The sequence below is a fragment of the Drosophila melanogaster genome, chromosome X (assembly GCF_000001215.4).
Source record: "Drosophila melanogaster chromosome X".
Lineage (NCBI taxonomy): Eukaryota > Metazoa > Arthropoda > Insecta > Diptera > Drosophilidae > Drosophila > Drosophila melanogaster.
The window spans coordinates 21408988-21553166 of NC_004354.4; the positions used below are offsets into that span (position 1 = coordinate 21408988).

General features: G+C 40.6%; 4 protein-coding genes and 8 long non-coding RNA genes across 16 annotated transcripts, besides 26 other annotated features; 1 reads left to right on the forward strand and 11 right to left on the reverse strand.

Moving 5' to 3' along the window:
* Positions 1-414: 414 nt before the first annotated feature.
* On the reverse strand, positions 415-1559 carry lncRNA:CR45003 (long non-coding RNA:CR45003). Its single transcript, NR_123979.1, has 2 exons — positions 1463-1559; positions 415-943 (listed from the first exon to the last, which is right to left on the reverse strand). It is a non-coding gene; the product is annotated as a long non-coding RNA:CR45003 (long non-coding RNA).
* A 2604-nt stretch (positions 1560-4163) lies between these two features.
* Positions 4164-4199: a mobile genetic element.
* Positions 4200-12374: 8175 nt separating this feature from the next.
* Positions 12375-12876: a mobile genetic element.
* Positions 12877-13127: 251 nt separating this feature from the next.
* DIP-beta (Dpr-interacting protein beta) lies at positions 13128-48751 on the reverse strand. 5 transcript variants are annotated; one of them, NM_001144754.2, is made up of 10 exons: positions 48564-48751; positions 33435-33738; positions 32598-32767; positions 26416-26601; positions 22974-23166; positions 22611-22739; positions 17597-17716; positions 16498-16668; positions 16142-16197; positions 13128-15996 (listed from the first exon to the last, which is right to left on the reverse strand). In NM_001144754.2, the coding sequence occupies exons 2-10, from the start codon at positions 33679-33681 to the stop codon at positions 15601-15603; spliced, it is 1668 nt and encodes a 555-aa protein (NP_001138226.1). In that variant the 5' UTR covers positions 33682-33738; positions 48564-48751; the 3' UTR covers positions 13128-15600. The 5 variants fall into 5 exon arrangements, with proteins under 5 accessions (NP_001138226.1, NP_001285520.1, NP_001138225.1 ...); NM_001298591.1 differs by having other exon boundaries at positions 32631-32737; positions 48479-48751; NM_001144753.2 differs by having other exon boundaries at positions 48479-48751.
* On the reverse strand, positions 19627-20269 carry CG10918 (uncharacterized protein). The gene has a single exon (NM_134609.2). The coding sequence runs from the start codon at positions 20254-20256 to the stop codon at positions 19705-19707; it is 552 nt and encodes a 183-aa protein (NP_608453.1). The 5' UTR covers positions 20257-20269; the 3' UTR covers positions 19627-19704.
* Positions 20933-20971: a mobile genetic element.
* Positions 25228-25475: a mobile genetic element.
* Positions 43182-43609: a mobile genetic element.
* Positions 48752-49767: 1016 nt separating the features above from the next.
* Positions 49768-55137: a mobile genetic element.
* Positions 55138-58140: 3003 nt separating this feature from the next.
* On the reverse strand, positions 58141-58614 carry lncRNA:CR45507 (long non-coding RNA:CR45507). Its single transcript, NR_123980.1, has one exon. It is a non-coding gene; the product is annotated as a long non-coding RNA:CR45507 (long non-coding RNA).
* Positions 58615-58995: 381 nt separating this feature from the next.
* On the reverse strand, positions 58996-59492 carry lncRNA:CR45508 (long non-coding RNA:CR45508). The gene has a single exon (NR_123981.1). It is a non-coding gene; the product is annotated as a long non-coding RNA:CR45508 (long non-coding RNA).
* A 273-nt stretch (positions 59493-59765) lies between these two features.
* Positions 59766-59976: a mobile genetic element.
* A 5493-nt stretch (positions 59977-65469) lies between these two features.
* Positions 65470-65780: a mobile genetic element.
* Positions 65781-68266: 2486 nt separating this feature from the next.
* On the reverse strand, positions 68267-69958 carry Ir20a (Ionotropic receptor 20a; the record flags this gene model as incomplete). Its single annotated transcript, NM_134612.1, has 1 exon — positions 68267-69958. One exon carries the CDS (start codon positions 69956-69958, stop codon positions 68267-68269), a length of 1692 nt encoding a protein of 563 aa, NP_608456.1.
* Positions 69959-70666: 708 nt separating this feature from the next.
* On the reverse strand, positions 70667-70962 carry lncRNA:CR45509 (long non-coding RNA:CR45509). Its single transcript, NR_123982.1, has one exon. It is a non-coding gene; the product is annotated as a long non-coding RNA:CR45509 (long non-coding RNA).
* Positions 70963-71769: 807 nt separating this feature from the next.
* Positions 71770-72137, reverse strand: lncRNA:CR45510 (long non-coding RNA:CR45510). The gene has a single exon (NR_123983.1). It is a non-coding gene; the product is annotated as a long non-coding RNA:CR45510 (long non-coding RNA).
* Positions 72138-72920: 783 nt separating this feature from the next.
* Positions 72921-73043: a mobile genetic element.
* A 1051-nt stretch (positions 73044-74094) lies between these two features.
* Positions 74095-74532, reverse strand: lncRNA:CR45511 (long non-coding RNA:CR45511). The gene has a single exon (NR_123984.1). It is a non-coding gene; the product is annotated as a long non-coding RNA:CR45511 (long non-coding RNA).
* A 3459-nt stretch (positions 74533-77991) lies between these two features.
* Positions 77992-78058: a mobile genetic element.
* An 8707-nt stretch (positions 78059-86765) lies between these two features.
* Positions 86766-86888: a mobile genetic element.
* A 650-nt stretch (positions 86889-87538) lies between these two features.
* lncRNA:CR45082 (long non-coding RNA:CR45082) lies at positions 87539-111030 on the reverse strand. The gene is made up of 2 exons (NR_123985.1): positions 110865-111030; positions 87539-88134 (listed from the first exon to the last, which is right to left on the reverse strand). It is a non-coding gene; the product is annotated as a long non-coding RNA:CR45082 (long non-coding RNA).
* Positions 96935-97568: a mobile genetic element.
* On the reverse strand, positions 108447-110231 carry Cyp6t1 (Cytochrome P450 6t1). The gene has a single exon (NM_134613.3). It carries the CDS (start codon positions 110149-110151, stop codon positions 108562-108564), a length of 1590 nt encoding a protein of 529 aa, NP_608457.1. The 5' UTR covers positions 110152-110231; the 3' UTR covers positions 108447-108561.
* Positions 111031-111118: 88 nt separating the features above from the next.
* Positions 111119-112891: a mobile genetic element.
* lncRNA:CR46472 (long non-coding RNA:CR46472) lies at positions 111188-118118 on the forward strand. Its single transcript, NR_167852.1, has one exon. It is a non-coding gene; the product is annotated as a long non-coding RNA:CR46472 (long non-coding RNA).
* Positions 112892-114189: a mobile genetic element.
* Positions 114190-144179: part of a mobile genetic element that runs on past the window's edge.
* Positions 114772-144179: part of a mobile genetic element that runs on past the window's edge.
* Positions 117769-118007: a mobile genetic element.
* Positions 118618-118771: a mobile genetic element.
* Positions 119280-119416: a mobile genetic element.
* Positions 121050-121074: a mobile genetic element.
* Positions 121428-122233: a mobile genetic element.
* Positions 122234-122264: a mobile genetic element.
* Positions 123634-124645: a mobile genetic element.
* Positions 125519-126847: a mobile genetic element.
* Positions 126856-143955: a mobile genetic element.
* Positions 127606-135020: a mobile genetic element.

Here is a 144179-nt window from a genome sequence, read left to right on the forward strand (position 1 = left end):
TTCTAAGCAGTACACTGAAATAACTACCCCAATACATTAATTATGTCCAATTTGTATTGTTCTTTATTTAATTAATTAATATTTTATTCAGAATTTGTCAAAGGATTAGTTCATGATTCTTAAAAACACAGAAATACCGTAGGCTAAATAATATAATCTGTCTCAAACTTTATGAAAATAATGTCACGACATTATCTGCAAGGTACTAGACTATCTTGCATATTAGAATATATGATTATACTATATAACTAGACTATATTTCTAGAAACTCTACCGTCCTAATAACGCTCTAGACAATAAAACTAAATTAGTCAATTAATATTTTTATCATAGGCCTGCCGTTCTGCCGTTTTGAAACTGTGGCAATAAAGCGAAACTTAACAAAACGATATGAAATAAAAGGATGAGTTTATTATCCGCCATTTGAAATTGTTGCGTAAATTTAATTCGAAGTTGGCACGTTAAAGAAAGCTGCAAAGACAATTTGATGAAGTTTTATATTATGCCTTTTCACAGTGCTATATGGTGTATACGCTATATGCCATATGCTATGCACAACCACCCACATTGCGTGCTCGGCGGCATTTGCGAGGATGGGGATGGCGGTGGAGCAAGGGAATGGAGATGTCTTGGGCCTGGTTAAGAGTTGCTCCGCCATCTCATCCGGATATCCAGCTACCCGGCTACTGCTGCTGTTGGTTCCCATCTCGCAGGCCGTTATGTTAACGCAATTATTACGCATTTCTTATGATGTAATCAGACGCAGCTTGCTTTTCAAATGAAAATATGCCATCCTTATACCCATTTCCGTATCCGCATTCCCACCCGCATTCGCAGCCTGAATCCGGAATCGAGAATTCGCTGCCCGTCCCGCCAGTTTTCCTTGCGCTTTTTGCGGCAAAACTTTCGCCAGGTGAGTTGCCGCTGCCGCCCTCCGTTTTCTCTGAAAATGAAGCAAAATAAAACTAAATTATGGCAATTGAAAATGAAAAGCGAAAATTAAGCGCATAATGAGTCGAAACGGAGGGGGATTTTCGTGGGCGGAGAGAGCGACGGGCAGGGAATCGGTGGAGCCAAGATTAAAGCAACAAGCGACAACAATACAGGGTAATATAATAAAAGGCCGCCGACAAACAACAAACTGCCAAATTATGAGGCAAAAGTTGGCGTGAAGCAATCTCAAGAGCAAGACAAAGGGACCCGGGCGATTGGGGGCGTGGTCGCGTAGGGAAAGCGCATTATCCATCGCCCTAATGCACTGGGCTCACAATGAACCTGCCGCCCTCAACGTGAACTGTGCCCTGGGAGGCACTTGAAAAAGTCCTTGGGTTGCTGGTTTGGTGGCCGTATTTTCGGGGTATTTTTGTGTGGGAGGGTGTGGGTTGGTCTTTGGGGCCGCTTTTCGGGGGAGCTGAAATGCTTGTGCCGGTGCGTTTTTGCAGGTAGGCTGGAGGAGACTCACCTGCTGCAAGACAGTCAAGAGAAATCGCCTTGAGTGTCGCATAAGATATGCATATTCTGATAGGATTTTTGATCATTAAAATCTTTTTTCAATACGAAGTGCAACGATTAGTTGTGTCCAAAGAACTACCAAAAAGTAAACGGTGCTGAAAATAAGTAATATGCAATTTAATATATATATATTTTTTACTTTTATATTCGCTTAAAACCAGGAAACCTAAAAAATACATGTTCATTGAATTGGAAAACCTTAAACGCTTTGCTTACTTTTTGATATTTTTGCTATCGCTTTTAAAAATGTAATATTTAAAGTTTAATTAAAGAGCCAAGCCATTAGTTGGGTTTAAACGTAGGGCATAAATCAAAGCGAATAGCTTTAAAAAAAACCCGAGTTGCAAAGAATTCAAAAGATAAACTTAACGTTTTTTCCATATCCTGAACATAGAACTTGCAAAAGTAATGATAAATAAAACTAAAAACGCCATTCATAGAATGAAAGTTTGACCAATTGAAAAATTGTTTTTATTCACCGCGATTTTGTATTTTTCCCCCCATTTTGACACACAATTGTGCGGGATTATCTGGAATAAAGATACAATTTCTAAAAGCCAGAATATATATATTTTTTTTTTGACCCCGTTACAGGACATTTTTGTCGCCTGTCAAAGGACTAATACATTCGCTGCATAGCTGCATGTGGATGCCTCCCGTTGAGCATCCCTTTGCCCACGTGCAGCCAGCGAAAGGGAAACAAACGGCTCTGTCACTCAAATCTGACACAAGACAAATCGCATTGAGGCGACTGCCGAATTGATCGCCCGACTTTACCAGCGCCGCCTTGCCTCCGGGAAAAGTTCCCCGGAAAATTCGCTACACTCGAGCAATCAATTCACAATTACGGAACTCCCGCTTCAATCCCCATTCGCATTTCCATCCGCATCCCCATCCCCGTTCCCATTCCCATCCCCATTCCCATCCTCATTCCCAGTACCAGGCACATTCGCATACACATTCGCGCGAATGCAAAGTTCAATTCAATCATTCAGTTGTCACTGGCAAAAACAATATGCGAAAGGATGCATCGGTTTATCCGTGTGTTGCCTGCATCTCAGGATCGAAATGTACACAGATACATACATACATATACACATTCGTTTATACACAACAGACATCTGTAATGGCATTGCTATGCGAAATCTAATGAAACGTGTTTAAAACAATTTGTTCCCAATATTGAATTATTCACATGAGTGCATTTTGACTTCTTTCCATGATGCCAAAGGTGTTTTTGGTGGGCACAGAAGGGGTTTGGTACGCAGGACTTATACGCGCGTGTTTGTGTGTGCATAAATTAAGATGTGTGTGTGTTTGCGGCGCAAGATCAATGCTCATTTGGCTGGCAATCAATTCGAGTCCCCGAGTCCTTGTGGGCACTCAGCCAGGCTAAAGACACTTACTTACTCGCTGGCACTTCAGTGCACTCAAATTGGTATTTGGGGTTGCCAGTGGGGGGCAGTGCCATTTCGTGAGGAATGCAATTTACTTAGCAAAAGGATATACGTTTGTTTGTTGCTGCTCTTTACATAGTCTTCTCTACCAAAAAATGGCTTTTGACGGCACTAAGCTATTGGTGATGAGAGACTATATGATTTGATGGCCGTTACTCACCTAAGAAAAAAGTGGCTGTGGTAATATTTTGAATAAGCTAATTTTATGTGGTGTAAAAATTGAATCATAAAATCATTTTTCGTCTCATAAAGAGTTTGTCGATGGTTTTATGGCGCACTGGGTTTCAACCTCGTCAGGGTGTGTTATTTGATAAACTGAATCAATTTAATCTATATCAATATTATCAAAAACTAATAATAGTTAAATATGCTAGTTCATATACACACTAAACTATCAAATGAAAACCGATTTGCGAACCGATAAAGTACCAATGCCATCATAGTCTTTTAATTACTAGACAATACATTTCTCTTAATACGCGCTACTTTTGAAAATCTTCTTTAAATAGTTGGCTTAAGTATATCAGTCCTTTAAATTGTTCCCGTTACATTTGTAAGCTTGTATCCTAACTTATTTTAACCTTAACTTAGTATAAAAGGTTAAAAATATATATCTTAATATATTAGTAGTACGACCAAAAGTCCCACAACGGCATTTTATGTTTTTGTCTCTAAATTTGGAGATCTCTTGAATAAAATTAGTGGACAAACAGAAATAAATAAAAGGAGCTTGCTTATCCCTAGATTTTCTTTATGAATGAGCCGTTCAATTAACTGTTAGTTTCCGTAGAGTTTCTATTCGCTGCGCAACTCGCAATGAGATAAGTTACTGCTTTGCTAAAAATGTTGGACGAATATATTTTCGCAGGAATAAATATATTTTGTAAATTTTGGACACCTGTTATTCATCGAAATTACCAAAAACAGAAATATTTGTCATACGCTCTTACAATAACAAATTTTTTTTTAACGGTTTAAAGTCATGAGAAAATGTTATTTATTAGCGACTATTTTGTTAATTTCTATTTATAACTGTTGTATCCATATAGGACACTCTAAGTTAAGCCTTAAGTCTTATTAAAAATACCTACTTGTTAAAGGACAGACAATGAAGGTATATTAAAATATTTTTACACTTTTTTTTTATAATTTGATTTTTAATTAAATCAATTCATATCGATATCCCCGAAATAGTGATAGTCGGGGAACTCGACTATAGCATTCTCTCTTGTTATTAATATCAAACTTATTGTTATCGTGGATTTTTAAATTTAGAAAATTATTCATTGTTCATACTCTCAAGAAATTACGTATACGCAACGTTGGTCATTATAACGAATATACACATTTGCCTTCGCCCGCGTATTGGTCAAGTACATTTTGCAACTGATTTAATCTATTTTTAATATGTGCTGAGGTTTCAACCGCGCTGGTGGAAATGAAAATGGCTCGAAGGCAAAAAATCCGGAGAAGGAAAACTGGGCATTGCACACTCATAATAAAATTGAAACAGCAGGCGGCTGGCTGAAGGATGCAGCTCGGCTGGGGGAAAAAGGACACAGGACATGGCTTACAACCAGGCCCAAATGGCCGCAAAAAAAAAAAATAATAATAATAATAACAACACGAGAAAACTGCAACAAACATTGTGTAAACACATGTAAGACTTGCTCGATTGTTGTTGGCCTTTTTGTTTTTCTCCCCCTTTCTGCTATTCTTGTTATTGTTGCCTTTGTTGTTGGTGCCGGCGTTGTCTGTCTGGTAAACCAAAATTGTTGCTCGTTTTCCGCATGAATCACTTGCATCATCATCATCATTGTCATCATCGCCATCGCCATCGCCATCGTCATCATGGCCAGTTTTCGTTGCCAACGCCGCACTATATGTTCATGCATGCGCACATACATACATACATACATACATACGTACATACATATATGAACCACAACACTGCAAATATCTGTGTGTTTGCGAGTGGGCGTGCCTCAATGTGTGTGCCACCATAACCCCATTTTCGCTCAGTGTACGTGTGTGTGTGTGTGTGTGTGACTGCACACGAGCCGAAGCGTTTGGTTCTGCACTTCGTAAGTAGCTTTTAATATATTTTGCCACAAGCCAGGGGGGAAAAATGAGAAAAAAAAATAAAAAAAAATAAAAAAATACAAATAAAAATAAATTCTCTTCGTTGGTCTTTTATGTGTGTGCAGAAATTGGATTAAAATTAAAATAAAACGAAGCAAAAAATACATATATTCCATATGTATGTATATGTATATGTACTTTAATAAAAGTAAATAAATAAAAAAAAATCAGTTCCCAGAGAGCACAAAATTAAATTAAATAAAATGTACAACAAACACATGAAGCAAAGGGTGAAGATGAAAGGGTCAAAGGTCGGGCAAAGTTGAGGTGAGCAGCCAGAATTGCAACAATACGAGTACGAGTACGTGTATGATACAAGTGTATGTGTATGTGTATGTGTATGTGTATATGTGTGGCAAGTGCCAAGGAGGTCGGAATCCTGGATTAGCAAAAAGTTGGTCACGAATGGAATTTCCTTTGCCAAATTTTTTGATAGCTCGGCATCCCATTTGGCTTCTTCCTTTTTTCAGTTTGCTGTGCAATTATTTGATGTAATTTGCAAAATCCGCATATTGCACTTTGTCGCGGTTTGACACACAAATTGGTTTGGTCTATGCGATCATCTAGTGTGGCTTTGCGTTCAGTTTGGGTTTTCTGGAAATAATTTTTTTTTGTTTAATACACATATTGGGTAAAATCATTTTCACAACTGCATCGCATACCTTATAAACAAACTGTTGTCCAAAAAATCTTAGCTAATTCATAAAAATCATTTGGTTTTTATGTTCCTTTAGATATACGCAGTAGCAGTGTACTCGATTTTAAAAATTAGACCACATTAAATGCTATGCTCTTATACTAATGATCAAAATCTTAAATATTTTCCCTGGTAATATTTCAAAGATATATATTTAATGGCACAATGTACAAAGGCTGCGAATGTGCACATGCTTTCAAGAAATTAACAACATTTACTAGTTAAGCCTATAATTTGATCCTGACAAATAGTGTCCGTGCGTTCATAAAGCATTCGCCCCGTTGGCCCGCCATTCATCGCAGTGCAAATTCGGGCGGATGGTGGGGTTGTCAAGGTCTCGACCAAACCAATTACTGACTGGACATGCAACCGAGTCACCGGCCATCCACTGATTTTCCTTGGCCACGCCCCCCGTTTGCTCGATGAGCTGTCGCCTCTTTGACACTTTCGATTGCTTTTCATTTTGTTCCATTTCTCACAGTGCCTCCGGCATTGCAGAGTGGGGGCTGTGTGGTTGAAAATCTGGAAAAGGGGGGAAGGGGGAGCGCTTTTCCTGCTTAGCTTGGCACTTTCCACTTTCCACACGAGCATTTGGATTGCCTGTTCGCTCGAAACTTTTGCTGACGTCGGCAGTGGGAAATTGTTGTGTTCTGGTCAATGTTACATATGCCATATTAACCACCGGTGGCCCCTGGATCCGTGACCCCTTCCAACACCATCCACCAACTCCCACCACCTTCCATCAGCCTCCTGGAGGCGCCCCTAGAGCCCTCAATCATGTCAATTACTCGCCAATTGTTGGTGTCCTCGGTCGAACAGTTGAAAATGTGTTATATCTGACGTCTGCGATGTTTCGCCTGATGGGCATAAATTTTGATTTATGAACAGCCGCAGAGATACTACATAAATGCCCACATATTATATGTACATATGTACATATATACGTACGCGTATGAATAAACGTATTCATGTGCGATATATAGCACGTATATCTGTACCGGCTCGCTTCATTAATTTGTCATATGTAGCGATGCATGAAGTGAGGCGATATATCCCTGCAAAAGACTCCGCGCAATCCTCGAACAGTTTAAGTTTTCAATTAATGCGTAAATTATGAATATTCGTATATTTTTCGCAATATTAAATGCGCCTCAAATGAGATTTAAATAACAAAAACCACTGATTGGTCTGGTCAGCAGACGAGGGAAGACCTCTCTACTTCGGAATCGGCCCAGATCCCAGGCCGATATGCCTCCTTATTTAACCATGATTTTCGAAAATCAGCATTGGCCGGAAGTGGCGGTGGCATAATAACGCTGATTTATGAGCCCGGCCCGATTTGGTGGAGGGTGCCAACTGGCCCGCTCTTCCGCCTCCACGGCTTATTCTTTATTTATTGTTTGCCTCCTTTGGCTGCATTAACCTTGGGCTGATCCGCTTCCAGCGGCGCAACTTCACCCGGGGACCAACAATTGAAATTATGGATTTTATGTGTCATAAGCTTTTATTGATGCAACAATCAAATATTTATGATGACAATTCCCGCTGACAATGATGGCAATAAAAATGCTTTACCCCCCACGAAGCTCTCTTTCGTTGCGATATATTTTTGTCGCTTTTTTCAGGCCGTCAATTCGGTTGAGGTGATGTGAGGTGAGGTGAGGTGAGCTGAGCTCAAATGGAAAGGAATGGGAATGAGGACAACGAGACAGAGCGGGCGGCAAGGACAATTGAAATTCAATTCCGATTGATGAGCGCCGTTGGTAAAAAATATCCATTTTGATTTTGCTCGAAAACGACTTTGTTTCGAAATTGTTATCCTTGTTCTTGTGCTCTTTAATGCCGACTTACTCTTGTTTACATACTGATATGAGTTTCGTCTTTTGCAGTATCTTCCAATTGAGATTTTCTGGCACTCTTCTCTTGTGTAATATTGCGAAATACATGTACATAAGCCCAAAAGTTAAGAGGCTAAAAGGTGATACCATGTTAAAAGTTTGGCCTAAAACCCCTATGCCATATAAACAAAGGAAGTGGTAGAGCTCTGGCCCGCAGGTAAATGTAATTTATCTAGACGATCTCGCCCACACAAGTGCGCCTTTTAACCCAACCGAATCCGCATGGAGTCCGTGCAGATTCTCGGATGTTTCGCGCTGCTTTTGAAGAACCCTCCTGGCGGCCCACCTGCATATTTATCGGGATACCCCACGTCCATAGCCTCCTCCTCCTGCTGTCCTGTAGTCGTGCTCCTCTTGGCGATATATCTATGAATGCATCCATTATCCTTAATACACTTACGTGCACTAATGTGCTCCACATTAATGTGGGGCTGCTTGAAAATTTTAGGTTTTCCGTTTGCTTCAATGTCTGTCTGACTCTGTCTGTCTGTTTCAGTTCCGCCGGCGTGCCCTGTGCCCCCTCGCAGCCACGGACCCATCCTTGCATCACAGCAACAATAACAACAACAACAACAACAGCCAAATGAGGTTCTTTGTTGGCTGAGAGCACGAGGTCTCCTGGGCAACACGTTGGATATCCGTTTCCATTTTCCATTTCCATTATTCGCCATTTCCACCGGCTAGCATGCAATCACGACCAGGGGCGGACTTGCAAACGGTGGGCGTGGTCATCTAAATACTGCCTGAATTTTGTGAAAGTTATACTAGCTTTCCCCTCGAAGTATTGTTAATTAACGGAATTATGTGTGGCTTCAGTCTTTCAAATGAACTTTGCGTTTTTTTATTATTACAATATTATTTTAATTTTGCATTTCGGGAAATAGTTTTAAATAAAGAGTCCTGGCTGGTGATGTAAAAGTATGTTTCAATAAACCCGAGTTATTTTATTATCAATATCTATTTGTTTGCTGTGTGCATATATGTACATATATGTATTACATATTAACTCGATTTTTCTACTTTGCCGAATCAAAATTTATATTCGGCTTTTTATATGAAATAGTGAATCTTAGGCCAATAAAAATATAGTTTGAATGCGTAAAACTTGATCTCTGTTGCCATTTTGTATTGGCAACGCCAAACATATTTGTATGCAAACAAAAGAAAATATTTAATAAATTAATTGATTAACAAATTAGCTTAGTGCTCGGCGATTGTCGGTGGCATTTCAACGCAAACGGAGCACAAAACAGGACATGCCTTGCGTTAAACAACCCGTGTTTGCGTTTATTTATTTGTTAATTTCTGGTTGTTGCAAATAGCAAACAAACTAAATGCTTAAACGATTTAAAACACTACGCGGGTGGATTGAAATTGGGGGAAAAGGCAGCAAAAAGCAGTGAGTAAATAAGCATATTCAGGCGGGTAAACAAAAGGCAAAGGGGCAAAAGGGGCAAACGAAAAGAAAGGAGGAAAAAAAACGAGGACAGAATGGACGACGGGTCAAATTTTATGCAGGCGCAAATATTTTAAATGTTAACAATAAAACATGAACATAGTAAATAAATGCACATGTGAGTGTAAACAGGCTGCAGAAGGGCAAACACACAGGGACATACATACACACACACACATGCACACTGGCAAGCAAACCAACAGCAGAGCCTAAAAGTATGCAATAACCCCCAGGAAAACCCCTTCGCCACATTCAAACAAAAACCGCTTAAAACACTTTACTATCGCATTTTGGAATTGTTCAAATATTTTCGCTCTTCTTTTTTGCGTCGCTTGTTGCTGTATTGTTGCTGCATTTTTTCTAGCCCTATCTGCCCTCTCCCTCTCTTTCTCTATCTCTTTCTGTCTCTCGCTCTCGCTCGCAAATACAAACAATTAAAATCCTCAAATATTTGCGCCAACTGCAAAAAACAAATGTGAACTCAGTGTGCAAAGAAATAAGTACGAGGAAAAATGAAAAGAAAGGGGCAGCGGGAGAAAGCGCTTGGAAAAGCGGGCATTTTACGTTGAAGTTGGTCAGCAATTTCCACAGATATAAATAAAAATTCGCTGCCGCTTTCGTTTTTTCCACCATTCTTCTTCTTCTTCCTTACTCACCTTAACTTTTGTCTGTCCACCTTTTTTTTTTTACCGGTCCATCTTATACACGCCCTGTGTTTAAATTGTCTGCGAATGGCAGCTGCACTTCACATTTAAATTTACGTATACGTAATATTCAAATATCATTACGCATACGCAGTGTGTTTATGCTGTGCTAGCTCTTTAAGATGATATACAAAACATACGTAAGTAACAAGGACAAGCAACATTTGGCTAGTTGGTAGTGAGTTTTACCCCTAATTGGCCATTTCAATGCATTTGTATACAACGCAGAACAACAATCATATACACATGTACATGAGTTGTGGATAAATATACTTTTTTAATACGAGTATGTATGATATATAGTTTGCTTATCTTTCATTTAAGTATTCGATTTGAATCTTTAATTTGTACATACAACTTATGTATCAGCTGTTATTTTTTATTAACTCAAAAATACGCCTTATTTATTCATACAGTTGAAAAACTTGAAGTCATTACAATCACAATGTCTAGATTTTCAGTATTGTTTGTTTTAAGCCATTAAGATTCCTTGGGGAAGGGATGGATAAAAAATTACAAATACCTGTAAAATTGAATCAAGCTCAAGGCTGTTTTACTTCCCAAATTTAATACGAGACTTGATTTAAGAAACCTTTTGTACGGCCATACACGTGTGCACTTTGCTTTTAAATATATTCTTGAATTTATCTCGATTATTGAATTTTGGTCTTACCTTTTACCTTTGTTTACTGTAAGCAAATTCATATTTTGAGAACTTACACAAATGCAATAAAATGAAATTAGGCTTGTTTCGAGCAGTTCAAATCGAATACTTCTTTGAGCAGTCAATTTTTGGAAATTGTTTCCACATTCAAACACCAAGCTCATATTTTTCATCGATTTGGTATTTGTTAGTCTGCCCAATCGAAGTGGCTTCTACGTTATAATTTGGGCTAATCGATTTCTCCTCCGACCAGCCAGCAGGTGGCAGCTTGAAATGCAAACTCTGCATTTCCTGGAGCCATCAACGGCACACATAAAGTCAGCGTACATTGCTGAGAAATATTCCAGATATATGTATGTACATACATATATTTAGATGTGATGTGTGGATGCGGATGAAGAAGCATTAGCCGGAGAGTTTTGCATTTGACGTCGTCACGTGGTTGCTGCTGTATTGCTGGGCTCGCTCCTCCGCCCACGTTTCCATGCCTTAGCTTTCCCGCTTTTCCTCCGGAAAAGGGAGACGACATCAAATCATTAGCAGTGCATAAAGCGTGAAACCAGGCACAGACATGCAGATGAATTTAAGCTATTAGCAGTGGCAAGAGGAAAGAATGGAGCGAACTGACTCTGCCAACAATGTTGGACTCTCATCCGCCTGCAAGGTGCATCCATCGTTAGGCAGCTGGATTCCGTTGGGATTTGCCAGCTCATCCCTACACTGGCGAAAAATAAACATCTAACTAAACTAAAATAGTAACAAACAATAAGTATTTATCAAGCCGAAGTAGCCTTGTGTGACATCTCTTGAAAAGTGCGTAACCATAAATCCTTTAATTCGAAAGTTATATCAACAATATAATGAGATAATATACTTTTATACGACTTAAGTTAAAATACCTAGGCTATAATTTGATTTGATTAGAACATGAAAATATATGTATAGAAGCATTGTGAAGCATTGCATTAATAATAATACCGAAAATGTTATAAATAAATATATGAGTTTAAAATCTATTAAAACATTGAAGACAAACCTATAAAATAAACCTAGCAATCAAAAGCTTCATCTTGCTTAAGTAGATCTGTTTGGCATATTCATTTCATCAAGGTACCAACCTTGATCCTTTCCCCCAGTGCATTCCCGGCACACCCACCCCCGGCTGTTCCCTTGGCAATGTTCGTCCTTATTCTGCTTCAGGATCTGGTTCTGGTTGACATAACCCTGCACATTGTTATAAACGCAATCTTCGCTTCCTCCCTTGGCCTTTATTTGTGTCGTGTGAATATAAAAGATGCAAATGCAAAGATATTTTTTCCATTTTCCATTTTTGTTTTAGGCTGGCAGCAGGCGGAGATGGCGATGGCCATGCGGCGGGGCTGTGAGTCGGATACGGATTCAGATTCAGATTCAGATTCGGATTCGTATTCTGTGTTGAGTTGCGGTGAGTGCAACGTTCTGGGGCAACATTGTCGCACAGTTTCATCCATTGTGTGGCAGAGCGGGGCTGTGCAATATAAATAACTCGGCCAGAGTTGTGTGCATATTTTATAACTGCCCGTACAACTTAAAATAAATACAAAATGTTAGTTAGTTCCTCGGCTGCAGGCAACCATCATTTGACCAATTCAAAACACACACTCGCACACACATCGAAAATATTTGCACAGCTCCTGTTTGTGTTTGTGTTTCTGTTTGCGTTCGAATTTTGTATTTGTTCTTCACGATACAAATCGAGCTCAGTCCTCATATTCCGATGCCTCAGCTTCTATATTGCCCTTGTGGTTTCTTTTTTTTTTTTTTTAATTAGAACCATGAATGTATGCAGATGTAATGCTCCTTTTTTTTATACCCGTTACTCGTAAAGAGGGTATACTAGATTCGTTGAAAAGTATGTAACAGGCAGAAGGAAGCATTTCCGACTCTATAAAGTATTTATATATTCTTGATCATATGGTTCAATAGCCTAGTCGATCTAGCCATGTCCAAGATCTCTGCAAATATATAAGCTAGAAGGTTGAGATTCAGCATACAGATTCTAGAGACACAAATTTCAAACTTTTTTATTAGTCGTGTAAATTGCCCTAAAACGCCCAAAACTGCCACGCCCATACTTTCGCAAAATATTTTGATATATTTTCATAAGTCGTGTATATATCTATCGATTTGCCAAAATAATGTTTGACACGTTCGATTTAACGCCCTAAGGCGTCTCATTTTATTGCCCAATTAGCAACCGATATCCCAGAAATATGATGAAATTTCGCGTTCGTATTTACACTAGCTGAGTAACGGGTATCTGATAGTCGTCCAACTCGACTATAGCATTCTTTTTTGTTTTAAAATACATTTGACACTCACAGTTCATTTTGTGACGCTGTAGATTTTAAGGGCACCTCACCTCAGTTTTAAGCTGCCAAATACAAAGATTACCATTTTTTCTATTTTACAGCACAGTTTTCGGCTGATTATAATTTTCCGGGTATCAAACCGCTGCAAAGTTAATAAAATACATAATGCGATGACTGGGCATAAACTTGATCACACCATTTCCACTTACCGTGCTGTGTTAAATTGATTGAATGCTTATTAGGTTTCCATAGGTATTTCTCTTTATTTACTTTCCTTTTTTATTTTTTGTATCATTTTTTGTTTTTTTTTTGTTTTGTTTTTTATTGTTTGTGGGGTCTTTTCGATTGCGCGTTTTGAATATTCAGTTTCATAATCAGATTTTACAGTACAAACATTTGTTTTCGCTCATTTCTTATGTACATACATAAAACACAAATCCAACTAAATGCTGTTATCTTTACGCTATTTTGTTAAATCAAGAATCAAGGAATTTCGCATTATTACGCGCAGCAAAGTTTCGTTTTTGTTTTACATGGGTTTTACATCTTGAAATTGTTGGATATTCTCATTGCATATGTAGTTGTCAAATATGTTGTATACTCTTCTCGTTTATGGTTTATTTTTGTATGGCTGTAGCGTAGACATTGAATGCTTTATGACATGAATGGTTTTCTGGCTTAGTTAGTTAATTCTTATGTTTTACTATAGGTAAGTTTACCTTGCCTGCCATCCCCGCCTGAAATTTCCACTAAATGTACTCCGTAGTTTAAATTTTTCAACAATTCGATGGCCTGGGATTCCATTTAGATGAGTTCATAATTATTTTGCTTGTCTTACACGTGTAGGTTAAACGTAACTTTGATTTGCTAGGCGATTACGTTGCTCGCGTACCCGCAAAAAAAAAAAAATATTCCCTATATTTAATTAACTTTACTTTATTCATATCTTCATTAAATTTAAAATGTATTCCCCCCTTCCTGCTTGCCACGCCATACATTTGCTTTTTGGTACGTATATGAGTCAGAGTACATCTGAGTAGTCGGCCTTCAAATAATGCTTACCAACTGGATTTTTTTGGGGGAACGAAGTTGGATATGCGGATTATACATATGTCTGGGTATTACTGTATTTTGTATCATGAATTTTGTATCATGTATTTTGTAATTTGTATTTTTTAATTTGTATTTTGTATTTTGTATTTCAGATATGAACACACACATTTTATTCGGTATTACCTCTGCTTATTTTCGCCTCGCGCACTGATTTAATTCGAGTTGCTTTTAATGCTTTTGGCACATTTATTTCGGTTTATTCTGATTTCCTTTCCTTTGATTTACATTCTATTTAAACATGGAATTGAACTGGACACGCACACATGAGTAATACGGAAACATGTACGTGGGCACCGCGGCTGGCTTCACTGTGTGTGTGTGTGTGTGTGTGTGAGTCTGGCGTTAGAAAATGTACATACATATATCGCAAATCTAATATATAAGTAAAATAAGGTCTGAAGAATTATATAAATTTCTACATTCAAGCAATCAAGAATTTTCAAGAATTTTTTAAATAGTTTGCTAACCTCCTACATAGTAAACAATTAAAGTCGTCTGAAAGTGTGCAGGTTCTGCATTGTGCATTGAGTTTAGAGTGAATAAATTTACGCAACATATTTTGCACTAAACTTTCTCTTTACCTTTTGATCCAAATTTTTGGCCAGGCTCAAACTTAGCACACCTACATACATTAAAAATTAATCTAAAATCTCAGCGTTATAGATATTTTAAAGTATATGAACATTAGTCGGCTTAAATTTTCTTTGCTAAAATCACGCACACACACACACCATTAGCGGATACTATGCTTATGGGATTCCAAATATGGCTTAAATCTAGGGTCCGCAGTCTAGTCTTTTGAGCCATGAGAACGAGGGTGACGACAACAAAGGGATTCAAAATAGAATCATTTTTACCATAATAACAACGAAACTTTCTCGGGTTCACTAAGGGTGTAAATATTTACAGCTTACGATATGCAAGGATCGTCTAAACGTATTTCTTTAGCCGCGGATGTCCTTCTCTTTGAGCAGGCCTTAAATATATATACAGAACTCTTGATTAAACACCTAATACATATAGATTCATGTATATGTGTATATATTTCATCTAGAAACACGAACTCAACAAATTAGGGACTTAGTTGAACGAAAGCGAACGTTACTTTATTATATAGACATGTAGAAATATACGTATCAATGTCTTTATCGTAATCATTATTTATAGTACGCAAATATCCTTCTGCGGGCGTACTTTTGTTTACTTTATAGTAGCTAAAGCCATTTAAAGAGCCGAACACCATTTAATCGTAATATGGTTTATAGTTGACGTCCACTTGTGGGGGGGATTTGGGCTTTCCCTTGCCATCATTTTCCACTAACGAGGTAACATTTAAACGCGTTTTCTTTTCCACTTAACTACGACACTTTAGGTTTTCTCTCTTTTCCCTTTTGATTTAATATGCATTCAATTAGCGCTGTCCCGTCTTGACGCCCCACCCACTTGCAATTAGCATAGGCGTAGATGATTAGTCAGTGAAGTGGTGGGTGGTAGCCCCGGCATCCCCATTGATTAATGCCTTTGTTTCCTGGCCCGTGCCAGGTGTGTGTGGCAGGAGCGGGACTCGGGAACAGGAGACCCTTGCATCATAATCTTGTTTGTATAATTACAATTGAATTAAGCTATAATAATCTAACTCTGGAGGCGCTGACCGCCTCCAACTAAGCGCCGATCTCTCCCAGCACTGCCTCCACTCTGCCGCGTGCCCATCCTCTCTGCCGTCCCTTGCCCGCCGCCCATTCCAGCTCGTTTCCTTGGCCTTCTTTTGTCTGCCGCCTTTTGTGCGGCAGGACAATGTTGTTGGCCCGGCCTCGGCCAGCGCTGTGAATAATACCAATAAGGCTAATAGAAATGTCCCGATTAGCCGCATTGTCCCGCGTCCGAGCAGCTGGTCACTCCCGCTGGCCGGGTGCTGATCCGGAGCGCGGTCCTTATAGAGTCTGCCGTTCAGGTTGCGTGACCCATCCTCGCTGCGCGTGTCCTTCTGCACCACCTCGTTTTTCTGCGGGATGAAAGAAGGCAAGTGCGTTTTGTTTTGTTTCGTTTTGCTTCGTTTCAATTGTCTCGATAAAGGTTGGGCCAAGTTCTTAAATATATGTATGGGTTCGGGGATGGCAAGGACCTTTATGTTTATGGCTTCAACTTACCGACACTTCGTTGAGATCATCATCACGAAGGATTTTCTTCCCAGGACGCTCCATTTCTGAAAAAATACAAAGGAGAGAACAGAGGGCGTATGCTTTAATTTATATTAGTTAATTGCTATATGTATATCACGAAATCAATCAGGGAATCAATTTAGTGGCATCTATATATATATATATATCTTTTTGTATCCTTTTTCCAATGCGAAACATAGTGAATTAGAGTAGAATTTAGTTTGCTTATTTCAATTTAGCTCGTAGTGGTATATTACGATCATATTTGCCATGAAATCGAGCAACTTTTTGGTGTCTTTAATGTGGCTATTCTCGTAAAAAGTATGCCAGATGTTGTTTCTTACCATATAGGCGGATGGTGCCCTCGGTGTCGCCAATGCTGTTTTTCGAGATACATTTGTAGCCACCGAAATCGCTTGACTGCAGCCGCTTGATGTGCAGAATCATTTCGATGGCATACATATTATTCTCCTTTTCGGTGAGAGCGTAACGATCGCCGGCAATAATCATTTCACCTGTTCCCAGGCCAAAAAAGTAAAAGAAAATTTAGAAAAATCGAAATGAGCAACGATGAAAACGAGATGTGATGTGATGTGATGAGTTGAGGTGTGAATGAAGTCATGAATACGAAGCAGGGAATCGGGCCAAATGAGCTCGAGTTACGTGAGGAGAACGGAGCACGGGTGGTGAAGGGTGGTAAAGGGTGGGGAAGACGGGGACCGTAGGAGAAAGGTGGAGAAATTCGGAGAAATGCGAAGAAAGGGGCTGAAAGGACTCCGTTGACGAGGAGACGAGCCATGGATGATGACATTTCTGGCATTGCCGTCGAGCGATTCACGTTTACGCGGCGGCTCTCGTCACGTCTGCAATATACGTCAAATGCTCTTGACGAAAGATCCAGCCAGCTCCTGCTGCTCCACCTCCCCACCCCCACCCCCACCTCTCCCCGGGGGGACAACAAAATATTTGAGCTGGGAACACGAACCAAATAAAGACAAATTGCGGCATTGAAAGGTTTATAAAGTTTGAACCAGTCCGAGTTTCAACTCGAGCGGATGCTAAATGAAAAATTCAATTCGTGGCCACTCCCCGCTCATCAGGCACACTGAGAAAAAAAAATGCGATAAATGTAAGGTACATAATGAGACTATACAGTTTCTAAATAAAAAGGGCAGATGAAGGGATTTTTCGCAATAAGCTCAGTATTGAGTCGATATATTGCTAAGTTTTTTTTTTTTGTAGGTAATGGAGAATTGAATAAATTTTAATCTAATCGTGTTAATGAAATTGAACAGTTTCAAAGTATTTTTCAGAATTAAAATGAAATGAAAAACTATGTTTTTAGTTATTTTTGAAAATAAAAATGTTGCGTATCACTGAGTTAATTTGTGCTAGAAATGGAAATCAGGGAAATGACATTTAAGATGTTGCTGTGCAACTTACCATTCTCGCGCTGCCAATAATTGATGGCCTTCGGCGATGCCTCGACATTGCAAATTAATGTGACATCCGTAAGGACCGGGGCGCCGACCAATTGATTTGGCACTTGCACCAGCGGATGAACTGCGGAGGAGAAGACGGAGCAAATGGGTTGGGAGTCAGTGTGGATGGTGAATGAACCCGCGCCCGGTGGCAGTGCCAATTAATAAGCCATCAGTGGCCTTGTGACCTGGCCCACCCGCCTCCCCGTAAACCCGCTGAATCTCTGCTTGTCCTCCGCCCTAAACCCTCAACTCGTAACCCACAACGTTGCCCCCGCGGACTAGAGCGGCAATTAAGCTGGCCGCCACCAGGGAGCAAAGTCAAACTTCAAACCCTTTGTCTGACTCCGGATTCCCGATTCCAGCTGTGATTTTTATTTTTTTTTTTCGCTGTCGGTTAATGGCAGCAACGCCAACAACAACTGATACGATTTTAATTGAAAATGAATTATTTTGTTGTTAGAGTGGAAGTCAGCAATCCTGGCCAGCAATCAGGACCAGCAGCAGGACCACGAGCCTGCAGCAGCAGCAGCGCAGCAGCAGCATCATCCATCGTTTTCGCCCAGTGGTCAGTCAGTGGCAAATAAAACGAGCAAGCCATATTGCTAGTTTCTTTTCGGATTTTCCTATTTTCCACTCCCTACTAGGAATACAGTCACTTATCCGGCTGGGCTGGGAATTGGCTTTTCTTGTCGAAGGAGTGATGACCCCAGAACGGTTTAATGATTCCTCCACTAAAGCATCTTTCGTTTAAACTCTTGTATTTGCTTCAGCGATTTGTAAGATTTTTATTCAGAAACTATTACGCAATAGAAGAGCTCAATCTATCTATTCAAAATCATAAGTTTTCGGGATCTAAAGCTTAAAGTTAGATATTGAGAAACTATTACGCAATAGAAGAGCTCAATCTATCTATTCAAAATCATAAGTTTTCGGGATCTAAAGCTTAAAGTTAGATATTGAGAGAATATATAGCACTTGTGTTTGGGAAACAGCAGGGTGTAATTTTGTAAGAAAAGGGTTTCAAGGCCTTTAAAGCGACGAATTAATTGTTTTACACTTGCTTTGCTTCGAATAGAGCATTTTTAGTTCGCCAAGGACGTGCCATTAATTCATTGGGCTTGCCCTTTGGAGCTTTTCCATGTTGTCCGTGTCGTGTTGAGTTTGTTTTTTTTTTTTTTTTTGTTCTTTTCGGAATTTTTTGCAAGTTGATTTTTTGCGTTCTTTTCGTGTCTTTTTTTTCGAGCTTCTGGCCCCTCGCCCTTGCCTTTGACGTTGTCTTGAAGCCGCCCCAGGGAGCGCAGACGGAAAAGCGAAGGACCAAAGTACCGCAGGCCAGAGCCACTGACCATCATTGTTTTTTGGCTTTTCAACTTTGCTCCCACGTTCACCCACTGCACAGCGCTCTCGCCTCGAGCTGCATTCGAGCGTTCATTATTGGTCAATTTATTGGATTTGGACATTCCGCACTCTCAGCCCTCTTCTATATGGCGTCCGGATTTTCGGTCCCTACTCCTACTAGGTTCCCCGCACGTTTGTGCCCGTGCCCCCGTTCGTTGCACCACCCCTTTGGACTCGAAATGGTGCAGCATATGTCATGTGGTGTTCTCAGCGGTGTCGGGTGTTTCCTATTATGTCCAATTCTCGCTTAGCCTACCACTTATTGAAAATTCAATTTGCCCTAATAGAGCTATTCGGCAGGCAGCTGCCAAAATTAAATTATCAAAATAACTAGCCTTCATGCTGTTTACTTTATGATAACAAATGATGATATTTCATTAATCAGATGATTGATTTGCCTGTCGATATCGAAGAAATAACAGAAACGATAATTCTCTTAAGAGACAGCTTTCAATCTCATATGCTAATCGAGATATTTTTTGGTGCGAATCAAAGGTCTTAATACGAACGGACATTGCTGAATAGATTCGGCTAGTCTGTAAGACTAATATGACTGTATATGACTAATATATTCCAAGTTAATGAAATTAAGTTTCAATGTGCCAATTAGATTTTATTTTCATACATTTCCCAGAAAGTTTTCAATACGCTGCAATTGAGACTCAGAATCTATCCCGAACCAGTAGTGCTCTCCGTGGAGCTGCTATCAGTGGAGCTATCGGTGGAGCTATCGGTAGAGCTATCGGTGGAGCTATCGGTGGAGCTATCGGTGGAGCTATCAGTGGAGCTGGCAGAGGAGCTGCTGTCGGTGGAGCTGGAGGAGCTGCTAGTTGTGCTGCTGGTGTCGGCCAAGGAACTCTCCGTTGTCGTCCACCAAGGTCTTGGGCGACGAGGACGTGGACGTGGGCCCCAACCGCCAGGACCGCCGAATCCACCATTGAAGCTTCCGGGACCGCCAAAGCGGCCGGGACCTCCGAATCCTCCACCACCGCCAAGTCCTCCAGGCCCTCCAAAGCGACCAGGTCCGCCGAAGCCACCGGGGCCACCAGTACCACCAGGACCACCGCGACCGCCGAAGCCACCGCCTCCACGTCCTCCGAATCCTCCAAGACTTCGGCCACCGCCTCCGCCGCCACCGCGTCCACCACGTCTTCCGCCTCCCCCTTGGGCCACGACAACTGCCACCAGGGCCAGCAGGGTAATTGCAATGTAGGCACGCATTGTGGGACTTTTGCTCCAATAGCAACTGATTTGAGTTATGTACGTGTAGCCCCTTTTATACCCAAAAATTCGGTGTCGAATTCATCCATCAGCCTTTTTGCTAAGAATCCCCCGTGACGGCAGCATTGGCTGTGTGCTTAGCTGGATACTCCGAAGAATGGAAAATAGAGCGAAGAACTCCCTGAAGAGCTGAGCTCGAATTCTTCGCATCTAATAATCCGTGTGTTTCTCTTGTTTCATTCGTCGTGTGGCAACAGCTGGTCGATGTTTGAATTAGTTCCATTGTTCTATTCTTCTATTTTAATACAACCGTTTGAGTTTAAAAAAAAGTGCTGTGTCAGAGAGGGAAGTTTACAGAAATTTACGCAGTATCCTCACAATGAAACAAAAAACAATCATAACGTTAGCCAAATACTAAGACGAATTGTAAATTTGCTTAGAAGAAAATGAATGTCTATTTGAAGGTTTATAACCCTACTGCAAATTTTTGTTTATTTACTTTGTTTATTTGTTGTCAACAACTGGGTTACTTATTCTAATAGCACTCGTTTAAAAGTTCTCTTAAAATCTATGACTCAGTCGGAAAAATTATATTTTTTGTTCATTTTTTCATTTACATATTTATACCTGTTACTTGCTGAGTAAAGGGGTATACTAGAGTCGTAGAAGCGTATGCAACGGGTATCTGTTAGTCGGTTTACTCGACTATAGCATTGTTTTATACTCCAGCATCGAAAGTTGAATTTTCTCATGCTTTATTAAAAGTTAGGAACTATGTAAATTCATTAGTTTTTAAGGCCTTTCAATTGGTAACACTTATTCGCAGAAATAAGTCAATTGATTTGTAAATACACATGCTTAGCCTTCATTTGCGCCATTTATTTATGTCTAAAATCTATCTATATCAACTGCCAAGTAATAAACATATATTTCTTATATTAATAAAAAAATATGTATAGAAGATCGAACATCTTAGAGTGAATGTGGATTAAGTTCCTGAAAAGTAAAGCTCTGAACAGCTTTTCTGACTTTCCCAATTCGAGAGTTGCGGATGTCGAGGAAGAGAAATCTTTAACATTAGTGCTAATACATGGCAAACGACCTCGAGGAGCCACTTAATTTTCTGATTAGAATCAATCAGGGCGTCGAGTGAAATGTGCGGCTGAGACAAGGACACCTAGTTGGGCGGCGGGAGTGGGTGGCGTTTAAGAATCGCGAATATAGAATGGCGTTTCCCGCTTTCCGCACATATGGGGATTTTTAAATTGAAATTTCGAGGACCGGAAGGTGGGTGACTTCGTTTGGAGTAAAATGAAAATGAAATGACAAAGAAAAAGAAAAAGAAATTTGCGGCTTAGATAAAAAAAAAAAAAATATAAATGAAAATTAATTTTTGCGTCAAAAGTAAGTACATATGTGTGTGTGTGGCTGAAGAAACTGACGCCACATATTCACGACCGTGTCAATATAATTTTCGGATACAATCTTTTGGGTTTTCAGAGAAGCTGGTGGTTCTAGGTATTCTTCGCTGTCCCTCTTCTGCTTTCCCCTACGGCTTTCCTTCATTTTCCCGTACTTTTCCCCTTTTTCCGCCTTTTTTTCTGCGTTCTCCCAATTCCTCTTGCTTTTGCGCTTGCCCAATTGTCGTCGTTTGAACTTTTGCCCCTTTTGGAAATTTCATTAACTTTGATGCGGGAAGGTAAAACAGTTACAGGGGGGGTTTTTTAAGAGGTCTTAAAGGGGGTTTTTTTATGTGGGCAGACAGAGGGATAGTGCAGAACTGCAGAACCTTAACAATTACCACTTCACATGACACACAAACTCGCCAACTCACACAACTTTAAAGTTTTACTGCAGAAACGTGACGTTGCGTTACCCCAAGAAACACTTCACACCCGCCACCCCCCCACCCGTTTTCCATATTTCCCGTTCCCCTTTCCCCATATTCGTAGGGAAAAATGCCCTTTGACCCAACATCCACAAGTTTGGCGCCCTAATGCATTTGGAAAGTTTGTCGGCCACGTGAAGGAAGCTGCCGGATATCGAAACGGAAACACTTGCAGTTGCCGCCGCTGCGTTATTGCTGCGGTTCTGTTCCTGTTCCTGTTCCTCTTCCGCTTCCGGTTATAGTTCTGCCACATACATACGACTCCGATACGGAACAGCCCCCTTCTGGAACAAGCACAGCACAGCACATCCGAACGGGGCTATATGTTACCATTATGATTATTATGCGGCATTAGCTGCCTTCGACTGCCATAAATCAGTCCATTTTCTTGGCCAACGGCTGCAGGTGGCGCTACCCATTTATCATGTATCATATATGGATAGTTATATACTGTAGTGGTACTCACAGTGCACCTGTAGCTTCATCCGCTTGCTCACCGTCGGTGGCACTCCGTTGGAGGCAATGCACATGTAGGCGCCCATTTCCGATCGCGTGATCTTCGACAGCGTCAGCATTTCGCCCTCCACCGATTGTGCTGTGGGTGAGGAAATGAGTATTGTGGTATAGGGGTGAGTACATAACAATATGTGGTGGTTGCTTTAAAATGGGCTCCATATGTTTAAATTATTGTGTAAATGTGTAGTTCGGTTCGTCTGCAGTTGGCTTTAAATATTTGTATTGTTAATCAGGCAGGAAGCATACAAATTTTTTATTTTTAAATGCAATAATTCAGTTTTGCAAGTCCGTGAGTAGGATGCATTGCACTTACCTTTTGTTTTCTGGTGTGAGCCGTTGCGGGCAATAATCTCCCTGCCATCTTCGCGTCGCCACGTGATCTTCGGCTTCGGATGACCACGTGCTCGGCAAACGAGCTTGGCGGATCCGCCCTCTGGGACCATCATGTCCCCGGAGGTCTCTTCGTTTATAATGTCCGGTGGGATGACCACTTCCAAGGTGGCCGTCTGCAAGCGAAAACATTTCGGATACACATTAAATTCGCCATAAGGTTCGCTTATTCGACCTGTTATATATATTACGCATACGCCCAGTGAACCATACAGCCATACAGCAAGGTATATATATATATATATATATATATTAGTTCTTTTAAAAGACTTTAAAGTTTTTTCCTTTAATACAGAACTTAATGATTTCGAATCAGTATTTACTAAGCTGTTTTTTTAAATAATTTCTTGCCCCAATTTTTCGATATAATTTGTTTTTTTAATCGAGTTTAAAATATGTACATTTGAATCAATGTTCAACGCTTCATGCAATTGAAGGTGCCACTAATGTTAGCCCTTTTAATAAGTATTAGTCAACATTTTAGCTGCACTCAACGGCAAATAGCCGTCTCATTATAGAGCGCAATGTCCCATGCCCAATGTTTTTTTTTCCCCTTTTTTGCCTTTTTTAACATTTGTTTCATTCTGCGGTTGCTGGCTGCTAGCAACAATAACCGAATTGCTGCTATCATTGTCGTTGTCAGTTGACAGTTGTGTCATAAAATAAAGTTGACGTCACTGGGAAAAAGGAGAGGCTGGCTGGCAGCAAAAAAGGGAAAACCCCAAACGAGCCAAGCGCGAAATTTATACGGCGGCAGTGGGTAAAAAATGCTGGAAAGCAGGACGGCATGCGAGAAAGCTGGAGAAATGTCAAGCCTGTTTGCGTTTTATTTGTCTCATATTTGCTTTTCACTCAATTCGCTTTGTTAGGTTGATTTTATTACAAAGGGGGAGACGGGGAGTGGGAAGTGGGAAGTGGCGGCCGGGATTGGGTGGTACCGCCACCCACCCACGTTTCCCTCATCGCCATCTTTGCAGCATAAATGAAATGAAATTGAAAACGCAATCGTTTTCCACATGTCGCTTAATGGCGGGATGGTGCTGCACAAAAAAAAAAAACTCTATTCAACTCGACTCGACTTGCCTCGACTCGAGTAACACCAAACGTCAGATGAAAACGACGCGCACACATAGGAAAATTCCCCCGCAAAATTCCAGAGGACCCCCCGCAAACACACACACACACACACACACACACAAGCGCTCTTTGGTGACGTCAACATTGCAGCGGCGCTGTGTTTGTTATTTATTTTTGTCATTAAAGCGCTTCATTGTTTATATATCGTGTTTAAATGTCACCCCGCACAGACACAAAGAAGTGGGAAAAAATAGAAGGAGGCCAGGATATATGCACCATACACACGCGCACACACACACACACACACTCCATACACGCACACACCAGCACAAGCGAAGGACCAAGAGGGATCTCCAACATTCTCGGAATAATTTCATTATACCCTACTCTCTTAGGAATTTTTTTGCGCCGGCCTTCGGAGAGGCAACTGAAAGTTGATAGCTTTGATGCTTTGTAAGTTTCAAGAAATTAGGCTGCAGCAAAAAATGAAAGCCTTTCACGGGAGATGCAAATACTTAATGCCTCGCCTTAGCAATAGATCCAAAAAAAAAACTACGGCATTGATGTACATGAACCTCTTTGTATCGCCTTATGCCAAACATTTGCATAACAGAAGGGATTAGGCAACACTTTGTTAAAGGAAAACATGAGATCTTTCAAAGGTAGTAGTGCATGGCAGCCCACAAATGGTTTGGTTTCAATCATTGCTATTGTAAGCACTCTTCTTTAATCATCAGTTGAGGCCAGTAATATCTTGATTAACCAATATAGCAGATGACCTATTAGTATTTAATATTGAAATACTTTATTTTATACGTGGGTGAATTTGAAATATAAGAATATAAAACTTGATAAAGATGTGAACTAATTATATCACAATAAACACGAAAAAGGGCGCTGTTTAATGGCAGTTATTCCGTCATTTTTAAATCACCCCCTGTAATTAATAGTTTATCATCAATTTTTCTGATGTCTGTTTTTGCATTGGTTGATATCGCTTCGATATCTTAATTCATTTCAAAAGCATAAGCTAATTGACAAATCAATTAATGTGCTGAAAATTCTAAACTTTTATCTAAAGTTTGAGTCGGCGTGGCAAGCAACACGTTTTTCAAAAGTTTGGGCGTGGCAGTTTTGCGCGGTTTATGGCGGTACAGTGGTCCTGGATCTGTATGCTGAATCTCAAACCTTCTAGCTTTTATAGTCCCTGAGAACTCGATGTTCACACGGACAGACGGACATTTGGACAGATACTGATCGTCTATTGAACCTGATCAACAATATATACACTTTATATAGTCGGAAACGCTTCCTTCTGCCTGTTATATACTTTTCACCGAATCTCGTATACCCTTTTATCAAAGGCACTAGAATATTCAACGTCTAGGTTTTTCAACAATACAATGCTCCTATTCATAATTCTCGAGTATTAGTCTTTTATTTCCAGTTAAAACGTTAATATTATGACCTGGTCACCGTATTCTCTTAAAAATGTTTGGGGCTGGCTAACATGGAAGGTATACGAAGGAGGAAAGCAATACGAATATAAGGAAATATTAGCAGAGCTATTTAAGAGATTTTTTTTTATTGGAGCGAGATTTCCTTGAGCTACGTAGATTCCTTGTACCAGTCTATACAGGAACGTATTTATGAAGTTATTGCTAACGAAATAAATGACATTTTTATTTTTTATTTCAAATTAATCAAATAGTAATGCCAACTCGTAATTTAAATAAAAATTCAAATACTTTTCTTATATAAATGAACTAGTCAAAGTGCGCCCATTTTAATGACCGAAAAAATTCGCCTTATTTTTTTTTAGTGGTTTTAAGAAAATGTTTGAAAAACACAATTTTGTTAAAATTGTATAATCATTACAGTATTATATTTTAAATATAATTAAATATGAAATGATTTTGGCTTTTTAACTTCTTTTCTATCGTCATTTAATTAATATATATGAAGCAAAGTTGTATGAAACCTAAGACCAGCAGTTTATATTCTTGTCCCTTTTTAATTAGTATAATTTATTACAGATTGCTTGGGCTCTCAAAGAATGTTACCATCTACCATCTTGCATACGAAAAATATTAAAAATGCACCTTATATTGTGGCTAGCGAGTCAAGGGGGGGGGGGGGGTTTGTGGCAAGCCCTTATGGCCTTTTCAACTTTGCAGAGTAACCGGTGGCAGCGACATTTATTATAATCTGGACAGAAAACAAATGATTCGTTTTTCCGGGCAAGACAGTTGGAGAGTCGGAACCCGCTGTGAACTCGCCGCACTCACCTGCATCTTCATGGGATCCGTGTTGACCTGACACATGTATTTGCCGGCGTCCTCCATTTTGACGCCGCGTATGTTGAGCGTCCATGTGTTGTAGTCGTTGTGCTGCACCGATAATCGATCATTGTTGGTTATCACGTGCTCGTGAATGGCCAGAATTGCCTTGGCATCGGCCTTAATCCAGGCGACCTGATGGTGCCAGTTTGCCAAATGGAAACGGGGGTGACATTTGGGCACAATGAGCACAATGGGGGGAAATCCAGGGAAATCGAGGGAAATCGAGGAAAATCGTGGTAAGTCGGGGTAAATCGGGGGAAATCGGGGAAATGGAAGTGGGGATAAAGGGATGACCATTGTTGTTGTTGAGTTGATGACAGCGCCGGTTTGGATGTCCATGCGTGTGTTTTTGTGTGTGTGTGTGTGTCCGAGTGCGTTGATGAAGACAGCGGTTGGCCGTTGTTGCATGTCAAAGTGTTGTTTGTGTTTGTGTTTCAGGATATATATGAACGTGTGGATGTGAGCGGACGCCAGATGTTCGGAAATTGCAGTTTGATATCCACCCACAGGAAAAGTTTCGAGGACATTATATTTAGTTAATGCCATTGTGGGCAACATTCGCGCGTTGTCGCGTTGTTGGGTTGTTTGGTTACCCGAGCGTTAAGATTGTCCAATGTTGGTGTCGATTTCAACGAACGCAGGTTCACCGGATCATATGGTTATTGAATTAACACCAGGTTGAGTTGGGCATCGAACATTCGTCGGTTAAGTTAAGTACGGTTGTTGAAGAAACACCAAATGTGTTGTTGAATATTGTGAAATGTTAGCATTGTTGTTTTTTCAATATTATTTATTGTTTGGGGTACACGGTTTATTGGAGTGTTGAGCAGGGGTGGGATTTAAATTGTGTGACGGATTTCCCAAGGTTGGCCATTTGCACCAGTGTCGTTGCAATGGATTCAAAGGAACCGGCAGTAGTGTTGATAGTCAGTTTCGTTTCAGATTTGAGGTCGTTGTTGTATTGTGTTGTTGGAGTAGCATTGTTATTGGTATTTTTGTTGTTGTCATCGTCAGATGTCAGCGCAATTTGACGCCATTTCCATTTCGCACAGGAGCAGTGGAGGAGTTTTTTGCAAGTTTTTGGTTTTGGGGTGGGATGGGTGGGTTTTTTTTGGGTTGGGGGGTTTTTGTTTTTTTTTCGGTGGTTTTGGCATCGAGAGCAGATGGTTAGAATCATTGTTGGTGGTGTTGTTATGGTCGGTGGATATGAAAAGGGATATTTCAAGTGCAATTAGTGGAATTGGGTTTGTGGTTTTCGGGTTTCGGTTTTCGGTTTTCAGCGTCCATCGTTGGCCATTTGGCGAATGGATTTTAGTGTGTTTTTTGTTGATATGGGTTTTAGTTTGTGCGCGTGTGTGTGTGTGTGGAGAGAAGAACATTCAACAATTAGTTAACATATTGCGCTTATGCAATCGCGTCTTATTTCTTATGCGTTTCTATACATGTTCTTTTCCTTTTGTTTGTAACCAAAGATAAAACAAACGTACATACAATTGGAAGTAACGCTCACATGTGCATGATACACACACAGAGATAGTGTGAGAGAAAAAGAGATAGTCTGACAGACAGAAACGAAGGGAAAGGAAACACAAGAGTCATGAATTATGGGTGCAGTTGGCGGTGCGTTGTAAAGCGGCTAATCAGTTGGCATTAACATCGCATGCACAATTAGAAAAAAGAGTGGATGAACGTCAAGGGAAGAGGATGGGTACTGGGAAAACGACTAAAAGGATAAATATGAGTGCACGTATGTATGGTGCAGGCAGGCAAACGTTGCAACACTCGCAATGCTCCCCCATTCCACTAATCCCAGCACCGCCCCGTTCCCGCCCAGCTTCTCTACGCCGCCTAGTTTTAATTAACATTATGATGTCCCGGACTGAGAGCAGTCTAGGGGTTTTAGCTAATAGGCTTAAGCGGCTTTGTGCGGACGAAACGAAACGGGTTTCGCTAATCCGGAAAGTGGAACGGGGAAGGGGAACGGCGACGGAGGAAGGAAACGGGAACGGTGGAAAAGGAACTGATGAACGATAAAGTCGGCTCGGTACACTCAGGGGAAAACTGGACATATAGGCTTTGTACGAGTATTACGAAAAATCTTCTAACCTGTACGAATTTTTTCCATTTCCGAATGGTGTCTTCGCGGCTTAGAATTCCCAAGTCATTATTCTGAGGAAGTAGCGTATATATATGGCTTTAAGAAAAAAGTTTTCAATTAACAGTTTAATTTTTAAGCCTATTTATTTGGTAACTCATGGCGATTTTGATTTGAAATTTTGTTTTTAAGTATTTCGAAGGTCACCAAACAATTAGAGCCCTTGGCTTACATTTTCAAATATCACATTTATTTATTTGATGATAGCACATTTATTTATTTGATGAAAAGGTGTTTAAAAATGAGCTGGACTAGTATTTATTTAAAAGCGAATATTAAATCGCCCAAGCGTTAAGAAGACAATTTAATGGAAATATGTATTTTACGATGAATTTAATATGGAAAACTATTAGTCAATGTAGCCTAATCTTTCCCATTCTCTATGTAAAAGCTAGAAAATAATAATCAAAACTTTACCAAATTCTCGTGCTTCTGTTAAATATTTCAATTTGTTCCTATATTTACGACTTTGTCAAACTTTTGTTCAAGAATACTGCGTTAATATATCCTTTGGTGTATTTAATGAATGCCTCTATCCTCATTTAAGTAACGCAATTCTTTGTAAGCTGCAAAGCACAAAGTGCAGATGCAAAACCATTGCAAAACACTGTGTTGAATCTCTAAAAGCTAGAAGCTAAAATCCACATGGCCCTGGGTCCTTTTTGAATTCGCTGCTGATTGATACAACTTTTGACTAAAAAGTGATAAAATATTTGCCATTAGTCCTTTGTGATCCGCAAACCAGGCAGCCGTTTTGCACGTTTACATTGTAGCGGGTCCAGCAATCCAATAAGCAGGAATGCCAATACAGCTGAGACCCATACCTCGCATTACGTTTTTTTCCTCGTTTTTTATTGAGTGTGTCAATAGCGGTACGTTCGGTGGGTGTGGGGTTGGTGTTGCAAGGTGACTGCTCGGAAATGTGGGGCGGATGGTGCGGGGGTACGGGTGATGGGTTATGAGCCCTCTTGGAAAATAAATACCCATGGACGGCAGCCAGGACGAACGTTTGATGTTGCAGCGCGACGGCGGCACTGGCGTTTTATTTATTTACTCAATAAAGCAAATTTATTGAGTAATGCATGGATGGGATGGGAAGGCCGGGGGCTCTTTGGAGGGTTGGGGATTTCAAACAAAGGCTCAAACGGATTGTGACGAAAATCAGGCAAACAAAGAGTGGGCCAACAAAAAATCTGAGCGGAGAAGTGGATATGTAAAACGGATTGCAAAAAATTTTCAAATGTAAATGCAAATAAAGCGAGCAAAGTCATAAAGTAAATCTACAGTTACTACATGGACAACACACTACTATATAAAGTACAACGCTCACGCACACACAAACACATTCGCACACACTCACACACCAGCACTCTCATGGATTATATTGTACATACGTAAGTTATATGCATATACAAAAATTGTGCAAAGTTTGTTTCGGTTTGAACTCGGTGCGCTTGAATTTATTTTTATTAATATTTTTCTGTATTTTACTAACCAAAAATAAAAACAGTAAAAGATGCCCGAGAATTTGGGCTAAAAACGAACCGAAAAGCGGAAAGAAAAGTACAAACAGAGGGACAGAGATAGAGATAGACCCGGAGTGCGAGTGCGACCGAGAGGGTAGCATACAAATGAAACAATGCCAATGCCATCGCATTGTTTGCAGATGATGGATGAGCAGCAGAAGTCGCGTTTAGCAAATTCATCCAAAGTTTTCTATGACATAAATCTTTAATTATGCAAAGCCGACGAGGAATTGAGTGAGTGCATTGCATGCGACTGCTTCAGATTGAATCCTGGTCACACTTGCCATTCTATGTTAGGGGAATGTTATGCTAAGCAGTCCCATTAATACGAAACCGGAAGATGTTATGGACCTGACCATTTGATCATGTCTGATTTAATGCTAGCTTAGATATAACCAGAAAACGAATGATCAGAATATGGTTATACTTCTATAAAAGAAATCGAATTTAACGTTAGTAAGCTTATTTCATTCTATCAGCAACAAAATTAATTGTAATTAAACTTTGGGGCATCCCATATTCTTCAATGTTAGCTATTATTCATCGCCTTGCCGTTTGTTTTATTACATTACGAAAACAACTTATTTGTTGGAATATATTTGTACTTTAAATGAAATGACATGGGGCATTACTACTCTCCTTTTTCTGTCCGCTTCAGCCATTTCATTGCAGTTTGGCTTTGTTCTCTTTGTTTTATTGAAACATCGAAGGATTTATATGATATGGCGTTTTTATTTATGATGCCATTTCGTTGATTAACACTCTTTGATGCGCGACGCAAACAGGCAGGGCGACAGGGACGGCGACATAGTCGGATAGTCGGACGAATGAAAGAGTGGTAGCGAGGACTACCAGATACCCTTTTTGATGGGGTTACATAAACTGTGGAACCTAGGAAAATGATCGAAGTCATGCATATTAGTTGATATCAAGGGGATTAAGTGGATAGATGTGACTAAATTTGGATAATCTCAATCTGAAAGTAAACCTTCGGCAGTTTTTATTATTGATTCAGAGAAAGAAATACCCCATTTGAATTTCGTTTAATGGGTATTCCAGATACTGTGGGCATTGTACACTTAAAAACGCATTTAAATCGAATGCATCGAAAATTGAAACGGAAAGAATTTAACAGAAGACATTTTACAGAATTTGACCGACAGGGTCATATTCAAAGTTGTTGTTTGGTTTCACGGGAATATTTTCTCTTCGATGATTTCGATACGATTACTCTAGGTAATAGGTATTTAATGAATATTACAAAAGAATTCATGAACTTTGTTCATGAAAATGGACATGAAATGCTTAGATAATTTGAAACTCCTTTTAATTTTTGTATGCATTTGTAAGTAAAAATTATCAATTACCAATCGAGCTTCGTATGCCTACTCATGGAATTTAACAATCATATAAAATCTCATGTTGTACGCTTAGAACGAATGACTTTTGCGATTAAGGGATAACCAGGCTTTAAAGAGATTAAATCCTCGCTGATACAACGACTTAATTTGTTTTCATTGTTTACGCAGTGCGATGCGACCTCATATACATGTACATGTATGTATGTAAGTACAGCCCCCTGGGATGCGCTGAATAAAAGCTATTTCGCATTTATTATTGTAATATTAATTTTTTTTGTGTTTTAACGATTCACGATTGTTTATTGTTGTTAACAACAATCGCTTTCAGCTGGTAGTTTTTGTGCGCTGCTCTTTTATCGCTTAAATTCTTTGGCACAATGCCGGAGTCGGGAACCCGGATCCCCGGATCCCCGGGTCCCCGGACTCCCCGCTTTGTGAGTGTTATAAATTAAATGTGAGTGCTAATAATAATATAATACGATGATAAAAACAATAAGGTATGCATATTTCGTTTTCGGTTTCGCATCGCACAAATTGTGTCATGTTTATTTAAATTTATTTTGATGCCGCTGTTCGATTCGTCGATGCGATTCAAATCGATTCGAAATCGATTCAATGCGATTGTTGAAATTTTCGCTACTGTTATTGTTTGGTCCTTTTGCCTCAGTCGTTGCTGTTGCTGTTGCTGTTGCTGTGCATCGAGGCGTTTAATATGCAGAGTGCTCTATATACATATTTTTTGTGGGTACTATATATATAGTAAATATTGTATGGTGCTATGATTGTTATACTGGTAGTTAACTATAGATATGCGTATAATAGGAATAGGTGCGCTTAACGGTTACATAATTGCGATAATTGTGGTGCAGTTGGGAACTCGTTATTGTTATTGGTGCCTTTTAGATTGGAAAATCGTTAAAACTGTATTAGTTATATGCATATTGTGCACTTGAAATGACAAATCAAACAGAACGAAAGAGATCGGGGACAAAACGAAAGGAGTTGAAACGAAACGAAACGAACCGGAACTAATCGAAACGGAACGGAAGTTGAGAATTCAACGCTGCGCTTGAAACCGATACATACCTTGGCTGGGGCTGACGAACCGTCACCACTCACCCGATGACCACCGAGGTTGTTCACCACGCACGTGAAGGTCGCGTCCCGACCTTGGGCGATGGTCACGTTCTCCAGCGGAATCACAAAGTCCGGCTCGAAGGCGCCCACTGAGGAGATTTTGTTCGAAACGGTAAGATCTTCATTTCAATTGACATTTCCATGAAGAGAAGACATTGATTGAACAATTAACACAATTTCGATCAAATTTACATATGCTATGTGTTGTGCGTGCGTGTAAGTTGTAAGGATGTTTATGTGTGCGTGTGAGCAATAGTGCACAGAGGAGAAAAATGTATGTCCAATTTAACAAACATCACAAAAAGGGAAATCCCGCTTTCTTTTTGTCTTTTTAAAATGACTTGAAATGTTTCGTCAACGCAATGTTAATGCCATAGAATCATAAAGAAATCCATAGAATTTTTGTACGGCTATTCGGGTATTCTATTTACATAGTATAGCCGTGTCTTAAAAAAGTGTTGTTTCATTTTTCTCCGTGTATATGCTTCTGTGCCAGTGGATTAGTGTCAATAGCGAGCGGTCTGTTAACGATAGGCAAATCAATATGGTTAAGCTAAACAAACCAATTAGGTCGATAACTGCAATCGACCTAAACGGGAAAATCAAGCAGGCATAACGTAGTTAAAGCTGGAATACAGGTAAATCGATTAAAGTCAAGTGGTCGATTACCATATTCTAGCCATTCGATAGTGCAGGATTATCGTAATAACGGAAGCAAAGCGAAAACATTAATCGGCATTTGCCCAGCGCCAGAGCTCGTTGATTTCAGGATCTGTCATCACTTACCAATGCAGTTACCGAGCAAGAGCAGTAGCAATAGCTGCCACCGAATAGCTGGACCACACCCACTTCCGGTACCAGTTCCCGTTCCTAATCCCACCAATCCCGAACCTGATGCAATCTCGAGCTGCGCCAGCTTGCGATGTTTGGCTACTTGGGACAATTTTGGTGAAAATTTGGTAGTATGCTCCTGGCTACAGCTGATGTCGGCGATCCGCTCGCCGCTCTCCTTCACCACCAGCAAGTTCATCATAATACTGTCCTAGCTTCCATTAGCATGACTTCTCATGTGTTTACTTTGATGGGGATGCTGAAATAAGTTATAAGTCAAAATTAGGAATTTAGTAGTACATATATGCTTCACGGAAAATTTCTTTTATTTTCACTATACTTATATCGAATGATTGTATAATTCAATATATTTGATTCACAGTAATTAAATACAAATAATAGGTAAGAGTATATATGTACATATATCGAACGAAAAGTACACCGATCGATTTAATTTCCCTTTTCCCCCCATCCAAATAGTAAGCAATAGAGTGCCACTCAGTTATCCACAAAAGGAACACCGATTAACTCTAATTAGCTTAATAAAGGTCTTTCACTTTAAGCACTCCTTTCTTTGCCTTTCTAATGCTTGTTTGTCTCCATTTCCGTTCACATTTTCTGCATTGTCAAATTGTCAAAATAAAGAATCTAAATAAACGTACGTACATATTGCACTATTTGCCATGGTATCTGGTTTCTGGTAGCTTGTATATTGCATCTTGTATCTTGTGGCTGTATTATCTATTGACAGAGAGTTGCATGCCCAGTGTGGCAACTAGTCGACAGAGCACCAGGACTCCGGGGACCTGGCTCCAGGGACTTCAGACGACGAGCTGCCTCGCCTTTGTTTGGCGACGCCAACTTTTTTATTGCCAGAACGGAGGAGCGAACGAAGGATCGGCGGTAGGATTTTTAAAGGCAACAAAGAGCGACAACCTTTTGAGTACAGAGGGAAAACGTCTTTTCATGTGGATAGGGTAAAGCGTTTTACACCCTCCACTCGAAGAGTTTATTATTACACCAGGTTCGTTTAAAATTTCTTAGCAAGCAGAATGAATCGTCGTAACCCATATTATCAGGTGTACATATTGTACATTGTAGGTCAGTAACATTTGGCGGTGAATGTAAAGGGCTACGAATATGGAATTATGTAAGTATGCCTATTGCTCTGCGAGTAACGGATAGAAAGATGTGCCTAAATACTTTTTCAATATTATAAATATCTCTGCAATGCTATCCGTAAAGATATCTCATATCTCAAACAAGGTAAGTCAGTCAGTGTATTCAAAAGGTTAAATATGTAATAAGTTATTGATATAGCTGAGTCTTTTGACACAATATTTTTCATGGTTTTCTAACATGTATCTTGTTCTTCTTGCCATGCCACTAGATCCTTTCACAAAGCCGAAGGACAGCGTAGCGCTGGGTAAAGCGGAGCCCGCACGTGCCGCTATTTACATTTGCACGTAATAAATTCAGAGAGCGAAGGACGAGAACTAGGAGTCGTAACAGGATATGTGCCGGAAGTGCATATGCCGGCTGTCGTTTGGCTTCCTCGTCCTTCAGCCTCGTCCTCTCGTCCTCTCTCTTTCGAAGGACACCAACACGGACACCAACACGGACACAGACACGGACACGGACACGGACCAACGTGTTGCATTCTCCTTTGCAGCGGCACACATATTTACATTGACGAAATTTAATGAGCTCACAAAAGCTGGTCCCAAATATTTGAGCTGCGATGTCTGGATCAAAGCCAGCACATTGGCGTGGGGACGTGTGCCAGGGGTTTTATTGAAAACGTGTCCTATCTGTCGCCCATGTCCAATCCTAGCTCCTCAGCACTTAGTCCTCGTTCCTTGTCGCCCCACAATAATCTTCTGATGTCGCCTATGCGGGCGTCTTTTGTGCACTCGTCACTCAAACACTTTCCACACTCTGTTCACTTGTCACAGTTGGCGTTCCAGTTTGGTGGCCCAGCCAGTTGAGATCGCCAAATGATATAGGTGGGTATAGTACCGATACCAGAGGACAACCCCAATTCCATATATAAATAATTGTTTGACTGCACCATGAGTGAGACAGTTGGCGCAACTGGATTCTCGGATATTTACCAATTAATCACTATTGTGCTTGGTTGAATAATTACATGAATTAATTTATTGTTAGCAAATACTCAACCAAACAAGGACTTATTTCATTACTATGCTTTATCCTAGCTGAACAGCGAAAAGTTATTACATATTTTCAGTTTTGATAAGTAATTGGATTAAAATTGAGAAGGTACAAAAAACTTGTCCACTTCATTTAGTTTTCATGCACTTCTTCTCAATTTATTCTCGTTGCCTTATTAAAAACATGATTATAGCTACGTAAAGAAATTCACAAAAAATTCAGTTTATTCACTGAAAGTGCATAATACCCATACCCAATACCCAAAATACTCAGGCATATTTACTTGATACTGAGCTTTTGGCCGGAATTGGTTAAATAAAAACTGTGGGAGAATGTAAAAAATATTCCTTAAATAAATCTGGTGTCCTTTAAAAATGTGTACATGTGCCGCGTGGAGGGCGCATTTACTTTACGCTGCACTTTCGACGGAACAAATTGAATTACCGGGGATAATACTATATTGATTTTGGGCTGCACACAGGGAAAGTTAACAATATAGTTGAAAATTACCTTGTAACAGGGCAAATTGACATTTCTGTCGGGTGCACTCTTATTAGGGTCAGGTGAAATGGGTAGCAGCCGGTGGCCTCCTTTTGCCAGCTCAACAGGCATTTCGGGCTTTTAATTGAAACAAAGTGCCATGGCTGAGACTCAATATTAGAGTAAATATTGCCGGTGCCTCGAAATAATATTTCTTGAAGAGGGACAGGGGATAACGAGATATCAGGCTCAGGAAGCCTAATATAGTTTCTGTTTGTGCAGAAGGCGAACGGAAATTGCTGGCTATTAATTGTTTTGCTTGTTGCCTAAGTGGCATTCTCCAGATGCAAGGAACCCACGTGTTCTTTTCGTGATTTTTCCGGCAGCAAAATATTTTCCTCTCTGCTTCCCCTGCCGAAAACTTTAAGTAAATCAGTTTGTGTTTGCGGCCAAGTATGCTTGTGTGCTTTTGTTGCTGACATTTAAAATTACACACTTGGGAATGCCAAGTTTTGCTTCAAAGTAAACAGAATTAAGCAGATAGTTTGGTGGGATAGTGGGTGGCTGAGGGGCAGATGACTACTGGCCATCGACTGGCCATGGAACGTGCTCATTTCCCTCACTTTCCCAACCAATTTCCCTCAACGTGGTCGTTGTCATGGTCAGCAAAACTTACTTCTCGCGGCGCTTTTGGAAATGGGGACAGAGATTTCTGGGGGCTGAAATGGGCTTGGACATCGCTGAACAACTGGTATAACTGTATTTGCTTAACATCTAACAAGCACACACACCGAGAATTCCACATGCCATAGTTGTGTGTGTGTGTATGAAATCCAAATATCTAGCAATCGAGCTGACTATTTGGTACCCCTTAACCAAATGTTCTGTACCAATTTCTTTCAAGTGTTTTCAAAAATATATACATATATATGTTTATGTATTGCCAAAGCGACATGTGCTCAAACCATGTGAAAAATATCGTAATCTTTTGCTAATATTGAGTATTTTTCAATTTAACGGATAAATAGCATTATAGTTGCCAATGTTATGCATAATCCAAAACCAGAAACCATAAGCCAAGGCCCATGTGCTCATTAGCTGCGATTCGAGCTCCTGCTGCTCAGATACTTCGCACAACAATGCAGCAAACCGTTTGACTTGCCCCAACCATTGTTGAAAGACCCCCCCCCCCCCCATATACCCCGCCCTTGGAATGGCCCACATGCACCTCGTGTTAGTCTGGGACTTTAGTGCTGATGCGACAAATTTCCGAGACACTGGGACATGTGGCAAAGTGTAAATGAGCAGTCCAGGCCAGAGATTCTCGCCTCGTGTGGCCAGCGGCGCACCAGTAGTTGGGGCGGGGGCTGGTGCTCTCTAGCCCCATGACACGCCCCGTGACACACCCCCGCTGGCCAGATCTAGAAAATGCCTGAATATGCGTGGGTGTCAACTGGTCCGCATGCACGAGAAAAATGCCAGTTCGTGTCATATTTTTATTTGCTGGCACAACTCCCAGTTTTTCACCAACTTTCCACCTCTTTGGCTCTGTCGTTTGTTACTTGCCCACGCCCATCGCCCACCGCCCACCGCCCACCGTCCACCGCCCATTGCCCACCACGCCTTGTGGTCTAATTGACCGCTTTGGCTTTGGCTTTCGCTTTGGCTTTGGCTTTAACTTCAATATCATCTCTACCAACCTGACCTGGCGGCCATTGAGCCGGCTAAAAGGAGGTGTAGAGTGGGTCGGGGCAGTTGATATGCCACGACCATGGCTGGACAATTGTCGTATTGGCCTGATCCTTAGTTATCCTTAGTTATGCTGTGTGTGCCCGCGCTCAAGTGGAAAAGTGCCTTACTACGAGATGGGAATGGAAAAGGAAGTCGAAAGCCCAGATCTGAGGATTTGTTTTCCCGTTTTGCGGCCACTTCTTAGCCGCAAATCTCTTTAATTGAGTCCCTAGGGTTGTGAGGTATTTTTAATTGAACGTAAGTTCAGATTTCTAAATCTCGTAGAGGGATTTTAGAAACTGTATAAATTTTGTCTGTATGTTTTGATATCGATAATTATTGCGCGGTGATATGGAGTACCATACTTAGTAAATTTTAGAAGGGATGCTTTTAGAATTTATTAGATTTCGATTGAAAATGAACTGCTAGAACGTTTCCCTGGACAACGGCAATGAAGCGAAAATCCCGAGTCACTTGGCACCCAGTGAGTCCATGACCCATTATCCATCCGCTCCGTTGGCCCCAGTCCTCAATCTCTATGTTCTATGCTCTATTCTCCACTCTGCACTCTTCAATCCCCAATCCGCAAACCCCAATCCGTAATCCGTAATAAGCTCTATCAATAGCCGGCCAAGTCAATAAGCGACCAAGGAGCAACGGCTCAGCTGAGTTCAGGATTCGGTTTGGCTGAGTTGAGTGAAGGCAATTGCCGTCAAGTGCCAAATAAAGGCATAACTCGGCAGTCAGGACACGACATCCGACCTGCCCAAAAGGATATGGCCACGAAGATGAGACGACGAGGGGCGAACGGGCCGAAACTTACGGCATAAAGATGGAAACTTGTAAATGGGCAAATAAAATGGAAATGAATATAACAAAGTCTCCGACGCGGAGTCTTTCGCCATCGGAGCTCTTCCGCCCTGTTTTCCCCAAATAAAAAGCTGACAAGCAGCTTACGTAAATAATGTCAACGCAACAATAAAAATAATAAACGAATTAGCTGCTTATTCAAGGACCATGACCCGAGGGCTCTTGGTAAAAAAAGCGGGTGCTAAGGTCGCACAAAAAGGCAAATCCCCCGGACAAACATTTAAATTGACTTGGCGACTGAGAGCGCGACTGAGAGCGCTTTCAAAGAGCGACCCCGCAACGCGCAACCCCAGGACTCCAGCGAGTCCTGTGACTCCTGCGACACTTGTAACTCTAGTCTATTTGTCTGCGCTGGATGGAAGTGGTGAATGGAGAATGGCGAATGGTGAATGGCGAATGGTGAATGGTGAATGCTGAACGGGAAATGGTAAATGGGAAGCGGAAAAGCGGCGACGGGTACAAGGACGTTAAGATGTTTATGGCTTGTCAAGGATTATTGTTATCACCAGCTAGCCAGGTATGCAAACAAACGACTTTGTGCCCCTGTCCCGCGTCGCCCAAAAAAGCTGAGAAGCTGCTTTTTCCAGCTTTCCACGCTCCTGTCATGTAATTGCCGTGTAACAGAGATGGCAACCGAGAGCCACAGATCCCCGACAGACTATCCTCAGACTGGGTGAAGGGTCGGGAATGAGCCGGGATGAGGGTACACCCCATGTCTGGTTGGAGCCACAGCTTCAGTTTTAATCTTGCCCAACTCGAGTCAGAGAAAACAACAAAAAAAAAAAAAAGGGGGGGGGGGAAAATAAAAAAGCGAAAAGAAAAACTAAAATGTTATTAGAGCTGCGAAAATGAGAGTGGGTACGCAGTGAGGGGTATTCCGAGGTAGCTTTGTTGTGGATTCAGTTTCTACGAAGGTGTAAAATAAACAATAGAAAGGGGTTTGAGCTAAGACTCAATTGAAAAAGGGTTCCATTGGTTTTTCAATGTAACACTTTAATTGTGTATAAATTAATTTGGGCCGCCGAAGAAGAATAACATTCATTACATTATATTTCATAAATATAACCTACACAGTTTTCTAGATGAGAACGCAATGTAATTAGTTGAAAATGCATTATCTATAAAGATATATTTAAATCTATGAATCGTTTTATTGTTTAAAATTGATTTCTCATTGCTAAGCTTCGATACATTTCGGCTAGAGGTAATCATGGGTCCATTCCTATCCTGCCGGAAAAGCAATTTATGAGCAGCAGACTTCGCCCAACTCTTGCCCATTTTCGGCTGCCGACGAAGCGGAGCGGAGTGGATGGTGGAAATGGAGCAGATGGAGAAAGCGAAGATCGAGTTGGACACGGAGCTGGAGGTGGAGTGGGAGCAGGAGCGCCGAAAAGCTGGCAAGTCATGAACTGTGACAAAAGGATTACAAGGAGGATTCTGGCGGAGGTGGTTTCGTGGTTGTGGCCAGTGCAGTTTGTAGGTTAAATGAGATTAATTCCGAGATTAAGCAGGAACACAACAATGGCCGCCGTGGGGATCTGGATGTCCATTCCCTGGACAAGTGTGTGTGTGTGTGTGTGTGTGTGTGTGTGTGTGTGTGTGTGTGTGTGTGTGTGTGCTAACACCCCTTCACACTTATCCTGTCTGCTGCCTTTCAATTCATTCGCTCGCCTGTCGATTTAGCCAACGTGCAAATTTATTAGATTAACAGCAAATATCAAATAGGAAATTAACTGTCGTCTGGACACCCAATGGAGTGCGATGGCTAGTGGGTGGGTCATTGGACTGTCCACCGCTTGTCCACCTGTCCCGCACTCAAGCGACTGTCACTCTGCGGTTGATGTCTGTCAGTCTGTCTGTCTGGCCGTTTGTGTTTCTTTGTCGCCCGTTGACATGCAGAAATCCGATTGCTGGGGCGAATATTCATTCGAATTTCGTTATTTCTGGACTCTGTGTTTACCTGGTCCCTTGTTTGCCAACGAAATATTGCCTACTTCTTGGGGCAGGCAAAGGGCATGGATATGTGGGCTAGGTGTTGTCCATCTATGAGGGCACATAATCAGGTCACAAAGTGCTGCCCACTGCTCAGAACTGACTTAATGGCGAAACAATGTAATCTGTGATTGATAGTCGCTGGAAAGGCTGTTCAGAACATGTCACAGATTATTTGAATGTGCGTCCAGTGTTAGTGTTTGGGAATAAATGCTTGATGTTTGAAAACAACGATCAGCTGCCTCAAACACGAACTTGCAAAACTTTCCCGTTTGCGAATATCAAAATTGTATTTAAAACATTTTAGCAGCTCGTATGTGTACATTTCTACACTGTTCATTAATTAACAAAAACACTTTCCACAGCAAACGGGTCCGCAGCAAATGGCATTTATCGTGTGGGTACTGTATTCTCGTGGTGACAGGCTGTGAATTTGCCCAACAATTTGCTAACATTTCGTGTGTCGACTCCAAGTCCATCAGGAAGGAGATGCCAGCAGCAGAGAGCGGATGAGGTGGTGCAGCACCATAGACGAGCATAGAGCAAGTGACAAGTGTCAGGAGCAGGAGCAGGAGCAGCAGGAGCAGGAGCAGGAGCTGGAGCTGGTTTAGGTGGGATGCGTTGGGTCTGTGTGGGGTCAACTGGGGTAACCACTTGGGGCATGCGGATGTGTATTAAATGCTACAAATAGCTGAATCCCATTCAATAGAGAGGAAAACGCTGAGGTCAACTCTACAAATGGCAAGCAAAACATGACTCGCTGACTTGTTGCTGTTGTTTTTGCTCTTGCTCTTGCTCTTTCTCTAGCTGTGTGGGTGTAAGCATGTGTGTGTGGTGTGCTTGTGTGCGGCTGGCGCGTGGATGCGCGTGTGTGTGCAATGCAATGAGTCAACGTCGCAAGGACACATCCTTTTTCATGTCGAAGAAAGAGATCGAGAGAGCGGGCAGAGCGAGAGGATGGAAACCGCAAACGAAAGCAGGGCTTGCCATATGCATATGTGTGTGCTTGCACTGGGAAAAAATTTCTAGGTGCATCATGTATCTAAATCTATCTAAAATAAAAGATTTAGATTTAGAAGATGTTATTTCTTGTACTGCCAAGGGATTTGTCTATTGCGATATTAAAAGTAATGTTAAAAGTTGGCGAATTGCTTATATTCAGCAATGTGAAAGCGTTCATCAGGGAAAGGAATTTTTCTCAGAACCAATCAAAGTACTTATTTGAATATACTTTTTTGTCAGTGTGTGTGCGTTGGTGCGGCCTGTGCGAGGTGGGCGTAGTGGGGGCGTGTTCCTGCATGTCCCGATTTTGTCAGTTGAAAAGGGTTCAGACAAATTTTTAAATTAATGACAAAACGAGCACCGCGAGACAAAAATGGTTTGGGATATGGGGAGGAATTTCGCTTTTGCACCACACCGCAGTTTGTTTGCCAATGGAAAATCGTTTTAATTAAATTTCGTGGCCAGTTGGCAATGCCAGGCGGCAACAACAGCAGATTTACAACAAAAGCAATGAACTTGCAATTGCCTGTAGAATTTACTCCATATTATTTATAAACACCGCTGTAGAATTGTTGGGGCCCCTTTGTTGTTTGCCAAAAGCAAATGGAAATGGCCATTTGATTTGAGTCCCCGTTTTGCAATAAATACCCACCGACTGTGCGAATCAATCAATGCGAAAATGCCTTTCATGGCCCCCCAGTTAATCAACATTATACTCTTCTTTGTCTTTTTAAAGAGCCCCTAAGTTTCAATATTAATTTCGATTAAATCGACTTTAATTATGGCCAAAGCTAAGCTGTGCCTCGATGTCTGCAAATATTTGCCATCAAGTGTGAAATATCTTTGGCAAGCCATAACTGCCAAAGGGCTCATACTTACTCAATTTACTGGGAAGCCACAAGCTAAATTCGGCTTAGGCCCATACTTGAGGAAGGTACTTTAATCAGGCCAAAAATACTCGCATATGTATGTTGATACCTGCACACGCACGTCTGTATATTTATTACACTTAATATATGGCACTGCTGCCATGCATTAAGTTGTTCGCTTTCTTGTTTCGGCCTTTATTGTTGATATTCAACTGAATATTTGTGTCGACATTTTTGCGAGCGAATCTAATCAAAATTCAAGTGGCCTACCGCCAAGTACACCCCCCCCCCCCACACACACACACAGCACTCTGTGCTCTATTTGATTTTTGCCCGATGCAAATATTGTGTAAATGATCAGCTTGCTTATTGCAGCTACACATGCGAAATATGCGGGGGAAGGTGGCATGCAAGACTTTCGAAAATAGCTTAAATGGGTGTTGAAATTGTGTAAAGCGGAGAAGGGAGCCTAGATACATCGATACATCTTGTGTTTATGCAATACACTTTTCACGTTTTTCCTTTTTTCGCATGAAAAGTAGCAATTCGTGAGTGCATACGTTACTCGTAGAGTAAAAGGGTATACTAGATTCATTGAAAAGTATGTAACAGGCAGAAGGAAGCGTTTCCAACTATATAATATTTAATATACAATATATATATATATACATTCTTGATCAGGATCAATATCCGAGTCGATCTAGCCATGTCTGTCTGTCCGTATGAACGTAGAGATCTCACCGCAAGATTGTTCTACCAATGTTGCCACGTCCACTATAAATCCTTCAAACCGCACAAAATTGCCACGCCCACACTTTTGAAAAATGTATTGACATTTTTTGATTTGGAAAACAAATTTTTGCCATACCCATTCTAACCCATTTTTCAACAATTTTTAAATTTTGTCTTATTTGATATCGAAATACTAGAAAAATTTCGCGTTGCCCTTCTCAAACTAGATAAGTAACGGGTATCTGATAGTCGGGGAACTCGACCATAGCATTCTCTCTTCCGTTTCTCAACAGTACGGAAATTGAATATGAATTCGGACTAAATAGGTAACTTTCAATCTTTTTAATTAAGGTGTCAGTAAAAAAATAAGAAATTATACTCATCCTTTATCGTACTTCATGCACTATTTTGACTTAAAAATGTTTTATTATTATTGTCATTATCATTTAGTAGACTTATTTTGAAACCAATTTAGATCAAAAGTTTTGGTTTGTGGCATAAGGAGGAACATACTTGATTTTATGCTTTCAAGTCATAATTAACCCGTAGGTACAGCCTTAGTAACAATTGAGCTACGCCTTATTTAAATTTAATATTCGATTAAAAAATCCATCAAAAATGCTGTTTTATAGTTTTCACACTAGGACTAAGAGTAATATTTTACGAATATGAATTGAACAGATATTTATTTTTAAAAATCAGTACCTATGGGAGCGTTTTTCAGACATATTTTCTCGATACAGACGATATTCCGTACTGTAATCTTCAATTTAGGCATGTTATTATTTATACATACTTATTTATAAATGCCAATTGAGCATTTTGCAGAATGCATTTAAAGACAAAATTTCTATTTATTTCGAAAAAGTTCTATAGTTTGCCTATAAACGATTTACTCGAGTGCTCATCTTTACTTTTATAATGGCCAATTACTTTTGTAAATTTCAATAATATTTTTGTTTTTCGCGTGCAGACCAGATATACTTCTCATTATTTTATTCTATTGTACGTGCGCAGTTGATCTTTTCAATTTTCCTGCAACAGCTATAGTTTTTTTTTTGTATTTCCCAGAATGCATTTGCCCCCTTCTTGGCTTCTCCACCAACTCCCTTTGCTATTTACCTGTTGTCTTGCTGGCTAATTTCTGTTGTCAAATTGCCCTCGCTTTTCTATGCATTCTGTTCCTGCTCAACTACATTACGCATTCGCAGCGTGGTCTGTTGGGGAAAAGCTTTTGCCATTGCCATTTCTCGGTTTTGTTGCAGTGGCATTATTATTTTATTTTTTTTTTCACTTAAAGCAACTGAAACCGTCGCGCTCCGGCATTTCCTCTCAATTGTTTGTGCAATTTTCTTTTAATGTATGGAAAATATTTCTTTTATTATGTTGCTGCTGCCGCCGTTGTTTGCCTTTTGTTAATGTGCAAGTGCTGGTTGGTTGTGGTTTGCTTTGTTGGCCATCCAAACCTCGTCCTTAACCATTTGCTGCCCTAGCGCCAACTCTCACATGTGTAACCATTCGCCACTGATGCGTTTTTAATTGTGTTTGTTTCCGCTTCTCTGTGACACGTCATTTATTAGCACACAAAAACGGAAATCAAGCTGCTTTAAGAACTTTTTTCCTTCACTCCACCAAACATACATATATCTTCAGTGGGGTCTCGATCAATCTTGGGGTTAAATATGTATCGCAGCCTGATTTATTCGCTGACATTTTGCATTATATGCAGGAGCCATTCTCTGCTGCGTTTGCCTTCGCCGGAAAACAAAAACAAAAACAGAAAAAAAAAAATGAAACAAGCGAATGGGGTTATTTCCAACAGGATTCGGGGCGAATTGGGCAGCGGAACCGGGTCTGGACCAGAAAATAATGCTTGCGAAATTTCGTTTAATTTTCGGTTCGCGGTGGCCATTGTCGTCCTTTGTTCGACAATGTCTTTTGTTGCCGATTTTCCCCATAATAATTATTGTTCGAAATTTCATTTTGAATCAAAAAGAGGGGGTTCTGAAACCAAAATTTTGGGAAATATGATTCCATAATTTAATGTAGATTTGATTTGAACGCCTGCCAACTAATTGCAGGTAACATGAACAGTCACTTTTCCCAAAATTCATGTTCCCTTCTGTTGCACTTTGATGCCCGCATCATCAGTCAGCACTCGGATGGCTCGGACATATCCTATTTCCAAATAGCGCCGATTAAATGCCCTAGGCAGCCCGTCGTCAGTCAGTTTGCTCCTTTCGACATGGAAATCGGAGCTTCGCAATTCCGGACACAATGCAGAGTGCATCCGACTTGGAGTGTCGCAGTAAATTTTACTCGAATTTATTGTTATCACTGGGCTTCGATTGTTTGGTTACATAACCTACCTACTTATCTATTCATATGTACATAACTTGTTTCGCTTAGACCCAATAAGCCGACATTTAAATATCCTTTTAAAGTCTCAAAAGGTTCGTCAGAATCGGAGACAAAGTAGCTTGAAAAGTAAATGTATTATGAGGGCAAACTACAGTTTCAATTAGAACTCATTTTTAATTATACCCCTAAGGGCTAGGTAAATGGAGGATGTGGCATACATTATTTTGACGGTAACATTGTAATGAGTGGATGCAAACAATTTTTGGCATGTGAATGGATAGTGATAATGAAATATTCCCCTCCACCTTCAACAAGATTTAAAGCCTGAATCTGAAAAGCAGACAGGTTCTAGGCTTATGGGCGCCAAGCAAAAATGTCTTTGGCGTTCTGTAGGGGCTTGCAAGATAATTAGAAAAATAATATTTTAAAACCTTTTTTAAATTTATAATTAAGTACTCAGGTTCTTTTAAGTGACTACGTTTACTCTAAGTAACTGAGTTTATATGTGGAAGTGTTTCAAATTCATTTCTGATAATTAAATTTGGAGATCATCATATATTTCGGTTCCAATGTGAGCCAGTTCAGGGTCAGTTCAGACCAATACAAATAGTTCCATAGGCGCAGAACTCGCACACAATTCCTCTGTGCTCAGTACAAAGATCGAGAAATATTTCCAATCTCCCAGACGCAGCACAAAACCAAAGATCCCTTTTCTATTATGAATTCGGATGGATTCCATTCGGATTTTATAAGATATTAGTTGATTAACCACTAGACACGGCGGACAAGGAGTCGCGAAGCTTCTTGCCTTGGTTCCGGTTAACCAGATGGAATCGAGATGAGTCTCAGTCAAATTTCAAATTAATGCTAACTGAAGTGCATGACTTTTTTTGTGTTGACCGAGATGCCAAAATTTGGCAATGGCTTTGGGAAGTTTCGGGGAATTTCTCGACAGGCAAACAAAAAAAATTAGGTATTTCGGAAGTATGCATTGTATACATTTTGCAAAAAGGGTTCCCAAATATAATGACAAAATGTTGCACATAAATTTTGATTATTCGAGACCAATAATAAAATTAATTACGTTCCCAAAGTAAAGTTTCCCAAAAAAAAACCATTAATAAAGATTTTGGAAAATTGCGTTTACAATTTTCTCTGTGCACTTTGAAGCTTGAGATTTCCTGTGCCCAAAAAGGTCCAAATTTACATTTGCCGCATAAAGCCCTTTCATTTGCCTCTTTGCTCTTTTTGTGTGCCACTGCATACATTTTACACACTTCATTATTTAATATAAAATGCATCCTCACACGCACACCTGCGCACAAGGGAAGACAATTGCTGGGCAAGGCGATGCGAATGAGTAAAAACGTTATTTAATTAATTAATTTTCATTAAAAACACGACAAAATGCGACGGCTGGTGGGTGGGGAGCGGATGGTTGCGAACAGGGTCGCAGAGGGGCGCAGAGGGGCGTGGCTGGACGGCGCAGGACATTAAAGGACGAGCAGATGCCTGCTCCTTCCTTGTCCTGTCACGCTGGCTGTCATTTACAATTTTAATCTCGCTGTGCAGCAGTTTAGCTTAAGTTCGGACGTCGGGATAATGAGCGGCCAGGTCCGCGCTTAAGGATAATGGAGCCTGCAGCTGGACAGTACTCCCTGTCCCACTCCATCTGTAATTAAAAAATCGCGCATGCAGCCAGCACTCCCTTCACCTGGTCGAATAAGGGCCAACGACCAAGTTGGCTCACAAATTTCATGGCTAATAAATCACTTTTAATATTAATAAAACATAAATCATTGCCAACTAAAAACTTGGCCTGCTAGTTGGATGCTGCAGTCTCATTTTGGCGCCTTTTGTTCGATGGCAAAAAGTTTCGGAGGAGTCTTCCAGAAAAGGTACCTCAAGAATGTGCCAAACTGGTGGCGGATGGCGAGGGATGAGCGAGAGATTGAATGGGGTTTTAAAGTTCAGGTGGGTGAAAGTTCTTGAAGGAAATCAGAAACACAAAAAGGGTTCAAAGCAATACATGGATACCGGATTTAAAATAAAATTGAATTCGGATCGTCTTACAAACCACTAAAAAAGATATTGAAAACCTTACTTAATTTTTGCAATGTGTAATGTATGCTATCATATTATATAAAATATATAATTACAAACAATTAAAAACGAAAAGAACACAAGCTGACAGTTTTATAATTATGTTAAACAATTTATCAAATCGTTAGTATGCGACAAAATGTACGATATGATTTTGACCATAAAAGGTGACTACATTTTCCCCACACGAAGGTATAAAGATAGTTGTTTTTGGGAAAAAAAACTGGCAAAAGTTAATTTGCAACTTGGCAAATCAACTGTTTTATTTACTGAAAACAAGAAACGAGAATAAAGGATTCCAACGAGTGACGAGTGACTCACATAAATGCAAACAAAGAAAGTTAATGTTAGAAAACGGAAAGGACATAGAAATTCAATGAACTGAAAAGGAATTCACTCATGAACAGTCGAGAGAATTCGCAAGAAAACAACTCGATTGGTGTAACAATTGGTTGAAAGGCTGAGAAAAGAAAGGGAATGCTAACATACCACCGATAATGCAATTGACAAATGAGTGAACAAGCGTATGTGAAATGATTTAGGCAGCGATCGACGGGCAATGGAGTAAAGGACTAAACGAGGGATTGGCTTCACCTCACTAGTGTAGTAATTTCTAAATACGCAGTCACAGCTCACATCGTATGCTTCGCGAAAAACTTTTGAATTTTTGGGTCTTAGAATTACCTTGTTCGAAAAAACAAGCAAAGCTTCGAAACTAGTCCAAAGCACTGGCCAACACTAAAAAAAAACTTGAAAATAATCAACTAACACTTGTCAAAAACTCTTCTCTCGACTTTCAGCTAGAGTAATTGTATCATTGTATCGTTGTTGTTTCGCGCCACTCGAAACCCGTTTTCGAAACTTTGGAATTTTTAGTTTGAAACTGAGTCCTTTCGTGTCTCGAATCCACTGGACTGAACTGAACCGACGCGCTAGGAAGTTGCCCGAGCACTGAACCTGTCGCACCAAGCGCGTTTCGCATTGGGCCGACCCAGCGCAATGTGCTCGTCCTTCGGCAGCACGGCCATCCCGATTTCCCAATTTCCCGACTTCCGATGTCCTGGCACTGTGGAGTCCCGTGTCCCGTGCCTGCCATCCCGAGGCCAGCCGAAATGCTTCCGAAGGACGAGCTCGTGTGGCGGACGAAGGCGTCAGTGCTTGTCCTCTGGCAACATGTTGCCAGCAACATTTAGAAGCTGGTAAATTTACTAGAGCAATTGCCTTAACTTAAAACGCAGAGATCTGCATAAGTGGTTAGTTTTGCCCAGTTGATTATTATTGGTTGAAAAACATTCTAAAAGAAAAGAAAAACGAGTTAAAGTTATACAGAAACCAATTGCTGAAATATAAAAGGCTGTATGTTTTACCAAGAGCTAGTTTTTCGGTTGTTCGCTTTCATCATTTTTCAAATGGGATATAACATTGTTAGCTGTTTTGGAATACATATAGAATTTATATCAGCCGACTTTTGACGATATTTTAAGCCTTACCTTGTGCAAAAAATTAGGAAAAGTCAAAGAAAGACGAAAGCATATTGAAAATAAATCGAACGTTAGAAAATATATCTTTATTTTGCTTGATCACTTTTTAAAACATATTAATTAAATTTCCAAAAAAAGATTTTAATGAATGCGACTATCGGATATTTATTAATCACCTAAGGACTGTGCAAGGGAGATGGAAAGGTGGAAGCAAGCAGAAGTCTCAATAGACTTAACTTTTACTTAATTTACTTTACATAGGTTGCAATAGTTCGATTAAGGCAGTTTTTGTTGTTGAAAAAATAGGAACATTTTAGCTAGACATTAACGACAACTGTAACTATAACGTTTGAAGATAACTTGTAAGACTAGTCACTAGTTTTTATACACTTCCTTCTGCTTCTGTTACATACATACTTGTCAACGACTCCAGATTGCATTGTTTCTTAGCTAGGTTAGGTAACAAAACTTGTTTTGAGCACATCATCTTATTTTATTTATTTATTTAACAAAATTAAATATAGTATACAATACTAAACCTAATTAAATTTAATGAGTACTAGCTACGGGGGCCTTCGACTCGAGACTTATGGGTTAATTGCTTTATATAATAAACTTAGCTTTTTGGACAAATTTGTAAATTTTTGAGATATTTTCACAGGATGGGATACTTAAACAATTCGAGAGACTATGTGTACCAAATAAGTGAGATCTAATTGAGTGCAATTGACTGCAGGCGTTGAGAATATGGTCAACGGTGAGCTCGTCCCCGCATAGTTGGCATGTTGGTCGCGCCGATCTCGTCAGTAAGTGTTGATGTGTGGATTGGGTGTGCCCGATGCGTAGACGGATAAAGGTCGCGCATTCCCGTTTATGTACGTTCGTTGGTGGCTTGAACATGATGCAATTCGGATTGATAGACTGGTACCTGTGCATGAAGAGTGCCCATTCGGAGAGTTTCCTTTCTTTGAGGTATAACTTGATTCGACTTTTTAGGTCCTTGGAGTTAAACGGAGTGAACAGGATTGATGGTGTAAGCCTCATCTCTTGGGCGGCTTTGTCAGCAAGTTCATTCCCATGAATACCTTGATGACTGGGAACCCAGAGTAAGGTGATTTTTTTTGGGTGAGAACTTAGAATGTGCCTAACTTCTTGTGTTGTGGGGTCATTATGGTTCCAGTTGCGTATAGCGGAAAGAGAGGAGAGGCTGTCTGTGCAGATAACAGATTTTCCAGCGTTTTTGGAAGCGAATTGGCATGCTTTGAGAATGGCGAAAGCTTCGGCTGTAAATATGGAGTTGTAGGACGGAAGCCTACCTCCTGCAATTATTTTACGGTTAGAGTCAACGACCGCAAAAGTAGTTGCGCCGGTGACTTTAGAACCATCGGTGTAGATCCAGTTTTTCACACCAAGATCTTCTTGTGCGCTCATAAAACGTTTTTGGTATTCTAGGCGACCTGTATCCTTTTTGGCAGCATTGTATATTTGAAGGTTTATGTTAGGCTGTTTGGAACCCCAAAGTGCTGGCGATTTGAAGGGCCTCCTGGGCTTAGGCAGGGGAAGGTCAAGTAGCTTGATGTAGTTGGCGCAACGTCTTAGGGTGGATATGCACTTGAATTTCCGTTTTTGTTTAAATATGGCTCCGAAGTCTTTGGTTAGCAGGCAGTTTGACGTGGTGTACAGCTTCGGGATAAGCATCAATGTAGTTTCTTCTACGCGTGATTGGATACTCGGGAGACCCGATTCTGCCAATGTGCACGCTACTGGAGATGTGGGAAATGCGTGAATGGCGCGACGGACCGCTCCGTGATATGGGACTTGTAGCTTTTTTAAGTGTGATTTAGCACACCAACCGAAGATTGGCAGTCCGTAGTCAATTTTAGATAGCATTAAAGCGCGCGTAATATCTATGAGAGTCTTAATATGTATGTAAGAATATTTAGATGATAGAAATTTAATAATGTTAAATCTAGTTTCCAGTTGTTTTCTTAGAGTCTGACAGTGCTGTTTAAAAAGTAGTTTGGAGTCGAAGGTTATCCCCAAGATTTTTAAAAAATTTACATCTTTTATTGTGCGGCTGTTAAAGACAATGTCGGAAAGGTTGCAACGTTGTTTCCGACAGATATGTAAAGTTTGGCATTTTTCAATGGCAAGAGAGGCCCCAGAGGTTGCTCCCCACGAGTTAATTTCTTGCAATATTTCTAAGAATTTTTCTCTAACTGTGTTAATATTTTTTATTTTAGTAAAGATTATTGCGTCGTCTGCGTATAGTGAGATGTAAATATCTTTATGCCGAGTTACAATGTCATTTATGTCTTCAATAGCTATCATAAATAAAACCACCGAAAGTGGCGAACCCTGCGGGATTCCATTGTGTAAAATGTGGGAGTTCGATGTGACATTGTTTATTCGAACCCTGAAGGACCGATTGGTCATGAAGGCTTTAATAAGGTTATAAAGCCTAGGACCAATGCCCCAGCGCTCGAGTCTGCAAAGTACGGCGTGAATCCCCACGCGATCGAAGGCTCTTTCAAAATCCGTCGCCAAGATAGAGACGTGATTTTTGGTCGAAAGAGCGTTCGACGCGAAGTGTTGGATACGCAATAACGCGTCCATCGTGCTATGATTACTTTTAAAGGCAACTTGATTATGGGAAATTAGGTTGTGGCGTTTAATGAACCAGGTAAGTCTTTGTGCTATTATTTTTTCTAGTGTTTTTCCCAGACAGGATAACAGAGAGATTGGACGGTAGCTGTTAATATCGGAAGGGGGTTTGTTAGGTTTTGATATAGGGATAATGATAGCCGATCTCCATGTATGTGGGTATTTTCCAGTGGTTAATATTTGATTAAAAATGTCTAAAAGTTTTGTTTTTAGGTGGGGAGATAGGTTTTTGAGCATAGGGTATGATACTCTGTCAGCCCCAGGGCTTTTCCCTTTTGCTTTTGCTACTGAATTTTCTATTTCGAGCAATGTGAAATTGGAATCTAAGGATGTAGCCGATGGGGAAAGTGAGTCGATGGCATAGGGCTCTGAAAGATACCGATTTTTTACTCGTATATATTCTGCTGAAAAATTTTGGTCAGAAGAGTATTTAGACCAAGATAAGGCAAACTCTTCGGCGATATCAAATGATCCAGTTAGGGTACCCGAGTTGGATTTGATATATTTGAACGGAGTGGGAGGGATGCCGGCTAGGCGTTTTATATCTGACCAGACCTTTTTTGTGGAGGATACTGGGGAGATTTTGGAAGTAAATTTTTCAAGGGAGTTACGCTTGGCCGAAAGTACAGCTTTTTTGAAAAGCGCGTTTGCTTTTTTGTATCGGATAAGGTTTGTATCATTCGTATTGGCTTTGTAGGACGAGAACAAGCGTTGCTTTTGGTCCCTAAGCTGTTGAAGGATAGCGTTCCACCATGGCACCTTGGCTTTGTGGATCACCCTTTTCGTTTGGGGAATGCTATAGTTTGCAGCTGAACGTATGACTTTCGTCATTTGTGCGACTTGCTGATTTAGGCAACCGACCGTCCAATATGCTGCTGATTTTTCGCAACTTTCGTTAAAGCGTTTCCAGTTCGCTTGGTCTGTCTTGTATTTAGGCAGGGGTAAAGTGTTATCGGGACGGGTAGGTGTGTTTATGTGGATGGTTATGGGAAAGTGGTCACTTCCATGGAGATTATCTGATATAGACCAGCTGCACATATGGGCTATCTGTGGAGATATCAGTGAGATATCAATGTGGGTGAACGTATTGTGAGTTGAAAGGTGAGTCGGGGAACCGTCGTTAAGAACAATTAGGCTGTTTTCAAGAATTACGGTTTCAATTTTTTTACCCCTTGTATTTGTGCGAGGTGAACCCCATAAAGGACTCCATGAGTTAAGATCACCCAGGAGTATTGTGGATCCGTTAAGATTTTGAAGAATTTCTGATATGTCAGAAGATGAAAAAATTTGACTTGGTGGGATGTACGCATTAACAATATTAATGACCTGTTCAAAATTAAGCTGCAGTGCGGAGCAGAGTATGCTGGAGTTAATGTTACGGTATGTATGTGGGACATTCCTTTTAATAAGAACACCAATGCCTTGTTTGGCTGAGGTGTTATAAGAAAAATTGTGGAAGTAACCACTATATTCTTTGGGGCAAATAAAATTTGTAGAATTACATGGAAGGTTGGTTTCCTGCAAAAATACAATATCGGGTGCATGGTCTTTTATGAGTAGTGTCAGTTCGTTGTAATTATTAAAAATGCCGTGGATGTTCCATTGTAATATAGTAATTGTCATGATTAAAAATTTTTTTTTTTTTATTTATTGTTTTTTGTTGGACTGTTATTAATTTGTGGTGTGTGTATATGAAGGTAAGGGTGAGAGGATCAGGACTAGGAATCGGGATCGTCCATAGTGTCTGAGTCTGTTGTGTTGATTTTTGTTTGTAGATTTGAGGTTTGTGAAGCAATTGATTCGTTTGAGTTGGATCTTGAGGTCATTAACGTATTGTTGTCGTCGTTGTAGGTTTGTCCTAATAGAGCGTTTGCTTCCGCCCTAAGGGAGCGAGATCGTTCGATGCATGTTTTTTTTAGGTAAGAGAAATCAGTTTTGTCAGAGGTGCTTGGGGAGGAAGTAAGATTCTCTTCGAGATTCAAAGAGTTCGTCCGAGAAGTGGGATACGTTGGTGAGAGCGGAGCTGGTACTTTTGTCGAGCTGGTGGGCAAGTCGGTGTTTGTAATCGTGTTAGGGTTTCGGGGTTTTTTGACAAGCATCACGGATGATGTGCTTTGGTTTGCGACGGTCGAGTAGGTAAGCGTGGGGTTATTTGTTGTGTTTTGTTGTTGTTTTAGTATAGTGCGAGCTTCATGGAAACTGCATTTTTTGCTTGTTTTGATGTGGAGCAGTTGTTTTTGTGTTTGGTATTGTGGGCATTCGGGTGAGGAGGCTGGATGTTGGCCGGTGCAGTTTGCACAGAAAATGCGAGTGCATGGCACGGGAAGGTGGGGAGCGAGATTGCATGATACACAGGCAGGTGGGTTTTTGCAGTGCTTTGATGTGTGTCCTAATAATTGACAAGACTTACATCTCATCGGGTTGGGTATATATTCTGACACCTTAACTGTGTGCCAGGAAACCGTTAGTTTACTGGGAAGAGTGAAACGGTCGAACGTTACGAGAACTTTTCCAAAAGGTTTGGGGGTGCCGTCGATCATTTTGGTAAATTTAAATACGCTGTGTACATTTTGTGATTTTAGTTCCTCAACAATTTCGTTTTCTGGAATGTTAATAAGACAGGGAGCGTAAATGGTGCCTTTGACAAAGTTAAGAGTGTTGTGGAGCTTGCACTCGATATCGCATAAGCCAGGTAAGGAAGTCACTTTGATAAATTTGTCACTAATTTCCCTGGAGTTAACCAGCAAGAGAAGGTTACCATCCCGAAGATTAGAGATGGATGTAATGTCTTTGCTGATATACTTAAGGGCTCTATGGACAGCAAAGCAGTTGTAGTCGGATATGGTTTTCGGAGAGTTTTTTGATGAGACCACTAAATATCTCGGATTTTTGCACTGCGTTTCAGGGAGGTCTGGGAAATCAACTTGTAATTTTTGAAAGGGTCTTTTTTTCTTAGCTTTGGGGCTAACGCTGAGACTGGCAAAGCGATTATCCCCCAAATTGAGTGGCCCGGGGGCCATGGTTAATAAATTTATGGATATTGAATGTTTTTGATTTGCACGTACGCGTTGATAAGAAGATCAAGAAGATAAGATGATAAATATCAATGTAACGGCGATGGTAATTACGCGATAAGCAAAGCTCACACAATTGGAAAGACACAGACGTCCGCACTCGAAGAGAGATAGTCGGTGACTGCACATCATCTTAAAAATCAGGACTTCAATTGCAAGTAAGTAAAGCAAGACCAGACGGATAGCTGTGGCGATCATTTGAAAGTACTTCCAAATTTTCCTTGGAACATCTGATATGTTCCTTATATTCTGGATTCCTCCTACTCAAAATATAATTACGACTGCACGCGGCAAAGGAGCGTTAAATAACTTAAATAACTGCGGCTTTTGCAATCAAAGTCACTTGGTTGGCGCTCTCCTTCCTTCTGGGAAATTCACTCACAGGTGCTTAAAGAAGGACTTCTTACCAAGCCTTTCCTCTGTCCCCATTCTCCGATCCGGGCCATCCCATCCCATCACATCACTTAGGCAAATCAAGGAGACCAATAAAGGCAAAAAGGCGGCAACACTTAGTCAGCCAGCTCGCGATGAGAGCGAGAGTCTTTGCCTATCATAAGTCGTCCTTCCATGTGTGGAAACTGTGGGCATGGGTGTATGGATAGGTGGTAGGGATGGGATGGGATGGGATGGGAATAGGTGAGCTAGGTAAAAGCACTTTTGCGCTTGTTTTAATGAAATTCAATGCGTCGACGGCGGCGACGTCGTCAAACCTTTCACCAAATGAACACGAAAATTTTCATCAATGTCTGGGACAAAATGGGCGAAATGGGGGTCTACGTATAGCCGAAAGTAACCAAAGAAACCCACTTTCATGCTTCATAAGTAAATTCATTTGGCACGCCAGCCAGGGTCCTAAAGCGACCCCCCACCCGGGGCTTAATGAAATGTCTTCAACTTTGAGGTGTTTATTGCGCTGACAAACCGGGGAAGAATTACATTAGCGGTGGGTGCGTGAGTGGATTTTAATTTTCAATAAGAAGACTTCAAAATCACTCTATTTGCGCTGCAAGCCCGACTTGGGCTCAGTACTCAAGCTGAGCAAATTGCTTCCGAAACAAAACAGAGACGGGACCCTGCGAAAAAATATATTTCTGGAGAAAGAGAAAGAGAGTTGGTTAGCATGAATGCTGACTTCTCAGAGAAGTCACGCACTCATCTCCGAAAAATGTAAATACATGTACATCACAGAGCTTTGCGGGTCGGGGAAAACCCTTTGAGCAGGACTGAGGTAAACCGAGCCCAAAGTAATCTTTGAGTCTCACTGTCAGCCTACGACGGCGGGTGCACAGGTGTGTGTGCTAAGCAGGAAAAACATTTTCATGTATCTTAAATTGTCTAACACTTAAAAAGTGATTACGTCTGCGTGTTCCACCCCCGTTTCTCTGCTCCTTACCGACGGAGAGACCCTTCTTTGCTGGGAGCAATCCAATCGAGGACATCAATTTATAGAGTTGCCAACGGAGGAGCTTAGCACTTTAGATAAACAATTTTGTGCAAGTTGTTAACTTTTACGATGACTCATTAATTTTGTAGATTTTCGCTCGTAGTTAGAATAGATAGATGAACGGATGGCCCGGGCGGGTATAGCATCCTAGTTTCTGCTGAATTGTTGTTTCACAAAAGTTGTTTGTCGATTTCAATGATGTGACACTAAATACTCGACGAAGGCTTCAAAAGCCCCGCATCCTGTTTGGGCCGGAACTTTTGCATAACAAAGCCTTGGGTTCCTGTTTCCACTAATCCGCAATGCATCCTGCCAAAAACAATAAACATCTCCCATTCGAAACAGATGACAGCACATCATATAATTAGTGAGCTCCGTCCCCGGATTCCGGTTTCCCAAACCTTTGGACCGGAGGTACCAAAAGATGCGTGTTAAAAACCATACAATTTGGAATATGACTCTCGGTTGATAGCGTTTGGGTTATGGGGCATGTAACTAATCGGAATTGTTGTAAGTTTGCGGCATCTAGGCAAATCACGGGTTGGGTTTGGTGTTCATTATTATTCTAGTTTTAATTCCAATTCAGAAGTAAAACTGTGTTAGTTTGTTGAATTCTGTTATTTTTCGAATTGGACTTTTAAACATACGGTAGGTAATAAAGGAATATCATTGAAGGCTTTCTTTGTCGTAAAAAACGAGTGAACCACTTCACATATCCGTGTATACATATGTGCAATACATTTAAAATATAAATAACAGGTAATACCGCATAAAAAATATATATATTTTTGATAAGGATCAGTAGCCGAGACGATGTTATGTTATAAACTTTGGGTTTTTTTTTTAAATTAAATTTTGTTTGTTATTTTAAATATGATCTGAAGAACTTTTAAATTGGATGATTAGAAATATCAACGACGGCAGAAAACCAACATATTTTAAAATTTGTGAGCTTAGTAACGGATATATGATAGCTGAGGCGGTGTGGTGTTGGTTCTTTTAGGTAATATTAAAATTCTTGAAAATGATAAGGCATCTTCTTTCTATAAATTCGATGTATAAATTTAATATATTTTAACACAACAACTATTCCATGGCTCTAGAGAGCGAGGGTCACTCACTTGTGGGCAAATTATCGAGATTCAGTACCAGTCCCCAATCAGTCACTTTTCTCATTCCCCTGCCCTCGAAAATAGAATGTGAGTTCACGACTTTCACGGCTATAATTTGATGTTCGGAAATCAACAAACTTGGCCCCTGCCCCCATCGAAATCCTTATTTTTTCGTGCCGTCCCTTGTGTTTGATGCTATATTGGTTGGTGTGGTCGGGCAAATCGCTACAAAATGTAACTACTTAACAGCGACAACATTGCCGCAGGGCCGCAGGGCGGAGTTCAGGGGTCACGGGTCAGCGGGCGTTCGGAGGACCTTATGGCTTGGCAAATTAAGGAATTTTTATTGAAAAAAAACTTGCCAGTCACGCAACAATCATTTGGCCCGAGTCAACGTCAACAAATACCAGTTACACGGAACAAATAAAACTAAGAAACGAAATCAAATCTAGTTTATATTTCTTTTCAGTAGGTAATGTAACAGGTGGTATTACAAATATTTTAAGCCAAGCTCTGTAATCTTAAAATACAACGTTTTTTTTTGTCTTTATCACAAAAGACTTTTTAAAATGTCTTATGCAGACACACCAAGTGTGTTTAATTTGCTGAGCTCACGACCTTTGGGTTCTTTTTGCAGTGTACCCTCAAAATCCCAATTCCCCATTTTCCCCGCATCCTTTGAGCCTTGGCGTGTCCATCAGTGAAAATATGTGCCCCCCGTTTTCGTTGCGACTTCCTCTGTCCCACACTTTATTATTTCTTATTGAATAATTATGGGTCATTTGGTTGCGGCGACGTGGTGGGCGTGGCAGTGGGCTGTGTGAGTGTGTGTGGGGGGGGGGGGGTTGGGGTGAGTCGGACTCGGTTCAGGATCAGGGGGTCGCGGGCTCGCCACCCACCTCACGTGCTTATCTTGTTTCCGTTGCTTCATTTAAAAGTTAATGACTGCTTTTAATGTCCGGACTTGTGCCTCGGAGCGGGTGAGCTTCAGCTTCCGGTCGGTGGCAGTGTCACCAGACAGGCAAATTGATTAGGTTTAAAGGCAAAAATCATGGCATACATTAAGGACACCCATCCACATCCACCGACATCCACCCACCCGTCAACCGACTGTTCCCATTAGGGGCGAAAATGTTTAACAAATTGAAAGTCACGCAACAATTGACCAGCCTCAGCCATTCGGAGCTGTCCTCTTGCCGCTATAAAAATAAGGAGAAGAAAAAAAAACTCAAAAAAGCGAAGGTAACCACGTTAATGTCGGTGGTTGTCTCGCAAACGCCAGCGGCTATCAAAGGCTAATGTTATTGAATCATTAACACCTGGACTCTCGCCTGGCTGCTGAAAAAATGATGCCATAAAGTTGATTAGAAGTCACTTAATGGCAGCGGATGTGCAGGTTTATTACAATTTGTAACGAGAGCCCCGAAAGCTTCGGGTGTCCTGCCAGTTCCTGGGGCTCTTTGGCGGCTTCTTGGTGGCACCGGGGGCCTTGCGGGAACTTCCAACGCGTCTGACATTAGCGCTTATAAAATATGCAGCGGTCGCGTGTCTGTTTCCAATAAATACGTGGCAACCGGCAGGAATCGGAATCGGAGTCGGGAATCCTTGGATCACGACCACTCGGGCTGAACGGACCCGAACCAAACTGAACTGAACTGAGCTGAACAGGACTGGCATTCCATTCCGGCATTCCGGCTGGGACCGCGGCACTTAAATAGCCGTAAAGACAGCGCCGAATGCTGTTCGAAGTTCGAGTGGCGGGTGTTAAGCGATTTGGTCAGGAGCTGGGCAGGAGCTGGGCAGGAGTGTTGGCGTTTTGGTCGATCTGGAATGGGTACATAAGCACGTACAGTGGGCTGACCAAATAATATCATCGAACTGCCAATACCTAGCTAGTTGATAAACCAACAATAATATAATCATTATCTGATTTTATAAATAAGTTTATTGTACAGCTCCATTTTTGATAGGATTACGAATAGTCTAAAAAAAAAAGGAAATTCACCAACAGTTAATAAAGTTAATTAATAAAAAACATAAAGGTATTAAAAATATTTTTTTTTAATATCATAAAGCCACGTATATTTGGTAAAAAAAAATAAGTCAATAAGCCATTGTAATGAATTATAATAAATTTTATAAGTAGCCACTGCAATTCCATGTTCAATCTCGTTACTCGTAGAGTAAAATAATATTCTAGATTCGTTGAAAAGTATATAATAGGTAGAATAAAGCGTTTTCGACCATATCAAGTATATGTATTCTTGATCAGGATCAATAGCCCAGTTGATCTAGGTCTGTCTATCCGAATTAACTTCGAGAAAATTATAAAGGTTCGCGTTCGCATTCCACTAGTTGAGTAACGGGTATTTGATAGTCGGGAAACTCGACTGTAGCATTCTCTCTTGCTTTTTTTCAATTCTATATAAATGTAGCAAATTAATGTACTTTCGACTTTACTATACTCTAACGACTAAAACAACGAAGATGGATCATGTCAAATTTTAGAGAGTAACCTATCTGTTGAATAATAACTTTTAGGTATTTTCCCACAGCATAACTATTATTCATTACTTTGTATATTTATTGCCCTAATTATATAAACATATACTAAGCAAATTAATGAAATGATATTTGAATTTAACTTCACTGATCCCGATTCCATCAGTAACTTTGTTCGCCTTCTTAGTGAATTAACTGTTTCAGGATCGTCAGCCTTCGTCCAAAATGATGTATTTGCAACAGAGAACATCATATTGGCCCGGCCCTCGTCCAAAATGTGGGCGTAGAAAGAAAGGACGAAAAATGAGGACCAGGAGGGAATGGGATCGGAATGGCGGTGCAGGGCTACAGGGACAGCTGATGTCGTTTTTAATGTTGCCAACAATTTTTAAGTAGCACAAAAATGACGCAAGACAGCCGACGAGAGGATGGTGGGGAAGTGGAGTTCGCGGTGGCAGGGTGGACGGAATTTCAGGTTGACAGCCAGGGGGGCAGGACGCCTAAAGGACTAAAGGGCCGAAGGACTGGCGACGCCGTCGTCGCTGGTGGACGCACTCTTAAGCATAAGTACTTCCGACTTTAAAAGGATGTCACATCCGGTTTCGCTTCTGGAGCGTGAAGAGCGGACTGGCGACGCGATAAGAGCCTGGCCAGAGAAACCTGGGACCCTGGTATCGTGGGACTCAGGAACCAAGAGTCGACAGCCGGGACCCGGGGAATAAGAGTCGCAATTTAAGGTGCAACAGTTTGACAGGCTTAAGCCCTTTTGCCTCTCCGCCTGCTGCGCTTCGTATTTGGCCGTAACAATCACCCTGACCGGGGAATCCCCGGCGAAGTTCGTTGGGTGAGGCAGCAAAAGTCGCCAAGAAGGAAATGTGAACAAAGCTGCTTAGAAGGCACACTTTCTGCCAGTGTGGCCGTACTGGCACGATAAGGCGGCCATTCTAAATCGGCTTGCAACCTAAGCCCGATCGAAGAACGCTGTCCCGGACATTCCTCAGCAAAATAGATTTGCGCCCTGCAGGTGGTAAAGCATGTTTTCGAAATTTATAATTTTTTATTATTTAGAAAACTTTCTTTTCAATTTTCATACACTTGGTGGACCATCTCAATTAGATAAAAAAGAAATTGCTTTAATCCTTTCTGTGGTAGAAGGTAATAGGAAAAATATAAGATAGAAAGAACGAGTATTCTATATCATTTTTAAATATGTAAAAGTTAAAGTTCTTAATATATTTTCCCAAAAGTATCTGTAACTTAAGACTTTGCGCGACTTGTTAACAATGTTTGATATAAAGCTAAAAGGTCGAAGTCTTTAAGATATATTGTGGTTGCTAAGCGCGCACCTCGCCGATGATAATGGTAGTAACGATGATGACGATGATGTTGTAATGAGTTTGGGAACCAGCGCAGCCCTTGCGAGCTGAGACAATGGCCTGATGCTGACATTTATGCAGTTAGACAACAACAATGAATGCGAAATTGTTGTTAGATGCGAGGCAAACGCGACAATGACAATAGAAATCTGCCTATCCCCTCTTCCGCCCCCCTCATCCAACGTCCCTCGAGAGAAAGCATAAAAAAGAACCAAGATTGATGAAGAAGCGCCACAGCAAAAACAATAAAATGTATCTAAGGCGGGCAGAGGCGCAGAAAAAAAGGGTTAAATGATGGAAGAGGGGGAAGAGCAGACCGTTAGCATCTGTATCTATGACAATCTGCGGCAACAATAAAAAAGGGAAGGACTGACAGGAAAGAAACACGCAGTGGAAACCACGGGGAAAGCGCCGAGTGAAAAGAAGAAAAAACCGGCAGCAGAACGAATTGGGATCGGCTTGGGCTCTCCACCCCTCACCGCGAATGAGGGGCTCGGTTCAGCTTAAAACAATACGTTTGACAAAAGTGGAGTCAACTGCAACGGCTGCAGCCTGCACGTTGCACAATGACAGTGGGCTTGCCGGGGGCTGCGGCTGTGTTGCTCGGCTGCCACCACATAATATGTGTAAAGCCAAAAGGATTTGTTATTCGAAACCGAGCGAAAAGATAAATAAACAAAAGAAGATTCCTTCTCTTTTCTAGCCGTGCCACCACAACCCCACTCCCTCGCAAAGCAACAACCGCTCACCACCTACCAACTACCGCTTACCACCCACTACCCACCGCCCATCACCCATACTGTGGGTGATTTTGGTGGACAGACAAAGGCTCCAAGGTTCCTGCTGTAACAAAAACCCAGAAAAAATACCAGAAAATTTTTAATAAGTGCCACAATGCAGCAGCAGAAATAAAACCGAGACGGAGGAAACAGCAGGAAGATACAGGCGCAAATACAGATACAGATACAGATACAGATACAGATCCAGATACAGATACAGATACAGATACAGATACAGATACAGATACAGATACAGATACAGATACAGATCCAGATCCAGATCCAGATACAGATACATATACAGATACAGATACAGATACTTTTACAGATACAGATACAGATACAGATACAGATACAGATACTTTTACACATACGGATACAGATACATATACAGATACAGATACAGATACAGATACAGATACAGATACAGATACAGATACAGATACAGATACAGATACAGATACAGATACAGATACAGATACAGATACAGATACAGATACAGATACAGATACAGATACAGATACAGATACAGATACAGATACAGATACAGATACAGATACAGATACAGATACAGATACAGATACAGATACAGATACAGATACATATACAGATACAGATACAGATACAGATACAGATACAGATACAGATACAGATACAGATACAGATCCAGATACAGATACAGATACAGATACAGATACAGATACAGATACAGATACAGATACAGATACAGATACAGATACAGATACAGATACAGATACAGATACAGATACAGATACAGATACAGATACAGATACAGATACAGATACAGATACAGATACAGATACAGATACAGATACAGATACAGATACAGATACAAATACAGATACAGATACAGATACAGATACAGATACAGATACAGATACAGATACAGATACAGATACAGATACAGATACAGATACAGATACAGATACAGATACAGATACAGATATAGATACAGATACAGATACAGATACATATACAGATACAGATACAGATACAGATACAAATACAGATACAGATACAGTGGGAAATGGAGGGAGCAATAATGAATGCCCGAACACTCACACACTGGAGCAGCACATATGTGTGTGTGCCGCCAATAGAAGTCAGCCAGGGGCCAAATTCCAAATACCAAACACCCAAATCCAGACAGCCACGTTGATGGGATGTCAACCAAAACGTTTGAGCGACATGGCCAAGCGAGAACAAATAAAAATTGTTGCATTCCCCATTCTCGGTCTGTCTGGTTTTTGTTGCAGCGTGGCGGCGGGTCGTGGATGCGAGTAATCACTGTGGCTTGGCTCTGTTCCCCCATTAAGCTCTCATCAGCCCTTATCAAAGTGGATCTTTTGTATCCCCTAAATTGGGTAAGTAGATTGTCGCCGTACTTTAGTAAGTAAGGGTCAGAGTATCTATCAATTAGTAAAGTCCGTCTAACACCGTGTTAAAAATCAAATCTTATTTCCATTTTTTTGTTGAAGTAAAAGGATGATAAGATGATAAAGATTCTGTTGCAAGATGAGAAAAGTCTTAAAACTAGGCTGCTGAAATCTGTTACCTTATACTTTATAGTTGACCATAATTATTTAAAGGGGTTGGCCTTATAATCTATATTTGGCAATCTTTTTCTGGACTTGCGATCTACGATCTTGACGCAGTCGCATAGTTACTGTGCGGCTTTATTTCCACTGCAGAGCTGGGCATTCAAACGAGGACACAAAACATATTTAGGCTCACCGAATGCGGAAACAGAAAAAACTGATAAAAACTGGGCCGACTTGCGCTTATCCGCCCCTTCGACCTGGAGTGCAGTCTGCAAAAAAAGGAAAAGAAAAGTAAGAAAGTGCACAAAAGCCGACAGCAAATGCAAATAACAATAAAAAGAAAATAGTGGACCAAGAAAAATGGCATTTCAGGGGGAACGCGGCAAGCGGCGACGGCGGCGGCAAACGGAATTGCAAAATGGGAACAAATATTGCACAATTTTAATAACTCACATTTTGCGGCAGCGTTTGGCGGTATTTTCGGAATTAAAAGGGAAGTCCAGTGGGCGGTGCAGGGTATCCTGCGGGGGGGGGGGGGTACGTTAGCGATGTTCGCAGGGGATTGTTCACACCCCCAGTCGGTCGGTTGGTCAATTGTTGTCATTGTTGGCGCTGCGGTCTTTATTTTCACCCACGTTGGGTAACTTGTTGGCCGATTTTCACTTTCCACTCCCCGCTTTTCACAGCCCCCAAAAATTTCGCCACAATGCGATCGAGTCGGTTATGATGATGCGAATGATGGCGATGATGAGGCATAAGTGCTGTCAACAGGCCGCAGACGGATTTAATGATTCAGCCAACTCGACCTGAAAAAGTAAGTGAGCAGTTTGCAGTCCGACTTTATTATTCATGTCCTTTTTACGGCCCATGAATTGTGGCAGGCCCTTTGGCCGGGCATAAAGGTACTGCAATCAATGAACAATTAATTGTTGCAATAAAAAATTGATGGTATCATTATTTAATCTTAAAATGGAAATGGAAAGGTATTTACACCCAAATCGATAAGATCGCCGCAGGCATATTTCTAGGTAATAAAACAGATCTCAATGCAATTCAAGCACTTGGAATATATAAACATACCAAGGTGTAAACTTGTAATTAGTTGTTTGCTAGGGACCTTTTCAGATAAATTTACCGATTTTAATTAACCTTATAGACGAGGAGCGACTGTAAAATCAACCGATTGCAGCTGATCTTTTCGGGTCATGTATCTCATTTTCGAGGTCCTTCGAATCATTGCAATTCGAGTTTGATAGAATGCTCGACAAATGTGAATAATGAGCAGTATTTTGTTCCGCCCACGCTTTTCGTCCGTCCGTCCGGGGGCTTACATTATTTATGTGAATAATTAAGGGCGTATTTTTTTTTTTAAATTAATAACACCTGAAATTATTCCGATTCGGGTGCAATGCGCGTGATTAATGCAAGAAGGACGCACACAGGACATCGCCACTGCCGCACATATGTTAACCGTTTGTTTGCAGAGAGATTTTCCAATTTTTCACTCTGTTTGCTTGTTAATTTTGTAAAATTATACAATTTAATTGCACACACGAGCCGCAAACAGGAGCATTGGCCATTTGGGCCAAAAGTTTACCTTGTGCGGTTTTTTTCACGTGGCGCAGAGTGAGTTGCATGTGCAACAATATTCGCATTAATTGTGCGACTCTAATGATGCGCGGTCTGTTGAATATAGGCCATTTGCACATGTGCATATGTAATTCTGTATGAGAACATACATACATACACATGAACTGTATGTATGTATATATATTAGTAAATAAGCAGCCGCATGAAGCTGGCATTTTTATGTGTATCAGTTTCAGTTTCAAATAAAACTTCTTCGTGTTCGGACGCTCGGCTCAAGACTTTTTATTTCGCGTTTACTCATTCGGCCTTTGCTCTCAATGCGCTGAGTTTGGGTGAAGATTAGGATCTTCCCAATATGGTTGTCAGTGTTCCACACTTGGAGCACCTTTTCAACAAACAACACGGTCTCCTCTCGCTTTATATTTAATTAATGCGCAATTTTCACATTTAGTGCAGTTGGCATTTTGTTTTTGGTATGCCTCTGACCATCGTCGAATTGCATGTGCCCCACCCCCAAGTGGCGCCTCCCACTTCCGTTTATTGTTATCCGAGTTGATGAATTACGCTTAATTAGCCGTTCGAAAATTCGCAGCCCCAATTTAGGAAGCTATGCAAACCAAATTACTTGTTTCAATTACAACTAATTTGCTATTGGTAGCAAGTAGCAGGTCATGAGCTACTAGACTTTTAAGTTTTAGACAATTGTAGGCACTTAACTTAATATGATGAGTTTTCTTTAAAGCTATTTGATAATATAACTTTTTGTGTGTTAAATAACTTACCGGGCTCTCATAGTCGTACATTTTGTACATTTTTCGAAATGCAATTATCTTCGATTCGACTCGCTGAAACAGCAACAAGCGCTGATCCGCCCCACGAACTTCCGCCCCACGAACTTTCGCAGCGCGGCTGTCATCATCAACCTCAAAGCTCATCCTCACCCGGCCAATAATTTAAATGTTTTTCGGCTGGGGGCCAACAGGCCAACATCAATTTAAAATCATTTAATAAATTCGCACTAAATTTCAATTCCGTTTTCATTAAATGCCACATAAATTATACGCACTGTGATGGCCGCGGCGGTGGAGGGGCGGTGCCTCTGCCGGTTGGGTGGGTGGTGAAGTCCCGCGGAATGGGAGGTGGAGGTAGGCGGAGTTGTCAGCTGGGGCCGCCAAATCGCGTGTTACCATATTTCGCATTCGTTTTAAACACCGCGCGCCATTTGCCATTTGCACATAAAATGCTTTTAATTTTTCGTTACATTTGTCCTCGCTTGTTGTTGTTGTTGTTGTTGATGTTGTTGTTGTTATTGTTGCTGCTGCTCTCAGACAACAGCCTCCGCCTTGCCCCGCCCCCTTCGGTCACGCCCTTCATTTCGCCCACCCCTGCACAATGCACCTTTCATCCCCCTTCGAGGCCTTTCGACCACTTGGCCACATTTTCAATTCGACCTCAATAAAATTTACGCCCAAAGGCTGCAGACGAAAGGATTGGTGGTGTAGGAGGGGTTGGGGGGGGGGTATGGTGAGTGGGTGTGTGTGTGTGTATGGATTGAGGTTGTGGATGGCAGAGGTCACAGGAGAAGACAACCGACAACGAATGGGGCGGTGGAGCAAGAGAAGTCCCAGCCACCGAATACACTGTATTCAAAGTTGTCAACTTATATCGACCACTTTTCACACAGTTCAAATAAATGATATATGTATATTTAGTTACCTTTTTGGTTTAATTATTTAGTTAAATACAGTTTCAATCTTAAGTCCAAGCACGCGAAACTCGCTTAACAGCGATCAATAAGAAGAGTATTCCCTATTCATTGTTATGTGGAGTGAATATATATATATAGCCATTCGGCGATGTTGTTGCTCTCGTGAGTTGCTTACGTTGTTGTTTGCAGTAACTCCATCGCGCCCCATTGCCCAAAAAGTGTTCATTTCCTTTCTGGGGTGTTATCATCGCCACTTCCGGCAGCACGGGGGAGGAGAAGCTCGACGAAGGCGACAAGTACGACAAGGACGACAAGGACGAGAACTTGGACGGCGGTCGACATTGAATATCGGCAGTTAATGTACAGAGCTGGCTGCTGTACTCGTATGTATGAACCATACATATGTACGGCATGTGGCCGCAAGAAAGCGCCAATTTAAAGTACGGCATTAAGGGACCTTTTGGCTGGCCATTTTCCAATTGACGCGCCGCCTTTTCCCCGACGACCTTGAGCGTGCACCAGCAGTAAAGTAAAATAGAAAACAGAATAAAAGTTTTCCCTCTGTTCCAGACGAATGCAAACACAATTTGAATGCTGCCGCTGCCAGCAAATCGAGCAGAAGACATTCACCGCCAAACGCCGCTTTTCCGAAGCGTACTGAACTTTTCACTTAATCGCTTTTCGTTGCGTTTGAAGGAAAACAAACAGAGCTAATTTTACTGTATCTCGACGTCAAGTTTTCTTTCCGTTTTCTTGTTCCACAGTCCCATATATTATTTGCCTAAGCCAATTTACCCCATGAACTTTAACTATTGTAGTTTCCCAGGCTTAACCCAACAGATTTCCAAGGATTCTGAATGCAAAAGTTTTTGCAATGAATAATATTTATTGTAAGACAAAAATACAATTTGTAGCGGCAATTACACTGCGCATTTAAGTTTTATATATTAATAGCATTTTACGACAGCAATGAAACTTATATATTGTACATACATATATTGAAGTGTTCATTAGTAAGAAAATTACATATTGTTTTATATTATAAAGAAAATATTTATTATTTATTATTATAGTAAAGACAATTTGCATTAATAGCTACACTCTTCGAATATATAATTAAATGAAGGGACCTAAAGCCTTTCTGGCTAAACATTTGCTAACATTTATTTCAAGAAATACCTTACAAGCTATTGAAAAATACGTTAATGTAAAAGTACAACAGCTCCATTATGAAAATCGCAGACGCTACTGCGATGGCTGCTCCACAGACCCGCCAGACGATCTCCAAGTCCCCGATATTCAGGGGCTTAAGAGTCTCCAGATCGCTATAGTCCTTAATGCTCATCTTGCCGGCCTTGATCATATCGTAGAAGCTCTTTCGGATCCAGTGCTTCATTAGACCTGCTTGGTGGATACGAAAGGTAAAGTCCTTTATGGACTCCCAGTAAATCGAATCGGGGGCCACAATAACGCTGGTGGGCATGAAGTCGAAGAAGCAGAGATCCTTAGACCAACGGAAAAGCGGTTTGGAAAAGTGTCGCTGCTGGGTTTTAATCACCAGCCACTTTATGTAGGGCATGGTGTAGGCCCACGTTGTGTTGAAGTGGTTGCGCAGATCGTACAGCTCGTTGGGATCGTCAATCAGGTAAAATACACCTGCATACCGCGCCCGGAAAGCTCCATCAAAGTTGTAGAATTCGTTTCGCATGCCCAGGATCTTCTGGTCACCGCGAAGGAGATCCTCGAAGCTGGCTATTCTCACGTGGTAGGGCGGAAATATCAGGAGCGATAGCAGTTGGGCACTGCAGGTGGTTAGCAGTAGCAGGGTCAGCAGATGGGGCACGATCCGTGCCGGTCTTGAGTTCTTCAAACGTGTCAGGCAACGCAGTTGCCTGAACACCAGCCAGGTTACGAGGATGATGAGTAGCAGGGTCATCGCCAACGTTGGACACACGATTCGGCCGAACAGATCTGGTGTTGCCAACGGTTTTTCCACCGGCAACATAGTGCACCAGCTGGAGACCAATAGCGGATAGGTATACTGATGGATGGCCCAGAGATTCCACTTCGTGATCAGTGTGGTGGTCAGGCCCACGTCTATGAGGCCCTTCGCGGAGTACTCCAACATGTAGGAACTATCAGAGGCCGAACCTGCCCGCCAACTGGGACGAACTACCTCCAGACCAGCATTAAGCCGACCGGCAAAAGTGGCCAAGAAGTCCCACAGGTAACCGGTCACCTGGTTGTCGCCCCTGGCATCGCGATAGAAGAAGGTGTTGGGCGGCGAGAGATCCGGAATTACACGCAGACGATGTCCCCTCAGATCATCCAATTTATGGAGAAACAATTTCACGCCTTGCCCGACTGAAATCCAACGCATTACCAGCTCGAAACTGGGAAACGCTCGGAAGGAGTAGAGGATCAGGGAGTGGTGGTAGTCACGGAAATACAGCTCCACATGCAGCATGCTCCGGCGCAGACAAAACGAGAGATACTGCCTGGCCAGCGTTACTTGATCAGGACCTGCCACTTCGATAAGCAATCGAACCACCGTCCGCAGGTGGCTTAGGCTATTGGCTAGGATCTCTAGTTGAATTGCAGCTCTGGAGTCCATCGGCAAGCAAGCCAGCACCAAGAGTTTCGCATTAAACTGATAGTAAAGGTCCGGGTATGAATAGTTGCGCTGCCACACGATCTGCGGATGAGCAGTTAGGTTCCGCTGCCACAGGACCCCCCAACTGCAGTCGAGTCCTGCGGGATTGAAGTATACCAGTGTGGTGTGCTCTCCACTCAGCAGAAAGTGAACCACCAGGCCGTAGAGATCCAGCAGTTCGGCGGAAAGGCCAGTGCTACGGTTCAAGCTTGCCAACATGTCGCCGGCATCGAAGGAATCGACTGACGGGCTTCACAACTTTGGTCTGAAACGTGGTCTGCACCACGCAGTGTACGCCACTCCTTATCGTGAGCCATCCGGTATAATTGACCGAGGACGATTGCATAGCGACAATCGCATTGTTTGCACAACGCGATGGCTCTGGCTTTGCAACTCCCAAGTATTTGCCTTGGGGACATGAGGTTGGAATCAATCTACAAAGAGTGAATTCTATGGTCCAAATCGTTTAAAAACACATGGCTTGCTATGAATAAGATTTTTGGATCCGGAGTATTCCGATCTTTGTATCATTTTGACAAATATTTTTTGTGTTGTAAATACATGCAGCGTTTATTTTGTGAAAACACTTATGGCGACTAGTGCATGCTAAAAAATAAATGCCGACTTTTAAGTTTAAAAAACTTTCGAAATTCCCAATGCCACCCACATTCATCAACGAAATTAAAATAACCGATAATCGAATTCCTTCTAACTCAAGCAATGAAAGCCGACTCAAAACCAGAAAAGTCCGGCAACAAAACAAGAAATCAGCGCATTTAGAACTAGTTGTTTCGGTGCGCCTAACTCGGTTACTTTGGTCGAAGTGGACCACTCATCTGTGTCACCTTTTTGGGGAGCCCACCTTTTGCGCGAAAATCCCCTGGAAAGGACACCAAAAACGGTCGCAAAGAACGGAGAGTATGCGGCGGGTGCACACGCAAGTATTTCCAGGCGAAATGTTTTGCGCATTTCGCCGCCGCGTTTTTCAAATACACTTGCGACATTTGACAGCTCCAACTGTCAGTGCAATGTGCTCGGTGTGTCGCTGTGTGTGTGTGTGTGAGTGTGAGCAGGTGCGGCTGCGGGTGTATCTGGGCGCGTATCTGTATCCGTGTGTTGCATGTTGATTTTGCCGAGTTGTTTTGTGCACTTCCTCCGCCTCATACACCCCTCTCACATTCAACAACGTTAAAGCTTCAGCTGCCATTGGCATTCATTCACGTGGCATCGCCATCGCCATAGTCATCGTCAATTCGACCCTGACGCTGGCTGCAGTTGTAAATAAATTTGCATTTTTGTCAATTTTGATGGCGACCACATGCACACACACACACACACACTCAACTCTCCACACACCCACACATGGCATGGTGTTAGGGGTGTTGGGGCCTCACCAACACACACATAGCCACGCATGAATGCCTGCAAAGTATGCAAAGTTTATTCATGAACGAGTGTTTTGCGGCCACATCAACTTGCCAGGGCTGGCAAAGCCACCTTCCAGCGATCGCCAGAGTGTCCTTTTCGAATGCTTTGGATCAAGACTCTCTGGGTGAGAAAACGTTCGTTAAAACTGTCAGAAAATAGTTTAATAAGCATTTTAATTATATAGAAAAAATTAAATAAAAATAAAAAGTAAATATCTAAACATAAATTTTGCTGTGGCACCTATTAGTATTCATTCAATACACTAGGTAACACATATGATTTCGCCAAGACCGACGTTAAAACTAATTGTTAAAAATAATTTATGGTTTCCTATGAGCGATCAACAGTTCTTTGAAACATTTGATCATAATTTGGTTGTCCAATTTTTTTCCAGCATACCTGACATTTGAGTATCTACCTTTGTACACTATTCAAAAACTGTCGCTTAACCATGTTTTTGATAACGATTCATAGAGGGATTACCCTGGACCTTAATGGTATTACCTGTCCAGCCCCACATTGACCATCTTACCCATCTGCACCCCGCGATATAACCATACCAAAACAATGCAGCTCTCTGGTCAGATGCAGATGGGCCGGGAATGGAAATGAAAATGGTCATGGAAGTGGGGCGGCGGGCTGTGGACGATAGTCCTCGCATTAGGACCTTGATGGTCGTCGGAATGGTGGGGGGAGGGGGGTGGGGTTGGTGGAAAAATTTGTTGTTCAAATGGTCAACAAAGTTGCTGACTGCGTTTTTGGTCATCACTTTGTCGTCATTCTTGTGGTGCGCCCGACATTGTTGTTGTCGCTTCAATTGTTGTTGTTGTTGTTGCTGTTGTTCTCGTTATTATTGCTATTGTTGTTATTGTTGGTGTTGTTGCTATTGTTGTCGGCAGCCTAAACACTATTAACGCTGCTTTTCCTCTACGAATATTGGTCTGAGTGAGTGAAGGTGTTTGGTGTTGGTGTTACCAAAAATTAATTTGCATAATGGACAGACAGACACACTCACACTCACACCCACATCCACACACAACATTAGCGCAGCTTTGAGGGCGGCATTCTGTGGGTGTGGGTGTGGGTGTATGGTGATGGCTGGAGAAGCATCAACATTGCTGGCATATTTCAACGTCGAGGACAAAGAAGAAAGGGAATTCGTTAAATCTGAAATAAAATCAAAAAACAATGCGACTCACACACACGCATATTTGCGGACATGTCCTTTTGACGCCATTTATTAACTGCGAGTGCCGAACAATGTTTGCATTTTGCATTTTTGATTGCTCCTGTCCAGCTGCTCAACATGCTCCTCCTCCGCTCACCACCGATCGCCACGGTTGGCCAACACATCCTCTGCTCAAACTGCAAATCGCATACAGCAGCAAAATTAATGAAAAATGCTCTCGTATTTGTTTAATTCGTGATAAATTATTTAATGTTCCTGATAGGATTACCATATGGGGGCGTTTGGCATTTTTGTTCTGTTTGAGTTTGTTATTGATTCGTTGTCAAATCATTGAAAAATATGTACGTAACGCTATTAATTAAATTAAATGGATGTTATTATTGGGGCTTGCTAAATTAATTTATTTTAATTTTATCTGTTACGGGTTTTGCGCAAACAAACGAGTTTAATATTGCGTTATCCTCACCAATTAAAGTCTTAGATACAATAACTGTAGTGAAGCTAGATTTCAATCAGATTTAGCACAAGAATACAAAACTAAAGTAACGGGTATAACTAATAAACAAGAGAGAAAGCTCTAGTCGAGTTCCCCGACTATCAGATACCCGTTACTCAGCTAGTGCGAACGCGAAATTTAATCATTTTTTTGGCATATCTATAGATATTGGCGAACAAAATGAGAAAAAATCCAAAGTGTGGGCGTGACCGGTTCGGCGGCTTTATGGTGTTTTTTCAAAAATGTGGATGTGGCACTTTTGAGCGGTCTTAGGGCGTAAGAGTGGGCGTGGCAACATGGGTCTACAAACTTGCGCCTGTTACATACTTTTCAACGAATCTAGCTTACCCTTTTACTGTACGAGTAAAGGCTATAATAAAATAAACTTCATTTTTATTTATGATAAATTGAACATGTTATTGATCTGAAGCCAATTGGAATTAAAAAATATTGTGATCAAGATATTGTGATATTGATCACTTCAATTTCCTTAAAAAGCGAAATAATATAACATAGTTTTGATGTCCTATAAATTGTGGTTTTAAAATAGATGCATGTCATTCAAATGATTAAATTATCTGTCCATTAAAATCATAAAATAAACTGGAATAAGTAAATAAAACAATTAGATGTATACTATGGGCTCATTGTTCAATAGTCCAAGAATTCTTTCCATGGCTTCTCATCGTTCCCCAATAGTACAGATCGCAGATTATTAATATTTAGCTTTACCATATAATATTATTATTATACATCAGATAACTAACTTTTAAAACATTTTTATTTATGGCAAGTTATGGAGTTATGTTATGGTTTTACATAACATTCACATTTGGCCCATGATATACGAAACTCGAATCACGAGTTGCGAATACCCTTATTAAAGTTTTCCAGCTTCCAGTTTCTGCTAATTTCGAGGTGCAATGGCGTATCCTGGCGCACTGTGCGCCGCATCCTGATTCATCCTTGGGCTATGGTCGTGGCCTCGCGGAATGGCGGAAGTCCTAAGAATCTATGTTGCAGCTACTTAAACTTAGTTGGCCAACAGTTTGCAGTGCTTTTCTTTCTCTCTTCCTTTGGACGCGGCCAGAAATGTTGCGCAGAATGGCGGAATGCAATGACAATGTGATGAGCCGGGGAGGAAAATCGCGGAAAATAAAGGGACCGGACTGAAAAGTGCCACATAAGCATAACAATAAAATCCAATAGAAGTGGCTAGGACGACGATAATGCGACAAGCCTGGCCGAAAAGGGCGAGAAATCCGTTCAGGCCGCCAAAGACGGAAGCGGAAGCGATTTTCGCTTTAAAAAAGAATGTAAAGAAAATCTGGACTCGGAGTTTTGGGATTACTCAGCAAAAGTTCAGAATGTCGCTCTTTTAATCACAGACAGCAACAAATTGTTGTAGCTTTCGTTGGGTTTTGTCTCGGTTGCGTTGTTAAATGTCATGTTAATTCCCTCGTAATACGCGTGTTTATTATGTTAAACACTTAACATGCGTGGGTGTGCGTGAGCGTGTGTGTGCGCTCTGCTGTGCACAGCTGTGCTGTGTTGTGTTGTGTCATGGTGTGTGTGATTGGTGGGTAGGGGATGGGGATGGTTGCCTCTGTTGCACGTGTGTATTTGCATTTCGGTTGTTATACAAGAGAGTTGTTGTCAGCCTCGTCATAGCAGCTCGCTCGCCCCCTGAACAATAAATGAAAGTGTAACACACTAATTAGTCCTGTATGCGATTCATAATGATAACAGTAACATGTGTGCCTGTGTGTGTGTGTATTATGAGGACTCGGCTACAACAGCACACACATCCCCACGTCCTTTCATCAAAGCACACGCCTCGGATGAACTTTGACTCGCTGCCGGCGCTGCTCTTTTCTACGTTTATGCGGTGGCCCAATTCACGAACTTGCGCTCTTCAGAAGGATCATAGCATGTAGTCAGCACCCAACGTATTCGAATATGATTCGAATATTATATTATTACTCTGTTGTACTCTATTGGTACGTTTTAAGACTTCTAACCTAACGAAATTGTGTATATGAAATCAGTCAAAAAGAGATGCAACCGCGTACTAATTATTATTATTGCCCATCTCGCCAGACTTTGTTCGTTATAGTGGCCATCGCATGCTTGCTTCCTTGTACTTTTTACTGCCGGCGCTTCCTGGGCGGGAAAAACAACATTTCATCCTCGTGCAGATCCACATCCGCACATCCGTCCCCCGGCTAATCCCCCGCGGCCCGCCGTCCATGCCACCTTGGGCGCTTGTTTATTGCCCAAGTGTTGCCAAGAGCCAGGATACCCACACACAGCCATCCACACGGCAAACATAGGAGTGTGTGTGCGAGCAAACATTTACACATCAGTACACACACACACACACACGCACACAGGCTCACTCCAGGGTGTGGGTGGGTAGGTGGTGATGGTGAAGGGGGCGGGTAGCTGGCGGTGGGCGCATTTTGATTCTCGCAGGATGCCATGTCATGTTTTCATTATGCTCATGTGTCTAAACAATTATCCTGCAGGCATAATTATGGTTGACGTTTATAAGCTTTGACACTTTCGGTTTTCGGTAACATGTCGAGCCACTCGGCAGGGTTTTCTAGCCGCCCCATCCCACCCCCTGTGGCCATTCCCCCCCCCCCCCTGCAACCACGGATGGGTTTAAAACGTCGGTACATCGAAATGATTACAACTAATTACGATGCACTTAGGCTTCGGTTAGTCCTCAACCGTGGGCTGGAGCCCTGAAGCCACCCACACTTTCGGCCCCACTCCCGCATTGGAGTGAAAAATTACTGGCATGGCCAAACTTATTTTGGCGTAAAATTGAAAAATTCTTTTGTATAAGGAATTAAGAGTAAGTTGATTCTTTGTTTTCTGCCCAGTTTTCTTTTTTTCTGTCTTTGCTTTTCGGTTGGTATGTGTGTGAGTCCTGAGCAGTCCTGGTGAGTCCTGCCCCCACACACCCCCCCCCCCTTGCCACTGTTTACGCTATTTTATTATGCAAGAAACAAAAGTTTCATTTGTTTGTCCCGTTCTTCGTTAAGAAAAACCATCAATCATTCGCCGTGTTTTACGATGTCCTCCAGGACGACACAGAAAACCCTGGCGCGAGCAGATTGGGGGAGTGGCAGCGACAACAAAAATGTTTCATTTTCACACACTAAACAAATTACATGCCGACAGAGTGAAGTGTCCCTCTGCCGACTCTGCAAGGAAACTTCACCACGTTTTCCACCTCCGCACACCATTCCGCTTGCCATCTTCCACTAGGTGGCAAATAGTTTCCATAATGTGCCCTGCTGTGCGGATGCCCAGAAGCTGGAATTCCGTCGCCTGGTTGGATTCCCTTGACTCACGGCTCCTTGGTCCGGCAAAGGTTCAACCATGCCGAATCCACCGCAATTCCATTCACGCATCCTCCGTGCAACCGCAGCTCATTCCGAGGCGCCAGATGCGTCTTCGAGTGCACAGCAGAGCATAGAAACCATTGTTAAAAATAATGCATTTCATGGGCTACATATGTGGATGGATTTCATGCATATTGTTTATATATGTACATGTATTTGTACATATGTATATTATTAGAGATCAAAATTAAAGCTAAGATCAATCCGATTATATAACAATGATATAAAAAAATGTACTATTTATTGAATTTAGTTCGAATTAAGGCCTGTAAGCCATTGAATACTTTGCAGAATTGAGATCTTACTATGATACCCTGTAAAAACACAGTGTTGTCGCACTGATGGCACACTCTTTTTTTTTGAGCTGAATGGTATCATTTATAAGTATAAATATGTATCTATGGTAGAAGTGCTGATTTCAGTCAATGAGGTATCGAGTGTAAATATTCTAGTTGGCTTTTATAATGAATGTGCCCTTCAAGCTCTCCAATTTGTGGTAAGTGGTGTTTATTCTCGAATCACATTTCCACCCGCCGCCCACAAATGGCCATTTGTCGATTGGCAATTGAAATTCATGTTAAAGCATTTATCCATTTCACCTTGGCACGGCATTCGACCTTCAAGAGGGCGGCAAATTCCGCAAGGAGTGCCCAGAAGTGGGATGGGAATGGTGGGGCTGGTGGCGATGCGGGTGCGGGTGTTCTCCTTTTGAGGACCGAAACTTAAACCAAAACCGAACCGAACATGAACATGAACCTGTTTTTGGTTTCTGGTCGGTGCGGGAACAATTTATTTTGCAACTAATAGCGCTCCGCCCCTGCGCCGGTGGGTCACCCTTTCGCCTTCTACCCCTCTAACCTCACGCCCGTGGACCCCTGACTCGACACTTGAGCCATGCAACTTAAATTTATAGAAACACATAAAACTTTTAAATGATAAATTGCTGAATATAATTCACGTGGATGATGGAGGGGGACTGCCGAAAAGGGGTGCCAGGATAAGCATTTGCTCCTTTTGACGTTGACGTCGTGGCAGGCCCAGTTAATAACTCTTGCGCTGTTGCCTTTGGCTTTTCCGAGGGCGATGGGCTTTTCCGCAGACGAAGGGAGGAGGTGGGTGGTCTGCGGGTGGTGTTCATTCAGGCAGCCCCTGTGCAAAGTAAACAGTTTATTTAATATGCACGCAATGTCAGCGTAAATGTTTGTTGATTAGTGTGTCCTTAGTTTTTAGTGCCTTCCGATGGAACTGACGAATGCGTTTCCGTTTTACACACTGATGGGGGATGGGGGATGGGGGATGGGGAGTTGGGGGGTTGGGTGGTACGGAGGTACGGTGGCAAAAGGGGTGCCCTTGGCTTGGCAGCACACAGCACTCCATATTCATGCTCATTGACAGCACGCTAACGGCATATAAATTGACAGTTGTTCGCGTGCCAAGAGCAAGACAGCAAATGAGCGAGGGAGCGGGATGGGGCGAGGCAGAGCGAGAGAGAGGGGCTATCAGTGTCTATCTCCCTCGGATTTCCCCCCTTTTCCGTGTTCTACCAGCTTTTTGCACAGCATTTATGTCAAAGAAGCAACTCAATGCTTTTTGCACTCTTTACTTCTACACGATAAAAATAATCTCACCGTAATTAGCAAAAATGATATTGATATGGATCAAAATGATTTGTGCTTCTCCGTGGGCGTTTTTAATATCAGAGTTAAAAAAAAAAGGAAATAACAAGAAGGAATGCTATAGTCGAGTTCCCCGACTATCAGATACCCGTTACTCAGCTAATGGAATGCGAACGTGAAATTTCATAGTTCCTGAGTTTGGGGCGAACAGACGGACGGACACTTTATATGGTCGGAAAAGCTCTCTTCTACCGTTTTCTCTATGAGTAACGGGTATAAAAATAAAATCATAATATAGTCTTGTTATACGATTTTAGTGCTTAATGCTTATTTTATTTTTAACTATTTAAGTTCTCCCAACATGAAATTTTTGGGTACATTTCATATTATAGCGTATGCTTTAAACGGTTTCTTTATATGATCGGCTTTGTCATTTCTTACTTCAGCCAGAATTGCGAGTTAGCTTTCAACGAATTTACAAAAACCTAAGAAAAAAATCGCTCGAAAGGCAACGTTTGCCATTACACTTTTCTTTCAGTGCACCATTTCCCCATTGTTCCCTTTTTGTCTTTCTTCTTTGTTTGAGTGGCTCTGTGTGGGTGAGTGTTTTTCCGTTCTTATTGCCTGGCATATCCCTTTGTTGTTTTTGCATTTTCATTTTAAATTACAAATGACACAAGTGCCTCACGCTCCAGTTTTCCGCACTGCGAGTGTGTGTGTGTGTGTGCGCGCGCTTGTACGTAAATGTGTGTGTGTAACTGTCATGATAAAAGCGAGTACCGCAATTTGTTGTTGGGCACCCACAAGCCTACAAAATCAGCAACAACAACAGTCCAAAGAACTTAGCACGTTTCTATTTTCATTTCTGTCTCTGCTTCTATTTCTATTTTGGCTTTTGCCTCTTTCACTTCTTGTTTGTCGAACAGGTGAATGTGTGCGTGTGTATGTGCGTCCGTGTCCAACACCTTTTTTAGGGGGGAACTTAACGTTTAGATTTCGATTTCGCCTGTCAAATGCCAATTGCTTTAAAATAAAATTCAAATGTGCTCCACTGACCCTTTTGCGATCTAAGCGAGCAGATTCTGTGACCAATCTAACTGACTAGGAGTCGGTTGAAAATTGGATCGGATGAAAGAGGAGAGTGGAGGAGAAATCAAGAGATACACGACCCAAAAGTAACGAGATAAGTCATAGCCAAGTTCAGGAGGATGAGAAGGATTGATGATTCATATGTACGTCGATCATTTATGTTCAAAAGTTCTGTCACACACGCTTCTGTTTTGCCTTATTACTGAATGTACTGCTGTCTAGAGTGATATTTACACACTTTATTAAATGTATATGAATAATCATGATTATTACCCACCATTACCTTGAAAAGCACAGAGTATCTTTCGTTGAAAGATTTCAATTTGCAGAGACGATAAGCTCGTTGATTGTGATGACATCCGACCGATAAAAACTAGACAGACCTTCTCGCTGGAAAATCTCGTTAAACGCACTGCCAAAAATGGCAGTGCCAAATGCCAAAACTAGCACAAGTTTAGGACTATCGACAAGAATTTTTACGATAATAGCGAGTGAGAAAACGCAGAGGGCGGGTGGAAAGTGAAGGAAACTGCAGCTCTTGGCGACCGCAGACCGCAAGTCGATTATAGAAAACTTGTAATAAAATTTTCGTTAGCCGAAACCAGCAAATGGAACGCAGCCACGAGGGGCTGCATAAGATGCAGATGCGGGTTGGGGAAAACGGAGAGTGGAAAATTGGTGGAAAGTTCGCTGGGAAAAGAATGGAAAAACAGGGAAAAACTGCGACAACAACCGCTGAACTCTTGGCAATTGGAAACTATGAAACAAGCGACCGCAAGGCGAAGGAAATGGAAAAGGGGGCGGGACAGCTGCGAAAATTGTGTTTATTTAACGCTGCTGCATGAGCCGGCAAAGAGAAGGCGGAAAGAAGGCGAGAGAGAAAATCTGCGGGCCAAGCCGCTCTGCAACCTGCGGTTCCTTCTTCTGCTTCAAGATAAAACGCATTTATGCGCGAAATTTCACCAGCCAACTAAGGGTTAAGCGGGAAGGAGAGGGCTTAAGCGGACGGCCGTGGGCGTGGTCAGCCACATGAGCCCAAACTAAGCCTGCTAACGAACTCTGAGCCAGGCCAATTCACTTAACAACTTTATCGGCAACTTCATCATCGCCGAGCAGCACGAGGACTGAGGACTGAGGAATAAGGAATGAGGACCGGGCCCCAAAGCCTCGACATTGTCAGCTTCAGATTCGGATACAGCAAAAGATACAGATACAGATTCAGATGTCCCGTGCAGAAACAGGTCCAGACAGAGATACACTGTAAATAAAATGCCTGAATGAATGGAAAGTTGGGAGAAGCATTCAGTAGATGGGGTTAAAATCCTTTTAGCACGTGCAATTAATTAAAGCAGTTTTTATAAATATAATATGTGAGTGCATTGATCTACTTCTTATGAATCTATTTGATGTATGATAAATATAAGTTTAGATTTCAGCAACGATTTGTGCCCTGCTCAGCACACCTTTGGCCAATGAGTACTTTTTCTGCTTGTGCAGGATACACCCCCACTTACCCGTATGATTTTCACTTTGATTTCAATTCCTCGACGGCCTACGGCATACATAAACGTCATCATGATCTTAACCCAGCGACCGATAAATTCTTCTCGAAAAAATGAAGGGATGAGGGGAGAGGGGCGCTCCGACAGAGAAGACAAGAGAAATCCGGCGTACGTGATTTTCCACCTTAATGCCATTTTTTAGTTGACAACCTCTGACAATTTGGCACCCTCTATATGGATCCACTCATTCACTTTATACTTCTCGTTTTTTTCTTTTATTTTATTATTTTTTTTTTTTGAATACATTTCTTTTTGTTGCTGAGAATCCACTCGCATCTTTCTTACAATCCCCTAGTACCTACTATAGGGAGAAATTCCCCCTGACCTTGCCAGCGCCATCGCTGCTCCATCGCCCCATGGCCTCAACCAAGCTCAACCCCTCGGCTTATCGTGCAAAGTTTTTAAGTTTCGATTCGTGTTTGGCATACGTAATGGAGGTATTTTTTTTTTTTTTTTTTTTTTTTTTGGGCTGCCTTCCACTTCGACTTCCTGCCACGCCCGCCTCGGCCAAATGTACCCACTTTTTTTGCCAGTGCACCCTTTGCAGCTTTTCAATTTGCAGATTTCCGAATTTTCTATTTTGGCTCTTTTTGCGCCGAGGTTAAAGCCGATGAGATGGACGTATAAATTATTGAATTTGGCTGCTTCTGATGGTGTGCTTATGCTGATGTACTTGTAAATATCCAGTGATGCCTACTGCGAGTTTTCACTTTCTATGACTTGACTAACTCTATTAGAATTTCATTTCTAATAAAGGCTCATATATGTAATGTATAAACATTGTAGCAGTGATTTATGCATTATAATATATATAATAATATAAAATAATCGCTTAATCACATAACAATCAAATTTATACTTACTCGACCACACTTTTTAAAGTGGTCTTTAAATGGATGTGTTTGGAATAAAAAAAAAAACCGTTACGTTTAACTTCTGCAGAGTTACAGACATTTTTGTTCGCTTTTTAGCCAAAAATAATAATGTGGGAATAAGTCTACACATTTGACAGCCCGACTGGCAGCAAGTAACTCATCCAAACCGATGATTTGACAATCAGCGACAGATTCGAATGGCGAAAAGTTGCTGAGCTGTAAATCGCGCAGCGTTTATCGAACTAATGGGAACGCGTATTCTGATTACATCTGGGGATGGGTAAACATCGGATTGGAGCCAGTAAATCGAGAGATACTCCGTAAGCCGCTTACAAAAATAATAGCAAAACAAAGCTGGCAACAAATCAAGGTAATCAACATGAAATCAATCGATTTGCTCTTTTAGGCGCTTCCAATTCGATTTTCCTACTTTGCTATTCCCTTTTGTCGCCCACCATTGTTTTCAGGAAACAGAGCAACAAAAATTGTACGGTAAAAAGAACGAACAATTCAAAAATGCCTCTGTTTTGGGGGGATGATATGGGGGTGTATGGGGGTGGATGGATAAGGCTGGCCCTGGTTCACGGAGCAAACAAAGGACAATGGCACAGGACGACGAACATTTTCGGGATATACCAAATGCAACAATGGCAAAAACAAGAGCGTCGTATGTGGATCAGAAAGAGGGTGGGGGCGGTCTCGAAAAGGGGGTCAGATATTGGGGGCTGAACGGGGGACAGGAACAGCGGCTTAGGGCAAATAGAAATGCTAATAAAAAAATTCCAACATCAATCTGTGGAATTTGTGTTGAGCATATGCGCCAATAATGTTAAAGCCCCTTGCCCCTTGCCCCCTGCCACTCGCCACCAAGCACTCACTCACTGGGCCAGGGGAGTGGCGGGGGATGGGGTGTGTTGGGGGTTAGGGGTTAGTGGTGAGGGGTGAGGGGTGGCAAGCAGGACCTGATGCCACGTCCTTGCTCCGATGAGGTCGATATGTTTGCTTAGCTGAATGTTGGTGATGATGTGTAAACATTTACATGACGTGCTCCAGTTTATTTTAACCTTTGATCGGAGCCTCTGCCCCAGCCCCTCCTCTGCCGCTGCCTCTGCTTCAGTCGACGTCGCTGCCAGCGCTTGGCACCTGCTTCAAGAGTGTGCAAAAAAGGTAAGGAAAAATATTTGCATTAAAAATGACTTGTTTGTGTAGGTGTGTAGGCAGACAGCATTCGACAAGAAGTTTTGGTTTCAGGGACGCACAACATGGCAAGAGATTTAGATTTACTTAAACCATTTAAGTGCAACACATTGCTAAAAGTTAAGCTATTTTGTTATTTTTTTTGTTATTCCGGTTCGAAGAGAATTAGGTTCACTCACTTCACGGAAATCCAAAGAAATTGCGAGAAACTAACGGAGCTGACTTTAAAGCCCACCTACACACACAGATACGCACAAACACAAACACACCTTTAATACAACACAGTCGCGCACACATAAGCACACACTCGCTCCATAAACAGGAAAAGCGCAAATGAAACCTCAGGCTGACGATAAATCCGAGGACTCCAGCCCCCTGCAAGATGTCCTATGAATGATGTTCAGGTTAACGGGCGCAGATTAGGAGAGGATGTGGCTATAGGGGGTTCCAGGTGGTTCCAGGGGGCCTGAAGGTGTTAGGCGCCCCTAAGTGTGCCAATAAGCTAAGGTACGTGCTGCAATCCAGGCAACCATAAACGCAATCGCTGCCTTTAAGTTAAATCTTTAAAGTGAACTGGACTGAATGTTCCGCTTACGATATTAGGCTAACTTTATTTGAATTAAAAGTTGCATACAAAACTTTCAGAAAGGTAAGTAAGTACAGCTTAAATTGCTCACTAAATTGCGCGAGGGAAAAGATAGGCAGATACAAGTTTTGAAGCAAAAAGGAACGCTAGGTTGATTGCCTCTAACATCTACCATTTCAAAACACCAAGGCGCTGATTTAACTATGTCATTGGCCGCATTTTAGTATAATATATGATAGCTGTTATATAAAAACATAATTTAAAGTAATTAAGTGCTACTTAATCCGAATTTTCGGTATTTTTCAATTGCCGAGAAACTCGGCGTTTCTATTGACGCCCTATTTAAAGTATTTTAGATTTCATATGTAAATACGATTTAAATTTCTTTTAAATACGTTTGCTTAGTTTTGTTTATGAGACACATAAGTAAGTGGATAAGCAATTGAATAATTCCCTTCCCAATGCAAATGCACTTAAGCCCTTCTCGCAAGATGGCTTGATGCACTCGATAAACCCAACCAGAAATAACAAAAGCGTATTTATTTATGACATTTATATATGGCCCGAAGGGGTGAAAAGCCGCAGAAAGCAGCGATGAACATAATAAAACGAAATCGAGGAGGCAGTAAAAGCCAGAAAGGGAAAAAACTCACACTGGCTCAAGCTTTTTCGACAAGGTCCTTGCCATGGACATTGGAAATCCGTCCCCTCCCGATGGGTGGTGGGTGTGGGCGGTCGTCGGCACGGGGGGTCATCAGCAGGGGGCTTTCAATGCGACGGAGCGGGAGGAGGTGGCTTTTTCATGTTGATCACATGGTAATCACTGCTCCTTGCATCGTGCTCCGTCGCGCTGTTGTTGTTACGTCAGCCAAGCTTTTTATGCCTTTTTATTGCTTGTTTATGACATTGTCGTTGGCGGGTCCACCACCCACCTCCAGTCCGACGCCCCGCACCGCCCCTCCCCGACACACGCCTACTTTCCACCATCTTTTGTTTCGGCTATGTTTTGGTGTGTGTGTGTGTGTGTGTGTTTTTGGACAAAAGGATATTTGTTAGCACTGCATGTGCGTGCGAGTTGCCAGAGCTGTTAGATTCGGCAACACAAGAGCAGGAAAAAAAATGGATTCCTGCCGAAAGAAGTACAAATGCATATGCTTTTGATCGCATATGATTAGTTAATTAGCAATTTTAGCTTTTAACTGTGTCTCATGCAATTGGACTGTCTCTCGAAAAAAAAGTATTGCCTAATTTTGGGAGCACAGTATATATAATACATACATATGTATAACGTGCACATTCTTCGAATATACATTTGTAATTTCACATATTACCCTTGCCAAATAATGTATAATAATAATGTAATAAGGTAATGTATCGTTGATAATGATCTCTAGGCAGGATCTGGCAGACCGGGCTTTGACTTAACATGCATGAAGAAAGTTCCCATTGATGTTATTCCTCTTATGTACAATACATATAGCCCCAACACAATGTAAATCTATATAAATATGTTAATTGCTGTAATTTGCCTATAAATAAACATTTCCATCTAAGCATTCAAAACAAAAAGGCATAAAATCTGTGTGTTGAAATGAGATACTATTTGTTTCAGTGCACATGTAAAAACAAAAGCGAGGCGAGTTTTACGAGCGCATAATCGAAAAACTTCCCTACCGGGAGGCGAAGTTTCGGGTGCTTTGGGGTTTGGATATGGTTATGGATATGAATGTGGGTGTGGGTGTGGGTGTGGGTGTGGGTGTGGGGTATGTATGACATGGGGGGTTGACAGATGAGGGTGCCACGCAGGCCTAAAGTCATTTTCCTCGTGTGCAGCCCCGCCCCCGTGAAAGTGCCCTTTTCCAGCGGCCGCCGTGGTAAACAGCTGCTTTGAATACAAAATACAAAAGGCAGCGACAATGAGCCAGCCGGACAACTTTTTCATTGTTCGATGTCTGAAAACATCCGCCTCTGGCTAATTGTGTGCGCGACTTTTTGATTCCCCATTTGTCTGCCTTCCTTTTCTTGTCTCACTAATTGTTGTGTGCGAGTATCTGTGTGCGGCGGGGGAGGGAGCATAGACACGGCCATGGCGGGGGCGTGGCACTTGGCCTTGGCGAAAAATAATGACGCGAAATGCTTGGCTGGGCTAGCCAATGAATTTGTAATAAATTACCTATATTTAGCTTAAATAGCTAACGTCTAGTTCAACTAAAGAGCTATACTAACTTTATATTGTAGTTTACCTAATATTGAACTTATCTGTGCGAAGCGTGCAACACAATTTTTGCCTTTCCCCAATTGGTAGAAAATATACATGGAATGTTATGATTGCTATTGATACTGATGAAATACTTTCCGGTTCCTTCATTGAATTTCTCTTTGGGCTATTAAAAAATCCACTAATCTATAATTTCAATTGCCATCGGTAGTTCTAAGCTGGCTCGAATGCCACCAATTAGTTGCCACATTCCCGCCAGGGTATGAAAACTGCAACAAAATACAGTAGCTGCAATACGAGCTGCAACTTTATTAGCTTTGACAGCAAAGTGAAAAGCGTGCAGGCAAAGCCGAGGAAATCAGGGTGAGATCGGGGTAGGGCTGGGATTTTCTCGCTTCTCAGTTGGTGACAAGCGATGCACCAAAGTTTTCCCCATCTACTCATATTTATCATATTTAATTAGTAAACGGAGTGCAGTGCAACAAAATATGGCCAGTCGTGCAGTCCTATTTTCAGTTGTTTTGCAGCCTTTCCATTCCCTTAGGGATTTTCCCACTCCCAGCCGCTGCGTTTCAGTCAGCCAACTTGGCTGTTATAAAGTAATTTTCGCCACTCACAAGAAGAAGAAATAAGTCAACAATGTTGTTGCATTTACTGTAGTTGTCCAGGACCACGCTCCTACACCACCCCACAACCATCCTACACCCACCCATCCGCCCACCAATCCGCTGATTACATAGTTGTGAGCGCGTGTGCGTGTGTGTGTGTCTTGTCAACAAATATTTGTCGCTATATTGCATTATTAGTTTGTATGAGTTGTGAAAAGTTAAATAATTGCACGCACCGAGTGATGGAAATCTAAGCCAAGTTCGTGAAAGATGCCAGATGGCAAAAGGGGGCGTGCCATCGCCTGGATTTCTGCTGACACACGTATTGCCGCTCCTTGATTGCCATCGCGACATCCATCCTTGGCTGGAAGATGTTTGGGGAAAAACAAACTGGAGGAGCCAAAAGTTGCAGCAAAGTGCCGACAAGTTGACCTCACACCCATTTTCCCGTTTTTTTTTTTTTTTGTCGGGAAATTGGAAAAGTGTTCCCGGGGCCGCTATAAGTTAGTGCTCCCCAGATAGTAATTATCAGTGGATTGTTGTTGGTCAGCCGAGCTCACAAGCTCGCAAAACGGAAGTTTGACAAGTTTTGTAATCGGTTTTTGCCATTTTGATTTCATTTATTGTACTTGACAGTGGCGCAGAGGGGAAACATTTGGGAGCTAGGAAGAACTGAGGCTTTGATTATTTTCGAATTGGAATAACATGAGCTAAGCTAGATGGGTATACTTTTCAGACTGACTGAAAAATATGTAAAAGGCAGAAGGAAGCGTTTCCTATTCTTAATCCGGGTCAGCAGTCAAGTCGATTAGACATGTCTCTCCACCCTCGCCTGTCTGTATGAGCTTCGAGATCTGCAGAAATATAAATTTACAATTACGTAGTGTTAGTTTTGTACCGATAGATTATCGTATGTTCGTCCGTCTCTCGGCTTTAAAGCATTTAACTTTCCCAAAAGTCTTATTTCTGTTGAAGGTGATATTCGGATAGTCGGAAGGAGACGGATCGGTCCAGGAAATGACTTGAGTACTTATATATAATCCAATATATTTATTGGAACAGTTGGAAAATTGGAAATAGTACAAGAGAAATTATCGTATCATTGTTATTTAATTTAATTAGCTATGCAGAACATTTATTTTAAATATTTAATTACTGCAAGGGTATAAACGCTTTTTATATTTAAAATGACATAAGTTTAACTAAATCTAGCTAAGTTTGGTCGACTTTTTCGACATTGTCGAACTGATCAAACCAGTTTTTAGCTATTTTTGTAAAAACTACGATTATGTAAGTTTGTCAATATTGAAAATCAAGTATCGCCGTTGAGTCAAAGTCCAAGTATCGCAAGGATAATGAAAATTAAATTAAAAATCGATTAATAGCATAAAATTAGATGCACCTGGAATCCAGGTATTTGAACACTTTGTAGCCCATGATGCTTGAAGTTGTTTAAATTTAACTTAAGTAAATTCTTCAACATTTTTTAATAATGTTGAAGATAAAATTTAGTTTTGTTAAGGACGCATAGAAAGTGTTAGAAACAAAATCATGGACATATGCGAAAATATTGCTTGTAAATAGACAACCTTTCGTGCATCCTGTTTGGAGCTGTTTTCCACTTTTTCACAACCACAAAATCACCAGAGAAAACAAAGCTACGCCAGGTTGAATTCAAGCCGCATTAATAGGCAAGTGGTCACCTCAAATTAACTGCTCCATTCGAATGAAAAATTCGGTAATTTTCTTGGCCGGCAACCAGCAAACTGAAAGATGATGAACGCAATTCGGAATCCGAGTTGGCCAATTTCCGGTGCCGACACCTTCCAATTGGCAGGCGTGGCAACCAAGGAGACAATCTCCATTGGCCCCCTGGAAGTGGGCAAGCGGCTAGAACGCTTTCGTCCTTGTTCTCCTTTTGCGGCAAAACAGGACGCCCAAGGAAATATTGAATAGTCGTAGTTGGCTGTCGTCGTTCTGGCCGTTGTCTGCTGGAATATAAGAGGAGTATCGGAAGAAGTCACCATATCATCAGTATCGGCCGAGCTCTTGCTCCTCCTACTTGGGCAGTCGCACACACACATTCGCAGGATGGCATACAGTAACGCACATGCACTGAAAAAAACCGCACACTTTATATTGGATTTCATGTTTTAACCTTAATTATTATATGATATGAAAAATGTGTTACCTTCGTTTCATTATTCAATTAAAAAATAATAATTAGAAATACGTTAATTGGAGAATAAATCGAATTGCACCTTCATGAGTGTATCTTTAAGATACCTCTGAGTTCTATGGTAATTTTTCTCTCTGTGAGTTACACACATACATATGTACGCTTGTGTCTGTATGGTCACACTCACACAGAGTTAAAGGAAATGAAAAATTCTTAGTAAAATTCCCATCATCCCTTATTGTGCTCTGGGGCATTTTGCTCCCGATTTTTCCTCAACCCACTAATGCCATTTTCTTGGCCTTCCCCTTTCCCGACACCCACATTTTCTATATTTTTTTTTTAACGAAATTGCAATAGTGTGTGCTTAGTGTGAGTGAGCGTTGACAATAAACACACAATATGTAATAAAATCGGACGCGTTATAGAAAACGCCGCGGGCACCATCAACGATGATGATTTCGAGATAGGAACGGGATTAAAAGGGAAAATGGGAAACTGGGAAACTGGGAAACTGGCAGGGCGCCAGTCCTGAGCATAAAATATAAAATTTAGGAGAAATATATTGAATTTGCCCGGAATGCAATAAAAAGAAAAGATAGGCATTTGCCCAGAGTCGAACTTTTAAACATTTCCTACGATGTACCGTCAGCTAACAAAGGCTGCAATGAAATCCAAATAGTTGTATTAATGATAAATCTTATCTATTAATTATAAATCAAAACAATTGGATAAAACAATTTATTGAATTCACACCAAACAAGTAGCGAAACATGAAACTGAAAGCTCGGCTGTATCCTCGAAGTGACGAAGTGGATCGCAAGTGTGGTAATCCGAACAAAATCATTTGTATCTGGATGTTAAGCTATTTTGAAACTGTATCTCATTTTTTGAATAAACAAAAGAGGATTAGTTTACGTTACTTTTTGGACCTGTTAGAGCCGTCGGATCAAAATGCCCAGACTGCTTACTTTAGCTCAAAATACGTGTCGACACCTTTATCAGCATAATGCACGTATGCATTTGCACGCATATTATAAAAAAAAAAAAAAACAAAACTCGAACAGCTTTTATGAATATCTCTTGATATATTTCTGGTCTTGGAACATTTTCCGAAATTTCATTATTATCAATATTAATAATTACTGGTATTTGCGCAAAAATAAGTTAATTGATGCCTAATTATATTTCCCATGTTGAATGAATCGATAATTTGCTAACAATGACTGTATGCCAAGTATGTTATCCGGTTATAGATTTAATTCCCTCCACTCATGCCTGATTCACTAGATCTAAGCCTCCAGTCTCCCCGCCTTTCCAGACCCCTCCTCGAGCTTTGGAGCCATTAAGCCAGCATAATTGAATTCCGCCTGCCCTGCAGGTCCAAGTATTTGTTTGTTTGCCCAAGTTGTTAGCCTTTTGGACAAACTAATTAAAATAGCAAGCGATTTGCGAGCAGCCTTCTCCCTCACTTGATGGTCTGCATGAAACTTTTGGTCAAACGCAAAAAGCCAAAAGCCTTGAGTTCTTGGTTTTCCTTGGGCCAGAGTGGGGAAATCTGGGAAAACTGCAACACATGACGACCAAAGTCAAATATACCCAAGCACAAGGATGCGAGCATTCAAGGAGCAGCAACAGGATGCAGCACCTAGGACAATGCAAGCAGGCAAACACAACAAAATGCCAAATAAATAAATATTAAGTATTTGCAATTGTTGTTGAATTGGCCAAAGGGCGAGCGGAATAGTTCGAGTATAACGAAGGACTGGCCAGGACTCTCCGGTTCGAGCCATCTGCTGATTGATATATTGTCAACAGAGTGGAGGTCCGGAAATTTACTCGAGGTGAAACCGGACTACATCGCATTAATCCCGAACCCGTTCTGACCTTTGATGGGCACCCAAATTGATTCTGTCTGCCGGCTATTTATTTGCGAAAGCGACTACAATGCATAATTTAAAGGAAATTGTTCTACAAATAATGCCAATAGAAAATCAAAAAATATCTTGTAGCTATAGGTAATTGCCTTCTTGCTCTTCTGAATTTGCATACTTAAAATCTTAACTGAACGACACAGCGGAGGAGGCTTACCTCCGCCACATTTACAACATTTATATACATATGTTTCCAAATGATTTAAGTCAATGTGAGTAACAACTTCTCAATTTCACGAGGCAACATTAAGTATTTGAAAAACAAAAGTTTCATAAAAATATTGGAATTGCACTTGGAAGTGAAAAACAGCTTGCATTGTCCAAAAATGGTAATGATGGTGATGGAAAATTAAAATTGACCTTGGGTTTCCAGTAATGTGAGGTGTGTGAGGTTCTTTAGCACGATATATATAAACGTATTGCTATTACACTTTTAAAAGGCATCATTTTATAATGAAGACAACCACTTTGCGATGTTCCTTACCCATTTAGGATGTCGCATATTCAGCTTGAATGGCTCTTAATTTGCTCGGTGAAGTTGGCAGGCTGTCTTGTTCATCCACACATCCCGCCAATCGCTATTTTCCGGAGCCGGGTGAATTGGGGCCGGGCGCTGTCTAATTTAATTACCGCAATTCGAGGCGTGGCACGCGCCTTTCCTGTTGCGCCAACAACAATGAAGTGCAGCCTGCTTAGAATAGCAATTAAGGCGATGAGAGTCGTCGACTCGGAGCCAAAAAGGAAAGGAAAGCCAAGTTTGGGGACAAACTGTGTACCACCCACTGGGAGGCCCCACCAAGCACCCACAAATGTGCGTGCACGTGCCACAAAAGGGTGGGTGAGGGGTAGGATGTTGTTGGGGGTTCAAAACGGGCCTCAAATCCGCCGACCATGCCCATTTATGTGTGGCCACAATTTCGTTTTCATTGAGCCAACTTTTAGTCGCCCATGCCCTCTTCGCTTCATGGGCACTATGCACTTCAATTGAAATTCTGCAACTTGTTCGGCAATTTGTCGATGAGCTAAGCTTCCGGGACTAATCCATCCTTAGCTGCACAGTCTATTAATTCGGGAACTACCACCTACATATGGGGAATATTTGTTGGTTCTATCTGTTATAAACTTTAAGCAAGATAATCTCTAAGAAATAGCAGTATGAAATTAATTTACTTTGTCACGCGCAATATAATGCACAAAGATTAAAGATTACCTACAATATTTCCATCGACCATCCGAAATTCTTTAAATCGGAATATTAAAAGTTAACTAAAAGTTTATTGAATGGTGTCGCATTCTTATTGCGTAAAGAAGCATTCGATTTCGGAGTGCTCACTTCAATTAGCTGACTAACAGCTATCAGATAGTCCAGGAACTTGATTTTAGCGATCTCTATTGTTTAAAATCTTTGCAACAAATTGTAGTTAATAAAAGAAGAAGACATTTTAATTGTGAGCAGAAAGATAAAAAGAGTGTAAGACGAATTTTCTACTTTTGTCTTAATAAATTGATAAATTTCCACCAAGTCTAATAGATTTAAATAATTATAGCTCCTTGTTCAACCTAGTATAACCTTTACCATAGCTTTAAGTAAAAACGCTGTCTCTTTAAAAGGTTGTAAAAGTGGAATCCCTCGGAAAACCCATATGTAACGTGCACACCACCGTCTGGCATTTATTCAGGTGTGCTGCATTTAATCGCCCCTGCTCCCATCCACAAGCCACCGAAAATGATGCATTCGGAATAATCGATGCTTGCTGGTTGTTTGCCAGGCCAAAACCCAGCTCATTGGGCCATCCTGCCATCAGGCAGTCCATCCATTCCCATTCGCGTCCGACCCTCGTCCTCGTCCACGTCCTCGTCCTTCGCCCTTTTGGCCATTCAGTTAGCGAGACTTGCAGCCGAAGGAGTGGCATTTGCTTTATTACCCCCAGTTCATCTATCCCCTCTCGACCACCTTGCACGCTCCTGTTTACGCTGCACTGAGGCCAAAGAATTTCATATGCACAATTCGACACTTTTCGTTTTATTTTCTTCACTTAAATGCTTAATTGGTAGTGACATTTAAAGTTATCACACGTGTGGTATGAACTTCCGAAATTCCCAAAAGGAATTACTGCAAAAACATCATACATATATTTTAGGCAATGACAGGTTGAAGCCTCCAATTGAAAAATTTCCTAACTTATTTATTACATTGGCCGTGAAAAACATGCCATCAATTGTGTACCATTCGCCAATGCTTCAGTTCTAAATCATTATAATTGAATCAACCAACAATGGATATGGCTATTAATAAGTTGAACAAATAAAATATTTTTTAATGAGGCAATAATCCGGTGTTGGGGCCAAAATCCACTTTGGGCAAGCGAAAATCAAGAGCAGGTCCAAAAATCCATATTTCAACCTGGTTTTCACCATTCGCAACCTTTTATCCACTTAACCGAATTCCCCGCAGTGCACTGCGCAGTCTGATCGGTGGGCTCATTGAATGATGCGTTTGATAATTTACGGCTTTGCTGATTGCACAGCCCTCCCTCCACATGGTTACCCCGTTCGGGTAAATCCTCCAGCACGGCCACTATCATCATCGTCATCATCATAACCAGATTCAGAATCAGAATCGAAATCGAAATCGAAATCGGAGTCGGAGGGTGCAGTAAACACATCATCGCAGTGCAATCGGCGAGCATCTGGCTCGGCGAGGTCTATGAATTAATTCCGCATTAATTTGCTTTAATTGCGAGAGCTGGGCGAAAACTTTAACGGCCACTTCCGCATAATTTCACCGCATGTAAACATAACCATGACATTTAGCGTTATTCGGGAGTTTATGCGGCCACACAGTCTCCATTCCGGATCCTGGCTGCTAACTTTTGGCCAGGAACCGGAATGCAGGGAGATTCCCCGGGTCGCGCCATTTAAGGCCACACTCGGTTGCGCCAGTTGCCAACGCCATTTTCCATTATCCGTTAGTTTTGCGCATTTCCGGTTCATGCGATTGCCGGCGCTGCGCTGCAGTTGGACCCGGAATCGGAATCGGAGTTGGGGAGGTGCAGAGTCTGAGTTGGATCTGGTGAAGCTGGTGGAGCTACGGAGCACAGATCGCAGGGGCGTGGTGGCAACTGAATGATGGCCGAGACTCCTCCCTACCTTCTTGCCATCCACTATCCACTTTAATTTTAGCCATCCCATTACGTTTGAAATATTAGCGCCTTTAATTGTATTTTTATAGTTTTTCGTAAAAAAAAAAGCAAGCATTTGCCTACTGCAAAATCAAGTTTTGAATAATTTCGGTCTGGTCAACACAACCGCCAAATGTTGCGTGAGCAAATGAATTATGTAATTATGATCTATTTGTAGAATGTATATTTTGCATATTTTGCCAATTAACATTGATAGATTATCTGGTTCGATCTATTCATGTCTTTCCTCGACTTGCCCTCTGCTAACCACGCCACTGTTTCCACTAATACTCACCAGATTCTGCTGACCTCCAATTGGAGCCGAAAACACATCTGCTGAATTTTTAATGCGCTTTGAGTGTTACTGCGGTGTATCCCCACATACATACATCCGAGTGCAAATGCATACGAACATCGCCGAAAACATGCATGTAGCGTTGTGCAAATCGGGCAATTGCACTTTTAATTAAATTTGTATACGAATTTCTGTTTCGTTTCGAGTGGGGGGGGCCCAGCATCGGCAACTGTGTCAGATGCTGGCCGGGCTTTAAGTTTTTCTAGGAGTCAAAGTTTCACCATCTCGCCAAATCGACGATTTACTACCGCCCTGCGCCCAATCTTGAACAATTTCCAAGCACGCTGCACTTTTTATGCCTCTGTCCACACACATGTGCGCGTGAGTGTGCCTGTGTGTGTGTGTGTGGGAGCATCAGACAGATATATGTATATATATAAAGAGGAGCAAAAGGACCAAAAGGACCAAAACGAGCAGCGGCGGCAAAGGCGCCAACACCACGAGCAACAAACCAGCATTAACACCATCAAAGTTGGTAAACAGAGATACAGCACGTATCTAATAAAAGGCCACAACGTGATGCCAGCGTCGTGGTCGCGACAAGCGACTAGCGCCCCAGACCCAGTCCCATCCTCTGGCCCTGCCTCGACCATGCCCCTCCTGCCGCCGGAGATGGGCGGACGCGAGCCGCAGTCACGCCACCGGGAACGGTCACGGGTTCGCAAGGTCAAAGTCTCATATGCTAATGGCATGTTCACATTATTTGTTTATTCTAGTCGAGACTAACTAACTAAGAGTTCGGAAAATATTTAAGCATTCTGGACATACGTATATATATTTTTTAAAGTACGCGTTAATTATAAATACAATTACCATGAATTTATATTTTCCGGTTACTATATTCGCTTTATTTGCATCCAAAAAGACTTCAACTTCTTTTAGCAGTCACTGTTTTAAGTGATTTCAAATGCCCCGGTTATGTGGCACACTGCACAGGAAAATACAGGGAAAAGTGCTGACACTGATACATGACGGTATATATAATCGAAAACGGTGACTGAATCCATCATCTCTGTCGGAATGTGGGGGGCGTGGGACTGACGACTGAGATTTCCTGTCACTGGCTGCAGTCAGCGGAGACCTTCGCCCGATGTCGCCGTTCAACTTACAATACTTTCATGCGTTTCGCTGAGACAAAACCTGGGAAACGGAAAGCGGGAGGCGGCAAAGGGAAAGGGAATGGGAATGGGAATGGAAAGGGAAAGGAAAGGGGAAAGGGGTAGCAAAAAGGGGGAAGGATCTGCGGGAGCCAGCTCCTTTCAGCGCTTTTGCCAGTTGATATCCTGCTTAAGGATGCGCTCAAGTACTTTCAAGTCACTTGGCAGCTGCTTAAGTTAACTTTTGCTTGGCTTTGTCAGCGGAAAGGACGAGCCGGTCGCCGGGGGGCAGGATAAAAGGTTCTGTTGGCAGGGGGTTCTGGGCCAGAACCATGAATGTGTTTCAATGTTGACGCAGCAAGAGGCTGTGACGGAGCGCCACAGGACGAAGGTCGTCGCCAGGCATACCTTTTTACCTTCTTCTTCTTCGCCAGCAAGCCCCCTTCCGCAACCTACCACCCAATCCCAGCCTGTTGTCACCACTGCACTTGACTCAAGTGGCCTTCTCGACTGCTTCAAAGCGGCAAGCGTCGCCACAACTGTTGCGGTTGTATCTACAACCAGTTGGGTTGCCTTGCCTTGGATTGGCTTGGCTTGGCTTGGCTTGGCTTGGCTTGCCTTGCCTTGGCTTGGCTTGGCTTGGCTTGGCTTGGCTTGGCTAACACAGACACACACCAGGTCGGCCAACAACAAGGGATGCAGCCTCGGCAGCAAGCCATGCCAATCCATTGGCCAAGTGAGGCGCCAAGTGGCCTACACTTGCAGAAATCGCTGGGGATCAATGGAATGGAGTGCATTTGAATAGGATAGAAAGGCAAGTATTAAGTTACTTCCAAGTGATTAGCTTCCCGCCAACGTAAAATTCCAAAACATTTCATATTATAAAAAGTAAATGGTGAATTCCAAACTGCTTCACAGTTTATAACAGCAAACAACATTTTTACGTTGTATGCTCTCTAGAAAAATATCAAATAACATTTTTCAACCAGATTAAATAACTGTGCAGAATGATGGACTTAAGAGATGACTTCAAAAATAGATGAATAAAGCAAAATTGCATAGGAATGCAATAAAATATATATTTTCAAGCAAATATTCTATTTTCGGGTGCACTAAAATAATAATAATAAAATAACTTAAAATATGTGCTGCTAGGTGCTCCAGAGATGTGGGTGTGTGACTGATTCTGTAAGTAAATCCGAGTTCGAGTTGATAAGTGGGAAATTAGGAAAGGTAACGATTCCCTGGTAGACTCTTTGTTTCTGTTTGTTGTGCTTGTCCAATTCATTTCTTGTTTTATGTCGTGCAATTTTCTCTTCCGTTTCCGCTCCGCCACTCTGCCAATTCCAATCCTTTAAAACATACGCGTGTGTAAGTAAATATGTACATATGTATGTATGTACATATACGCGGGTATAGGAATATATCCACCCAGGCATGCCGATTCATTCGCCAAACACTTGACATTGTTTTGCAAGTTATTTTCGCATTGTTTGATTTCACTTTTAAATTTCATCTGCTTGCTCAGACACGGGGGTAAATACGAGTAATGCGCCAGCTCAGCTCAGCTTAGTTCACCTGCCCGTTTTCCGACCGTTTTTCCACCGCCTTTCCACCGTCTTTCCACCCCCTTCCGCCGACAGTTTTCGCCAGCAGCGCACTTGTATTTGGATTTGGTTATAAACATTTTAGTGGAATTACTTTTAGTTTAAGTTGCTTTAAGTAAATTGTGTCTGCTTTGTCTTTGCCACTTTTCGGAATTTTAATTCCGTATGAGTGATTTGCCTTTAAGCGAATGAAATGAAATTTAAGCTTAGGCACGTATGTAGCCGGCTAATTAGGAGAGAACTCTGATCGATTTTGGTATTCAATTTGATATATTTTTATTAGTTTCGTTTCAAAAAACCCATTGAATAAATTAAAAGACACGATATTTTTTAAATTTCATAAAATATATATATTAAAAGGTTCTTCCAACTGACTTAAAGGGTTAAATAAAATTAAATTTAATTATAATAACAATTTCGTTTAATGAGAATACCAAATTCATGGAATACTTTTAAAAGCATAACAAATTCCAGTATTTTTAAAATTATTTAATGTACTTTACAAATATTTTCTAGTGTGTACTACATAAATTTTATACCCGTTACTCGTAGAGTAAAAGGATATACTAGATTCGTTGAAAAGTATATAACAGGCGTAAGGAAACGTTTCCGACTCTATAAAGTATATATATTCTTGATTAGGATCAATAGCCTAATCGATCTAGCCATGTCCGTCTGTTCGTATGAACGTCGAGATCTCAGGAACTATAAAAGCTAGAAGGTTGAGATTCAGCAACGAGATTCTAAAGAAAATGACGCAGCGCACCCATGTTGCCACGCCCACTCTAACGCCCACAAACAGCACAAAACTGATACTCCCACACTTTTGAAAAACATGTTGATAATTTTTCACATATGTATTACTCATGTCAATTTCTATCGATTTGCCAAAAAACTTTTTGCCACGCCCACTCTAACGCCCTAAAACCACCCAAAACTGCCACGCCCACATTTTTGAAAAGTTGTTGGATATTTTTTCATAATCATTTTAGTCGTGAAAATTTCTATCGATTTGCCAAAAAAAAACTTTTTGCCACGCCCACACCTTGGAACAATTTTGAAATTTTTTCTCATTTTATTGCACAATTAGCTATCGATATCCCAGGATAATGATTAAATTTCGCGTTCGCATTCACTGCAGTTAAGTAACGAGTATCTGATAGTCAGGGAACAAGACTATAGCATTATCTTTTGTTTGTACTAATAAGAATAAAAAAATAGCCTATACATAAAATATCACAGTTCGGTAACAATGTTATTTAAAATAATTTAGCTGCGTTTTAATTATGTTTTTAATTAAGCAATTATTTTTAACTTTTTCAACGTACAACGTATGTTTACCATTAAGAGATAAATTATTTCATATTTTTAACAAGGTATCCTAGCAAGGTATTTTGTTTTGCAAAATATCGTTTACTTGTATAGGTTATGTTCTAAAATAAACTCAAATAAACCTCGAAAACCGTGTTAAACTCAGTTAAACTCAGGGGTAAGGCGAAAACATTTAAATGAAGTCAACCTGTTAAACAAACCGTTAAACAGACCCGACTCAAGTGACGAAGAATATTTCCGATTGGAAAAGATGGAAAATGCCTGGCTTTTGGGGCGACAATTGAAAGTTCAGGACCACCAAGTGGGCAGCTTTAAGAGTGACATCCACTGCAGCAGCACTGCACCACCCATTTGGGGCGTTGTGGTTGGGCCAAAGGTTAAGTTAAGCTCCGTTTGAGTTGAACTCCAGTTTCATTTCATTTTAGTTCGTTTCGTTACGATTCAGTTGTGGTTCTGCTCCAGGTTCTGCTGTTGGTTTCGGGGTTTTTGGCTTCCCATTGCCATCTCCATCTCCATATGCACTGCCATTGCCATTGCCATTGCCATTGCCATTGCCATTGCCGCTTCCATACCCCGACTATTTTCATTCCCCTTTTCTATCCGCCCGGAGTTTTCCTTTTTGCCTTCTTTACTCGCGCGGAATGCAAAAAGGCAACGCACATGTTCCAGCTTTCGTTCCGTTTTTCCGCTTTTCCGACCGGCAAGCGGAAATACTTGAAATTCTTAGAGCCTTCAGCTGCCGGGCAATCGAACTGCAACGGCCACTGCATCTAAACTTGCACCTTGGACTGCCAGTTAAGAGCCACCAGCCACCAGCTACCTGTAACCTGTAACCACCGATGCGCCTCGTTGTTGCACGAACACTGTGCCGCAAAAAGACATGCCCGCTTTTCCGACTTTTCCGACTTGGCCGCGGCCGAGGCACGAAGCCGGGAAGTCGGGAAGTCGGGAAAGCCCCAGTGAGCCAATTGGACGAGGCTTTTCACACGGCCGGCAACATTGTTGCTGCTGCCGGCGACATGCTGCTGCGGCGCCAGCAACATGACGAGTGCAACATGCAACTTGCAGCGCGCAACACGCAACGCAACACACAAACGATTGCCCATTACTAATTATTAACGCAATTATTGCCGTACGGCTCGACGAAAGAGGGTGTGACGACTTTGATCCGGGTATGGGGATTTCCTGGGCCCGGTCACGTCCTTCTATTCAACTATAACGATGCAAATTAGCTAACGGAATTATGAGTGCAGTGGGGGAAAAGTTTCGCCTCTCTTCCAGCACTTTCCATCATCATAATCATCATCCGCGCCGGCTCCAGCGTCATCTTCATCGTCGAAAGGAAAGGAAAACTTTCGTCAGCCGCCGTCCCTCCTTTTGGGTGCGAGTTCGGGCCCGGGGTTAATTTCAGTTTCTTATTGCAGTTAATTAAGTGAAGCTTGAGTTGCCGTCAACGGAAAGTCGGGGAACAGCGGCCAAGGGAAACCAAAGGCGGCAAATGCTCAGTTTTAATTTATGCGCCCTCTTTCCATCCCACTTGCTGTGCATGTCAAAGTGCTGACAATCAGCCGGCAATCAGCCGACAATCAGCCAACAATGATAATCAAGTGCAACTCGCTGCCAGAAATTCAAAGAAGTCACGCATTGAGCAGAATGGGATAACAGAAACACCCAGCAATTATCAGACACGCTGCTTTGGGCCAACTAACTAAGGGTTTAAGCTATAAAATCAATGTGCTAGGCTCGAAAGGTCGTTATAAACACACACAAAATGTTGTTAAAAGAATTTGTTGAATGGTCCTGCACGTATGTACCTTGAACGAAGACATAATAATTTGATTATTTGAATCGGATCCCTTTGCAATGAATAAATGATTTTTTTCACGCCGAACAGTTTCTTTAGAAATAGTCTATCCTTTATAAATATCAAGTTCGACAGATATCAGGACACTATATCCAACAATCTGGCTTGCAAATGAAACCAAATATAGTGTACATGCATCCCATTTGAGTATATTGACCAATGGGCAAAACACTCTTGGCTTAAATGCAAGGGTATCAAATGACCGGCTTGGTAACCTAAACAGTTTCTTGTCGAAAATTCTCCCAGCCTTATATTAGGTATCTCAGTCGCGCTCGTGACCTCTGTGAATCTTAAAGGAGCCTTTGGCTTGGCGCTTTAAGAAAGTCCTCGCTGCGAGTACGTTGTACGCCACCCAGTCCTCCTGGTGTGGCCCATCATCATCTGCCCGGCGATGTGGATTCAATTGGATTGCCTACGACCTCCCGGTGACCACCAGCCGCCCACTGGGAGTCCCAAGGTGCAGACATGACTGTGATTGCGCCAAGGACATAAAGTATGCAGCACTCGCAGCGAGGACGAGCCAATGCCCACTGAATTCACAATGGAGTCGGGGGCAGTGGATAGTGAATGGGGACTCGCAGCTTGGGGCTCGGTAGTCGGTGGAGGGTGTTCACGTATAATCATCATAATGGCAAATTATATATAATAATAAAATATTTCGTGTCCGAACTAACAAACTTTGCCGATTCAATGGGTTCCGGAGAGCGTGTGTGCCAGTGTGTTTTTCAATACACAATGCGTACGTGCAGTTGCCACATTTCATATCCCATATCCCATATCCCATGTTCCGTACTCAAATATCCCCATGCCGGTCCCCACTAGCCGATACTCAATTCCCTGGCCATGATGTCGACTTTAAGCAAATCCTTTTCAGCCAGTTTTCGGGACAATCCGGCAAACACTCCGGTCCATTCCCCCACCGACTTTTCCGCTCCGTCTGGCCATTTTCGTAGACGGCGTGACAATGGCCCGTTTCCAAATCAATCGTCTGCGTGACCATGCCACGCCCCCCTCACCCGGACGCCTCCAATGCGACGCCTTTGTGCGCTGCATGCAAAATTAGCCGGGCAAGAGAAAATGAAATGTTTGGAGACCTTGAGTCCTCATCCTGCTCTGCTTAGCTCCATTCCCCCCGGAGCATTATACCATATCCATTTCCGTTTCCGGCACTCGTCGAAGAGTCGCTTTCAGTTCAGCGCGTGCCTCTCCGATTCGATAGCCTACGCCGGTAGTCTTCGATTTTCGGGCCAATTAAGAAATGGCTTGCGAAAAAAAAAATATAAATAAATATGCAGCCGATACGTACATACCTATTGTGAATTTAAAATCCCAATTTTTCGTTGATAGACACTTTGGCTTTCCGACTCATTTAGTTTTAAGAAAGAATTACTAATGTTATATATGTATATATATACTTTCCAACAATAAATACCTTTTAGTATTGTTATTACAAACCAGTTTAAAACAGAAACATAAAAGGATTGATTAGTAATGTATTACTAAAATCACATAAACCAGTTGGTCGGTTGGCTTATTTAAGCTCAAAAAATTTTTTAGTGGATGAAATCTGGAACATGCTTGGATGGCTAGTTCTCACAAATCTTTATTGGTGCACTGGTCGAAGATCTATTGGCAGGATCCGTTTCCTGATTTCCGTTGGAACTTGAAAGGTTTTCCACACTCCTGCACACGCAGACCAAGTCAATTTGCAACTTTTCCTGTCTTCCAACCAGTCTTCCCCTTACAGCGTATTTTCCCAGCCGCTTTTCCCCCATTTTTGGAGGTGGCAACCGCAAGGCAGCTTCCTTCTTCTTCGCCAAAGTGTTCCATTTCCTTTGTGCCGTGAAATTTCGAGGTTTGGAGTGGGCAGAGTGGGTGGGGCAGCTCTTTAAGCGCGGTTTTCACTTCCATAGCCAAACGCCAAAGTTCAAAGTGAACATTTTCGATTTCGCCATTAATTAACGTTAGTAAATTAGCGGCTCAGGCGCAGACTGCATTGGAAATCTTTCCAAAAACTATCAACCGAGGACAGGTTCATTGATTCGAAGTCAACACAGCCCGCTTTTGATTTATACGAATCGAGAAAATGCATTTGGCATTTTTATTTACACTCAACTTCAATCACAAAAACTTATTTATAAGTCTTTTTCTCAAGAAGTTTTACTAAAGCGAAATGATGAATATATTATCAATTAAAAATCTTGAAAAAACCTATGAGTAGCCCGTCTGAAATCGAATTCTTCAGATACTTTTCTGCTACCTTGTTTCGGGCCTCCCCAGAGATACTAAACAGTAAACGCACTATTTTTAAACAATAATATTCTCTAATGGAGAATTTAAGATGAAAAGTGCACTACGATTACCGTAGGTAGCTTTACGGCAAAAATTTAAACAAAGTTCGGAGTACATTGCTCCACTTTTGATAGTTATGTACACAGTTCGAGAAGACTTAGTTGAAACGTTAAACACTGGACTTGTTGTTAATTCTTTAGAAATCGATCCTTTCAGGAAATGGCCATGGATAGGCGTTGACTGCGTCGCCTGAACGGCCCGCCTGTAAAGTCATCAGAAAAAAGTGGTCCATCGGCAACTTATAGTTTACAGATACAACAGCTGCCTCGGCCCGATACTCCAACTGATGATAATCGAAGCCATCGGATGGGGCGGTAAACAACAGAAGTGACATTAAAGACACATCAGAATTCATCAAGCATCAAACTAATAGAAAAAGTTGTGGCAGCAGCCGGCCCTGTTTCTCGGTTTTTCCGGCTGTCCTGTCCTTTTTGCCTCCCGATTTGCTGCCGCTGCCATTGACACTGCCACTTTCCATCTTCCTTTTTCATTTCCAAGGGGCCGTACCCTTCGGCATTAAAGCTAAATAGTGAAAACAATTGCAGATCTGCAGTTTCAATTCCTGCTGCACTTTCCAGGCCAGGGCGGAACATAAAAATGATTTAAATGCAGGCGGCTAGCTGCATTACGAGCTGACTGGCCAGGACCAACTCCGAGTCTCTCTTTCTGACTGGGAACTCGTTGAGTGACAAGCTCCTTGCTCGGAGCCATGTATCAAGCATGGAGCAAGCAGCGGTGGCAACTTCGTTATGACCGTTAGCAGCTCTATTTGCCAGACTCAGAACCAAACTCCGATGCACACTGCGAAAATAATACCAAAATATAGTTTATATACGCTCAGTATGAGTACAGAGGTCTTGTACCCAAGTATGCCAAGTATGCCATTATGCTTCTGCGCGAAGTTTGGCTTCTTAAATCGAAGATCTGTATTTTTCTAAGGACATTTTTAAGCCTCAATCAATATCATGATGAGATTCCACTGCTTAAGCAAATATAAGTCAATAAGCTAATAAATTGCGTCCATTACCATATAAATAGCTCAAGCCTTTTCACCACAACACTATTGCAAATTGAAGGAGTTCTTCTTAAGAAACAAGATCTGGGACCCAAGATCCTTGAACTCAATTAAAGAGGAAATGGCATTTTTCTGAGTGCAACTACTCCACTTCATGGACTCCGAAGTTCACTGTGGAGTGGGATCTGCACTCCATCTGCATACTTAATGCATTTTCATTTTATTTCATTGCTTTAGTTTTGACCAGGCCAACGGGATGGGGGAAGGCGGAAGGGACGAGGTCGTATCGTCTGGACCTGGTCCTCATCTCCTTGCACTTGGACTTGGACTTGGCCCGAGCCCGTATCTGTATCTGTATCTGTATCTGTGGCTCCATCTCTATCTGCATCTTTATCTGCGCCTCGCTACAACTATTTGCTCTACGGCTTGTCTTGTGTTTGCTTACTTTCATTTGTGTACTTGTGTTTCATTCGGTTAAGTGCTTCCTTGATTGTTTTGCCCGCGCCTGCTCCGTCTTCATTTATTTCAAGCAATTTCGGGACTGGGGGCCTGCACTTTATGGCAAAGTTTTAACCCACCCGGCGCCATCGCTATCCGCCCGTCCGTTCGAGCAGGCTGGTACTAGTTCCCTGGGCCACTTGTTAACAACATTGTTGGGGATTACGTCGGGCTTTTGACACCAATTGGCCACCGACGACGAGTCAATAAATATATGCAGGCATGCCCATGGATGGCGGTATCTGGGCTATATATGGTCGCCCGACTTGCATGGATTATCCGTAATGTTTGTGTGTGCAGATCCTTTTCCCGCCGCCGGTGTTGCCGTTGTTATAGCACCACAGCCATTGACCATAAACATGCAGCCTTTATGCATACATTATTTTAATGAATTATTGATTTCGTTCGATTCCATAACTTGGACGGGCAGCTCGCAATTGCATGCAGCTCAGCAACTGCGAAATACTCTTATTTCGACCACTGGTCAATTTTGTTTGCAATGATATAAGCAACTAACTATGTACATGGCAATGAGCAAGAGCGCAATTAGAATTTATAGGCTAAAGAATTCATGAAACTTTTGAAGAGTTTGTAGATTAAATTATACTACTAACTGAGTATGTCAGATCTTTTTCACATAAACAAAATTTATTTTTTAATTTTTTAGACAAAAAGAAGGAAATATTTAGTGACTTTTATAAATGACTTGCTCTTAACGACTGATAACAAATAATTTTGTGTATATTCCTGGGTGATTAAATGAAATGGTACCGCTTTGCTTTAAAGCTAGTTCGACTAAAAACACGGTTTTATGCAAATCTGTTAATCATTTTTATCAAGCATTGGCCTAACCTTTATTTCATAATATCAGTAACTTTGCTAGAACAGTGCATCGATAGCTTAAAGCCAAACAAGTTGCTTATGTACACTTGTGTGCGTGGGTGTCGATGTTGATGGAGGTGTGTGCGTGTGCGTGTGTGTGTGTGTGTGTGGGCGGTAGTCTGCGTGTGTCCATTTCCATATAATTTATAATGCTTTATTTCCATTCAATCCATTTTGGCATTGTGCGAAGTATCTTACGCATTGATAGCTACTAACTGCCTTTGCCTCTTTCTTCTTGCTCTCAACTTAGGTAAGGGGTATTTCCCTTTTATTTCCTTTGTGCATTTGTATTAGTGCGTGTGTACTGGTGTGCGTGGCATTTTGTGTGAAGGTGTGTGTGTGTGTGTGTGTGAGTGCAGCGTTTGGTGTGGTGTGGTGTGAGACTTTTGTGTGGTTGTTGTGGCCTAAAATAGCACTTTGTTCGTCCATCGAAAGGTTACGCAGAGAGGAAATATAATATATAATATAATGGAAATAATGTGGTATCTATTCAATTATATCGAAGCCGTTGCTTTGCCTTCAGGATCTTCGCTTTCGGAGGTCAGGTGCTCCCGATTCCGATACCGATCCCTCCGAAAAAGCGACGAGCCCAAAAACCTCGCACCAGTGCGCCCTAATGGATGACAAAAGCACTTTTATGGACATTTTATGTTAGTGCATATTATTTATTATATTAAAAATCCATTAGTGATTTTTGAAACTTGTGGTCGCCGGCAGCCACATCTTTCATTTTCACATTGATTCGCGTTTTCGGTTTCACTACGGTTTGGTTGGGTTTGGTTTGGTTTGGCCCGGCATTCAGTTTTCATTTTCCATTTACATTTTGGCCCTGGCCGAGACCAAAGTGACGTCAATAAAATCGTCTGTCGCCATATTGTGGCCACTAATTGCATTTTGGTTAAGCCTGGGATGGAGATGTGGCTTGGATTCTGTGCGGGATGCGAGTTTGGTGCTGGCTTGGGGTCTGGTCTTGGGTCTGGTTCTGGTTCTGGTTCTGGTTCTGGTTCTGGATGTAGTTCCGTTTTGCATCTTACAGAATGCTGATAGCATGCTGCACTTGATTTAAGCCACCCAGACACGCCTACTCGCCCCACATTCAAGCTGAAAGAAGGGGGGGAGTGGCTGGATGACAACGACAAAGTCGCGCCATTAATGCATAAAGTGGCTGAGATAAGTGCGAAAGCTGGGGGCGTGGTCGCAGCTTTTAATGGTACCTCCCCCCGGAACAGCCATTCCTTGAGATCCATCTAACGGTTGCAAGGATTAAAGTTGCTTGCATAATTCCACGCGCATAATGAAGCTGCAACTGCAAAGACACAAAGATGGCGCCCAACAAAAAGATAAGGCCAAGAAGTGTCGTTAAGCGTTAAGGAAAGCCGCTCTGGGAAGAGTCACCGAACCAATTAAAGCACGGCTAATTTCAATTTGTAATATGTATTTTACTATTAAACATTTAAAGAGAGCTCAGATTTTTTAGTTGGATATAGACCCTCAACGCCCTTTAAAACTGTAGTCCCTGTTTGAATAATACGCTGGATTATTCCTCACATTTGCCAGATCATCCGATGCAAATACTGGCCTGCCCTTCGTCTCCTTTGTCCTTTCACAATGGAAAAGAGGGCATTTCAAATCCAATTTACTTAGTCATCCCACTCAAAGGAGGTCGGAAAAGGAGGAAACGGCTGGGTCAGTTCAATGGCTATTTGTATTCCGTTCCGGTTGGGTCGGTGTCTCTGTATCGGTCTCAGTGCATTAAGCAGTTTATCACGTTAAAAAGATTGAATAGATGCCCTGCGATTCGGGCACAAAGGATAACATTACTGGGACAATACAGCCCGACGCGTTTCCTTAGCCCACTTGGTTTTTGGTTGGCGGTGCGGGATCTGGAATCCAATGTCACGACAACAGTAATAGATATACGGTAAAAGTTGGGGAGTAAAAGTACTCCCTGAATCATCTTATCTTCCTATCTTTTCCTTATCCTGAAAAATCAGTTTTTAGACAAACCCAAGATCATTTTGCTAAAATGGCCAAAAAAAAAAACTGTATTTGCGATACCTCAATGGTAGTATGAATAAGTATTTCATCATAGAAAGACCTTCAAAGTGGATGTACCAAAATAAAACTTACCATCTTCCTCAAAATTAAAAAAAAAAAATCAATAACCAGATAAAGTACGTAGTGGCAATTGTGGAATAATCTAGTTCAAAAGTGCCCCAGATGTCCCACAAGAAGTTAGAAACCAGCCAAGTGCCATTGCATTATTGGGTTCGCAAGTTAATTTATTTTCGGTAAGCAAACTGGCGAGTAAAGAGCCATTTCCCCGAGCAATAACAAATATTTCAAAGCACCCCCAGCCAGAGGATACGTACTCGTACTCATATCTATTTCTCCCACATGGGCTCGCAGCTAATTGAGTCATATGTCAAGTTGAAATCGGGCAACCAATGCCGCGGAGGAGGCGCAATGCAATTCACATTGACTGCCAACCAGGGAGCAATCTGCTTCTTTGATTTTAAGTTGCCCATTTGCCATAAAAAATGAATGCTTGCCGCGTCCACGCCTCCGCAAATCTTCTCCGCCTTCTGGATCTCTGGGTTTCTGGGTTTTTGGGTTTCTGGTTCCGGGGGAGTTATGGTCGTTCACCGGACTTAGTGGATGGGGTGGGGGCGTTTTTGAAGGTTTTTAATTGAAAACAAACAAGGCTTAAGCCAACTTTGGATCTCCGGGCCACCTTTGACCCACACCCACCTCGCAGATTGTTTGCATGCGTGTCGCTGACGTTGACAGTTGGCCGGGGCGGAGGACTCCGATTTCGGGGGAGACTTCAGTTGGAGGCGTTAAGGGTTACGGCTGGGGGCGGCGTATCTGCAGACAGTGGGAGCTTGCGGGTTGCCCAAAGTGGCCATCGAAAGTGAAATGTGAGCTGCGCACTCCACTGCCAAGGTGGCTTAGTTTTTGGGGGATTCAGGGGGCCGTTTGAGAGGTTCCTGAGCGGAGCATAAAAGTGAAAAACAATTGAACCCTTGGGCGAAATTGGTTTTGACAATGTAAATAAATAAAACACAAGCATAAATATTTACTGCTGACGGCAGTTTCGTTAAGGGCTTAGGCTGCCAGTGCTTTGGTGTTGTGTTGGGTGGGGGAGGGGGTGTGGGTTCGTAGGGTCCGGGCCTTCCAGGGGCGTTCATGAGGGGGTCGGAAATGAGAGGCGAAGCCATCGTAAGCACGGAGATTACAGGGGCTCAGTAAAGTAAATTTTCGAATGGGTTTCCACCAGAGTTCGGGGCGGGGCTGTTGTCAAAAGGATTTGAAGCTCATTTCATTCCCAGGACCCCACAGGCCGAACCCTTTGCCCTTGCTAACCCGAGTGCTAATATTTGATTGTGTTGTCGGGTCAATGGGCAACTCAAATTTAAAACTCAAGTGGGCAAAGGCAGAGGTGAATGCCTGAAGGTTTTGGCATTTATGCAGCTCTGTATTCGAGACTTTTGTGATTAGTGAGCTGCCAGAGTTACCTGCTTTGTGCGGCTTGAGCTTCTTGCAAACAGGTGGCTCCACGATGGGCAAGAATAAGTGGAGGGCTTCTAGTGGTTCCGCTCCTTTGTTGTCGTACAGATCAGTACACATTTAGCCAACATTTAGGCTCCAATTTGTGTGTAATTAATGCTCGACCAAAAACCGATGTCGAGAACAATCAGTCTTGGACGAGCATGGCTTAATTGTTCGGCTGGTGGAGGTGCCAGTCCGGGTCGTCTTTTGTCGGTATTACATCTTTATTAACCAGACACATTTACGAGAATTGGCAAGGGACCAGGACCCTTGAAATTAATGCAGACTAATTGCCAGATTGATTTTCAACCAATACTCACTCACTCGTACGTACAATACTCGTATACTCGTTGGGTAAGCTCTGTATCTGTTTCATGTGCACAGATAGTTTGCAGTACGGTTGGCACTATTCAAATGTGAATTGGAATTGGCTTTAATGTATTCACTGTTTAAAAATGTATTCATTATTTAAGAATTCACCTGCTAATAAGTATAGTTTATAGAAACATGCAGGATAACTGTCGCACTACCCGACAATTCGCCAACTGAAAAGTGCTTTATGGAATATAGTAAAACAATGTCATTAAATTTAAACCTTTCTAAGGAGTGGTTTACTTTTTAGGAAAATCTAAGGTGCATTTTCAACAGCAATTGTCCAACTAAAGTTTACCTAATATAACTATTACTGGATGTATTTCAAAGAGAATTCTTAACAAAACGTAGATAGGTCCCATTGTGAGCAGTGAGTACAAAGGCCTTGGGATCGAACCGCATTTCTGGTAGCGTCCTTTCGCAGACCTCAACCCGAAAGTGATTTAGGATGTGCAGCAGTCCAACTTTGATCTCCAACTGCCCCAAAAGAGTCCCGATGCAACCTCTTGGTCCTGCGCCAAAGGGCAAATAGGTCATGGGATGGTGCTGTTGCCGTTGCTCCGCTGAGAAGCGCTCCGGGTCGAAGACTTCGGGATTTGGCCAGTACTGTGCATCACGATGGATTCCCAACACCGATATGTAGACAGGCGTGCCCGCACGCAATTTGAATGGCGATCCACCGTTCCACGGCGAGAGATCATAGCCCGTTCGGGAATTGCAGCATCGGTCCAGGAAAGCTGTGGGCGGATAAAGTCTCAAGACCTCATCAACTACCTGTCGCAGGTAAACCAATCCGGTGACGGTGTCGCAGCTCAGTTGCCGATCTTGGCTAGACTGCAAGGCAGCCCGAAGCTCCGTCCGCAGGCGGTCCTGAATCGTGGTGTTCTTGGCCAGCTCGTACAGCGCAAACGTGATGGTGGACGACGAGGTGTCGAAGCCGGCCAAAAGCAGAAAAGCAGCCTGGGCTGCAAAGAAATCTGGCCGATGGATTATGCTTTCCGCCGGCTCCGTACGCTTCAGCTGCAAGAATATATCGATCAAATCGTGTCGATTTTCCCCACTTTCCGCGCGCTGGGAAAGAACGTAGTCCATGGACTTGCGCATAAAGCGCTCATACTCTTCGGAGTAAAGATGGGTGCCAACCCTGTGCGATAGTCGCGGAAAGAAGAACATGGTGAAGAGGTGTAGGAGGCGCTTTGGCCTGGGGTCATTGACCTCAATGCACATACGACGAAACTCTGCCTCGGGATTTTGCAGACTGTGCGCCTCTATGCCAAAGGCCAGGGATGCAATGATGTCCGTTGTGAAGAGGGCACACAACTGCTTGACCTCCAGTTCCATGCTATCCCTGCCGCTTAGCTTTTGCTCCATGTGCTCCTCGAGCTTCTGTCCAATGTTTTCCAGAAGCCCGTACATATTGCGCACCTTTCCCGCAGCAAAGAAGGGCGCAAAGATCTTGTGCGTCTCCCGCCAAGTCTCGTATTTGGAAAAGAAAAGGTTCTGCGATCCCATTGTGTCACAAGTGGGATCTGTCGTCTCAAAGCGGCTCGAGAACTGAGCGAAGTCTTCCACCATAATGCGCTTGATCAGAGCCGGATCTCGAAGAAGCAGTGCGTGATTGTGCAGCACGTCAATTCCCACGAAGGCGCGGCCGGCAGCCTCCTTACTCTCGTACAACTCGCGAAACTGATCGCCAAAGCAGCAGGCTCCACGCAAAAGATTCCACACATTCCCCACAAATGGGGCAGCCGGAACAAAGGGGACGCCCAGACGTCGCCAATGCCAGAAGTGTAGAATTTGCCACAGCCAAACGATTGTTACGACAAGTAGACATCCACCTCTTAGGACAACGGGGAGCAGAACGAGGGATCCAACGGCGAGAGCAGCCGCAATGAGTGAAAAAACAGCGATCATCGTTACTTGAAGAGTGTCCGACCAGAACTGCACCAGCGGTTTGTGCACATTGACTATATGTATGCACCAGCTTAATTGATTGTTCATCGCTATCTTCTCGCTTATCTTATCTTATGTACCTATTTAGTGGTAGCCGTCTACACTCATAAAAAAGTTTTTCTGTATTTTAGAAAATCGCTTTTCGCGGACCATAAATGCAAAACAATGCACCATTATGTTGTTTTCTTAATTTAAGTAAGTTTTTTTTTCTAATTTTTCGGTAATTATCTTGGCGCACCCTAAAAATAAAAGCTTTGTCTTAACTCAATAAAATTCACATAAAAAAGATAAATATTATATTCAGTTATTTAGGGTTCATTTTTCTAAAATTGGTTCAAGTTGGTAATGGGTCCTTGTTTCGAAATTTTTGCTAATTATGATTTTTGGGGCGATTTTAGGAAAGCACTTTTATAAGTGTAGATTCATCGGCGGCGCACCGATCATAGCCGATCCCGCCGTGACACCACAAATGCTTAGTAACGTAGTAATCCGATCGCACCTATGCGAGTTCATCGATAATATGCAAGTTTATAAATAGTATACATCAATATTCTCTATCAGAAAGTTAGAAGAGAATATGATGATGAACTGTTTTTTGTTACTGATAATGTATGTCAGTATACTAGATCCATTTTTCATGTTCTTAATCAAAACATCAATCGATTCACTCTTACCGTATGTGTGTCCGTTTGTATGAACGTGGAGATTGCAAAACAGCCAAAAAAGCAATTTTAATATGCATGTACTTAAATCACAATTGAGACTATAAATGTATGCTTGTTTTAAAAAGGTCGAGTTACTCGAATCGGGAATTTTGTAGCAAACGTATTTATGAAATCGTAAAAAATTTTCACCTTTTGAGCATAGGTAGCATTGGTAGCCTCTAATCGATGGAAAATTGACACTTCTAACAATATTACTGTTAAACATTATAAGTTTATCATAAGACGGTCACACTTAAGCACATGCATGTCGTGTAAATACTTAACAATAAAACAGTTGGAACTCAAGCTTGTACGAATCCACAACAAATTGGCGACGAGGCACAAAAGTATAAAAAAAAGTGCAAAGGAAAAACAAAGCAAAAACGAAAATTGAATTGGCGGACAGAAAAAAAACTGCCAATATGACCGAATTCAGCGACTCTTTAAAAATTCTGCCAAATGATCAGCATTCCTGAATTCAATCCAGAAAGTGAACCTTTTTCGATATGGAAAGAAAAATGTGATATCCATATGTGCGAATTAAATATCAGTGAAGAAAACATGCAAAAGGCTTCGTTACTAAAATCTATTGGATCAGTATCGTACACTGTCCTACATATGTACATATGTATGTAGCTTTGTGTAGTCACACTCACCGTTTTCTAAAACTACCAACACCAACGGGAAAGAAAAACATTTCACATGTCCAAAAAAAGTGAAAATAAAACCGTTGCAAGTTGGTATGCACGTGTCAAACAGTTAGCATCAAATTGCAAGTTTGGACATCTGGAAGCATTTGTTTTAAACGAATTCATCATGAGTCTTCCAAGTGCAATTTTTGAACGGTTATGTGAAGAAGCCGAGCATCTATTTATCTCTGTCGGACGCATTGAGAAAAGCTATGATAATGGAGACAAAGATTACCGCTTAAAGAGCTGAAAAGAACGTGAACTACGAATGGTACATAGAAGCAACAACGATGACTTCAAGGGCAAATCTAAGCCGAAACACAACGAAGGCAAAGGCAAATCCAACCAGACAGAAAAAGGCATGTACGAATTGTGGCTGGCGAAACCATAACTCTGATAAATGCAAATACAAAGGCTATGACTGTCGTAATTGTGGCAAAAGAGGGCATCTGACAACTGTTTGTAAATTAAAATCTGTAAACCATGTATCAAAATTAAATAATTTAAATGGTAACTTAAATACTAATGAAATTGATCAAAGTTTTTCAGTAATAAATGTGGCTTCAACTACTACTATTTGTGATGCCTATACGTTACCTGTAATTATTGATGGATGTTACATGAATGTTGTTTGCGACACTGGTGCACCTTGCACATTGATTTCAAAAGCAACATATGAAAAAGCAATTATGAAGCGGACACTAAGAAAATGTAAAGTGCCGTTTGTAAATTATAATGGTGACACTATCGAAATTGTGGTGAGTACGATGCAATTATTAAACATCGAGGCATAAAAAAACAAATGATAGTCGTAGTTACAAAAACAACGAGTCCAGCTTTACTTGGAGGGACATTTTTAATGCCTTTAACTTTTATTTACTACAGGTAAACAGCATAAATGTGAACGAACAATACTCTATAGTTACAGAACAAATTAAAAATTAATTTTCGGAAGTATTTAAAACCGATTTAGGTTCGCAAGTAAAGTAACATTGCAGTTAGAGGATGGCTCTAAACCAATATTTTTCAAGCCAAGGTAGTTACCACTAGCATGGAAAGATAAAATTGAACAAAAGCTAAGAGACTTAATTGACTTAGGTGTTCTAGAGCACGCTGACAGTTCTGATTGGGGCACTCCATTGGTGCCAATTTTAAAACCCGATGGTGATATTACAATATGTGGTGATTATAAGTTACTTTAAACAAATGTCTGATTGATGTTGGATACCCATTAGCGAGAAAAGACGACATATTTGCAGCACTTCAAGGAGGCACATTATATACAAAGTTGATTTAGTCAACTCATATTGTTCGCACAATAAACATGTGCGTACACTTAATGAGTTCAATTCGCTACTGCGAGGGCTTCGCCTTTTATTCATTCTTACTTGGATTCTTATCTCTAATTATATAATGCATCGCTTGTAAGACGCCGCAGTCTGCGTTTGTAAATGCAGCTGAGTTTTATTCTTAAATCTATGTTTGAGGCCTATGACCGCGCTAATAGGCCGCTGCAATCGTACTTATCTGTAGTTGCCACTTATGCTGTCCAGTGACATGTTTATTGCAGCCCATAAATAGAACATATATATAGTTTGCTAAATGCATATTTAGACATTCTCCGTTGGGGGGGTGGGAATGTACGGCCAGTAGTCGTCTCTCATTTATGCGTTGCCTCCGGATATAAATGACTAATATAATTATGATAATCGTTGTCAACCCTAGTTGACGAGTGTCCGCTTGCCGTGTGGAAAATCAAGTCATCAATGTGTACCTTGTTATTTTTCAGAGTCTTGATGCGCATTTGAAGATTTTGCAGTTCATTAGTGTTGTTGGCAATCAAGTGCTTCAGCGGGACCACGTTTCATGTCTCTTTGTCATCTATAATTCGTAAACTGGGGAAGATAGACATTTCAGACGCTGTTGCAATGACACCAGATACTCCTCTTTCCATTTCTTCCAAAAATCACCTGTGATGCGTTAAATAAGCTTCCATCTATCCAAAGAGCTGATTGTCATACTTTCGTCAAAATGTTCAGGAGCTTCAATTAGAGGTCTTCCCACCAGAAAATGACCCGGCGTTAATATGTCCTCAGCATCGTTTTCGCTCCTTACAGTGACTAATGGACGCGAGTTTAGCACTGCTTCGATTTGACATAGCAGCGATGCAAAATCTTCATGTGTAAAGCTGTTTTCACCAATAACTCGTTTAAGGTGATGCTTCACTGATTTTACACCGGCTTCCCATAAACCTCCCATGTGGGGGCTTCCGGGGGAATAAAGTGCCACTTGATGCCTTCTTTTTCTAGTGTAGGTGCTAACTCATTATTGTTTTTAATGGCAGCTACAAATTCTTTGTCCAATACTCTTGAAGCTCCCACGAAGTTATGGAACAAACTATATGAGTATAGGTTCTCACAAAGAACCTTCGAAGAGCCTCCAGGAATCTGTCTGACGAAAGATCGCTAACAGCTTCCAGATGTATTGCTTTTGTTGCCATACAAACAAATACACAAATGTATCCTTTATTCGTTTTTTGACCTCTTCTCTTTGAGCAGCGAATCTGGAACGGTCCGGCGTAGTCGATTCTAGTATATTGAAACAAGAAAAAAGATATGATAGTGGCCTATGTAAAGCTTTCGCCTTTTGTAAAGCTTCTTGAAGCGTATGCCACTGGTAGCTGTTGACCGTTATGGCCTTGAGATAGTACCGCTCCACATGCTTGTTTACTAGCATCTGTGGTTATGCAAAATTGTTTGCATTGCGTTTACTGGTTGGGGGTAATTTTTTATTACCTCATATTTATAGTCATCTGGCAATATACCTTTGTCAGTACACTTGTGACCTAAATAAGTAACCTCTTTCATAAAGAAAGTGAATTTTTCTATTCAGAACAGCCTATGACTACTAAATCATTCATATACACAAATACTTGCGAAGGCGTTAAGCCTGAAAATGCAAGAGTCATCATTCTTTGGAAAGAATTTGGGGCTATTTTTAAACCAAATGGTAATTGCGTGTAGCGGTATGCTCCTGTTGAAGTTGAGAATGATGTTATATTTCTTGACCTTTCGTCTAATTCTATTTGATGAAATCCTGACATCAGGTCTAGGCACGAGAAATATTTTGCTCGACCTAATTGATCAAGAATATCTTCCGTTCTTGGAAGTGGGAATTTGGGTACGAAGTGTAAAATCCCAAATGAGAAGACTTTACTCGTTGAGTTTTTGTAAGAAACTGGTTTTATTTGGAAATATCTTCGGTTTAAATAGGTGACATGAAAATCGCATCTTAAAGTAAATGGCCTACGCAGAGGCCTAAGTAAATAGTCCCCGCCTTATTGAGGTCCCACGCTCCGGCACAACTGGACCACATCTGGACCTCTGGACCCACGCTCCGGCACACTAAGGGACTATTTTAGGAGGCGGGTAACGATCTCAAGTGACTGACTCGTGTAGTGTGCACTTAGATTACATGTAAATATATTATTAATACTACCATTATTATTAAAGCAGTAATTAATCCAGCATGTCCGGAAATATGACGGAAATCTAAATCTTTCAATTTTTGATGATTCTGTTTCATAAATTTAATTTCATTATTCAATCGTTCAAATTCCTCAGTATGATTTAATATTGATAGTTTCAGCGGATCCCAAATAATCTTCGGCACTTCACTAACTTCTCCTATATAAGGTGTTGATAATAATTCTTAACTTTCGCACTGAATGTTATGGTGAGCAACTAGAATTTTATCGTCGGTTCTTGCCGTACAATATGGCGCAATGCTTAAAACTCCTTGCTGAGGCAAATCAAACAATTCAATTTGAGAGCCAGTACATTGCAGACGGACTTTTGAATTCACAGGAACCTTAAACAACCAACTACTTTTCTTTTCTAACTCTACCCAGTAATTTTTAGAGTCGACTACTGTTTTACAGATGCAGTTCGCCGCTTTATTTGGCTTTAGAGACTGAATCTCACATGCATTATCATTGGCGGAATTCTGCCAATGCCAACTTCCTTTGCATATTCTCTTATTTAGTTGCCATTTCTGACATTGATTTAATGTAGCTTCCGTCATTATGTGATAGGAATCTATCTCAAAATTATAAATTAAATTTTCGGACGTTGAATATCTTGGTGCTATATCTTTAGGTAATGCGCTAGAAACTTGACAGCTTAACACAAACAACAACATTGCCATGATGATTCCGATCTTGGACATTCCCGATGTCGCTCTAGTTCGCCTTTTTGGCTCCTGGTCAGCCTCATTTTTGTCAACAGACTTTATTCCTTCCAACGGACAAATTTTAGTAATGGGTCTAGTGATATATCCTTCCTGCATCTTTACTTTAGCCACCCGGACCTTATCATCATTCCCTTCATGGACCTTTTCCACCTTTCCTAAAGGCCATCTTGCAGGATGACAATTCTCATCCTTTAATAAAACTATTTGCCCTTCTTTAATATTAGGAATTTCCTTTTTCCATTTATTCCTTTGCTGGAGCGTATGCAAATATTCACTTTTCCACTTAACCGAGAAGTCTTTCCCCATTTTTTGGATAAGTCTCAACCTATCCAAATTTCCGATTTTTTCATCTTCCATTGGTTCGACTAATTCTAAAGGTGGTCTTCCAATTAAAAAATTACCTGGTGTTAAAACCTCTTGTTGGTCCATCTAACTAACTAACTATAGTGTATAATGGCCTTGAATTTTAGCATGCTTCTATTTGACATAAAAGAGTTGACATTTCTTCGTAAGTCAAAATAGTGTCGCCGATTATACGCTTTAAATGGTATTTCATTGACTTAACCCCAGCTTCCCAAATACCTCCGGATATTGGAACATTTTCCCCGTCTAGCAATAAATCTTCTGAGTGCTGCTAAAAATGCACCAAAAGTTAGATCGCTTACCATTTCTAAGTGTATGGCTTTGGTGGCCATGCAAACGAATACGGCAACGTATTCTTTAAATGTTTTTTGGCCACGATTTTTTGAACATTTAACATAATAAGGACATGCGTAATCTATTCCAGTATTAAGAAACGGGAATGTCATCGGCACTCTATATTTTGGCAAGTTACCCATAATTTGCTGAGCTGTATTTTGTTTATACCTTGCACACTTTACATATTCTCTTAAATCCTTTTTCAACGAATTTTTCAACTTGAATCCAATACTTTCTTTGGATATAGTTTCGCATAAGGTTTATCCCTCCATCCGTATGAGCATTTTTTATTAATAAGCTTGTTAGGTTGCATTTTTCTAAAATGATTGGATGTTTAACATTAAATTCTGCATTGGAGTTTTGCAATCTTCCTCCAACTCTTAGAACCCCATCCTTGGGGTGACAATATTCAATGACAATATTTTTTTATTTGTCTTGATTTAGTTTTTGATTTTAAGGCACTTTATCTCTTGCCAAAACTGGTATTCTTGTTGTTTCTTAACAACAACTGTTTCCGCTATTTTTATATCCTTTACTGAAATAATTGATGAATAGGCTTTTTTTTTGTTTTCATCTGCACGAATCTATTTATGTATGCTATTATACGTATAAGTTTTTCTATACTGGAATACCTTTCTATTAATTCGTAAATCGGATCATATCATATTTCGTCATTTAATACCGTATTTATTAAGACAGGTTCTTCTACAGACTGCTGTCGAGGCCAAAGATCTTTTGGGTCGGCTAGCCATTTCGGACCTTTTCACCAAAGATCACAGTTGATCAACTGGTTAGAGTCCACTCCCCTGGATGCTAAATCTGCTGGAATATCCTCTGACTTAACATGATTCCATTCAGTATTTTTTAATCTCCGAATGTCCTCCGTTCTTCTTCTTATAAATTTTATCTTACTTTGACCACTGTTAATCCATGCTAAGGTAATCGTGGAATCACTCCAAGCATAGATCTCCATTATATTGTCAATTGATCCTTTTAGTCTTTGGATTAATTCACTAAGCAAGTGAGCTGCACACAGCTCGAGTTTGGGAATTGTCTTCCTATTTATTATAGGGTTGACTCTACTTTTGCTAGCTATTATATTAACATGAGGTCCTTCTTTAGCATAGACTACTGCAGCGTATGCTTTTTCGGAGGCGTCCGCAAATCCGTGAATCTGAATGACTGAAGAACTGTTTGAATTAATCCACCTTGGCATTCGAATATTCTCTAACAATGTTGGGTTGTAGGGGGATGCTGTCCTGGAATTTTCCAAATATGCTGAAAAGAAACACTCGAAGAAAAGCGAACACTAGACTTTTCGTAATTGCGCGGGCGTATGTTTATTCAGCGTGGTTAGTTTTTACACTGCCGCTTATTCTAATTAGTTAGGCTCTCCCAAGCGCAGCGGAGACTCCTTGGAGACTCTGAGGTGAAGAGCGGGAGAGCGTAAGAGGGAGCGGAGAGCGAGTGACAGTCCAAACCCCGTAACTTGAACAAACAATAATAAATTTTCTTTATATTTTTCCCAATAATTTTTATCTTCTATGGATAATTCCTGATCCCATTCACTTTTATTTATCCAAAGTTTTTGAATAAAAAGTTTTCTTGAAACCGTGACTGGTGCCAACCATCCTAACGGATCAAATATTTTTGTTAGCGTTGATAACACAACGCGCTTATTTATATTTTTTGATTCGTTACAATTTACGCTGAATTTAAATAAATCATTTTGAGGTTCCCATTTTAGTCCTAGTTTTAACACATTCATTTTCGATAATATTGAGAACCATATTGTACCCTGTGTCCTCCACAGTGGTTAATATTTTGGAATTGTTGGAAATCCATTTCCTTAAGTTGAATCCAACTTTCTGCAATTCATGGGAAATTAATGTTATTAATTTATTAGCTTCTTCTACCGAATCAGCTCCAGTCAGTAGGTCATCCATATAGAAATCATTCCTAATTATTGCACTACTAACTTGGTTTTTACATCAACCTTAAGTTTTTCATTTCTTTTTAGTTTTTTCTCCAGATTCATGTAACGAGCTATCGCTTGTTTCTTTGAATCTCCTAAGGTGACATCCTGTAATAGTTTTAAAATGTAATAGGTATAGATGTAATAGATTTGGTTTTGGAGCTCAGAGCCTCTGCTCTGTTTGAATCGGTTTATTCGAATGAATTCATATTGCTGTTCTTGGGTACAGCTACCCGTACATGGTGTGCTTAAGACTATGTGTTAAAGTATTGTTATTTTTCAATGACTTGTACTCGTGTATCAAGGCCTCCTTCCATTCGACAGCGTTCGCACCCTTCTGCCTGTGTATCATCTGCCTCACAGTCCTCTGGCTCGGAAACATTTGGTCGATTGCCTTGGTTCTCATCTGGGTCGTCATTTTCTGTTTGATCGCCTGAAACTGGTTCAAGGTCGATATCGATTGAAAGTTCCATGAAATCTTCATACTTATGATCGTGCCCAAATAGATTTGTGAAAACGACGTCTCGACTTTTAATTAATGTTTGGGTTTCCACATCATACAGCCTATAAGCTTTGGCATCGCTGCAGTATCCAACGAAAACACATTTCCTGGATTTCGAGCTGAACTTACTCTTTGATCGTTTGTCCAGCGAGTATGCAATTTGACCAAACTTCTGCATATGCCTTACGATCGGGATGCGATTGTTCCATAGTTTGAAGGGCGTTTCTCCGCATAGGCTTCTTGAAGGACATCTGTTTCTTATGTAGTTTGCGGTGTTTATTGATTCCGCTCAGTAGCTCGCAGGAAGTGCAGCCTGTAACATAAGGCAGCGAGCCATTTCTACAAGTGTCCGGTTTTTACGTTCGGCTGTACCGTTTTGTTGAGGAGTATATTCTACGGAATACTCGTGCTTTATTCCTTGAGCTGCGAGGTAATTTTTGAACTCGTTATTAGTATATTCTGTGCCGTTATCTGACCTGATTGTTTTTAGCTTCTTTCCAGTTCGCCGTTCGACGTAGTTCTTGAATTCTTTAAATTTCTGGAATACTTCGGATTTACTTTTAATGGTATAGAGCTCGCACCATTTCGAGTAGTCATCTATGAACGTCAAGAAGTAACGGCTGCCTCCGTGGCTGTTGACACGCATGGGCCCACAAACGTCGCTGTGGATTAATTCGAGCACATCCCCTGCCCTTGAATTTGATGCCGGAAACGGCTTTTGGGACTGCTTCCCCTTGATACATATTTCGCAAATGGGAAGACTTTTTACTTTAGCTCCTTGAACTTTGCCTTTTCCGATAAGTTCTTTCAGATCAGGCTCATTTAAATGGCCGAAACGCTCATGCCATTCTTTGATGCTGTTTTGTTTACTTACCAATTTACGGGGAGCAGTAAAAACTATTTCTCCTCCCTTAGCTCTAACTACCTCAGCTTTCTCCTTCTTGAAGATTACGTTGAAGCCGTGATCACATATTTTTGAGACCGATAAGAGATTGGTCCTCAAATCCGGCACGTAGAGCGCATTTTTCAGGCTGGCGGTGAACTTGTTGTTTGGGGAGAACTGCACGGATCCATATCGTTTTATTTCTGTGGCCTCATCATTTGCCAGTCTGAGCTTTGCACCTTCTGCAGGCTCCATGATCCCGAACATATTCTGCTATGAACACATGTGTGACGTTGCTCCAGAATCTAGACACCAGTTACTGCAATCACTGTTTGTATAATTAGCTATGTTGATGTACATGCTATCACTCTGGTTTTTCATTGGCTTTGACCTGCACTCAGCTGCACGGTGACCGACTTTTCCGCAGCTGTAACATTTAAACTTAAACTTTTGATTAGTGCTTAGGTGTTTTGGTTTGCTGGGATTGTACTTCTTATGCACCATTTATGCGCCAGGCGTTGGCTCGTTTGGATTCCTTTTTCTTGCCACGTACTCGTCGACTAACTTTATTTTAAGCGCCTCCGTTGATATCAAGTTTTCCTGAGTTTCAATCGCAATTCGAAACTGTTCGTATTCCTCTGGGATACTATATAATAGCAAGATGGTTAACAGATCGTCAATATTCATGAGATCAACTTCGTTTATTTTGTCTACTAAATCGGAAAACTTGTCTTTGTGGCTTCTCATGTCTCCGCCTGCATTCATTTTTAGTAGAATCAAGGGTCCCGCTGACATATTTCCACGAATCATTTTTTATCAATAACGCCTGCATTTGTATTTTCCAGGTGTCGAAATTGTCTTTGCCTAAAGGCTCTATTCGTATACTAGCAATACTCATTTTGCTTTTCAACTTTTCGTTTAGTTATGCTACACAAGCATCAATTTTTCGAAGCTACGCAGGCAACAAACACGCTTATTTTCTTTGTCGCCAATCAGACGCCTTTTCTTGGTCCCCAGAAGTCTCAGGCTCGTACATGCATATGCTATGTATGCATGTGTGTGTCGGCAATTTCACCACAAGTCGAAATTTGCCATTTTAACTCTCTAGTTGATCACTATCCTTGTTCTAACTATTCTCTGGCGCAGTGGAAGCGTGCTGGGCCCATAACCTGTTGTAATTTTGGGCTGAGTAATAGTTTTATTTCAGGTATAAGTAAATGATTGGAGTTTTACACTTTGTTGGCGATAGTACGATATGTGACGTGCCGATTAATGTGCTGCCAATTGTATTTCCAATACATAATCAATAACAAGATGAATATATTTTGTAGTTTATCTTTGTGATCAATTATTCTTGCTTCATTAACTACATTGGCTGTTGGGTGATCTACTCTTGATTCAGTAGAACCCATTTTGGAAATATTAATTTGCAATAAAGAAAAAATGAAATCTGTTTAATCTCTCAATTTATTGGAAATAAAGTTTGAAAAGTTTTTATAGTGAATATTGAAATTTAATGAATTTACTTTAAATATTTGCAACTTGTATTAAATATATACAAGTGCCAGAGACATGGAAATTTGATAGTTTTAATGTGGTTGGCTCACAAGTCAAAGTTTACATTTCATTAGAAATTTAAAAAAATTCTCCAACCACATTTGTTAGTATATAGCCTGACAGTTTTGTTGTTAGTTTTTCCAAGCAGCGGTTTCCCGCTTGGAAACTTGGGTTTAGTTTGAATCTATGGCAAATTGGGGCATTTGCATTTAAGCGACCGTTTGCGTGTTTTCGCACTTTGGCGAAGTTCTTTTTCTATAATTTCCAAACGCTCTTTGTAGCGTTGCCGGACTGATTCCTCCTTGGCCAACTGGGTCATTTCCTTGACCAGTCGGCGTTGTTGTAGTAATTTCACTCTACGTCCAGAGCGTTTATGTTTCCTGGCTTGGCGCTTCTCCTGACGTGCCCGGTACTCAGCTATTGTGAGTGGGCGCGGTCCATCGGCGGGGTTTAATTCCAGTGCTTCTCCCAGCGTTGGCTGGTCCCTCTGTACCTCGGGTTGCGCCTCGGTCAATTGTGGCTCGTCTGCCATCAATTGCCGCTTGTGTCTGTGTGTTTTGTGTGTTTTTGTGCGTTTGGTGCTTACTGATCGTTTTGCTGTCTGCTCATCAGTTGCTACACGTGGCATGCCCCACAATCTGGTTTGGTGCACAGTTATCTTGTTTTACTCAAACGTATTTTATTCGTATTTAGAATAAATCATTTTTGTGTAGCCGGCAAAATGCAGCAGGCAGCGCGAACATCACTTGCAGCACAGTTAGCACCGTTTAAAGTCACTCGCACTACTCTACATATTGAGGGTAGATACACTACAATCCTCCTTGAATGGAATTGACACAATGTATCGCCCATCTGAATCTTTTTTTGTCGTTTTGATAAATTTATTTTCACAGATTTCAGACTCGATATCATCTATTTCTTCTTCTTCCACTTCCCAGTAGCGATCTAACTCTTTTATTTCTATTGTTGTGGCTACAATGGTTTCTTTTCCTTTGGATTTTTGACATCCAGAAACTATCCACCCGAACTCAGTTTTTTGCCCAAGGAGGCCATCTATTTTTATAACTCCATTTTGCAGAATGTGAGTATATACGTCTGCTCCAATGATTAGATCAATACGACCCGGTTTATTAAAATCGGGGTCGGCTAATTTAAAGTTCTTCCATTTTTTCTGATCAACATTAATTGTGTTGACTGGAAGTGCCTTCATAAGCTTTGGGAGAATAAGTGCTTCAATTTCTAAATTTTTCGGAGAATTTCTTATCGAAATAACTGCTTTGTGCTTGGAGATGCACGTTCCTGTGGAAGATACTCCACTTATTTCAGTACGAGACCGAAATTTTTTCAATTTCAGAATCTGTGCAGACTTTTCTGAAATAATTGTGCTTTGAGAGCCACTATCAATCAATGCTCTTAATTGTTCAAAGCCTCCATACCTCGACTTTACTTGAATCAAGGCCGTGGCCAACAAGGCTTGACCTGTTGTTCTACATGTATTCACTTTTTCTGGATTATGACCTACAAAGTGAAGTAAAGTATGGTGAGGTTTACGACAAGTCGAACAAAGCTGCTCGCTTATACATTTTTTACCAAACGGATGCCTCAGACATCTTAGGCAAATCCCATTTTTTCTTACCCAGTCAGACCGTTCTGCTGGATTCATTATTTGAAATTTATGGCATTGAATTAAATAATGCCCTGGTATTTTGCAATATGCACAATTGTCACTATAATTTTTATTCTTGTTATTATTAATCATTTTCTTTACAGGTTTTACTTCCTGTGAAAATGATGATATAGAATTGAGCCTTTGCTCTAAAAAGTCCATGACATCAAAAAGTGCCTGTATTTCTTTTGTCTTTTTAACATGATATGATCATGATCATATAAATTGAGTGATTCTTTATTGAATTTCCGAAGAATTATGTGAGCGAAAATTGCATCCACATCTTCTGGTAATTGTGCCTTTAATTTTATGATATAAATTGACTCGTTGATCGTGTCAATAAATGTCTTTATTTGCTTATTGGATTCCAAATTTAAATTTGGCATATCCATAAGCCTATTCATATGATCTGAGAATATGTTTCTTTTATTCTCATACCGCTTGGTCAAAAACTCCCAAGTGGCTTCATAATTTTCTCCAGAGCCGAGCAGTAAATGAGTAACCACATTTCTTTTTTTTTTTTTTTTTTTTTTTTTTGCGTGCGTTTATTTATTTAAAATCTGTCCTAGTGGACAATAATTAAATGGTTTTGCGGGGGAACATTAGCTTAAGGGATACTATTGTACATGTATTTGTGGCGGGTTTTATATGTGTTGTCTATTGTTGTGGAAGATCGAGAGGGTGTCTCCTCATGAGACGTCTGCTTGTTTGGCTATTGTCTAACAGGTTGGTGGCGAGGTGGTTAGGGTGGTTTTCGAGCCTTTTCAGGTATCTCTCGCTGAGCCTGCAGATTTCATCAGCGACTTGTGGGATTCCAAGTTCCCTATGTATGGCGACATTCTCGTGGTAGGGATGCGCATTACAGGCAATTCTCAAGCACCTATTCTGGAACCGCTGTATACGCAGGCGATTCGTGTGGCTTGCCGTGCCCCATAGCTGTATCCCGTAGGTCCAGATGGGCTTGAGAATTGCCTTGTACACCAGGATTTTGTGGTTCTGCCTTAGCTTGGACCCTCTCCCAATAAGCCATTGCATCTGCCTCAGACGCGCATCGGCCTGTATGCGTTTGCTGACGATGTGGGGACGCCAAGTGAGCCTGCGGTCCAGGGTAAGTCCTAGGTACTTGGGTGCGGGTGCGTTGGGAATGATGACTCCGTTTAGCGTGACCGGTGGGCAGTCTCCTCTCCTTAGTGCAAATGTTGTTTGGGTAGATTTTTCCGCGTTCACTACGATGTTCCACCTGCTGAGCCAGGGATGTAGCGCGTCCATTTGCCTTTGGATTGTTTCGGAGGCTTCTCGTGGGTCGGATGAAGAGGCGAGGAAAGCCGTGTCATCTGCATATGTCGCTATAGTTAGGTTCCTGGAGGGGATTATGGGAAGGTCTGCGGTGTAAAGGGTGTACAGTATTGGTCCGAGCACACTGCCTTGCGGAACTCCAGCTCTGATCAGTCTGGGTAGGCTTATTGCACTTCCGCATCTGACTTGGAATGCTCTTCCCTCAGTGTAGGATTTGAGGAGGGTAAAATGGGGGCTTACCACATTTCTGGCTTCTCCTTTTAATGCTGACTTTAGATAATTAAATTTGAGAGAAGGACTGAGATCCTCTCTCACATGTATGAGCTCTGTAAAGAGTTCATTAAAAAGCTCCCATTCTTTGGAATCACCAAAGAAAGTGGGTATCTGTATTTTAGGCAGGGTTGGTAACTCCTCCGCCTTAACAACCGTCGACATTTCAGCTTTATTTATTGTGCCACTGAGTCGACTATTAATGGCTGTTAGAATATTTTGTTTGTCAAATTCAAGTTCGCTAATTTCTTCTTCAAATAGCGAACTCTCAAAATGACTATTCACCTGTTCAATCAGGTTATCTATTTTATGCCATAAAAATTCAATTTTATTTTTCCTTATTTTAAGGAAATCTTGACTACTGTCTATTAGTTTAGACGTATCTTCTAGATATACTCGAAATTGGCCAACATTAATTCGGAATGCCTGCTCTACTTTTAAAGCGTTGTTTTGTGCTATACCCTCTTTTTCAGGGTGACCACACATTTCAAGGTTTAATGTAGGGAATTTAGGGAAAGTTTTCATTTTTATTTTTAATTTTTTCTAACATCATCATTATTAAATCATACTGCTTCGTGTTTAAATATTCATGATCGACAACGCCGATCTTCAACAAATTGCTACGATTAGCAATGAAACATTTTTGAAGCTCATTTAATTTTAGAATTTCTACATCTGTTAATGTTGGTTTTACTTCCAACTTTCTAATTTCCAAAATAATTTCGGACTGCTTCTTAAGGAATTGAATAGTCTTTTCTGACATCATTTTGAAAATTTTTTGTAATTTCTTAATATATAGTACGTGTATATGTATTTTATATGTATTTATATATATAATTGCAAATAAATGGTTGCAATAAATAAACTCGAAACTCTTCTAAAAGAACGTGGTTAGGGGTCTGGGGTTTATAGTTGAGTACCAATTGTCTTCTAAGCTGCTGCCAGGTGTACATGTCATAGGCTCCAATGCAGCGCATAACTTCTCCGCTGATGCTGCGTTCAATATGCCCAAATATGATCTGCTGTTGGCGTTCATCTCCGGTAGCATAAAGAGGCAGTATGTAATCAATTCGACTCACAAAGGTGTATAGTGAGCCTGGATCACCGTTGAATTTCTCCACATTGCCAATCTGGTAGGCAACCTGGGTCATGTTGCTGTCTGATAGTGGTGGCACAATTATCAAATAGAATTTTCACTTATTTATTTATTATTCTTATTTTTAATACGTTTTAATTTTCGCCTATTAATTTATTATTCTTATTTTTAATTTTTTTTTTTTTTTAAGATAGGTTTTGATTTTCACAAGGGTTGCACTATAGCTTTTTCGTGGGTCTTTGAGGTAACCAATTGGATTTACAGCCTCTCACAAATTCAATAGCGTCTTCCTGATAATAAATTCAGGTTTGTTTAGGCAAATTGTGATTTTTCGGTTTCACTTTATTGTCGAGGTTTAATTAAAAACTTAAAGCGATATTAACCGTCACGTGGGTGCCCGTTAGCGTGGTACTTTTGTCAGTGAACAAAAAGAACACAGGAATTGGCAAATCTGGTTACCGCATCAAGGAACTTTAACACTGATCACATCGACTGCGCCAATTGCAAATAAATGGTTGCAATAAATAGTTTTGAGTCTATTAAATAGACCGTTCCGAATATGAACTAAGACCAACGCTGAAAATTAAGTTTTGCCAAAATAAAACGAATCAAAATTTCGGGATCGATTGTGTTGTTTATTGATTAACGTTCAGCTTAAGATTAAAAATCAAATGAAAGTGAAAATGAGGAGAAGCCTCTGTGCTTGCTTAAAGAATATGTTAGTGTTTTTGGGAGAGCATTGCTCTTAGATGCTTAAGTATTTTGAGAGAGCATTGCTCTTAGATTCTTAAGTGAAGGAGAAGCCTCAGAGAGAGCAGGCAGACTTTAAGATTTGTTTACAAGAATGGCTAAGTGCCGCTGTCAAAGAATTTGTTTATTAGAATGCATACTGCGCAGATGGCATACAGTATGGGGGTGTCAATATAATTAAACCAAAATGCAGAGTGGATATTTTTGTTATTTGATCCACATTAGCATGGTGGTCACTTATTGTTTACGTTATGATCTGGATGCGGCTTTTCAATATGTTTACTCTACGTTATGTGGTTTTGTATGTGAATATGTCACTATATATATAGTAAAATTGTTGTTTTATTTATGAGTCGAACTAATGTCCCGTCAGTTGACTAAGGACAACGCCAAGAAATAAAAAATAGTTTTTAGGAGAAATAGTTTCACGACTTTATTCTTTGGATCTCAGCTTAAGACTAAAAATCAAATGCAAATTGGATTGAGGAGAAGCCTCAGTATTTGAACAATATTTGTATTTCGGGAGAGCCTCGCTCTTGGGTTCTTAAGATTAGGTAGCGTTGAAAGAGGGCAGTCAAATCTGCTTAGGTCAGGCTTTAGGATGTTTACAAGAACGGCTGCGCTGCCAAAGATAAACGAATGCTGCGCAGCTGGGATACGTTATGGAAAATTACTAGAGTGCATTACTGATTTCTTTGAAATAATGGAAGTGGCTGGTTTGGACCACCCAAATACGTCACTCCCCTTCCCTTAAAGAGAAGCCTATACTTGGGCTGGGATTGATGGATATAGTGTGGGAAATGGAGTTTCTTCTATTTCTGTTTGTTGTGGTGTGTTTTGATTTTGATTTTTTCTTATTTTAAGTTTTGCATACAGCATCATAAATGGTTTAAATGATACATATCTTAAATATGAGTACAACAAAATTAGTGCGATTATTACAATGATCATTTGTATGTAAAGTGTAATATTGTTCTCTGAAAGTTTCCTCCTGATTTAGGTGATCTAATCGAAACTGTGAAAAATCTAATTTTTTTATTGATTCCTGATCTGAGCTTGCAATTGATTCTGGTGTCCTGTAATAAACCAATATATGCCACCAATTGAGAACACGTGTTTTCCTTGCAGTTGGGTGCAGCCGTCAGGCCACCTTTTTATTTCTTCTTATCTCTTCGAGTAGCAGAAACGGTTCTGCCCGCTTAACCTCTACAGAGTGTCTAATCTTACCTAAATACTGCGACTGCGCCGCCGTCGACAGCGGCAGAAGAGCAGCGTATATATATATATGTATAAGAGAGAGAGAGAGAGAGCTTATGCGCATATATGGCCAGCGGCCAGCGTGGGGATGCTGACTTAGCTTAAAGCATAAATGGGTGATCTTATATCACGCTCACTTGAGACATTTATTTATGCAATGCAACTAAGTGTTGCTGTGTACTTATAGGTACAGTGTACCCTCGATATATGCACATACTACACCTCCCCTCTTTTTTAAAATAACGTAAAGAAATGAAGTTATTTTCTATCAACTATATTACCATTATAAAATAAAAATTACTTAAATATTATTTTTAATGAATTAACATTATTTATGATATAGAATTTTTAAATGAATAAAGAAAAAATATGTATGTATTTTGAATTAATAAAAATTCGATTATATCTATGTCTTTGTTATATTGTTTTGGCTGATCAGGCCGTTATTTAAGTTTTATTATGAAAGGTTTGGCATTGATTGCCCTTTTTTTTTTTCATTCTATTTGTGCTTTTTTAGCCTATCTTTATGTACTATTTGTTGTTTCTTACTTCCTGTTTTAATGGTTATATTGTCATTTATTCCTATATCTACTACGTCATAAGGACCTTCATATCTTTTATCTAACTTATGACCTGTTTCTTTTCTAAGTAATACTTTATCTCCTATTTTTAATTCGAAATTATTTGTATTCCTATCATATCTTAATTTTCTATCCGCTTTTGCTTTTTCTAACATTCTTCTTGCTCTGTTGTACGACAATTCTAGTCTGCATTTAAGCTCTTTAGAGTAGTCGTCTAAGTTGTATATTGGGTCTATTTTGTTTATCTTACTGAAATCTTTGAATTGTCTGGGTAGTCTGCCAAATACTAGTTCGTATGGGCAATAGTCATGGACTATTGAGGGTGTTGTATTGAAGCAATAAGTGAAATATGGTAACCAAATGTCCCAATCACTTTTGTTAACCGATATGTATGAACGTATATATTCATTAAAAGTTCGGTGGCTTCTTTCTATTGTTCCTAAAGTTTGATGATGGTGAGCGCTAGATGTTAGATTTTCTATATGCATATATTTGCATAATTCATTCATAAGTGAATTTTTGTATTCCGTACCTTGATCTGTAATGAACGTCTTCATTGGACCGTACTTCAGTACAAATAATTCAAATATAGCCTTTGCAACTGTTTTAGCACTTTTATTTGGTGTTGGAATAGTTACTAAAAACTTGGTTAGATCGCATATGATTGTAACTGCATACTCATTTCCGTCTTCCGATTTCGGTAGTGGACCAATGGTATCAATTAAAACAGTATCAAATGCTGTTGCTGGCGTTGGCATCAATGTTAATGGAGTTTTCGTATGTGTTGTAATTTTGGCTTGTTGACATTTCAAACAAGTCTTTACATACTTTGAGATTGTCTTGGTCATCTGGGGCCAATAATAAAATCTTTTGATTTTTGACTGGGTTCGCGAAATACCAGTGTGGCCTCCTTCTATAGGATCATCATGGAATTTTGTCAAAATTTCTTTAATCTGAGCTTCGTCATTTTTGTCTATAATTATCACCTTTTGTAGAATAGCTAGTTCTACTTTTTCGAGTACTCGGTTGCCCTTTATTTTAAATTCATTTAGTGATACAAATTGGAACATCTGTTCGCTTGGTGATATTCGCATTTTTGTTATTTTATGCATTCCGGCTTTTGAAATAAGCCTTTGAAAGAATTGATTTAGATCAAATGTTTCATTAGAATACAAGTCATCAACATCAAAGCGTGAAACAATTGTTTTTCCTCGTTTTAATAAACACTTGTGTTTATCTATTTTGATTAAAACATATTTCTTTGTGTCATTATTATTGACAACTTCATAGACTTTGGGCTTTTCTATTGTTTGCTCTTTTTCCTCTTGTATTTTGACTATTGCTTCGTCCTTACAGGAATTTTCCTGTTTAGCTTTTGATCTGGTGGTAACTTTTAATATTTCTCTGTTGATTGTTTTCAGATCTTTTATTGTTATGCGAGACAAGGCGTCCGCAATATGGTTATCTTTCCCCTTAAGATATTCTACAGTAAAGTCATACTCTTCTAAATCCAGCCTCATACGAGTGAGTTTTGAACTTGGATTTTTCATAGAGAATAGGTATGACAATGGTCTATGATCGCTTTTTACCATGAAATGCTTGCCATATATGTATGGTCGAAAATGATTTATGGCCCAATGAATGGCCGTTAATTCTTGTTCTGTAGTGGACTTATTACTTTCACCTTGAGTGAACATTCTTGAAGCGTATGCCACTGGAAGTTGTTGACCATTGTGATCTTGTGTAAGTACCGCTCCGCATGCCTGTTTACTAGCATCGGTTGTTATGCAAAATTCTTTACCGAAATCTGGGTACTGTAGTAATGTTGGTTTCATTAATTCTGTTTTAAGGTATTCGAATGCATCATTGCATTCTGCTGTCCATTCGAATTGAACATTCTTTTTACAAAGCCTCGTTAAGTGGCGTGAATGATCAGAAAAATTTTTAATGAAACGTCTGTAATAATTACAGAAGGCTACGAAACGCCTAGCACTGTCGGCATCTGTTGGTATAGGATATTTTTCTATAACTTCATATTTGGTGTCATCTGGGAGTATACCTTTATCGGTACATTTGTGACCCAAATATGTTACTTCTTTCATAAAGAAAGAACATTTCCCTGGATGTAGTTTCAAATTATGTCGTCTACATAGCTCGAATACGTTAGTCAAATTTTTGAGCATATGTTTTTCTGAACAACCTATTACTACTAAGTCATCCATATATAGAAATGCTTGCGATGGTTCAAGACCAGAAAATGCAAGTGTCATCATACGTTGGAAGGAGTTTGGTGCTACTTTCAGTCCGTATGGTAATCGCGTGAAGCGATATGAGCCATTGGCTGTTGAAAATGACGTTATATCTCTATACCTTTTTTCTAGTTCTATCTGGTGGAATCCAGACATTAGGTCGAGACATGAAAAATACTTTGCTCTTCCTAATTGATCAAGAATATCTTCTATTCTTGGAAGTGGAAATTTGTCTGATAATAGTTTCTTATTTATTTGACGATAGTCAACTGCTAATCGCCATCTTTTTTTCGTGGAATTCGGAAGTGGTTTCTTTGGAACCAAAAGTAATGGACTATTATATTCAGACATTGATGGTTCAACTATTCCATCATCTATTAATTTTTTTACCTGTCTGGCGATTTCTGGTTTTTGGCTATCCGCCATGCGATAGTTTTTTATATAGACCGGTGTTTTTTCCCCTAATCTGAGTTTTTGTTTGTAGAAATTGTTAGCCGATATTGGTTCTGTTTCTAGACCAAAAATATCGCTAAACTCGGTGCATAACTTAGTTAGTTCATTATTGAATTGTTTAGGGAATCTTAATTGTTTTAAAATTTCTTCAGTTCTATTTTCCTTTTCTACTGGTGTTGTAAAAATGTCATAGTCTTTCATTGATTCGCATTTGATCTTCGCGCTATCTATTATGGCGTCTTTATTATTTGTATTTATAATGCGAATCAATGCGTTTTTGCTATCAGCAATGGTGCTTGCTACTATTATACCTGGTTGCAGCTCCTGATTTGGTACTACCACCGTTTTTTCGTTAGTGAGTAATTTGACTTGTCTGATTACTTCGCATCTAGCTGGCAATAAGAGTGTGTTGGAGTCTAAGTTATGTGTAATTGGTACACTAATCTGTCTACTGAAGTTATTGGGTCTTATTGTGAACCAGTCTTTGTTATTTTGAAACTCTAATACGCAATTGTATTTCTTGATAAAATCTATTCCGATTATGCCATCGCATGGTATCGGAAAATTCTCAGGTACTACATGAAATTCATGTGGCACTAGAACATCCTGAATGCGTATGTCAAGATCTACTGTACCTATAGACTGTATGGTTCCTTGCCCAATACCTGTAATATTTGATATATTACTGAAATTTATATTATTATATTCCTTTGCTTTGGCTTTTAGCAATGAAATTTCTGCACCTGTGTCTATTAGTAATGTAAGAACTGTGTTTGTTTCATGGTTTTTTGTCTTAATGAAAATACTCAGATTTAGGTTTACTTTAAACACTTTTACTGTTGATCGCTTAAGGGGGTCTGGCTGTTTTCCGATTGTACGTTACGCACATTTCGGTTGTTATTATTATTCTGACTTTGGTTACCCCTTCGGTTACCTCCGTCTCTGTTATTACCGTGGCCGCGGTAGCCTCCGCGACCTCTGTTGTTATTATTATAACCTTGGTTATAATTCTGGTTATAATTATGGTTATAATTATTTCTGCCTCTACCACGATAGTAGGCATTATAATTACCACGTCTATTATTCCCATTATAGAATAAGACTGTATTTGAATTGCCGGTTATTTCTGTACTGCAATGTAGGTATTTTTCCATTGCGTCGTTGAATGTACTAAATGTACCTGCAGTTAAGATCATTTTAAGTGCCTCGTTGGCACAGTTTTTGGTCATTGCTGATATCGACTCTTTAGTCGCGAATTTGTCAGCATTATCGGCGTCTAATCCGCCGTCTATGTAAGCTGCCTCGAGCTGCTTACGCATACTGTCTATTTCTGTAACATACTGAGACGCGGTCTTGCCTCTTTGTTGGGCATTTATTAATTTGGCCTTTATAACGTCAGGCGATTCGCCTTTTACGTTTGCCTGCAATATGGTAATTATTGCCTGTATCGTTGTCGCATGTTCTACTTTATAGTTTAATGGGCCAATAATTTTGGTCTTTATGACCTCTACTGCTAAAGTTTCTTGATCTCCTTTAGTTAGATCCGTCAACTTAAGTGCTGTCACAAACCTGTTTAAATGGAGTTTCTTACCATCGAATTCAGGTACTGTGGCAGATACCTGTTTAACGTATGCTCTCTGAGCTTCTAATGCGTTGGCCATGTTTCTTGTATTTGGTTGTACGGTATTAAATTTTAATTCTTCTATTGATTCGATATCGCTTTCGATATCTAAATCTTCTAACGGCTGCGACTCGTCCAAGTCTCTTAACTGGCTTTCGTCGAATTCTGCTATTTTGGTTAGTTCTGTTGGGACTTCTATTATAATACTGTGTCTAACGCTGGTATTATGTAGTCTTTTACCAAATGAACTGAGAACTTTGAAGCATTGGACTTTATGTTCTTCAGTGAGTTTGCTTTTGTTTGTTACTATTAGGTTTTGTAATGTGTTGTATTGTGTTATCAATACCTTTATGTGAAAAATAAGCGTCTGAGTTTTGATCAGCGCGGTTTTATTAATACATTTATAGGATTTATCAAAAGCATCTCTAATATTGTTTATGGATATGGTTAAGTTTAGCCATTCCATGTATGTACCTTTTAGCGATGTAATCGCACTTGTACCTTTTTGGTGTAGTTTCTATTAGATTTTGTCTAAATCATTGGCTCGACTCATGTAAGTCTTTTCAACGATCTTTTGTGAAACTGATAAAGTTTTAAGGCCAGGTTAAAAGGCTGATAGGATAACTAAAATCAAAAATAGTAAGTACATTGAATTTAACTGTGGGGTTGTATCCACGACTTATGTCCCATTTTGATATGGGGAAAATTAGTCTTTATTTGTATATCAAAAGTACAAATAGAATTTTAACTTTGAGAATTGGTCAATTATTGTTATCTCGATCAGATATAAATATAGCTCGAAATTTTAATAGGTCTAAACTGTTGTTAAACATATTTTTACTTGATAGATGAATTCATTATACTCAGTTTACATCGGTTGCAATTTGCAATTTTACAATATTATTACTTATTTTAAGTTTAGGACTGAGTATAATGTGTTAGTTATGAAATGGGTCCCTGATAAGTTAGTAATTTTGTTGCAGCGGAAACCGCATCGACAACATTAATATAATATTTGGGCGGTTGAGGCTATGGCGTATAACGCAGCCCGCCGCTTTACTTCGCACCACGAAGTTGTTGATTGATGGCTGCAAGGCGCTCTTTGTAGCGCTGCCGGTCTTCCTCATTAGTTGCCGTCTTCAGTAGTTCGATGTTGAGCCTCCGGGCGCTGAGCAACTTAATCCGGCGGCCACCCCTCTTCTTTTTAGGTGGCTGCTCCCTCGCTGCAGTCCGTGCCTTGTACTCTTGTATGGTCAAGGGCTTTGGTCCCGCGGACGGATCTACCTCTATTACCTCTTTGATACTTGGCAGATCCCTTTGCTCGACAGGAGCAGGGTGTTCGAACGTCTGCTTGGTAGACATTCGCTGTTGTCATGTGCGGCGCGCCGGTGGAATCCTTTATCCTTTATCCTAATCCTACCCTCGCAGGATGCCGTGCTAATTGCTGTTGCGGCTTACAATGGTCGAGGGCAGTCTTTCATGCAGACGTCGGGTCTTTTCGGCTTGGGTGATGTTGAATTTTCAGTTATTTCTTCATTGATTATTTCTATTTTTGCTGAGTGAGTTGTGGTATTCGGCTTTCTTTGCTGGAGGTTTTCTTTCAGAAAGTCTAATTCGGCAGTTAATTTCTGTGCCGTTGCCCATGGGGGCGGTGTTTTATTTGTATATCATAGCCACTTAATATGTGCTATACCTTTATTTTTGATTTCCTGACATCCGCGTTTGCCCATTACCACACTCTACTCACTCAGTATTTTTGTTTCTTTTTTTTTTCATCAGTGTCCCGTCTCTAGGTCTCCCGCACTGGTGTAAGGGGCGGCCTGCCTCTCACACCTGTTGTCGCTGTTTAGAATTCCCAAATCAAATCGGCAATATTAGCAGCATTTCCTCAGTAGTCCTCAGATCGCAGGCTCCTGCCTCACGGTCGCCATGTAATAAACCAATATATGCCACCAATTGAGAACACGTGTTTTCCTTGCAGTTGGGTGCAGCCGTCAGGCCACCTTTTTATTTCTTCTTATCTCTTCGAGTAGCAGAAACGGTTCTGCCCGCTTAACCTCTACAGAGTGTCTAATCTTACCTAAATACTGCGACTGCGCCGCCGTCGACAGCGGCAGAAGAGCAGCGTATATATATATATGTATAAGAGAGAGAGAGAGAGAGCTTATGCGCATATATGGCCAGCGGCCAGCGTGGGGATGCTGACTTAGCTTAAAGCATAAATGGGTGATCTTATATCACGCTCACTTGAGACATTTATTTATGCAATGCAACTAAGTGTTGCTGTGTACTTATAGGTACAGTGTACCCTCGATATATGCACATACTACAGTCCTTTGGATATACAAATTTTGGTTTCTTTCGGATTCTGAAGTAATTAATTTGTATGTTTGATCAAAAAGGGTAACTGTATCATTTTTGTAATTAATAACTGATTGAGCATTTTTCAACAATTTTCTGCCAATTAGCATATCGTAATTATTAGAAAATCTGTGCACATAAAATGGTTCGGTTTTTTTGAAAATACTATTTCTGGGTAACATAATCAAGTCGTTCAAGGTAATAGGGCCATTTGATGTTAAAACTTCACATCTACTGTAAAATCCCAAATGAGAAGACTTTACTCGTTGAGTTTTTGTAAGAAACTGATTTTATTTGGAAATATCTTCGGTTTAAATAGGTGACATGAGAATCGCATCTTAAAGTAAATGGCCTACGCAGAGGCCTAAGTAAATAGTCCCCGCCTTATCGAGGTCCCACGCTCGGGCACATCTGCCTATCTTGAGCGGCGAGGACCTTATCTGTGGTCTCCCACTAAGGGACTATTTTAGGAGGCGGGGAACGATCTCAAGTGACTGACTCATGTAGTGTGCACTTAAATTACATGTTTTTGAGCAATGCACCCATGTCGCCTTAGATAACAAAATCCTAAATATAATTTATCGCTCTCGATTCATTTACATAAGATATGAACGGAGCCCAAAATTGTAAGTCTTTAAATATATTCGTGTTCATGTGTGAACATTCTGCCAAAGGGCCAGCAAGCTGAGATGTACATTAGTATATTAGTTGCATTTATAACAGTAGTGGACTGTATTTATTTGATATATGTTCATTTATTTTGCAACTAAGATTTCAATGGGCCTAGTTTTTCTGGCTTTTAATTTTATTGGATTACAATTATGGTTTATATTATTTTTAATTCAACAATTTGTACTCAATTAACTTATTTTAAACATTTTGCTTTTTCTATGTAGAAGTACATTTTCTATTAAACAACGATATAGTGGACTGTATATTTTTATTTGTTATATTATTTTATTGTTTATTTACTATTGATATTTATAGTACTGGCAACGGACCTGCAAAGGTTATTGCTTGCATTCTTTGTTGCACAGCACATTTCCGTATGAAATATATTATTAATACTATCATTAGTATTAAAGCAATAATTAATCCAGCATGTCCGGAAATATGATGGAAATGTAAATCTTTCAATTTTTGATGGTTCTCTTTCATAAATTTAATTTCATTATTCAATCGTTCAAATTCCTCAGTATGATTTAATATTGATAGTTTCAGCGGATCCCAAATAATCTTCGGCGCTTCACTAACTTCTCCTATATAAGGTGTTGATAATAATTCTTCACTTTCGGACTGAATGTTATGGTGGGCAACTAGAATTTTATCGTCGGTTCTTGCCGTACAATATGGCGCAATGCTTAAAACTCCTTGCTGAGGCAAATCAAACAATTCAATTTGAGAGCCAGTACATTGCAGACGGACTTTTGAATTCGCAGGAACCTTAAACAACCAACTACTTTTCTTTTCTAACTCTACCCAGTAACTTTTAGAGTCGACTACTGTTTTATAGATGCAGTTCGCCGCTTTATCTGGCTTTAGAGGCTGAATCTCACATGCATTATCATTCGCTGAATTCCAGGGCCAACTTCCTTTGCATATTCTCTTATTTAGTTGCCATTTCTGACATTGATTTAATGTGGCTTCCGTCATTATGTGATAGGAATCTATCTCAAAATTATAAATTAAATATTCGGACGTTGTATGCACCATTATTATCCGATCTTCATTTCGAATTGGCACCGGAATAAGCCTGAACAATTTGGATGGATGCCTGCTAAACAGAGGCACTTTTGCACTAATGATCAATTTATCGTCGATGAATAAACCCCTGGATGCTAAATCTGCTGGATTATCCTCTGACTTAACATGATTCCATTCAGTATTTTTTAATTTCCGAATGTCATCCGTTCTTCTTTTTATAAATTTGATCTTACTTTGACCACTGTTAATCCATGCTAAGGTAATCGTGGAATCACTCCAAGCATAGATCTCCATTATATTGTCAATTGATCCTTTTAGTCTTTGGATTAATTCACTAAGCAGGTGAGCTGCACACAGCTCGAGTTTGGGAATTGTCTTCCTATTTTTTATAGGGTTGACTCTACTTTTGCTAGCTATTATATTAACATGAGGTCCTACTTTAGCATAGACTACTGCAGCATATGCTTTTTCGGAGGCGTCCGCAAATCCGTGAATCTGAATGACTGAAGAACTGTTTGAATTAATCCACCTTGGGATTCGAATATTCTCTAACAATAATAAATTTTCTTTATATTTTTCCCAATAATTTTTATCTTCTATGGATAATTCCTGATCCCATTCACTTTTATTTATCCAAAGTTTTTGAATAAAAAGTTTTCCTGAAACCGTGACTGGTGCCAACCATCCTAACGGATCAAATATTTTTGCTAGCGTTGATAACACAACGCGCTTATTTATATTTTTTGATTCATCATTACAATTTACGCTGAACTTAAATAAATCCTTTTGAGGTTCCCATTTTAGTCCTAAAGTTTTAACACATTCATTTTCGATAATATTGAGAACCTTATTGTCCCCTGTGTCCTCCACAGTGGTTAATATTTTGGAATTGTTGGAAATCCATTTCCTTAAGTTGAATCCAACTTTCTGCAATTCATGGGGAATTAATGTTATTAATTTATTAGCTTCTTCTACCGAATCAGCTCCAGTCATTAGGTCATCCATATAGAAATCATTCCTAATTATTGCACTAATAACTTGGTTTTTACATTTATCTGCAATATCTACCAGAACCCTGGTAGCCAAATATGGTGCAGATGCAGTTCCGTAAGTGACTGTGGTTAATTTATATGTTTTAATTTTTTCTTTTGGAGAATTTCTCCATAAAATATATTGATATTTTTGATCATTATTATCTATTTTAATTCGTCGGTACATCTTTTCAATGTCTGCCGTAACAACAAATTCCCATTTTCTCCATTTAATAATAATGTCAAAAATATCTTTTTGAACTCGTGGCCCAACCCACATTATGTCGTTCAAACTTTTGTTATTCGTAGTTTTTGCTGAAGCATCAAAAACTACTCTCAATTTGGTCGTAAGGCTTGAATCTCTAATCACTGCCTGGTGCGGTAAAAAATATTTGCCTTCATCACTCACTTCAATCATGTGTCCTAAATCCATGTATTCATTCATGAATTTAGTGTAGTCAACCTTAAGTTTTTCATTTCTTTTTAGTTTTTTCTCCAGATTCATGTAACGAGCTATCGCTTGTTTCTTTGAATCTCCTAAGGTGACATCCTCCTTGAATGGAATTGACACAATGTATCGCCCATCTGAATCTTTTTTTGTCGTTTTGATAAATTTATTTTCACAGATTTCAGACTCGATATCATCTTTTTCTTCTTCTTCCACTTCCCAGTAGCGATCTAACTCTTTTATTTCTATTGTTGTGGCTACAATGGTTTCTTTTCCTTTGGATTTTTTACATCCAGAAACTATCCACCCGAAATCAGTTTTTTGCCCAAGGAGACCGTCTATTTTTATAACTCCATTTTGCAGAATGTGAGTATATACGTCTGCTCCAATGATTAAATCAATGCGACCCGGTTTATTAAAATCGGGGTCGGCTAATTTAAAGTTCTTCCATTTTTTCTGATCAACATTAATCGTGTTGACTGGAAGTGCCTTCATAAGTTTTGGGAGAATAATTGCTTCAATTTCTAAATTTTTCGGAGAATTTCTTATCGAAATAACCGCTTTGTGCTTGGAGATGCACGTTCCTGTGGAAGATACTCCACTTATTTCAGTATGAGACCGAAATTTTTTCAATTTTAGAATCTGTGCAGACTCTTCTGAAATAATTGTGCTTTGAGAGCCACTATCAATCAATGCTCTTAATTGTTCAAAGCCTCCATACCTCGACTTTACTTGAATCAAGGCCGTGGCCAACAAGGCTTGACCTGTTGTTCTACACGTATTCACTTTTTCTGGATTATGACCTGCAAAGTGAAGTAACGTGTGGTGAGGTTTACGACAAGTCGAACAAAGCTGCTCGCTTATACATTTTTTACCAAACGGATGCCTCAGACATCTTAGGCAAATCCCATTTTTTCTTACCCAGTCAGACCGTTCTGCTGGATTCATTATTTTAAATTTATGGCATTGAATTAAATAATGCCCTGGTAGTTTGCAATATGCACAATTGTCACTATAATTTTTATTCTTGTTATTATTAATCATTTTCTTTACAGGTTTTACTTCCTGTGAGAATGATGATATAGAATTGAGCCTTTGCTCTAAAAAGTCCATGACATCAGAAAGTGCCTGTATTTCTTTTGTCTTTTTAACATGGCTTTCATATAAATTGAGTGATTCTTTATTGAATTTCCGAAGAATTATGTGAGCGAAAATTGCATCCACATCTTCTGGTAATTGTGCCTTTAATTTTATAATATAAATTGACTCGTTAATCGTGTCAATAAATGTCTTTATTTGCTTATTGGATTCTAAATTTAAATTTGGCATATCCATAAGCCTATTCATATGATCTGAGAATATGTTTCTTTTATTCTCATATCGCTTGGTCAAAAACTCCCAAGTGGCTTCATAATTTTCTCCAGAGCCGAGCAGTAAATGAGTAACCACATTTCTGGCTTCTCCTTTTAATGCTGACTTTAGATAATTAAATTTGAGAGAAGGACTGAGATCCTCTCTCACATGTATGAGCTCTGTAAAGAGTTCATTAAAAAGATCCCATTCTTTGGAATCACCAAAGAAGGTGGGAATCTGTATTTTAGGCAGGGTTGGTAACTCCTCCGCCTTAACAACCGTCGACATTTCAGCTTTATTTATTGTGCCACTGAGTCGACTATTAATGGCTGTAAGAATATTTTGTTTGTCAAATTCAAGTTCGCTAATTTCTTCTTCGAATAGCGAACTCTCAAAATGACTATTCACCTGTTCAATCAGGTTATCTATTTTATGCCATAAAAATTCAATTTTATTTTTCCTTATTTTAAGGAAATCTGGACTACTGTCTATTAGTTTAGACGTATCTTCTAGATATACTCGAAATTGGCCAACATTATTACAAAATGCCTGCTCTACTTTTAAAGCGTTGTTTTGTGCTATACCCTCTTTTTCAGGGTGACCACGCATTTCAAGGTTTAATGTAGGGGGAGGGTTTGATTTAGGGACAGTGTTTGATTTAGGGAAAGTGTTTTCTACCGACTCGCCCTTAATTTTTTCATTTTTATTTTTACTTTTTTCTAACACCATCATTATTAAATCATACTGCTTCGCGTTAAAATATTCATGATCGACAACGCCGATCTTTAACAAATTGCTATGATTAGCAATGAAACATTTTTGAAGCTCATTTAATTTTAGAATTTCTACATCTGTTAATGTTGGTTTTACTTCCAACTTTCTAATTTCCAAAATAATTTCGGACTGCTTCTTAAGGAATTGAATAGTCTTTTCTGACATCATTTTGAAAATTTTTTGTAATTTCTTAATATATATAGTACGTGTATATGTATTTTATATGTATTTATATATATATGTGTGTTTGGATAAACAGAAAATTCTTGTTTTGACTTAGCTGATGTCGTTGTTGTTGCTGCTGCTGTTGCTGCTGTTGTTGCTGCTGTTGCTACTGCTGTTGCTGCTTCTGCTGCTGCTGTTGTTGCTGCTTCTGCTGCTGGTAGAGGCTCCTTTGAATTTGACTTCCTTCTCTTCTTTAAGGCTCCGTCGATGTTTAAAGATGATTTTTTTTTTTTTTTGGCACGTTTTATTATTTTTGTAGTCCAGTCAGATTTTTTGTTTTTTAGCCATTTATTTCGGCATTTATGCTCTTTTGGCATATACACTGCACTCTATTTATGAGCTGATTTAATGCTATTAGAGCATTTATAAGGCACTGTTTTCAGGCACTTTTTATTTAATTTATGCTCTTATGGCATATACACTGCACTCTATTTATGAGCTGATTTAATGCTATTAGAGCATTTATAAGGCACTTTTGTTATGCACTTTTTAATTTCACAATTGCTGATGTATGGCCTCAAGCACGCCTTACCACAATTTATAATGGTACACAAAGCAACCTTTAGCTATAGACTATAAGGTGCTTGTTTTATTTAAAACATAAAAGATTCTTTTGTATCTTTTTGCTTTTTATATTTATACTCTGTTCCTTACCTTTGGTAGGGGGAAACAAGAGTTACTTATTTTTGCTACCTTTAGCTGTAAGATGCTTAAAGGAGCTGGCCTTTCTCTGAGTTCCTTACCTTTGGTAGGGGGAAACTGCAGAGTCGATTAAAGGCTCGATTGACCAAATGTAAAATCCCAAATAAGAAGACTTTACTCGTTGAGTTTTTGTAAGAAACTGATTTTATTTGGAAATATCTTCGGTTTAAATAGGTGACATGAGAATCGCATCTTAAAGTAAATGGCCTACGCAGAGGCCTAAGTAAATAGTCCCCGCCTTATCGAGGTCCCACGCTCGGGCACATCTGCCTATCTTGAGCGGCGAGGACCTTATCTGTGGTCTCCCACTAAGGGACTATTTTAGGAGGCGGGGAACGATCTCAAGTGACTGACTCATGTAGTGTGCACTTAAATTACATGTTTTTGAGCAATGCACCCATGTCGCCTTAGATAACAAAATCCTAAATATAATTTATCGCTCTCGATTCATTTACATAAGATATGAACGGAGCCCAAAATTGTAAGTCTTTAAATATATTCGTGTTCATGTGTGAACATCTACTATTTTGAATGGGAAGACGAAATATATTTTCATTGATCATATTAATTGTTGATCCTGTGTCTAGAAGGCATTTGTATGAGCGCCCTTTGTATACTATTTTTATGTATTCGTATTTTCCGGGGCTGTTAACCGAAAATTTTCGTTTAGTTCAGAATTATTTTGGTTTTGTTTGTTATTAATTTGTACAGATTGGACTTGTTGTTGCCCTTCATTAATGAAGCTATGATTTTGATACGGATTGTATTGATTTTGGTTAAAATACTGTTGCTCGTAATAATTAGGTTGGACTTGTTCGAATTCATGCGCGTCTTGGAATCTAATTTCGTCAATAGACATTTTAGTTTGTTCACTGTCCGATGGTCTTAGTCGTTTAGTAATCGGGAAGTTAGTATTTTTATATGTAGAGGGTTGTTGTAGTCGAGGGTATGTATTTCCTCTAAAATGCGTTGTTTGGGGAAATTGGGCTTTGTTGGGATATTGTTGGAAATGATTTTTTTGAATAATGGGTTGTGGGTTTATGTATTGGTTGGGTCTGAAATAATTAGGTGCGTGCCACATGGGTGGGTTGTTAGTTATCTGCTGTGTATAGCTAGGTCTAAATGGTTGAATGTATTGATTAAAATTAGGTTGGAAGGGTTGGGAATATTGTGAGTAACTTGGTCGATTTTGAGTTTGAACATTTGTATTGAATTTTTGTGTTTTCGAATTCTGGTTAGAATTTGAATTTTTATTACGATATTCTGGTTTTTCATAAAATTCAAAATTAATGTGTTCTTCATAAATTCCCTCATTTTGCGCAATGGTAATTAAGGATCTTAAGTCTGTAATATCGTGATGGGCTAAAATAGTGAATAATTGTATTGGTAGTTTCCTTATCAGTATCTTAATAGATTCTTTAATACCCTGAATATAAATAAGAAAATCCGATTGGTTACCTTCCAGGTGTAGTTTCGAAATTAGTAATTGACGTCGTCTCTCCGCTTCTTCGCAGAATGCTCTTAGGCTTCCTCTGTATGGTGTCTCCCTGAAGTTCTCCAGAAGTTTGTAGTTTGGTGTTTGAATTTTAAATTCCGCGATGAGTCTTGCTTTAAGGGTAGGCCAATCTTCGATGTTCGGAAGTCCCAAAGATCGTGTAATTTGTCCGTCCAAGTTCCTTTCGATGGCTCCCAGTAGAATCCTCTGTTGTCGGACATCATTTGTTTGGTAGAGCGAAATTACGTAATCCACTCTGCTGATAAAGGTGTGAAGGGTTTCTGGATCACCCTTGAATGGCATAATGTCTTTAAGCTGCCGACGGGCTTCGGCAAGGTTTATGTCGCTCAGCGCAATAATTGGTTGTGACATTTTTATTGTAAAATTTTTAACTTTTGTGTTTTATTTTTTTGTTTTGTTTCGGATTCAATGTTATTATTATTTTTAAGCTTTCTAGTTTCACTTGTTTGTTTTTTTGTTTTGTAAATTTTTGTGTTGTATTATTAAAATTCTATATTGTTTTAATTTTTTATTTTTATATGTTGGTTTTAAAACTTAGTTGCCTTTGGACTTAATATTTTTGTTTCGTATTTCACTTCCACTTATTATTGGATAACCGAATTGGAATTATAATCCAAGTTGAAGAGTTTTCACGAATTTATTTTGGGAGATGTTTCGAGCACTGGACTATAAAATTTAACTTATTTTCCACTCGAAGGTTCTTTTTTTCGGATACTTTTGTATCCTACCGACTGCGCCAGTAAAATTGTTGTTTTATTTATGAGTCGAACTAATGTCCCGTCAGTTGACTAAGGACAACGCCAAGAAATAAAAAATAGTTTTTAGGAGAAATAGTTTCACGACTTTATTCTTTGGATCTCAGCTTAAGACTAAAAATCAAATGCAAATTGGATTGAGGAGAAGCCTCAGTATTTGAACAATATTTGTATTTCGGGAGAGCCTCGCTCTTGGGTTCTTAAGATTAGGTAGCGTTGAAAGAGGGCAGTCAAATCTGCTTAGGTCAGGCTTTAGGATGTTTACAAGAACGGCTGCGCTGCCAAAGATAAACGAATGCTGCGCAGCTGGGATACGTTATGGAAAATTACTAGAGTGCATTACTGATTTCTTTGAAATAATGGAAGTGGCTGGTTTGGACCACCCAAATACGTCACTATATATGTGTGTTTGGATAAACAGAAAATTCTTGTTTTGACTTAGCTGATGTCGTTGTTGTTGCTGCTTCTGCTGCTGGTAGAGGCTCCTTTGACTTTTTGACTTCCTTCTCTTCTTTAAGGCTCCGTCGATGTTTGAAGATGATTTTTTTTTTGTTTGGCACGTTTTATTATTTTTGTAGTCCAGTCAGATTTTTTGTTTTTTAGCCATTTATTTTGGCATTT

Coding starts and splice junctions, on each gene's coding strand:
- CG10918 (NM_134609.2), bottom strand. CDS start 20,256: ATGCGTGCCTACATTGCAATTACCCTGCTGGCCCTGGTGGCAGTTGTC.
- DIP-beta (NM_001144754.2), bottom strand. CDS start 33,681: ATGATGAACTTGCTGGTGGTGAAGGAGAGCGGCGAGCGGATCGCCGAC. Junction 22,740..22,973: donor CTCACACCAGAAAACAAAAG/GTAAGTGCAATG, acceptor CCTCACCCACAG/CACAATCGGTGGAGGGCGAA. Junction 15,997..16,141: donor ATGATCTCAACGAAGTGTCG/GTAAGTTGAAGC, acceptor TTCATCCCGCAG/AAAAACGAGGTGGTGCAGAA.
- Cyp6t1 (NM_134613.3), bottom strand. CDS start 110,151: ATGATCGCTGTTTTTTCACTCATTGCGGCTGCTCTCGCCGTTGGATCC.